This window comes from Lissotriton helveticus, chromosome 6, assembly GCF_964261635.1.
Source record: "Lissotriton helveticus chromosome 6, aLisHel1.1, whole genome shotgun sequence".
Taxonomy (NCBI): Eukaryota; Metazoa; Chordata; class Amphibia; order Caudata; family Salamandridae; genus Lissotriton; species Lissotriton helveticus.
The window spans coordinates 1,514,757,829-1,514,902,007 of NC_136067.1; positions in this window are offsets into that span (position 1 = coordinate 1,514,757,829).

The window sequence follows — 144,179 nt, forward strand, 5'->3', positions numbered from 1 at the left end:
ACTACTCCAGACTTACCCGCTATTTCAGTACTACCAGTCAAAGGCGAATTATGTGTCCGAAATAATGGTTCCGTACATGTAGGACATAGTGATTGTACTACTGTTGTCAAGTATAGTGACAGTGGGAAATCTATTTTTAAAGCTTCACGTCATTCATATTTTATTTGTGGTCAAACTGCATATGTTCGTCTGCCCCTCGATTGGGAGGGAACCTGTTACATTGCCTTCCTACTGCCACCCGTTTTCCTAGCCCCATCTGATTATCATAGAAACACACATCTAGTACACATTAGACATAGAAGGGAGATCGAGTCCCCGATTGTCGATTATACTGAGACTGCTCTAGAACAGTATACAGATTTCAATAGAGGTTTCTTCTTCTTTATAGGCCCTGTCCAGAATAGTAAGTTAATCCGTAGATTAAACAGAACCCTTGAAGCTGTAATAAATGAGACTGCCTCTGCTCTAGGTAACTTAACTGAAGAGCAATCTGCTATGAGATTTGTCGTTTTACAGAATCGTCTCGTCCTTGACGTCATATTGGCCGATAGGGGCGGGGCTTGTAGAGTCATCGGATCTAGTTGCTGCATTTTCATTCCAAATAACGCGCCGTCTGTCTATTCAGCTATAACCAGACTCCATAAAATTGCCCATCTGTTACACCAAGATCCAGGCACCTGGACATGGTCCGGTTGGTTCTGGAATATAATTTCTGCCTGGGGATGGAAAGTCTTGTCCTTTCTAGGTATCGCAGTAGCGATCATATTCAGCTGCTGCCTCTGTATACAATGTGGCCCTGCGATTTGCGGCATTTGTGCTACCTCTTGTATTCCTAGTCCCAAGCCCCGTTCTAAATCCCGTTCCAGGATAATTCGAGACGAGCAAATGATACTGTATGAAATGATAGACGGTATCATGAATATTGATGTTTCCTGATGGAAACGTAGTGACAAGGAGGGAATGTGGAAAAGTAAATTTTGCCATGTTCTGTGTCCCTACGTGTCATCCATCATATGTTATGTGTGCATGATTAAATATGCGTATGTACTCCCCATGTCCGATTAATGACGCAATTACAGTTGTGTCCCCCTCTAGTATGTCAGTTTCCAGTCCTCGTGAATAATACGAATATCAGGCCTATGTAAAGCTACGTTGCCACGTTTCTCAGTGTGCACGTTATTCCATTATAAAGTCCCTGTTTCTAGGCCTCAAAAGGGCCCGGACACCAGATTCAGCTCCTGTCTCCTGAAGCCTCGCTGAGGAGCGATACAGCCCCCACCTGTATCCTCGACCCTTCACTTACTTCCTGCCTCGCAGTGCCCGGCCCAGCCTGGCTCTGCCTCTGAGTCTGCCAAAAGTATGTTATAGTTCCAGTTATCAGTTCAGCCCTCCTTCTCTGCATTCCTAAGCTACTGAACTGCATCAATAGTTTCCGTCATTGTCTAGCCTTCACGTCTCCACGTTAGAGAAATACTGCATTTAATGGTCATTTAATATTCTTCATCACGTACTACATGTAGAATAATGCATGGTCCAGTCTCAGAATCACGTTAGCCTTTCCCCTCTTGACTTCTAGTTCCTATCAACATGTTCCCTAAACATCAGATACTAGATAGGGTTTAGGTACATGTCGCTCCGACCCTCCAGACTTCAGTCTCTGCTCCTAGCACAGAGTTCATAGCCCCCAGCTTCTCCTAGTGACACGTCATTGCTAGTTTGCGCGCACCACCAGGTTAGAGGTCCCGGCTCCTCAGGTAGCCCCCTCCATGGTTTCCGCCCCATTCATGACATATCCTGTTACGTCTGCACCACATGTCTATGTATACGCCCAGTTACACCTACTTTCGCCCTTATCTTTCGCGACTGCTACGCGTCACACCTACTGCTCCACCCACTGCTACGCCTACTGCAATGTAATGCTATGTGTTTGCGTTATGTATATATGCTCATGTATTGTTATTAAAAGTCAGCGCGCTCATCCCAGATCCAGCCCCAGCAGCTGCTGGGCCCTGTCATCCTATCCCCATGCAGGTTGTCCTGTTCCTGTCCTTATGCTGTATTAAACCTGCAAAACTCCTACTACCTCGAATCTTGACTCTTATTTATTGAGCTATCTGTTATGATATATGTCTAGTCAAAAATAGGGTATTATTTATTTATTTACCACACTGCGCATGCGCGGGAGGCTGCCCATTCGCATTCCTGGCGCATTTCCGTTCCGCTCTGGATTGTGCGGAAATTTGTACCGTTTTTCCGCCTTCTTTGCGGAAGGCGGAAAGTCCAAATTATCGCACATTCCGTTGGGCGGAACGGAAATGTCAGCCCACCCCTAGTTTCTGTATATATATATATATATATTTATATATATACATATACATGAACTAAGGTTTTCCCAGTTTAGTTCTTAGGTGGAAAAACAGGACTCGCACTCCACGTTACTGTTGCAAACAGGAAGGTTATTTTATTTCGGCTGACGCGTTTCGAGCTGGCGCTCTTTGTCACAAGCCCAGGCCCCTGCAGTAGACACATTAGTCCACTGAGCCACCAGACCCGGATATATATATATATACATATCACCTACTGGCGGTCGCCAGTAGGTAGTTTTAGTTAGGACCTAGTTTCCATAGGAAATCCGAAACATTCTATTGGGAATAACTTTGGCGCCGGTTGATGAATCTTCGCGAATTTCTCAAAGAAGATGTCCCGCTCCGCTCCGCTCCTTCCCTAGAAGTTTTGGGGGGATTCGTCAAGTGGGGGCTGAGAAGAAAGGGGGGTCCCAAAACGTGTTTTCCCCATGTTATTTTCCATAGGACGATTAGACACGGCTACAGCCGAACTGCTGAACGGAATTACAAGAAATTTGGCAAAATGGTAGAGTCTGACTCGCAGATCACGCTTTTGCTCAAATGGTGTAAATCCCTCCAGTAGTTCCTGAGAAAATCAAAAGAAAAAAATATATATATCTAGGCGCACGTACCATACGCGTACGGTACGCGTACCTTCCCGAGCACGAGCTACATGCTGATTGGCTGTCAACTGTCTGTCAAAACTCCTAACCAGAAATTGTTGGCAGCCATCTTGTGCCTCGGTAGACCGAGGCACAAGAAAGCAGAAAAACAAACGTTTAGAACTCAAAAAGGGGGCAGGGTAGAAGCACCCTGACCCCCTAGGCCTGCTCAGGGGGTCCCACAAGGACCCACAAGGCCCCCAAAAAAAATGTTTTCTTTTTTTTTAAATCGCGGGGTACGCGTACGGTACGTGTACGGTACGTGTAAGGTACGCGTACCTTTCCGAGCACGAGCTGCATGCTCATTGACTTTCAACACTCCAAACCAGGTAGTGTTGGCAGCCATCTTGTGCTCGGCAGACCAACAAACGTGTAGAACGCAAAAAGGGGGCAGGGTAGAAACACCCTGACCCCTTAGGCCTGCTCAGGTGGTCCCACACGGACCCCCAAGGCCCTAATTTTTTTTTCCAAAAACCCGGTCTCCTTTTTTTCAAATTACCCCCCCGGCGGGAACCAAATCCCGGGGGCATAGTGAAAAAGAAATGTGGGGGGGCCCCAACCCCCCCCACACTGCCCCGGGGACCACCACGCCCCGGGGCAAAGCAACGCAGCCCCCTAGCGCATACTGGAGGTTCCAAGGGGAATTGGTTCCCCCTCAGCAAACGCGCCAGGGGTCTGCTTTGCAGACAGGTGTAAAAAGGGGCGTGGCCTCATTACACCTCTCTACAATGCAGTCCCCTGGCGCCTACTGGAGGTCCCTGGTGGGCTAGTTGGCCCCCATGGACCCCCAGTATGCAAGGGGAATTAGTTTCCCCTCTGCAAATGCGCCCAGGGGCTGCGTTGCAGAGAGGTTTAAAAAGGGGCGTTGCCTCATTACACCTCTCTGCAACGAAGCCTCCTGGTGTATACTGGAGGTTCCCGGTGGGCTGGTTGGCCCCCAGGGACCCCCAGTATGTAAGGGGACATATTCCCCCAACTTAGAACACTCTACAGGGCGGGTTAGCACAGTGGTGAAGGTAGGGGGCGGGGCTTGAGGTGATGTGAGTGCAAACATGCCCTGAGGCGCATTTTAAGTTGGGGAATTATTTCCTGTTCAATCCAGAGGTCCCCTAGGGGGCAACTAGTCGAACAGGTATCTCCAGTAAGCGCCACGGAGCTGTGTTGCAGAGTGTTGTAAAAAGGGGGCATGCCCTTTGAACACCTCTCTGCAGCACAGCTGCCTGGTGCATACTGGAGGTACCTGGTGGGTTAGTTGGCTCACAGGGGACCTCAGGATTGAAGAGGAATTAATTCCCCAATCTAGCTCACTACTATTCCTGAAAAGTAAATTTAACTGTACTTAAAAGTAACTTGAATTTCCTTCCATAGAATATCATTGCCTACTATATAAAATATATATAAATTAAAAAAATATTACATTAAAAAAATATATATTACAATTTAAATATTTTTTAAAACATTGTTTGTTCAATTTATATTAAACATATGTAATGTAATTTAAAAAGTAAAATATCTAAAAATACATAGTTTAAAATAATGTAGTAAATCGGTATAAAAAAATATAACAATTAATACATTTAATAATTATCATTTACAAAACTTTTGAAATTCACTGAAAAAAACATAGGTTTGACACACGTTATAGTTAGGCATTAGCATTTAAAAAACCTTTCAAATTCACTGAAAAAACCATAGGTTTCAAACACGTTATAGTTGGGAATTAGCATTTAAAAAAACTTGCAAATTCATTGAAAAAACCATAGGTTTCACACATGTTATAGTTAGCTGGAAATTTCACTCATGCAAAACCTTTGAAATTCCCCCGTTATAGTTAGTTCAGCTAACTATAACTCGCGCACCCGCAATGCACTGGCTGATGACGTCACATATTACATCACTCATGACATGGTCAGTGACATCACTCATGACATCGCTGATGGCATCTCAAATGACATCACTGATGACATCACTGATTACATAGTTAGCTGAACTAACCATAACGGGGGACTTTCAAAGGTTTTGTATGAGTGAAATGTCCAGCTAACTATAACATGTGTGAAACATGGTTTTTTCAATGAATTTGCAAGGTTTTTTAAATGCTAATTCCTAACTATAATTTGTGTAAAACCTATGGTTTTTTCAGTGAATATACATATATATATATATATATATATATATATATATATATATGGTGACAGCTGAATAAAGAAAAGGCATCCTGATACTTTTGGTCCGTGTCTGTTTCCTGGTGCGTTGTCGTGAGAGGACTGGCGTACGAGGAAAACGGAGGTCGATTATATATATATATATATACGCCAAGGTGTATTGAACAATGAGTGGGTGTATGAGTGTCTTTATCGATGATTTAGTGGGTGCAAGACTGACTGTATAAGTGAATGCATGGGTCAGTAACCAATCTGTGTTAATGTCTGTATCAGTCCGTCAGTTAGTGTGTAAGTGGCTGCATGGGTTGGTGAGTAGCTACATGAGTGGCTATATGGGTTCATGATCAGTTGTCTGAGTACCTGTATAGGTGCCTGAGTGCTTGTGTGAGTGGGTGGGAGATTGTGACTCCCTGCATGGATGTGTGAGTGGATGATTCACTAGTTGTATGGGCTCATGAGTGCATGTGTGAGGGGCTGTATGGGTGAGTGAGTGTGCTTATAGTTGTGTTGGTGAGTGAATGGATGTCTCAGTGGTTTATGTGTGAGTAACTACATATCTGAATGGCAGTATATGTGAGTGTTGGAGTATATAAGTGACTGTATGTGAGAGTGAGTGATTGTGAGAGTGGCTGTATGGATGAGTTGTGGCGCCGCGGCCAGGGCACTGACGCTGGAATCTGGGTACCACGGTTCGATCCCCGGCTCCGGCGGCAGGGTAGCCCAGCACCATGTGACTCTGGGCAATAGCTCGCTTAATCTTCCCGACGGCCCCCAGCGCCTAGAGACCCTTACGGGTGATTGTGCGCTTTACAAATGTGGACTTTTATGAGTGTGTGCTTGTGTCAATGATTGTATAAGAGAGTAGGTGAGCACATGGCAGTGTGATTGACTCTTTGGGTAACTGACTAGGTGTGTGAGTAACTATGGGTGAGTGTTGGTGCGTGAGTAACTATGGGTGAGTGGTAGTGTGTGAATGTCTGTATGGGCATATGAGTACAGATATCACTGACTGTATTGATGAGTGACTGCGTGTATGAGTGACTGTATGGGTGAGTGGGAATATACTAACTGGTATTGGTGTGTCTATGGTTTCGAGAATGGCAGTCTGTATTTTAGAGTGGGTGTATGAAAGGTTATATTAGGGTATGAGTAGGTGCATCAGAGATTAGGTGGATGATGTCATCAGTGATGTCATTTGAGATGTCATCAGTGATATCACTGACCATTTCATGAGTGATGTAATATGTGAGGTCATCAGCAGTGCATTGTGGTGGCACAAGTTGTAGTTAGCTCAGCTCAGCTGAATTTCTCTGGTATTGTTTGAGTGAAATGTAAGACTAACTATAACATCCCTAAAACCTGTTGGTTTTTCAATTAATATCTAAGCTTTTTAAAATGCGAATTTCTAACTATATCGTCCCTAAACCTGTGTTTTTTTCAATGAATTTTTAAGGTTTTTTAAATGCTATTTTCTAAGTACACCTACATAGGTCAGACATGCAGAAAGAGGAAGAAAGTTGCAGAAAGAAGTAAGAGAAGTACAGAAAGAAGAAGAGAGGTGCAGAAAGAGGAAGAGAGATGCAGAAAGAGGCAAGAGACGTACAGGAAGAGGTAAGAGAGGTGCAGAACTATACAAGAGAAGTGCAGAAAGAGGCAAGAGACGTGCAGAAAGATGCAAGAGAGGTGACAAAAGAGGCAAGAGAAGTGCAGAAAGAGGCGAGAGAGGTGCAGCAAGAAGCAAGAGAGGTACAGAAAGAGGCACAAAAAGTGCATAAAGAAGCAAGAGAACTGCAGAAAGAGGAATAAAGGTGCAGAAGGAGAACGAAAAGTAGAGAAAGAGGCAAGAGAAGTGCAGAAAGAGGTAAGAGAGCTGCAGAAAGAAGCAAGAGATGTGCAGAAAGAGGTTAGAGAAGTGCAGAAAGGCAACAGAGGTACGGAAAGAGGCAAGAGAAGTACAGAAAGAGGCAGGAGAGGTGCAGAAAGAGGCAAGAGAGGTACAGAAATAGGCAAGACAGTTACAGAAAGAAGCAAGAGAGGTGCTGTCCGGTTTTGCTGCGTTGAGAATTTTCAGATAAAAAGCTGTCATGTGATACATTTGGTGACCCATTAAAACAAATCATCGCTGCATCTACCTATATCAGTGGATTTCAGCTGCAAGTTGTGGCCACTTGAAATGGCATTCAGAGGGTATTAAACATATAACGCCTGACCCCCACTGTGCTTGTCTACGCAACCCGGCATGTGCTCAGTGCTCCACATTCTTTATTAGGAAGAAAATGCATGTCTTGAAGTTGCTGGCACCTGTATCTATAATAGACTGGGTACAGTGGTGTGTGTGCACACGTGGGTGCGTGAGAGAGAGAGATGTTTCGTATGCCACAGTGTGTGTGCTTGTTTTCTGGTGTGTCTGTTTGTTTGTGTGTATTTGGGTTAGAATGTGTTTTATGTGTCTGTGAGAGTAACCATGTGAATGTATGTATGCATGTGTTTGTGGACATGCATGTGTGCCCATGTGCCTGTAAGCATATGGCTGTAATATATGTGGGTATGTTTGCTGATGTGTGTGTTGTGTATTTTGCTTCTGTGTCTCTTTATGCCAATGTAGGGGTTGTAGTTATGGCTGCATGTGTCTATGTGTGGAGAGGATATTTGTTCTGTGCTGTTTGTATGTCTGTGTAAGCCTCTGTGTCTTTGTGTCTCTGAGCAGGTTTGTGTATCGAGTGCGCCTGTCTAACGGTGGCCGTGTCTCCATATGCGTTTAGTGTGCTTTTGTCTGTTTTATGCTATGATGTACGTGTGTCTGACAGTGTTCGCTTTTATAGGAGTGCCAGTTTGTGTGTGGTGTTGTCTTGTGAGAATGTAAAAAGAGTTGCTTAATGGGACGGCGCTACTTTATTTATTGTATTTATTGTATTGCGATCAGCGCAGTTTTCCAGTTTTTGGTCAGGTCAGCTGTGTTTTCTATTGCCCCATAAAATGTCTTCCTGGCTCCTATCACGGCCTCCTTTGTGCGTGATGTATCCTCTCACAGGAAAGCGTAACCCACTGCCTTATTGCTGACCTTACCCTCGGCATTCACAGCCCGCAGCTTTGTGTGGGGGGGCTCCGTGACTGCAGCTTCAGCACCCATATCTACCCTGGAAGCATCTCCCAAGCGAGGGAGGCGAAAGCTTGTTTTTGTACTGTGAAGTTTGTACCACCAGTGTTGGTTCCAGATTGTACTGAGCACGTCATGCACCAGCGACTGAGAACACCACCCACCAGCCCCAAATCGAGGAGGAAATCACACTGAAGCAACAAGGCTGTCAAAGGGTTCATGAGCTTGGCTAACCATTCAGTACAAGGCTGTGTCAGTGAATCCTTGAGACCCTTGGAACACTTTGCCCTCCCCAGCCCCAAACCATATATCCCATGACACATCTGTAGGTACTGTCTCTGCAGTATTAGAAGAGCCGTCCCTGCTGTCAAATGTGACATGCAAACATTAGCTGAGCGCTCCCAACTACCACAACAGAGTCCTATCGGACACACATTTGCATTTATCGACAAAGACCGATTGTTGATCAATGGGTTGTGAAGGGGGCACAGGGTCAAACGCATTAATAGGCTGTCACGTGCCAGAGGAGCAGCAAAGGCTACATAAACTCCAAACAAGCGAGGAAAATTCTGTGTGATCTACAGTTTTGTTAGCAAAAAAATATGATTGGAGTGCAGCACATCTCTCATATTCCATGGGCCTCAGTATCACTAAACCTGCTGCACTAATTGTTGCTGCACTTCTTACCTGTGTAGGGCTGTATACCCCACTGCCTTTTCCTGGAATACAGCGAAAGTCAATGGTTCACTGTTCTCAGCCTCCATCCTGCATTACAATAAAGATTGGCACATCGGTCCCACCTACACCACCTCCAAATCCTTGATTGAGTGGAGTCAGTGTCCTTAACCCACCCAAAGGCACCACGGGATCTGTGAATTACACTTCGTTACACTGGCCCCTTTAGGGACACCTGTCACGCATTAAGGTGATGACAGGAGGCCTTTATCCGCCCACCAGGAACATGACCCAATCACTGCCAAAATGTGCACCTTGCTCCCCACCTAGGGACTCTATGCCAGATTACAGCATGAATATGTTGATTGCCCTCCGCCTAGGGCCCCTATCCTGGATTATAGCAGACATGCGCTCAGAGTTTTCCTTCTCTGGCCCCTATCATTGATTATAGGAGATATGTGTTCATCGTACCCTTTCTAGGGACTCCTAATCCTGGATTGTAGCTGTTTATGTCCTATTCCACCAGATTGGGGCCCGATTCATAATCACGACACAGATGTGCTCCTTGCTTCCAAACTTTGGGTACCTATCCAGGACTCTAGGCAGGATCTCTGCCCTGCTACCTACCCCGTACCCATTACTGGTTTACAGACAGGATATGTGACCCCTCACACACCTTGTATACTCTGTCCCGGATTACAGGGGAATATGACATCTGTTCTCCCCTCAGAAACCCCCTTCGCAGAATATAGCAAAGGATAATTTCACTGCTGCCCTCTGCTGGCCCTTATTCAGTATTCAAAGGGGTATGCATTCACTGCTCGGCTCCTCCGCCCCCTATACCGGCTCTAGCGTGGATATGTGCCATGCTCCCCACCTAGAGTCCCAATCGATGATTGCAGCGTGTTTATGGGCCTTGTTTCCCAACTCAAACCCTTATACAGGACTCTAAACCAGGACCAAGATGACTATGTGGTCCTGGAGCTCTACCAGATCCCTTTGCTAGAAATGGATGTAAACCTCGAAAACCTCACTACATCCCATAGAACCAACAGCAGGGGCGGCGGCAACGACTGTGTATGCACACCTGAAGTTTCAGCGCTCTGGAGGCTTCCAGAGTCGCCGATCGAAGTACCTGCGTGGGCGCTGCAGCAGGTGCTGCAGATGCGCTCGGTAGGACGTCTCCTCTCCCACGCTACCACAACGTCGCACAGCCCCGGGAAACAAAGGCCTACCACTGACCAGAAAATGGACGAGTCCAGTGGGCTCCATATCAGGCCACCTTAAGGGACCAAGATACTACTGCCGTAACTGCCTAGGATCGGTGTCCCCTGGCTCACCAAAGACTTTTTTGCGAGGCAGGCCTTCATCAATTTTATTATCGGCCTACGCTTGCTCCTTGACTCAAACAATGGCAGACGCGCCCTCACCATATCCAGCGCCCACAGCCCACTGAAATTTTGCACATCCACATTGACTGGCACCCACCTGACAACTGATTCGGCAACACGGGCTGGGCTCTTGACTGCAAGTTGGTGTACTCACTCTGTGGCCGCAGTGGGGGCTGTACAGACTTCCACAGGCCTCCGTCACTCGATTGACAACCGGCGACAGAGACTCATCTCGGAGACACGCTGGTGCATTCGCACTCCTATCGGCTGGCTGAAGCTGATACATACTTACAGATGCCAGTGCCTAATCAGCCCTGGTAGGCGCTTATTGTTAATCTACAACACATATCAGCCATATAGCCTAGGGTGGCCACAGACGTGTTGGTGCTGGTGCGGAGGGCCTGAGGCACTGGAGATGCTGAAAGATTTGGGAGTGGCCGTACTTTACCCCAATCTCCCTAACCAATGTCCTCCACATCTTAAGGACTTCCCCCCTGGGACCCTTTTCAAACAATTCCAGACAAGAATCGTATTGAGGGCCCCATAGATAGTGGGGCAGCAGACCTGGCAATTTTGGCCGATGCCTGGTGGAGCTAAATAGATAGCTATAGAGGAGATGGGCTATTGATCACCCCCTTGGCTGTCACCTATCCAGCCAGACATTGGACAGTCTTTCCTTCGTCTCTATGCCGTGTCTCCTTCCTGCCTCGCCTTCCGACGAATCAGCCGAATTGTTTGACTTTCACTTTGTCTTTTTGGTTCTCCTGAGTTACTTTCCCCCTTGCCGGTTTTTCCTGACCTGACTTTCATTCCAACCCCATTTTACTCTTCCCCTATACATCCCATATGATGTTTGTATATGTTAAGCTATGCTCTAGTAACTCATATCACTGTGTAACATTGTTTTTTTTCTCTATGTTATACTAGGCTCCTGTAACTGACGTAATTTTGTAACTCGCTAATCCTCATGTAAAGCGCTCTGATACCTCCGGGTCGAGCCAGCGCTTTATAAAACTGCAAATTAATGAAATATATAAATCTCTGCACCTGCTACCTCCCCTATGTCACACTACTGGTTTACAGCCAGAATATGTGACCTGCTGTCCACCTTGAAATTAAATGAAATCAAATATGGTATTTGTTTAAGCACACAGCTACTGAAGCTAGAGTGTCCTGGCTCATAGACAGCTGGGGGAGAAAGAGTGAAAAAGACCAAGTTAGACAGCTGGAGGAGAAAGAGTGAAAAAGACCAAGTTAGTGATTAAAACACCAAGTTTTTAGATTCTTCCTGAAGGAAAGTAAGTCTGTGTTTAACCTCAAGTCCTCCGAAAGGCTATTCTACCATTTTGCGCCTAGGAAGCCAAAGGATTTGCCTCCTGTACGTACCAGGCATATCCTGGGCACGCTGGCCAGGTTGGCATTGGAAGAACGCAGAGGTCTAAAAGTAGTGTAGTGATTAACCTGTTTGATTAGGTAGCTGGCTCCTGCTTTGTGAAACGCTTTGAAAAAGATGGTCAGGGCTTTGAAGTATATCCGTTCTTTTATGCAGAGCCAATGTAAGGATGTTAGAATCTGAGACATATTAGGTTTAATGATGGCTCTGGCCGCTGCGTTTTGAACCACTTGTAAGCACAGGATCAGAGATTTCAGAAGGCCGCGGTACAGGCAGTTGACATAATAAAGCTTTGAGGTTACTGTCGCCTGCACCAGGATCTCTCTATCCTCCAGTGGAAGTAATGGCAGGAATTTTTTTAGCATACAGAGTCTGCCAAAACAAGTGCCAGTGAGATTTTGAATCTGAGAGTGCATGGAGAGTGATTTATCAATCACAATTCCGACATTTTTAGCTTTCTCATTTTCTACGGGTGGAGGTGGAAGATCTTCGGTTCACTAGGAATTCCACTCAGAAATTTCCAGGTTGCCAATAAAAACCACTTCCATTTTATCTGGATTACACTTAAGGTGAATAATCTTAAGCCTTCGTGAGACAGGCCCTGATCCATGCCCCATCAAAGTCTGAGCCTTTATCACAGGTGGATATCTGCTGAGTGTCGTCAACATAGGAAACAATCTTGGCACCCTCTTCCTCTACCATGGTTGCAAGGGGGGATAGATAGATAATAAAGAGGGTAGGGCTGAGAATGGAGCGCTGAGGGACACCAACATCAGAGGCAGGCACTGGAGAGGAAAATGGTGGGAGCCTGATATCCTGAGATAAATTACCCAAGAAGGAGGACATCCATGTCAAGGCTTTTGATGTCCTGGATAGAATGCATAGAATTTAATGTCTTATTCTTATTACAGTACACTCCCCTACTTTCCTCTGCCTCACCACATGCTTGCTATAGCAAAGTTTGGGATTTGGATTTGCTCAGCAATATAGAATTTGTCGCAGGTGGGGGCCATCATATGCCTCACACCATGGGCGGGTGGGCCGCTATTAGAGAGAGCCCAGTGCCGCCTGCACTACTGAGCCCCCAGGGCATCAGCTTTTCTCTCAAACTTCCCGCTGTGCTCTAGCAGGAGGACGTGATACACCCCGCTTCGAATTGTGGCATTGCCCCTGGGACCTGACCCACCCGGGGGCTTAAAGAAACAAACGCAGGAGACGGCAATTCATTTTTTTTTAAAAAAACTTCGGCGGGATATGGGGACCCTATGCGGCTCCAGCCTATTTGTTTACAAAAATGTTTTTGGGTGCCTTCGTGGTCCCTGTGGGACCCCCTGAGCAGGCCTAGGGGGTCAGGGGGGCTGTACCCTGCCCTTTTTTTCTTATTTTTGATCTTTTTCCTTACCTTTTTCCTTGTGACTCAGTTCAAACGAGTCACAAGATGGTTGCCAACACTTCCTGGTTGGAAATGTTATCAGCCAATCAGAGCTCACTATTGAAATCGGGAGGGTTTGCCGATCCTTTGCGTCGATATATGGGTATCTGTAAATAATTAAATTTCTCAGAATCTAATGAACCGATTTACACCATTTAACAAAAAGTGTGCCCTCTGGACCAAGAGCTACCTTTTTGCCCAATTTAGTGTAATTCCATTCAGCAGTTCGGGCTGTAGTTGCATCAACAGATTCCCATGGAAATTAACATGGAGAAAATACATTTTGGGCCTCCCCTTTTTTCTTAGCCCCCGCTTGACGAATCACCCGAAACTTTCAACACAGCAGCTAAATTGAGCGAACCATTGGTTTTGAAAATTTCACAAAGATTGGTCAAACGGCGCCAAAGATATAAGAAAAAACACTTTTTGAAAAGAAACAAGTTCCTAACTATAAGTACCTACTGGCGACTGATGTTATTTGAGATGTCATCACTAATGTCACTGACCATGTCATGAGTGATGTAATATGTGATGTCATCAGCAGTGCATTGTGGGGGCGCAAGTTATGCTCAGCTCAACTAAATATAACAGTCGAATTTCTCTGGTTTTGTACGAGTAAAATGTCCAACTAGCTACAACGTCCCTGAAACCTGTGTTTTTTTCAGTGACTTTCTATGGTTTTTAAATGCTTATTTCTAACTAAAATGTCCCTGAAGCCTATGATCTTTTCAGTGAATTTCAAAGGTTTTCTAAATTATAATTTCTAACTATAACATCCCTGAAACCTATGGCTTTTAAAGTGAATTTCAAAGGTTTTTTAAATTATAATTTTGAACTATAACGTTCATGAAACCTATGGTTTTTTCAGTGAATTTCAAAGGCTTTTTAAATGCTAATTTCTAACTATGCCTACAGAGGTAGGACATGGGAAGAAAGAGCAAGAAAGACGCAAGAGAAATGCAGAAAGAGACAACAGAGTCCCGAAAGATGAAGAAAAGTATAGAACGAAGCAAGGGATATTGCAGAAAGATGAAATAACTACACAGTATTGTAGGGCTGGAGGGACGTTTAAGAGACCAAGCCTAAGTAGTATCCCCCACAGGAACAGACTACGAAACAGCAAACTTAGGGGTCTATTTAGAACTCCGGAAGTAGTTCTATGCTTTTGTAATCATGTCAACAGTACATGAGAAACAAACACAGCAAATCCAACAAACCATACCACCAAAAAGTGAAGCACCAGGTAACGTGAGTCACCCCTGGTGGAGGATTCCCATCAAAAGTCTTGTATAGATCAATATTCTTATTTGGTAGTCCTTATTGGGTATCGTGTCTCTTGATCATTGAGACTGGCATACCCCGACAACCAGTTAGGGGTAGCGACCCACAATCACTCGGTACTACCACATGATGTTGATACAATGGGAAGTGCAGTGCAAAAGCAAAAAAACGTGGTGATTTAAAACAGGATAGGGAACCTAACACAAACCAGTTTTAATAAACGTTAGCCCCTTCCCCTTTAAAAACAAGAACAGTATAATAGCATCAGCGCAGTCCACACAAATAGCTGCGAGGAGACCAACATGTTTCAGCCCCAGTGGGAAAATTGCCCAGGCTTTCGTCAGGGTCTCTGTTCTAAATATATGCTACTGCATTATGAGTGATGAACGTGTGAAAAACTAAACAAAAAACACACAAGTGAAAACCAGAAAAGGATATGATTCTCCTTCTACTGTATCAACTCCTCTCTTCGGCACCTGGTCGATTTAGTACCAGGGTGTCCGGGGAGTGGACCTCACCTCTTCCTGGACCTGGCTCAGGATATATGAGACCCCGCTCTGAGACTGAGTCAGGGGGAGGCCTCCCCCTGACTCAGTCTCAGAGCCAGAGACAACGACGGACAGAGCGGGGTCTCATATATCCTGAGCCAGGTCCAGGAAGAGGTGAGGTCCACTCCCCGGACACCCTGGTACTAAATCGACCAGGTGCCGAAGAGAGGAGTTGATACAGTAGAAGGAGAATCATATCCTTTTCTGGTTTTCACTTGTGTGTTTTTTGTTTAGTTTTTCACACGTTCATCACTCATAATGCAGTAGCATATATTTAGAACAGAGACCCTGACGAAAGCCTGGGCAATTTTCCCACTGGGGCTGAAACATGTTGGTCTCCTCGCAGCTATTTGTGTGGACTGCGCTGATGCTATTATACTGTTCTTGTTTTTAAAGGGGAAGGGGCTAACGTTTATTAAAACTGGTTTGTGTTAGGTTCCCTATCCTGTTTTAAATCACCACGTTTTTTTGCTTTTGCACTGCACTTCCCATTGTATCAACATCATGTGGTAGTACCGAGTGATTGTGGGTCGCTACCCCTAACTGGTTGTCGGGGTATGCCAGTCTCAATGATCAAGAGACACGATACCCGATAAGGACTACCAAATGAGAATATTGATCTATACAAGACTTTTGATGGGAATCCTCCACCAGGGGTGACTCACGTTACCTGGTGCTTCACTTTTTGGTGGTATGGTTTGTTGGATTTGCTGTGTTTGTTTCTCATGTACTGTTGACATGATTACAAAAGCATAGAACTACTTCCGGAGTTCTAAATAGACCCCTAAGTTTGCTGTTTCGTATATTGCAGAAAGAACCAACAGAGGTGCAGAAAGAGGCCTTGTTGCAAAGTCATCCTGTGTCACCAACTTTTTATTGACTGGTGCTGGTGGTAACTGACTCTGACTAACCAGGCCTAGAGCCAGTGATATGCTGAAAGATACTTAGAATACAGTTGAAACACCTACATATACTAGGGTACACTTTGGGTTGGGGTACCCCTGTGATTAGCATGACCTCCCCTGTAAGGTCCTAGTGCATAAGAGGGCGGGGGGTTTAAAGCTACCTCTAACTCAGAGGTGCAGAATGAGGCATGTGAGGTGCAGAAAGAAGCAAGAACAGTTCAGAAAGAACCAATAGAGGTGCAAAAAGAGGCAAGAGGGGTGCAGAAAAAGGTATGAGGTTTGCACAAAGAGGAAAGAGAAGTAAGTGCAGAAAGAGGCAAGAGATCTGCAGAAAAAAAGCAAATAAGGTGCTGAAAAAGGCAAGTGAGGTGCAGAAATAGGCAAGAGATCTGCAGAAAAAAGCAAAATATGTGCTGAAAGGGGCAAGTGAGGTGCATAAAGAAGAAAGAGAGATGCAGATGCAGAAAGAAGCAAAGAAGTGCAGAAAGAAGCAACAAAGGTGCAGAAAGAGGCACGAGGGGTACAGAAAGAGGGGAGAGAAGTACAGAAAGAAGCAAAAGAGGTGCTTAAAGAGGCAAGAGGGATGCAGAAAGAGGAAAGAGCAGTGCAGAAAGAACCAAGAGAAGTGCAAAACCAAGCAACAGAGGTGCGGAAGGAGGCACGAGGGGTGCATAGAGAAGAAAGAGAAGTGCAGAAAGAAGCAACAGAGGTGCTGAAAGAGGCAAGTGAGGTGCAGAAAGGGGCAAGAGATCTGAAGAAAAAACAACAGTGGTGCTGAAAGAGGCAAGGGAGGTGCAGAAAGAAGCAAGAGAGGTACAGAAAGAAGCAATAGAAGTGCAGAAGGAAGCAACAGAGGTACTGAAAGAGCCAAAAGAGGTGCAGAAAGAGGTAAGAAAAGTGCAGAAAGGCAAGAGAGATACAGAAAGAGGCAAGAGAGGTACAGAACCAAAGAGGAAAGGTGCAGAAAGAGGGAACAGGTGTGCAGAAAGAGGCAAAAGAGGTTCAGAAAGAGGCAAAAGAGGTGCAGAAAGAGAAAAGATGGGTGCAGAAAGAGGCAAGAGATCTGCAGAAAAAAGCAACAGAGGTGCTGAAAGAGGCAAGTGATGTGCAGAAAGAGGCAGGAGATCTTCAGAAAAAAGCAACGGAGGTGCTGAAAGAGGCAAGTGAGGTGCAGAAAGAAACAAGAGTGGCACAGAAAGAAGGAAGAGAAGTGCAGAAAGAAGTAACAGAGATGCAGAAAGTGGCCAAAAGGGTAAAGAAAGACATAATAGGGGTACTGAAAAAGGCAAGAGAGGTTCAGAAAGAGGGAAGAAGGGTACGGAAAGAGGCAAGAGGGGTACCGAAAGAAGTAAATGAGATACAGAAAGAGGCAACAAACGTGCAGAAAGAGGGAAGAGAGGTGCCGAAAGTAGAAGAGATTTGCAGAGAGGCAAAAGAAGTCCAGAAAAAGAAAGAAATATGCAGAAAGAAGCAACAGAAATGCCAAAAGAGGCAAGAGAAGTGCAGAAGGAAGCAAGAGTGGCTTGCACACCATTAGTGCCAATTTAATACCCACATTTAGCAATAAGTAACAGGTGACCATTCTAGGTTTGCAAACGGCCTGTAACACTTTTCGGTACATTTTTGGTAACGTTTGAGCGGTTTGAGCTAGAAACATGGCTTTTTTTGTTCAAATCTGCAGATTAGGTAGCAGATGATGAATTATGTGGCTAATGCAGAAAATGTATAATTGTGCGAAAGTCGGCGCAGCCAGTCGCATAATTCCAGTGGCCTTGCTCATACCTTTGACTATGTCCACAAGCGCTCCTCAGTGATTCCCTCATTTTTTGTCTCACAGAGTACATAGTTAAGCTTCTACGGAAATGAGGAAGACTAAACCTGAGGTTACCACTCCACAACACAGAATACCATACCACATATTTACTCTTCATAGCATATAATCCCACTTTACATAATTCCTATACACTAAATACCACATACTTCAATCTACATACCGCATAATTCCACTTCACACAACATATATCCACGCACTCCAAAAAACATTAGTAAAAAACTTTTACATTTACAACGCCAATAGCTCTAACTCTTGCAATTGCAAAATCTATTACATTGCAAACACTTCTTTAACTAGTAGTCACTTTTGCAGAGTGGTGGAGTGAGGGTGCTGGGCGCTCAGGAATTCCACTGTGTAGGTATTACGTGCGGTACCAAAAGGGCTTCTTGGCCCCCAAAGTCCCTCCGGAGTAAATTGGACTTAATCCCACATCCCATAGTCTGCCAGGAGGTGCATTTGCCGAGTGGTGGAGAAATGGAGTCAAGGCCTCCAAAGACATTTTAGCAATCCCACTGTGTGGGACTTACTGGAGGTAACAAGAGGGTAGTTGGCCCCAAGTCAATCCTTGGGTGCCAACTACCCCTCCTATTACCTCCAGTAGTTCCCACACAGCAGGATTGCTAAATTCTCATAGCAGGACACGCCCCCTTTTCCCACCACTCTGCAAACAAGCTCCCTGGTGCGCTCTTGGATGGGGATTGAAGTCCCCTTTGCTGCTGGGGGATATTTAGGGGCCAACTAGACTACCTCTTACCTGCAGTAAGCCCCACACAGTGGGATTGCTGAGAGGTGAACACAGGTCACGCTCCCTTTCTCCACCACTCTGCAAATGTGCCTCCTGGAACTCACTTGGTTGGGGGATGAAGTCCCCTTTCCTCCTGAGGTTGCCTAGGTGCCAAATCGCCCTCCTGTTACCTCCAGTAAGCTGCATACAGCTGGATAGCTGAGAGTGCTCAAAGACCACCTCCCCTTTTATACCACTCTGCAAACGCAACTCCTGGAGCACTGCTGCTCGGGGGATGAAGTCCTCTTGTGTCCTGAGGTCCTCAGAGCTCAAGAGGATCTTATCGCTCCACCAGCAGTGCACCAAGAGGCGAGTTTGCAGAGTGGTGTAAAAAGGGGCATGGCCTCAGACCACCTCTCTGCAATCCAGCTGAGTGGCTCTTACTAGAGGTATCCGGTGGGCTAGTTGGCCCTCAGGGACCTTCAGTATTCAAGGGGACCTAATTCCTCAACTTAGAACGTGCCAGGGGGCGTATTTGCAGAGTTCTGCAGGGAGGGGGGCAGCTTTTTTTTAACATATTTTTTAAAGGGGGGCTGTGTGGCCCCAATTCTTTTAGTATTTTTTAGGGGCCTTGAGGATCCTATCCCCCAGGGCCTGTCACAGTTGACTTCACCCTGGAGTGTGCAGATCATCACAAGCTGATTTAAAAGGTACATGACATTGAGCAAAAACTGGACAAAGTCCCTCTGAGAATCCTGATTGCAGAGTATGAGGTGTAGCAGCTAATGGCAAATGTGAAGTCACAGGAAAGAACAGTGGAGAATGCGGGGGGCCACTCCAAGCATAACAACCTGAGGGTGTTGGGTCTACCTGAGGGAGCAGAAGGGGCTGATGCTGTGGCAAGTACGGAGACATGGTTGTGTGACCTACTGTCAGCAGGTGCAGTCTCCCCATTCCTTGTTGTGGAGCAGACTCATTGAGTGCCAGTGAGCCACACGCTGCAGGGGAAAGGCCCTAGACCCTTTCTCTTCCACCTCCTACAGGGATCGTGACACCGTCATGAGGGAGGTACGCAAGCTGGGGGAGGAGAAAGTGGATAACGCCACAGCTATTTTCTTCTCTGACTACATCATGGGGGTGCTGAGGCAGAGGGGCTCATCTCTAGTGGTTAAGTAATGCCTCCGAGAGTTGGGCATCAAATATTGCTTCCTCTACCCATAAAGGCTGCAAGTGATCTCAGATGTTGGCACACAAATCATTCATGCCGCTGAACAGTGCTGGACCTGGGTGCAATCCACTGGTCGCCAGGTGAGTGGACAGGGTGTGAAGGGCCCGTTTAACAAGCTGTCATTCATGGAGCCAGTTGTACTGGGAGGCGTAGGAGCAGCCGTCCCTGCTACAACAACAAGCCACCCCCAATCTGCAGCAGGTTGTGCAAGAGAAGCTGCACAACCGATTCGTAATCCGACTCAGAGACAGGATCCCCGCACTCCCCTGAACGCTCCCCCAGCGACGTGGGCTCCACTGTGACATGGTCATCCGGTGCTCCGGTGCAGAGTCCATGCAGCCCCCAGATGTGACTCCGTAGACAGCAAATAACCTAATTTAATGTTGACTGGGTGTGCATCTCTTCTTCTTCCATGGGTACAGACAGCTCTGTAGAGTCCCTGGCTTTTGGCAGTCCCTGGTCTCCAGCTTCCAGTTGCTGTAGTTCAGGTCTACTGAGGTCAGCACTTAGAGGGAATCAGGTCCAGTTGTTACCCACAGGGAACGGAACAGTTGTCCAGGTGAGTGATGCATGTCAAGGGTGGTGGTAGTAATCTCCTTGGTGCTCCTAGCTGCAATGGTATGAGGTCCATTGTGTCGTGGACCCTGCAAAAGATTAATTGTGGGAGTTCTTCGATTATTGAAGGCCCTAATTTATGAGGCCCTAGCGGCACTCTTGGGATGCTGTGACATCACATACTTCATGTTCTGGTTGTGCAAAGTGCCACAGCATGTTTACAAGGCCACGCAAAGCCACTTTACGTGGCTTTTCATGGACTTGAAAATATGTCCCTCTTCCATGCTTTAAACAGTGTGAAAGGGGCATTTCATGCAGTAGTGGCCAGCATAGCTCGTGCGTGGCGGGGCGAGGGCCGGTGCGGTTGGTCACAGGGGGTCGCGATTGCAGGAGGGTGTGCAATTTAAAGAGCTAATTAAAAAAATATATAACTTAGCTTGCCTCTGGGTCCCGCGTCTCTACTCCTGCTCTCTCCAAGGAACAGGAAGCACAGCCAGACCCCACTGACCAATCACAACAGTGTAATACAGCTTTATGATTGGTTTGAGGAATCCTGGTTCAACACTCAACCAGGGAACGGGGGCCTGGGCATGTTCTCCACACAGGCTGTAATGCAGCCTGCATGTAGAATGGGGAAAGTGCGCATGAATGGTTTTGGTGGACCGAGAAGGCAGATCAAACAGTCATTGCACACTTAGGAATGGGCAAACCCCTCCTCCCTTGCCCGACACCAAGAGCAGAGCAGCCCGCACACCCGCAAAGTAGCACAAACATAAAATGATAATAACTGAACGTTATTATCATTTTATGTTTCTACTTCTTGCACTGCTTGAGAGCTGTGGGCAATGCTCTTCCGCCATACCAGAGGAGCTGCCACTGGTTCAATGGGTGTTGCTGTGGGTGTTCCCACACCAAACTAATGGAATCTGAAGCATTCCGAGGTCTACGAGAAAACATAAATCTTCAGAATGCATCAGAATCTAATACCACCCCAAGGGTGATGTTTGGGAGACACAACAAGGATAAATGTTTTCATTTTTCCTCCTATTTGTGCAGAAAGAGGAAATAACCTGGAAAGATAGGTTTTGTGCAGGAAGTTGTCGCTTCCTGCACAACATCAATCAAATCTGCAACACAGTAACCCTTGCACAATGGCACAAGGCTGCCTGTGTAGGCACATGGCAGCCAGGCAGCCATTGTGCATTAAGGTTGGGGGAAATAACAGGTGGGCTTATTCATGAGCCCCTACCGACAGTTTAGCACAGCTCGTGCATCATTTTCTTGACATACTTGCAGCATGAATTTTGCTCTACATTGCACCGTATTTACAAAGTGACAGATCTAGGCATATGCATGACCTTGTAAAGCCCAGTGCCACATTATACCTGTGTCAGGTATAATGTATGCAAGGCGTGCGTTGCCACGCAACAATGCATCGTAGGAGTGGCGCAATGAAATCTGTCAGATTTCACTGCGACAATTCTAGGACACAACAGTGTCAAAAGCTTACACCTGCTTCATGGCAGGTTTAAGGGTCATGCAGTGCCATAGGGATAGCCTGGCCCCATTCATTGCTGGAGTTGCGTCATGCTTGCCATACAACTGCAGCAATGAGTGATTTCGCACTGACAGATAGGTAAGGATCCCAGACATATCTGCCATTGATTGCGACATGAACGCTGTACAGAAAATACAGCGCAGCCATAGTGTCGCAAGTAGGGCGCAGTGAAAAGTGCCCAATCGTTGGTATATTGCAGTAATGCAACACTTTTCATGAATGGGGCTTAGGAATGCGAATGTATCTTATTGATAGGGTGCACACCTGACCTTTTGTTTTGGTGCAGGCAGAGTAGCAATATTCCTTGCAGCGCTGACCAGCACCCAGACATCTTATATGAGGGCCCAAGTGTTTGCACTAATTTTAAGACCAGCTATTTTCTGGTCTTAAAAAACTGCCTCAAATTTGTGTTAGCAGCACTTTTGGGGGGTTATCGACGTACTGATATTTCCTTGTAAATGTCGCGAAGTGTGTTTAGAGGCAATTATTTCACAGGAAAAAATGCGTACATTGCATCTAATTTTCGTTAAGTCTCACAAACAGAAGTGGTGGTCTTGAAAATTCACGTTGACGCTGGAAAAGTACTGCTTACTACAGTTAGCAGCAACTTGTAAATAAAACAATAAAAAAAGCCGCTGTAACATCAAAAAATGGACACTCCGGCAGCGTTAAGTTCTTGTAAAAATTATCCTCAGCTTATATGCCACACGTAATAATTTATTGGCATGTAGTTCAAAGACATGTGGCAAATAAGTAGAGAACATAAACCAGAATAACTACTTGTTATGATTAAGGATTGCATATCCACAACCAAGAGTTGCCTAAAGCCACCAAATCCTATCTCTGCAATAAGGCATTTTATTTCTAATGATTAAATCCATCAAACCATGTGCCCTCAATCCTTTTTCCAAAGTCCAGTGTTCTACTTCACAAAGGTAGGTATGCACATGTATAAAGTATCCATTGAGCAAAGTGACCTGCTGATGTGGGTGCTTCACTATGGTTTAGGTAATAAAGTATATTCTTATCCAACACTCTTTTATCCCTTCTCTCCGTTCCTCACTTTTGTCCCTTGCTTTGTTGCGCCGTGAAATAAGTGTATCTTCTGATAACTACAGTACATTATAAATAAATACATATACAAGCGCAGTCGAGACTTAAACCTATTTTCCCTATTTCTTTGTACATACTGCATACATTACTTACATTGTCTATGCATAATGTTGGAAAAATGTTAGGCCATTTTTTCCTGTACTACATTTTCTATCTCTTCCTACACACATTGTATAAAATTGGCAATGATTGGAGCACTTTCCCATACTTGCTGCATAATTCACAATTGGTCAGTGTGGTTGTAAGTTAGCTGCATGGATAAAAATGTGCAATGTATTTCTACATGTTTCAGAATACTCAGAAAGTTACTGGTTAGAAGGCTGTTACTAAACTTGCATTGCAATTCTATGGCCAAGCTTCAGATAGACCCCTATGCAAACTTCCAAGTCCACTTCTGCATATGTATAACGTACACAGCTTGGACAAGTAAATCTCGTTCGTGTGCTTACATTCTGCCCCTTTTCTATTTCTATAGTTATGCCTTTCTACAAGCGTAAATGTGTTTTACTTTTCCCAAAAACCTTTTGTATCTCTTCCTATATATATATACCCTTCACACATAACTTCCTGATTTACTATTTTACTCTGTCGTTCAATAGGCCTTTTACTGACCCGCTGCACATTCATTACTCAGAAATGTACTACAGAATTCCCGTATATCTTTAATTTTAAGAGCTTACGTGAAATATACCAGGCTCGCTTCAAAACGCAACTTTAATTCACAAACGTACCTTTTTATTTTTATTATTCATACATTTGCTATAGATGTGAATTATTTACAGATCGGAGGCATTTAGAACCTCGGTTATCCAAATACAAAGTATTTATTCTGACATTCGCGGTCCGTGGTTTATTGCTTTGATTTTTGCAGCAGTTAAACACTATGCCTCTTCAAGCTTCATCAATAAAATATGACTGTTTGATAACTTTGAAACATGCAAACATATATCCACCACCTTATTTATCACACATGTACCCGCCTCCTTCTATTTAGGGGGATTAAACAGTAAGTCCGCCATTACTTGTTTATATGTTTCCACTTCTTTTTAAATGTCATTTCTCTTTACAGCACATTTTGCCATCACAAATGAAACCGAGAATCTTATTTCTTTTAACAGTGGAAATTGCTGCAAGTGATTTAACTGTCATTTAATTTGATTCCTCTCCTCTGTCTGCGAAGAAATATGCTTAATGTACTGGAAATTATGTTAATAAGAAAAAACATTATCTCATTTAATGAAATAAATATACAAATATTTCAAGATAACATAAAGAGGCAATCTTCACCGGGAAAATGTCTCATATAGTTTGCATAAAATAAACAAATGAGAAAATTCATGAATTCGTAGTAATAGACTAACAAAAATGATGCCTGCACCGAAAGGCACAAACAACATTTGTCTGATGATTACATTGCATATCACCTAATCAAATGCTCTGCGTTAGAAAGTCTGGCTTACAATATATGAAATGCATCTTTGATTCGACTTTTAAGCTAAAACTTTCCCTTTATATTAAGTGATAGAAATTCCCTGTTGTGCGCTTTTGTTTAATTTTTCCATAGTTTCTTCAATTTGAACAAATGCTGTGAAAATTCTTTTTTTTTTTGGTTTGGAACACTGTGCTACATGCTCATATTGGGTTTAAGCATCACACGGGTGTTTGATCCTTCACACATATCCTGACCATGAAGAAACTCATTACCACCCACTGTCCTTTTAATTTAAAAATATCCTATGTCCGGGGAGGTTGCACAGAGACTACTGGTGACGTAAAACAACATTACTTGCAACAATTGCGCCATAAAAGCATGACCGTAACACCGAGGAACAAGCAATTAGCATTGTAATTGCAGCCATTTAGAGGAAATAACGATATCAATAAAGAAATATCGTGTGCTAAAACTGGCACGGCTTTCCTTAGTTGCGGTTCCGAGGCTTAATGCTGCTTTACTGGCAATTCAGCAAAAACGGTCCGACCTCTCTGGCTGCAATCACCCAGAGTGCCGTGCTTCTCGACTCGCATAGTCCATTATGGCCTTCTAAAGAATATAATTTTCAAGTAATTAACTTTTGTTGGTCCAAAAATGCATGTAAACAGAGGAGGCAAAAGTATTTGCTTCAACCCTGGGCTACCGAGGTATCTATCTGCGTCTTCCTGTACCAGGCACTGTCAAATATTGGCACAGACCATACAAAACTTTGCAGAGGCGCGACCCTTGACATTTGCAGCTGTGGCCTGCAACATGCAAAAAAGAACAAATGATGGACAGAATGCAGAGCAATGTCATTCATTCATCCCAGTACCCAGATCTGGGCCTAAATCTATCGTTTTTTTGCTCACCATGCCATTCCAGTTTCGACCCAGCCATATGCAAATCAGTTTTGACCCTGCGCCCAATGGGAACAGTCCAGCCCGAACTGCCAGGCCAGGTCCTCCCTGGACCAGAAAGAAGCATCCTAGGAGCGGTTTCGGGCTTTCAGCCCTCATCAGCCAGGATAGCTTGACTCCAGTGGCATGGAGAGCACGGGACCCACATCTGGGCATACCCGTTCCACTCGGGTGAGAAATGCAAAAAGAACAATTGATGGACAGAATGCAGAACAGTGTCATACATTCACCCAAGTACAGAGATCTGGGCCTAAATCCATCATTTTTTTGCGCACCATGCCATTCCAGTTTGGACCCAGCCATATGCAAATCAGTCTTGACAGTGCGCCCAATGGGAAGAGTCCAGCCCGAATTGCCAGGCCAGGTCTTCCCTGGACTGGAAACAATCATCCTACGACCAGTTTCGGGCTTTTAGCCCTCATCAGCCAGGATAGCTTGACTCCAGTGGCATGGAGAGCACGGGACCCACATCTGGGCATACCCGTTCTACTCAGGGTGACAAATGCAAAAAGAACAATTGATGGACAGAATGAGGAACAAAGCCATACATTTGCCCCAGTACAGAGATCTGGGCCTTAGTCCATCATTTTGTTGCTCACCATGCTATTCCAGTTTGAACCCAGCCATAGGCAAATCAGTTGTGACCCTGTGCCCAATGGGAACAGTCCAGCCCAAACTGCCAGGCCAGGTCCTTCCTGGACTGGAAACAAGCATCCGAGGACCAGTTTGGGGTTGCACCCCTCATCAGACAGGATAACTTGACTCATGTGGCATGGAGAGCACAGGATCCACGTTTGGGCATACCCGTCCAACTCAGGGTGACAAATGCAAAAAGAACAATTGATGGACAGAATGCGGAACAAAGCCATACATTTGCCCCAGTACAGAGATCTGGGTCTAAGTCCATCGTTTTGTTGCTCACCATGCAATTCCAGTTTGGACCCACCCATATCAAAATAAGTCTTGACCCTCTGCCCAGTGGGAACAGTCCAGCTCGAACTGCCAGGTCAGGTCCTTCCCGGACTCGAAACAGGCATTCTAGGACCGGTTTCAGGGTTTCGCCCCTTATCAGCCAGGATAGGTTGACTCCAGTGGCAAGAGGAGCACAGGATACACGTCTGGGCATACACTGCGCACATAGGGTGAGAAAGCAAAAGGTACATCATTGTTGGACCGAATGCAGAAACCGGTCCTAGGATGCTTGTTTCCGGTCCAGGGCGGACCTGGCTTGGCAGTTCAGGCTGGCCTGTTCCTGTGAGGCAAAGGGTTAAGACTGATTTGCATATGGCCAGGTCTAAAATGGGGTGGCATGGTGAGCAAAAGAATGATGGATTTAACCCAGATCTCTTGACTGGGGGTGAATGTTTTGATTTGTTCTGCATTCCGTCCTTCAATTATGTGCTTTTTGCTGTGTCATGCAACATGGAATCTTGCTGACAACAAAAGGTCTTCGCTCCTTTTTAGGTCTGACCTTTGAGAGACCTTTAGCTGTTTCGCTCATAGGTAATATCAGTACTTAGGCGTTTTGACAGATGGCTTCATCCACTGGTTTATTAAATCACAATTCACATTTGGGCTCTGTCTGTGCAGAATGCAGGAAAGAGTAAAGAGTCAAACAACTTTGACCATTGGCTCCCTTCACTTTGATTGACAGAGCAAAGCCTGTGCACATTGTTCCCATACACCTAAAAAAAGTTCGTTTAGCTTCAGTGACAAAGTTGGTTTAAAGTTTTTTTTTTATTTATTTGAATGTTTACTGCCAATACCGACTGTTAATTTTGCTTGGATGTTGGGTGCCCAGTTAGATGGGGTTTATTTTCCAACTCGTTTTTAAATTTATAAAGTGAGTAAGTAACATTGTGCTGACTACAAATTGAGTGCTTGTTTATTTGGTGAATTATTTTTGCCTCCTTCACAAATAAAAAAAAAAATAATAATAATAGTAATAATAACATGCATAGCTCAGCCGAAAGGCCTGTATTTATAAAAAATCCCTAATAAAATGACAACCTCAAGAATGTTTATAAATATATATTTGTTTTGCAATATGGCAGCCATTTTCAGTTTTTTATTTTTCTCTTTTTGTGGCATGTGTTTGGCAGCGCCAGACCTATTGGCTTTCCTAATGCACAAAGTGTTGATCAATCAGGATTCTTGGACACAAACTGATTGCATCGTTATCCGTGCTACTTGTTACTTTCTCTTTATATACTAAGGACTAGAATTCAGTGTAATGAATATTACCAGTAAGTAATTAGACTGTTCTCTGTGGCCTGTGATCACACCTTCTGGTATTATATTTGCAAGAATATCTGATGCATTTCTGAATCTATATATGTACGTACATATATGGTTGGATGGTTGGGTCGGAGAGTGGAGGATCCACCATGGTGATCAGATGGAGACGTTCCTACAAATAAAGGGAGATGCAAATTAAATGATATTTATCTACCTAGGCTTCAAAACTGTTGTACTATAGACCAGCAAACATCCTCATGCCAATAAATACGCCAGACTTGAATTACTTGGTTTAGCACAAGAATGCTCAAACCCAAAGATTTAGCAACTGCCTAGGCCCTTCTCTGCCTGGACTTACTTAGACAAGTCCTCCAACCAGGCAAGGGCCTTGCAGACCTGGCACCTGGCTCCTGTACCTGAGGCTCCTGCCTCCGCTCCAGCTCTCACTCTTGGTTTCATGCTGCAATATTTACTTTCTTCTCGTACTCTCTTTCTTACGTTACTGAGTTTTATATTATTAGGTAGTTTTTGCACTCCTTGCTCTTTTCTCTCAATCTGTGCTCTGTCTTTTTCACTTAGCTGCATTTTCTACTCTGGTCGTTTCTGCACTCTTGTACCTTTGCCCGTTTTCTCACCCACTCTGGGCTCTTTTTCTCAGTCTGTACATTTTGTACTCTTTGCCCATTTCTGCACTTTTGTGCCTTTGCCAATTTCTGTACTCATGGCTTTGCTCATTTTTTCACTAACACTGATCTCTCTTTCTCAATGTGCTCGCTTTGCATCCTTTGCTCATTTGTACCCTTTTACTATTTTTTTGAAGACTCTACTTTGTCCTCTGTGGCTATCTTTTGCCTCTTTTACCTTGTGCCATATTGCTCTTGCTGCCTGTTTTCCTGCCTCTAATGCCCCTTCCCCACTTCCCCGCTCCATATCTGCTTCTTCCTGTGCTGCTGCTCCTCTCCTGTGCTCCTGCTAAGCCTCATCCACTGCGCACTTCCCCATCCCCTTCCAGGATCTACTTAATGGCAGCTGAAGCGTGGACCAGGCATTAGGCAGGTACGTAGACCCTCATCTCCCTGGATATACCTCACCAGTCTTCCAGCCTGCCAAGACCCTTGTGGACCTGGCTCCTGTGCCTGAGGCTCCTGCCTGTCGCCAGCACTCCGTCTTGGTTCCAGTCTGAAATCTTTCCTCTCTTCTCTCACTCAGTCTTTCTCATGTTGCTGCATTTTATAATCTCTGCTTGTTTCTGCACTACTTGCTCTTTCCTCTCACTTTAGGCATTGTCCTTTTTCATGTCAAGTGGCCTATAAGGACATTATCGTTTTTCACTAACTTAGCATGAGCATGTTGCAGCTTGCCTGACGCTTTGCACACGTTACTACACTTCTTTATTTTTTGCAATAGTTTCAAAGACTGCTTTTACATGAGAACCCATTGCTGTGTTTGCTCTCTGCCAGTTCCTGGGATTTTGACTGAACATTATGTGCAAGGTCGAACAACAATGCCCCTTGGAATTTTGTTTTGGCCAGTCCCTCAGCCCAAAGACAAAACATACCGGTGAAGCTGTTGTTTGGACAGAGTATTTGGGTTTTTAGTAGGGTGCACAGATAGGTAACAGACACTTGGAGAGGGACCTTTTCAGGGAGAAGAGCACCCATGATATAGGTCTACCATGTATAGGCTAAGGTATGGGGTCTGATGACAAAGCCTAGAGATCTTTTTTTATATAATAATACTTCTTTTTAGCAAGGGGAGGGAGGTTAGGCACTATAGTCCTTTCTCCATTGTCTTTTTATGATGACATCTGCCTTCATTTAAAAAAAAATTTTTGCAGAGTTTTATATAGCGCAAACTAGACCCGAACCGAATCAGGTATCAGAGCGCTTTACATAGCACCAGTTACGTTACATGAGGACGGACCACATTCATTTTTAGGCACGGGGAGATTAAGTGATTTGACCAGAATCACAGGAGATTTTGGTGCCGTTACCGAGACTCGAACCCAGATCCCCAGGTCCGAGGTCGAGCGCCCTAGCCGTTAGGCCAACTCCTCTGCCCTTCATAATTTATGGACTGACTGTTATACTGAAAATATATGGTCTATGCCTTTTCCTGCTTGTTGTGGCACGTAAACTGCATGTTAGGGCACAATAGTTAAAATAAATATTTTAAACGGTGTCGTGTCTCCCTCAGATCTTAGTCTGGACCAGTACAAGAGAGTGAGTGAAAGGGTGTGTTTTGTTACAGCGATTCCTGAGAGATCTGGGAGTGTTGTGTTCTGTGGTGTCTAACCATTTGCTTCTCTGTGAGTGAGTAGGGGAGCAAGAGCGACACTAGAGCTAGTTGGTCCTGGGTTCATGGGTACTAAGGTGGTAGGAAGACTCAGTCCCTAGTCACGAAGCTCCCATTTCTTGAGCATAGTTCTGTATTTGTGCAAAATCACTGCTACATGGCGCCACCAACGAGACCCCTGAGTAGTGCTTGTGCTTGTCCACAATCACCTCACACCAGTTTCCAGAGGCGTCCATGGTGGGGGGGCTTAGCCTCCTATATTGGTGTTTTATAGCTTTTTCAAGCTTGAGATTTAAAAGGTTTTGTTTCTCTTTCTGACCAGGTTTTGCGCTACCATTCTACTGATTTATCCTTTTTAGGAGTTATTATGGCGGTCGCTATTGCGGCTCATAACCGTATGGCGGTCACTGCACATTTGACTCAACGTGGTGTCCCTAATTCGGATGGTGATGTTATTTGTGTTGTCGAGGTGGATGCAACACACTGCTTCAAGGTTTTCTATTCTTGGGTTACATTTCCAGCAGTGGGTGGGAATGATAACTTATTTCATGAATATACTGAGCCATGGTTCCGCAGAATTATCGACCTTATCAATTACTTGAAGTTCCGTTGACAGCCAGGGAGCATGCCATTTGGTTTAATGGTGTCCTTCCTCACCCTGTTTCTGTGGTCCGTTTATGACCTCTATCGGTCGATGCGGCCATGTGGCCCGTTTTGGCTGGTTTTACACCACATCCAAATGATCTTTATGTTCCTCTCTCAGAGCTACTTCAATTACATGCGATGTTGATTCATATTCATAATGCAGCCATACAGTTTAAGTCACGTAATATTCAAGTTGCTCTGGCTGGAGCCGCTCCTCAGTCACCAGGACATGGTGCTGGTCTTGTCATTAGTCCCATCATGAATAATTCAGTGATGGGTAAGCGACCTCAGAATAAGGGATGATTTTCCTTACTGGCTTGCAGAAAAATTTTAGCAACTCAAGGCTGTTTTTCCCCATGCTACACCCATTGAGAAACACAGGATCCTTACAATGAGTTTACCGAGTGGTATCAGTCCCACTTTGGCTGATTGGACCACCTTGGGACGGTGTTTGCTGCAGTGTATATACTGTGCTTTGGCACCGCCTCCATGTGCATTCCACTAAGCGTTTTAAAGAAGGTTCAAGATGAACACAGGGCTGATCCAGCCCTGTAATTTGGGATGAGATTAGTGAGCATGTTTCCTATTGTCTCCGATATGATTTTGGCCAATGTCAAGGGTGAAGCAGTTAGCTTACAGGTGCTTCAATGCTTTTTGGCTGTGTCAACGTGGATCAGCAATGGCAGTTACCGATCATTATTGCGGATGTATATACTTCATTGGGTCACAATAGTTTGAGAGTAAGACCTTATACTCAGGTACAAAGTAAACCCCCTCCGGACAAGGAAGGTCGTCCAGTCTTTCCTAAAAGGACATGGAATAAAAATCAGTGGCAGCAACAGCAGAAGCCTAGTTCTCGTGCTGGTTCATCAACACCAGACGCTTCTTACCGTAGATATGATTTGAGTGACGACTCTAAAATGAAAACACCCAAGAGCTTTCAGGTTCCTGATACTCCTTCTCCACATTCCTTTCGGGAAACATCAGATCAACAGTTCTGCGGGGCTGGCGTCAGGATTGCAGAGAAGGCGAGTCTGTGCAACCAAGATGTGACCTGCAGCACCAGTTTGACATAAAGGCCAAACCGGAGGGACCACCTAAATATCGTGCCCCATTTCAGAAGAAAAAAATTGCCGCTTTGACTGTAAAGTTTGCCTCAGATGGTGAGAACCCTTCTCCTCGATTGGAGATGGGCAGTAACACTCCTCGACAGTGCGGCAGAAGGCACTCCACCAGTGTCTGGAGGCGAAAGCAACTGACACATTCATTTCAGTGAAAACAGCTGACACACAACTTGCATCCCCTGATAGGCTCTATGAGATAGGCCTCCAAATTGAAGGTGATATTAAACGCACAATCAATACAGTCTTTTGGGACAACCTTACTTTTTCCTATGATATTTTGTTGGTGGAGGTTGATTGGGCTCCCACATTTGTTGTAGCTTCTTCTAAAAGGGAGGATGTTATTCTCCTGAGTTTTTTGCAATATGTCTCAGAGGAGGCTAAACAAGCATAGGCGTCGGAGTGGGCACTGGCACTTGTCCTGGCTGTGTATCATAATCAGATGGGTTGGGATAAGGATTCGCTGGCACATGAAATTCCTTTGGGATTCATGCCACAACCCCTACCACAATATCCAATCAAGCGAGATGAGAAAGCGCCCGTAAGTGAAATCTTGGCCAATCATCTTTTTCCAATAATGAAACTGGATGGTTCATATTGTATTGTTTGGATTACTGTCTTTTGAACAGTCATATTCAAATGTTCTGGATATCTCTAATGGTTTTTACAATCACAATTTGGCTCCTGAGAGCCGTGACCTAACCGCATTCAGCACCCTCGGCATTCACAAAAGGTATACACGTTTGCCTATGGGATATAAGAAAAGTCCTGGTGCTTTTGAGGCACACATAGTGTCCATTTTACATGAAATTTACCCTGATGCTTTGTCTTACGTCAATGACATTTATTTGACAATGATGAGTTAATACAGTATCTTGTACGTTTGGATCACATTATAATGTCTTTTGCAGGCTTGGATACAAAATCAAATTTACCAAGTCGCATATTCCCTGTTTGGCAGTTCTTTTTCTGGGTTACAAACTCACCAGTGAAGGTAGGGGGTTGGCCTCCCACTTTCTGGAAAAATGTGCTCAATGGCAACCTCCCTCTACTCTTAAACAAATTACAATCCATGTTGGATTTTTTTAACTTCGGGTGGGCATACATTCCTGATTATGTCCAAAGTATCACACAACTATATTCTTTGATACAACCTTCTTTCTCTGCTTCCTGTTGGTTTCTGGAACATACCACGATTCTTCTGTCCTCGCAGTCTGATCTGCTCGTGACCAACATCTTGCTAACGTGACAATTCTACAAATTTAGTCATAAGGATTGTACCAGATGTGTTCGGTTTTACATACATGACGTTCAATGAAGAGGACACGGTCCCCATTGCATATAAATCGCATTTGTACACTTCGGCTGAGATGAGTTTCTCTTCTATAGAATTTTTTTTTGACTGCCGTCCAGATGGCGATTCTGAAAGATTGCTCTCTGGCTCAGGGTAAATGCATTTTCATGGTCTCGCCGGTACCTTGTTTGGAAGCAGTTACGAAGACTAGTGTCCCGAACTCTAAAGCCTTGCATCCACGCCGGACACAATGGGCTAGTTGTTTGACGTAGGCTGATGTCAATTTTATCTTTGACCAGTCTTTGCAAACACAGGAGTTTTTACAATATGAACATGTTCATCTGCCTCCTCTGTCATTGCTTCCTCTTGATCAGTACAAATGAATTATTTACACTGATGGATCTGTGCAGCTAGCTGTTGGTTCTAAACATGCTTATTCGGCGGCATGCGCAATAGTGGCAGGGAAAATTGTTGATGGGGATTTTAAATCCTCCTTGGTGCACAGTCTCTCGGTGACTGCATGGCTCAATTGGCAGAGCTACATGCTTTGGTTTTGACTGTTGAATTTGCTGATCCAGATGTTCCTACGCTTATAAAGTGCAATTCGTTTTACTGTGTACAATCCTTCAATGACAACTTATTATTTTGGAAACAAAATTATTTCCGTGATTCTAAAGTAAACGCAATTAAGCATGAAATGCTTTGGATTCGAGTGGCCGCTCTTAAGGAACATTTGCCAGTCACACATGTTATCCATACTTTGGGCCATCAACGTGTGGGAGCACACGCTGTTGGAAATTCCCTTAGGAAAAAATGGGATAACCTAATACAGTCAAAGGACCTGGGTATTTGTCGGTATAGAATACAAGTGGTCCTAGACTAACGTCATATTAATTTCAAGCAAAACATGGCTAGAAGGATAGATATATATATATATTCACTGAAAAAACCATAGGTTTCACATCAGTTATAGTTAGGAATTAGCATTAAAAAAACCTATTAAATTCACTGAAAAAAACATAGGTTTCACACCAGTTATAGTTAGCTGGAAATTTTACTCGCATAAAACCATTGAAATTCCCACGTTATAGTTAGTTGGACTCACTATAACTTGCGCGTGCAATGCACTGCTGATGACGTCACATATTACATCACTCATGACATGGTCAGTGACATCACTCATGACATCACTGATGACACCATCCAGTGAATGTCTGTCTTTATGAAAAATAAATATGTGTTATACATGTATATGTAAAAGTTGATGGACGAATAAATGTTTAAATAAGTGTTTACATGTATGTTTTTAAAAAATTGATTGGTTAACTGGTTTATTAAGTGTATCTTAGTGAATACATATATTTGTGAGTAATGTTTAAATATTTAAATATATGTATTAGTGTTTCACTTTGTGTATAAGTGGCTGCATGGGTTGGTAAGTAGCGACATGTGTATGTATGTGGGTTATTAGATGTTTTTTTAGTTTCAGTATGAGTATCTGTATGGTTTGGTGGGGGTATTACTTAGCACATACATGCATAAATGACTGACTCTCTGTTTGTATGTGTTTTGAAGACAGCATATGTGCAGGACTGTATGGGTGGATGAGTGTGTATATGTGTGTGTTAGTGAGTGAATGACTGTCTCACTAGTGTCTTTAATCAATCAATCAATCAATCAAGACATTTATAGAGCGCACTACTCACCCGTAGGGTATCAAGGCGCTAGGGGGGGGGGGGTGCCGCTACTGCTCGAACAGCCAGGTCTTGAGCTTCTTCCTGAAGGAAAGGTGGTCTTGGGTCAGGCGCAGGTCGGTCGGGAGGGAGTTCCAGGTCTTGGCGGCCAGGTAGGAGAAGGACCTTCCTCCTGTTGTCGCTCTTCGGATGCGGGGGACGGCGGCGAGGGTGTGGCTGGTTGATCTGAGGTGGCGCTTGGGAGCGTAGAAGTTGATTCGGTTGTTGAGGTAGCTCGGGCCTTGGTCGTGTAGGGCTTTGTGTGCGTGGGTGAGGAGACGGAAGGGGATTCTTTTGTTGACGGGGAGCCAGTGCAGGTCTTTCAGATGTCCGGAGATGTGGCTGTTTCGTGGGATGTCGAGGATGAGTCTGGCTGAGGCGTTCTGGATCCGCTGGAGTCTCTTCTGGAGCTTGGCGGTGGTTCCGGCGTAGAGGGCGTTGCCGTAGTCCAGTCGGCTGGTGACGAGGGCCTGGGTGACAGTCTTCCTGGTCTCGGTGGGGATCCACCAGAAGATCTTCCGTAGCATGCGTAGGATGTTGAAGCATGACGAGGAGACGGCGTTGACTTGTCTGGTCATGGAGAGGGAGGAGTCCAGGATGAAGCCCAGGTTGCGTGCGTGGTCCGTCGGTTTGGGTGCGTTGCCCAGGGCAGGGGGCCATCAGGAGTCGTCCCAGGCGGAGGGCGAGGAGCCCAGGATGAGGACCTCCGTCTTGTCCGAGTTCAGTTTCAGGCGGCTGGTCGTCATCCACTCGGCTACATCTCTCATCCCTTCGTGCAGGTTGGCTCTGGCGGCGGCGGGGTCGTTGGTCAGGGAGAGGATCAGCTGGGTGTCGTCGGCGTAGGAGATTATGTTGAGGTTGTGTTGGCGTGCGATGGCCGCGAGGGGGCTCATGTAGACGTTGAAGAGGGTGGGACTCAACGAGGATCCTTGAGGGACGCCGCAGATGACTTCGGTGGCCTCTGACTTGTACGGTGGTAGGCGGACTCTCTGTGTTCTTCCGTTGAGGAAGGAGGTGATCCATTCCAGTGCCTTCTCCTGGATTCCGATGTTGCCGAGGCGCTGCACTAGGGTGCGGTGGCAGACAGTGTCGAATGCCGCGGAGAGGTCCAGGAGGATGAGGGCCGCTGTTTCTCCGTTGTCCATCAGGGTTCGGATGTCATCGGTGGCCGCGATGAGGGCGGTCTCGGTGCTGTGGTTGGCTCGGAAGCCAGACTGTGAGGGGTCGAGGGATCCATTCGTCTCGAGGAAGGCGGCCAGCTGTTTGTTGACGGTCTTTTCGATGACTTTGGCCGATGACTTTATCAGTAACTACATATGTTTTAATGTAGTATATGTGAATATTGATGTATATAAGTGAGTATATGTTTGAGTAAGAGATTGTAAGAGTTCCTGTTTAAATAAGTATGTGTTTCTATAAGTGGTTGTTTAAGAGAGTAAGTATGTGTAAGTTTCCTTAGAAGTAAAGTGGTAGTGTGTTTATAGCTGTATATGCAAATAAATGGATGTTCAATAGTTTATTTGCATGTGTGAGTATGTGTGAGAGTATCTTTTGGATGACTGTCGGTGTGTAACAGAATGTATAGGTGTATCACTACATATGATGAGTTAGTATATGTATGAGTGACTATATATAACTGTTGGTGAATGAGTGGATGTGTACATAGATGGTGGAATTATTGAATTGGTTGTTGTAACTAGTATGGGTATCTCCATTTTTTTGAAAATTTTAGTTTCTATTATTGAATATGTGTTTCAAGGGTTACATTACAGTGAAAGGAGGTCCGTCAGTCTGTCACAAGGATGGTGTCATCAGTGATGTCATGAGTGATGTCACTGACCATGTCATGAGTGATGTAATATGTGACGTCATCAGCAGTGCATTGCACACGCAAGTTATAGTGAGTCCAACTAACTATAATGTGGGAATTTCAATGGTTTTATGCGAGTAAAATTTCCAGCTAACTATAACTGGTGTGAAACCTATGGTTTTTTCAGTGAATTTAATAGTTTTTTTTAATGCTAATTCCTAGCTATAACTGATGTGCAACCTATGGTTTTTTCAGTGAATTTCAATGGTTTTTTAATAGCAAATCTCTATTGGTATGAAAAGTAATATTTTTATAACGAATTTTATATTGTATAAATATGTCATTTAAAAAAAAAAAAATGTTTAATATTTTTTGCCTGGAGCGCTCCCGGGGCGCGTACCGGTGTACGCACGGGTAAACGCAATGTTACGGCGCGCCCCGGGGCGCGTACCGGTGAGCGTCCTGTTAGCGCTATTCCCGCGAATGAAAACAACATCGTGACGTTTCGCGCAGTCGCGTGATACGTCATATGACGCACTGCGTAAGCGCACCCGGAAGCACGCGATCGCATACGATCGCGCAATGTCTCGACGCGCTTACGCCACGCACCCCGGGGCGTGTAGCGTAAGCGCGTCGGGTCATGTGATCTGAAAATAACACTTTTCATTGGTGCAAATCAGTTTTGGTTTCCAAATTATTAAAGCCTGGATCATGTGACTTGAAAATAACACTTTTCATTGGTTCAGAACAGTTTTGTTTTCCAAATAATGAAAGCCCTACCTTTTTTCCTTATTCTGACTTTGTCCTTTGACTGAGGAAGACCTGTTTGGAGTTCTATCTGTACTCTTTACTTGTATAACATGGCTACAGTAGCAACAACAGCTGGAGCATCTGCCCCACCACCACCACCACCACCATCTAAAAGACCACCAGAAGATTACATTGGTGGTCAAGAGGAAGAGGAGGAGGATGATGAAGAGGAGGCACAGACAAGGGAGTTCCTGCCTGAAGATAAACAGCCCTACAAACCGAAAGAACACTTTATATGGGAGTTCTATAAAATCCCAAGGGGTTTTAAGAAAGTCAACGCTGCAAAGGTGACTTGTTTAATTTGTGGTGCTGAACTGTCTAGGGGGAACCCTAACAAAAAGTATTCCTTCGGGAATCATACCATGATTCGCCACATGATGCGTTTGCATCCAAACAATTTTTTTAATGCAGAGTTAAGGGACCTCTGCAGTAAGCTACCCCCATCAACGTCTAGACCCTCAACATCAAAACAACCCACTCCATCGGGTTCGGGGGCAAGAGACACATTGGCTACTATCCAACCTAAGTTTGCCAATTACAAAATTTTATGCAAATTTTGTAACAAGACACTTTGCTATGGTGAGCAAAGCATCAAACTTATCATGGTTGCTGGTGATAACCATAAGTGTCCAAAAAAAACCTAATTTATCCTGATTTTTTTATGCTCCAGTTGAGCCATTTACAATTCCCTGTTTTTTGTTTCTCCCCATAAAAAATACAAAAAAAATATAAAAGTGTTCAGAAAAGCCAAAAAAAGTACAAAATGTTCAAAAAAACATTAAAAAAATAAAACAACAAAAAGAAGAAAAAAAACAGTTCTTTTTAGAACTACCTTTACTTTATAAAAATAAACCTATATTTTTAATGAATCTGTGTCAATCTTTTTTCTGCAGGGTACGCGTACCGGTACGTGCACCAGGGCGCGCACCGGGGAGCGCACCAAAAAAAAAAAAAGAAAAAAAAATGAATGAAGAAGTTAGCATGAGGGAAGAACACAAAGAGAGTAATGTTAAGAGAAAGAGAGCTAGAGGGAGAAACACAGAGGGATTGTTTATCACATAGTAAAAAACAGAAAAGTTGTAATAGGGTGAAAGTAAGAAAAGGAAAATGAATAAGGAAGCAAAAGAAGGGAAGAGAGAGGAAGAAGACTAAAGTAGATATAGTGAGAGAATGTGAATGGGTATTGAAAGACAAAGAAAGAACAGTAAAAAATGGGGAATGAAGAGTAGTGACGGATCCAGGATAAATGAACAACGGTGAGAGAGGGTAAGGAAAGAGTAGTGAGTATAAGTAAAGAGGGGTGAAAGAGGGTAAAAAATTGAATTAGGATAACACATGGGGACTGATAAAAAGAAAGGACAGAGACAGTAAAGGAAAGACTGTCAGAATGGGTCTGAGTGACACAGCAAAGAAAGGTAAGTAATGCAGTATGTGTGACTTATAGGGAGTCAGTGGGTGTAGGTCGGGGTGTGGGTGTGTAAGGTGTGTCTATGGGTGTGGGTGTGTGGGGTATTTCGGTGTGAGTGGAGGTGAGGGTGTGTGAGATATGTGTGAGAGTTGTATGGGTGTGGGGGGGTACGTGTGTGGGATATATGTGTGTGTATGGAATGTGTGTGTGTGTGAGAGTAGTGTATGTGGGGGAGGTGTGTGTATGTATGAGGTGTGTGTGGGATGTGTATGTGGGGTGTATGTCAGAGGTGTGTATATGTGTTGGGAGGGGGATGAGGTGTGTATGTAGGAGTGAAGTAAATAATTAAGAAAAACAGAATGAGTGAAGAAACAAAAGAAGGGAACAGAGGGTAAGGGAAATAAAGAATAGGGACTGAAAGACGTTGAATATGAGAGGGGAAATAGGGAAAGGGGAGTAAATATGGAGAATAAGAATAAGTGAGGGAAGCAGAGTAAAGAAACAGGAGTGAGGTTGGTTGAGAAAATATTAGTGAGCTTAAAGCAAAGGGTGATGACAAACTACATTTTTGTAGTGACACTTACCATATAATAAATGTAACTGTAATTACATTTTTTACTACACTTTGTATCTGTGAAAGAGAGAAGAAAAAATAAGTAATATTTAGTAAAATATGTATTTTAAATTAAAAGATACAAATGAAGAGGTTAAAAATCATAACAGTGTATTTAGAAATAAAGTAAGAGTGAAGGACAAAGAAAGGGAAATAAAGTAAGGTAGAATGAAAAAAAGAGATAAAAAGAAATAGAAGCCGAGCAAATTACTAAGAGTAAGGCATATAGATTCACTGACAGAGAGGAAGAGAACAGAGAAATGAACTGAAGGTAAGAAAGATACTAATACAATGTGAGTTAGTAAAACTAAGTCAGGAAACAGTAGTAAGTAAAAAGATAATGACAGAGATGGAAAAGAGTCTAATTAAGAATGCATTTAGAAGAATGAGGAATAGAAGATAACTGAGAGAAAGTGAAGAACAGTCATAGAGTGAAGGGATGAAGAGAGAGAGAATAATATACAATGATTGAGGGAAATGGAGTGAGGAAGTTAGTAAAGAGACACACTAAGAGAAATACTGAGTGAGGTGGAGTACAATGAGTGAGCAAAGGAAATGAGTAAGGGAGCAAAAAAAGAAAACAGAGGAGAAAACGACTAATACAGTGGTAATGAGAGAAACTAATTTGGTGATGAAAGTAAAGAGAAGGACCTTGAAAGAAAGGAAATGAGGGGTAGTAATGGAACCGGACTAAAAGAAATAGGTTGAAGAACGATGAGAGAGGAGCAGTGAAGTTGTTGTAAGAGAAATGATAGAAGGTAGATAAACACAAGTGAACATAACACAAGGAGAGTGATGGACTGAGTACATAGAGGTAGTGAACGGAAAATAGAGAGAAGAGGTTAAAAGAAAGCAGGAAACAAAGATAAGCGAGGGAGAGTGGATGATTTATAGTGATAGAGTGCTACAATACTGGTGAGTGAGTAAAGAGGAATTACTACAAGAGCAAAGGAGGAAAACACGGAAAAGGAAAGTAAAGCAGACAGACTGAAAGCTGAATAGTTATGCAAGGGAGAGAGGGGATGCAGACAGTTGAAATGAGAATGAGGGGTTGTGAAAGAAGTGGAGAAAAACAACAGGGTTGAAAGAGAGTGAAAGAAAGACATTATAAGTGAGTAAAAAGAGCTGAAAGAGGGTGGAAAAAGAAAAGTGAGTGTGAAACAATGGGAATATAATTTAAATTACAGAATACAAACTATAGATTAACTTGTACAACATGTTACATAGTTTATTTTTGCTGTTCTCAGAATATATTGAATTTCACTTAAAAAAGTGAGTTCAAACTACTCATCATAATACAGCGGGGGAAAAAAACACAATCAAAAAGATTGTGTTTTAAAAAAAAACATCTAAAGTTATAAATAACAAACGCACACTAATCTTTGATTTACTTACTTTTCCTTTAGGCCAAATAGTATATCATGAAGTTCCTTTTCGTTGGAAAATACTCTGCTGTTCTATAAAAATTCCATTTCATCGACTATCTAGAAGACAACCTTGAAGAACATCTGAAATATTTCCATTATTTTCATATACTCCTTCTGTTCAGTCATAACTCTTTGCTCATTCCTTCACCATTCCTTAAGGCCAAATAGTGTCAGATGTATCATTATATTTTCAAATGAATTAAAACAAACTCTAAAATTACCGTTTTTCCGACGTTCTGAAAAAAAGGCTCAAACAACATTTTCATAATATTTAAATTTACCTAATTCCATCTGTGACTTACTCATGTTCATCACTTCCAATAATACTAATATCACTTCCTATAAGATCCACTTACAGTACCTATATGACAAATCAATTATTTATATTATCTTGATCACTTTTACTCTGAATATAATTTTAAATAGCAAACTAACCTTTATTAACTGCTCCCGTCTTCATACGCCAATTACCTTTACTTAAATTTCGGTTCTAAAAACACTAGATATGAATTTTTTAGGTCAAAAGGCAAACGTTGTTTAAAAGTCAAATGAGTATCGTTACAAAGGGTCCAACCTTTGCAACTTTTTAAATAGCATGTGTAATGCCCTGATGTTGTTGAAGGACCGTCATGATAAATAATAGCTACAGTTCCAAATGTTCTTCCTGAAATGGATAACTGAGAAACAACAACATTTTTAATAGAAGTTGTCAATTTCGTTCCATCAGGTCTACATCATTGGAACATTAAAATGACATAGTGACCGTAACTTTGTAGAAATAATGTGGACAGCATTGCAGACTTACATTGGGTACACACCATATTGTGATCAGCTGCTTTAACCGCATGCGTGCGGGCGGAATTCCGCTCGAACGCTGACTTTTTTTAAAGCGCACTTTACGTGACGAGCTGGGCTCGTCATGAGCGTGCGAGGAGGCTACCTCATGACGAGCCCAGCTCGTCATCAGCGTCGAAGGGGTTAACTAGATTATTGAAAGACACTGATTTGCAGTCTGGTAAAGTCAAATAAATAAATCTTTCAGTGTCTATTCTAGTAGTACTTGATGAAGTACAGTTATCACAGTCATGTTGCCAGATAAGAAAGGTAAAAAAGATTTTTTATATCTACTCCTTCATCTTGCAATACATCAAACATATACATTAAAAATTCCTGACAATCCTGCTGAATTATCTGTGAAAATTGATTTTGACCAGAACATATGCTAGAAGATTTCTAATTTCTGAAACACTTTCTATTTTTGTTCTATCACTGCTACATTTCTCTAACACAGAATTCAATAAACAGCACAATGTTTGATCCTGATTTTCAACAAACTTTTTCCAGTTCCCGCTTCTCCACTTACGTACAGTTGGACTGGTTTAAATGATGTACATGAGCACTCTTTTTTCTCATGAGTGAATCCATGTTCAATCTGATCTGTGACTTCGTCATATATCTGTTTCTGATCAAGGTTTAGTTGTTTCACCAAATCTTCTAAGTTAACTACATCATCTTGAGCTTGTTCCATAGCTCTTTCCACCTCATCCATGGCAGTGGCAGCTTCATTTTGAATAATTGGTCCTCCAAGTGGATCCTGACTCAATGAAGCAGAACTCTGACTGTCTTGAGAACTGTCTCTAGCAATCTCTGCAGCAATTGTGGCTTCTTGCTCTATTTCTTCGTTCAACATTTGCAGATAATTTGGAAAAACAGGACATTCTATGGTATCCTTGGTTGCATTAAAAGAATCTTCGTAACAGAGAAAATCTCCAAGTAATTCCTCTTCTGTACGCCATGGCTTAAAGAGTTGCAAAAGAGCTAAATAGTAAAATTCCTTTTTGTCTGGATTTTCATAACTCAATTTTCGATGATTAATCAAATGGCCTTTTTCTGTTTCACTAGACATCCTTCACATCCAATTACAGCATATATTCCATTATTGATATCTTCTCTGATGTTCCTCTTATAAATATAGCTTTGAAGAACTTCATAGAGACAAGCTTTCTCAAGGTGAGGACTTTTATTTGGATAGTATGTATCCAACATGTTTATCTTCAAAATATCTGTACTTTCTGGTTCTTTCTCCGCCAAATACTCTATCTCTTGTACAGATTTCAAAACTCGATTTCGTGTTGCAGCAAGACCTAGACTCACCCAAATGATGGTTCTAGATTTGGCATAGAGACTTGCTGATGACAATCTATCAGAACATTCATATGCTCCAATTTCTCGATGCGACAACATCTTCAGACTGTAACTGTATAATTTCTTGCCTAGACTCTTTTCATGTGAAATGTCCTCCCACATTTCCTTCAGTTCTGTCTTTTCTTTTTTTGTGATGTAAGACGTCACATATCGAGCCACAGCAATAGAGTTGTCAGCAACGAATTGAATATCCATGTTAGCATTCCACATGGACAAAATCACTGGGTTGTAGTCGTTGATGTACTTGGACTCTTCGTTTCTTTTTAAATTGTATGTATTTTTTGGTGACTTCCTCGTCACAGTATGTCGCAGAGAAGACATCAAATTATTTACTCTTCCTTTAGAAATCACTGGTCGTGGAAAGCTGAAACGACATTTTGTGTAGAACTTGTCCTTGTTTTTGAATTTTCGACGACAGTACTTTCCACAACGATGGGATTGAAAGCATAAAACTTGTTGCCTTAAACTGTTTTCTTCAGTAGTTTTCGGAACAGCACATGTTGAATACTCTTCAAAGAAGCTCATCACTGTCTCATCCGAATCTGTTCCAAATTTGGGTGCATCTTTAATCCACAACAACATATGTATGTGAGGAGCACCTCTCGCTTGATACTCCTTTCTCCAAAATAAATCCAAAACCTCTCCAAGGGGAGGATTTTTTTTGTTGGTAATAAAAGACATCATAGCTTCAAATCTATGATTGAAATATCTGCATACATTCACTGGATCCAAAGAACACAGTTCTCCAGGTGTTTTGAATTCTATATTTTGTATATTTGCATTTGCCTCGCGTAGAAATTCAAGTAAGTAGTCCCATGCATACTCGGCACAGCTAAGAGTGAGGAACCATGTAGGAGTTCCTAAGTTTCTTAGCATACATTTCAATTCTCCATGACGACGGAACCAATACTCGTTTGTACCACGCTGACATGCCATGAGATTGATTAAATGAGATTCCAAAATATTATCTTGCAGATTCACTTTCTCTATAAAGTCCCTCGCCAAAACATTTTGCAGATGTGGTCCACTTTTCAGTATATGGTTTACTGCATAAGAAAGCCCAGACAAGTCACTTTCATACAGTAAATGAAACAAATAGGGAATGCATTGACGAAACCTTGGATCTTCAGCATATAATCTTACAGCTCGATATTCAGATGCAGGAATTTGAAGTGGTCGATCGTCATATCGTCCACCTCGACCTGTTGGAAATAGCTGTGGAAAACAACGAGCTTCCAAACTTTCTTCTCATACACTAATGGGACTTCCTTTTGCTGCTTTCATTTGAAACAATTCAATTGCATTCCCCATTACTTCTTTGGAATGCAAAGGATGAACAGTATAATGTTCATATATTTCTTCACTTCTAGACACATCAACTTTTTCAATGTGGCCGCCTGAACAATCACTGTCTTCATCTGCAGCTGTTTCCTCTGCTGCAACACATACATCTTTGTAATACTCATTGTTTTTGACTAAATACAACGTTGCCTTTTTGACTTTCCTAACATCCACTAAATCTTGCCAGATTTTCTTACTCTTTGTCGGAACCCCATTAACTAGAATAACTAAAGGTTCCTCTTCTACTTTTTCTATACCAATTGTATCAATATTTTTTTTTAAATCTAGAGGCAAATAAACAACTCTCCCCTTTAATCCTCTCTGTAAATCTGTAGGAGGCAATTTCCCTATCTTAGGCTCCATGCGAACAATTGCCTGAAAAGGATGGACACATTGAATCAAAATAGACTCATATGTATTTAAATCCATCAATTCACGGGGAATGTCTACCAACTCCAGATTATTATGAACAGCTCTGGCAGGCATTCTGTTTTGATTTAATTGATCATAACAATATTTACAAATACGCTGATCACAACTCAAATCAAAACAATTTTCCACCCACAAATAAGTTGCAAAATCCTTCCACTCATAATTATTCATCTTTTCACTTTTTACGTATAAATCAACTAATCTAGTTTGATGTTTATAATGACTTCGTCGACAACACACACAAGTAAAATTTGGCCTTTCACTTGATTTCACCTTAAACCTGGTAATTTCCTGCTCAAACTTTTCTGTACTTGAAATCTGTACATTCTCTTCCACATTACCTTGAATTGCTGTGTCAATTTCTACACTGTCCTCTTTTTCACCAAAATATCAAATATCAATTTCTTCACAAATCTTCTTCACATCTAATTCAGTTCCATGCAAAAGAGCACTGTTTAATTGTTTAAGCTTAAGTGCTGGACTTTTTGCATAATACAACATTCTCACTAATTTCCTCATTTTGGTATGATGCACTGCTAACATCCTAAAATGATGAAAAACACTCTGACAGACTTTTCTAGAAAGACAAGCCAGTGAATGCCCTTGCAAACCTGTGTTTTCTCTCACTCTGCAAGGATCTAAGTCTTGCAACAACTTCACTTTCTGCTTTAGACTTTTCTTACTATATGTACGTAAGAAATTACAAAACAAATCAATTGATTCCTGTCGCACACTACAAATACGACTACACTTCCAAGTGTACACTGGACCCTTAGTACGTCTCCCTAAAACTTCATCAGTTAACACCTTTTCTGGTTCTCTAGGCACAAGTTTCTCTTTTTCAATTGGACAACCGTCTTTCACTTCATACGCTCGACCACTGGTGTCAACTGCATGCACTAAATCATTCTCCTGGAAGTAACTCTCCTCATTAAAAAATGGCTCACAACTTGAACTGTGCATTCATTCTCCTGAAAAAACTTTACAAAAATTACTCCGATTAATTACTCTTTTCCATCTACTGTTTGATTTGAAAACATCAATTGTCTTGTTAAGTATCCTAATTCTATTGATTATTAAAATAAATAATTTTTTCTTAACTTCAAAAGCCTGATCAAGAATCTTCTCTACACTTTTCTTTTTCTTATAAAAAGCAGCTCTCTGTTTACCTTTCCTAATGTTTTTTAACAAATGTAAAACCACCCTATTGCGAAACATTCGTTTACGAATGTCTCTAAACTGAATCTGCCTTCTATTCCTATACATATTATTCTCTCCTGCTCCAGTTGTAGGATTCTTTGAGGTTCTCTCCTTCCTTTTCAAATTTACTCTCTCATTCTCTTTTTCTACATGCTGTCCAACATTTTTACTTGATCTACATATGTTTCGTAAGAAAGACATAGTTGTCTTACCAGGAGCTTTGTTCCTGTTTTTTGAAGTATTTGAAGAGTGCTCTAATTCCGTTGCTGTTTTTGTTTGGAACCGTATTTCATTCTTCCTTCTTCTTTGCCTTGAGGGCATCTTTCCTTACTCTTGAAATCTTGATTTCAATCTGTGTTAAAAAAAAATAGCACATTATAGACCACTATTATCAAACAACAAAGCAATGACAAAAAGCAAACGGGCTATTCAGGGTTACAGATCAAGTGAGGATTCTCCAAGGGTGCAGAAGAGGTGAGACCTGTATTGAAGAGTGTAGTGGAAGAGAGGTATGTCCACAGGTACAAAGAAAGTGAGACCTGTGTCTAAGAGTGCAGTAGGAGGTAAGCTTCATGAAGTCTAGTCCACTGCACTCTTACACACAGGCTTCACCACCTATGTTCTCCAGGAAAGGCCTCTCTCCCACTACAGTCTTGAACTCAGGCCTCACGTCGTCTGTCCCTCTGGACATACCTCACCTCATCTACACAATCTACTTCGTAATCTGAGGTAACACAGGTGACATGATTGTGAAAAGGTCAACATTTTTTGTGTAATCATGCACACACTATTTATTCTTTCTCAAAAATGTAAAAGACATTAATTTGCCCCAAAAATGTTTCAGTAGTGCAATGAAAAGCTTATACATATGACCTTTTCTCTGTTTTTCAAATGTTATTCTAAAAAAAGATTATGAGGCCTAAGCAGGAGTGCAGATGTGATGAAGCCTGTCCAGGGGAGCACACAAGGTGAGCCTTGTGTCCAAGAGTGCAGTGGACAGGACTAAACTGGAGTAGTGTGCAAAAAAAAGATAAGCCTCATTTATAAAGCCCTGCGTCAGTTTTGCGCTACTGATGCGTCACTTTTTGTGACGCATAAAACATGCGCCTTGTTGCGCCATATTTAAAAAGTGACGCATGTAGGTAGATGCGTCACTTTTTAAACCTCTGCGCCACATTATACCTCTTTCAGGTGTAATGTAGACAGAGGGGTCATTTCTCCGCAAAAAGCCTCGTAATAGTGACACAGTGAAATCTATGAGATTTCACTGCATCACTTTTAGGACACTGTTACGTTAAAATATTGCACCTGCCTCACAGCAGGCATAAGACTGAGGCAAACGCTTTCACATGGGGCTTTCCCCATGTGAAAGGATTCTGACACCTAAGCAGGAGTGCAGATGAGATGAAGCCTGTCCAGGGGAGCACAAAAGGTGAGGCTTGTGTCCAAGAGTGCAGTGGACAAGACTAAACTGGAGTAATGTGCAATAAAAGATGAACCTCATTTATGAGGCCCTGCGTCAGTTTTGCACTGCTGATGCGTCACTTTTTGTGACACATCGGCGGCATAAACCTTGTACCTTTTTGCGCCATATTTAAAAAGTGACACATGTAGGTAGATGCGTTACTTTTTAAACCTTTGCGCCACATTATACCTCTGTCAGGTGTAATGTACACAGAGGGGGTATTCCCCCAGAAAAAGCCTCGTAATAGTGACACAGTGAAATCTATGAGATTTCACTGCATCACTTTTAGGACACTGTTACGTCAAAATCTTGCACCTGCCTCACAGCAGGCGTAAGACTGAGGCAAACGCTTTCACATGGGGCTTTCCCCATGTGAAAGGATGCATTGCTAGAGTTGCATCATTTTTGTGACACACTCCAGCAATTCGTCACTTTTGCGCTTACAGATTAATCAGAAATACTGACTTATCTGTAAATCCTAGAAACATGATGCGTCATACATTAAATATAATGCATCATTTGTATCACAAGGAGTGCACAGTTAAAAGTGACGCATCACTGTTTTCATAAATAAGGCTCTCAGTGTGCTTCCTAATCTGAGATAACACAGGTGACTTGATTGTGAAAGCTTCCAATTATTTTATTTAATCATGCACACACTTTTTATTCTTTCTCAAAAATGTAAAAGCTATTATTTTGCCGCAAAATCGATTTTTCAATAACATTTTAGAAACAGAGTGCAGGTCCTATGTACAATCATTCCATTTCAGCACTGAAAACTCACTATTTTACCAAATAAATGTCCTATCTCTTGCAAACATTCCTACCAAGAAACAAACCAACAGCAAAGAAACTCAGTCTGCTTCCCAATCTGATGTAAAACAGGTAACATGTTTGTAAAAGATTCAAATATTTTTATATAATTATGCACACACTATTTATTCCTTTTTAAAAATGTTAAAACCATGGATTTGCACTAAAATCGTTTTTTAATTACCATTTTAGGAGCAGAACACAGGTCCTATGTACAAGCATTCATTTTCACTACTGAAAGCCATTAATTTGCCCTAAAATCGTTTTTTATTTAATAGTTTATGAACAGAGGATAGATCCCATTTACAAGCACTCATTTTCACTACTAAAACCCATTGTTTTGCACTAAAATCCTTTTTCAATTAACATTTTAGAAACACTGCACAGATCCTATATACAAGCATTCATTTTCACTACTCAAACCCATTGATTTGCACTAAAATCGTTTTTCAATTACCATTTTAGGAACAGAACACAGGTCCTATGTACAAGCATTCATTTTCACTACTGAAAGCCATTAATTCGCCCTAAAATCGTTTTTTATTTAATATTTTATGAACAAAGGACAGATCCTATTTACAAGCATTCATTTTCACTACTAAAACCCATTGTTTTGCACTAAAATCATTTTTCAATTAACATTTTAGAAACACTGCACAGATCCTATATACAAGCATTCATTTTCACTACTCAAACCCATTGATTTGCACTAAAATCGTTTTTCAATTACCATTTTAGGAACAGAACACAGGTCCTATGTACAAGCATTCATTTTCACTACTGAAAGCCATTAATTTGCCCTAAAATCGTTTTTTATTTAATAGTTTATGAACAGAGGACAGATCCTATTTACAAGCATTCATTTTCACTACTAAAACCCATTGTTTTGCACTAAAATCGTTTTTCAATTAACATTTTAGAAACACTGCACAGATCCTATATACACGCATTCATTTTCACTACTCAAACCCATTGATTTGCACTAAAATCGTTTTTTAATTACCATTTTAGGAACACAACACAGCTCCTATGTACAAGCATTCATTTTCACTACTGAAACCCATTCCTTTACCCTAAAATAACATTTTAGATACAGAGTGCAAGTCCTATGTACAACCATTCAACTTCACTACTGAAACATCACTATTTCACAAAATACAAATCCTCTATTTTACAAAAATAAAAACCATGCATTTTCAAAAAGCATCACACAAACCAACAGCAAAGAAAATCAACGTGCTTCTTAATCTGAACTCTCTATCTAAATGAATCATAACTCACCTTTAGAAATGCTTTGGGAGATTCAGAACAGTGTCAGATACACACACCAATATTTCTTTAGCAGAGCAAAAGGTATGTTCTCCAGGCACTGCAACCATTAATGGCACAGAAAACCTCTAATTCTACACACATATTCCTCATGGTAACCAATCAAAACTCTTCCCTCTCTATTTTCAAATCAACACCCTTCCCCCCCTCAGCCCTTTCTACCTGTTACCATAGCAACTCCCTCCTCACTGAGCTCCCAGGGTTAAAAGTTTATTCTACAATGTTGCAAATCAAATAAGCAAGGATGTTTGACCTCTCAATACACCAGCTTATCCACTGCAATCTTTCTTTAAATTACTTTTTTTAACCATTCAAATTACTTCTTTCACACAACAGAACCATGCACCCTAACTTTCAGTTTTCAACTATCTGAATCCACCAATCATTGCTTGCAAGCACTGAACTCCACAGGTTTTTTTTTGCAAACTCCTACTGTTCCAACTGCCATTTCATTCCTACACTCATCTGACTGCACCAGAACCTCCTCTCACCATGTACTTTGTCTGGATTATTGGACATAGCTACATTCACTGGGCTCAAAGGTATGCAGCTACCAAAAATTTTCACAACCTTGATTTACCAAATTTGCACATAAAATGGATTGGCCAAAGAGGATTGAGATGTCATCAATTGATACCATTGGTGAAAACCTTTTACCATCTGCCGCACCCTGACCTCATAATTTTGCACTGTGGTGGAAATGACCTAGGCACTTTGACTGGGGTAGGTCTGGAGATGGTTTTAAAGGACATCTTTGGGCAATTGATGACACTTTTTCCACAAACTGCCTTGGTATATTCCAATATATGCCAAAGACAGAAATGGAGCTGGTCCAACCAATTTTGCCCACAATTTGAGAAAGCACGGAAACATGTGAATAAATCTGTTTCTGCTTACATGAGAGACTATGGAATGGGTTCAATATACAACAACAACTTGCGTTACAACATGCAAGATATCTACAGAGGAGATGGTGTGCACTTCTCAGATGAGGGGAATAGAATATTCCTCCTGAATTTAAGACTGTGCATTGGTACCTACTTGTAGGTACCTAAATCAGCCACAGAACCCAAAAGCCCTTTTCAGGGCTACACTATCTCTGATCACTCCAAATGATTATCTTTTTCTAACTTTTTTCACTATATTTCACCAAAGTACGCTCCTCGGTACGCTCCCCGGTGCGCGTACCGGGCGCTCCCCCGCGAAAAATATATATATTTTTTTTTCGCCTATATGGGCCTCCTCAGACCCCCTCAGAAAACCTAGAGGGTCAGGGAGTGCCTACGATGCCCCCTTATACCCATTCCCAACGTGGTTTCTCCTCCATCTTGTGTCTCAAATCTACCGAAACACAAAATGGAGGACTCCCGTAGCGCTACCGGTATGCGTACCTGGGCGCGCACCGGGAAGCGCTCCCAAAAATTTTAAAAAGTTAATTTACATAAAAAACACCGAAGACACTTTCACCAAATATAGAATAGGCCATACTACATACAAGTCCCTACCATTTTCCCAAATTTGGTGGAATTCCATTAAGCCATTTGGCCTGTAGCCCTCTCTAAATATCCTGAGGTGAATTACTTGACAAAAACACATCTGAAGTGTTAGAATTTACAACCAATTAAAATGTTACTTTCATTTTCTACTATTATTTCATGACATTTGATTGGTTATGTACATGAATATATATAAAGAAAGAGAGGGAAACACAGCCATTTTGACTAAGTACATTTCAAAAGCATTTCCACTGAGAACTTAAACTTCTTTTTGAAAGGTAAGATGTTATTTTGAAAACTGAAGTATGTTGTGCACTTTAAGTTAATTTGGAAAACATTTTCTGATAGTTATATACTATCCCTCTGTAATAGTTATAGATTGAGATACACTTCTCTGTTATAGTTATAGATGGAGTTAGGCTTGTCTTGTATAATTATAAATTTACTTAGGCTTCATGATATACACTTTTTTATATTTCTACTTCCAGCCTGATACCATACACTGCCCAAAGATAACTTCACTGTTAAAAAATGTCGATTCTCCAATTAGCATGCAGAGAGAATCTTGATTTCATTAAAGACAACGGAGGCTGACATTATGCAATAACTTTTATTGCTGCCCAAGATATGCAGCCCTTTAAAGTGTAACAATTACATCATAAAACAAAACATTCCATAGAGCAATACAAGTGCCATAGCAACCAAGTAACTTCCTCTTTTATTCGCTGCTCACAGAAAGATAAGTACTGCTTCTTCCTTTCTCCCCCTTTGGGGTATTTTATATGAGAATGAACATTGTTTTTTAATTAATTTGTTTTACAGATTTACCTTTTTAGGTAGGTAATAGTCTTTACTCATTCTGATATATGTAATTAACATTTTATGTATTTTTCCTTGCCTACCCTTCCAATTTATGGTCGGGTTGCTTGTTTATCCTTATTTACTTGCTTTTTAACCGTCTTTTATGTCAAAATGAATGTTTCTGCTCTTTTCACTTCGCTCGTTTTTATTATTTGACCTGATCATTAATACGCATCTTTCAATTAACCAGTCAAGCGTTCACCTCACGAGCCTGATCTGATATCTCGATCGGAGCTCAAGTTGAATGTTTCTTCGGAGCCTGAGAGTGCTCCTTTCCAACGCGCTAGCTACCTTTACTCTAACATTTCGCCCCTACTCTAGCCGTCCGTAGGAAGCGTCATCAGGGCATTTATTGAAATAAAACGCTTACCTAGGAATTCCGAGAAGCCATTCTTCGGAGCTTGATCAGACGCGAGCAACTCCGATGCTTCTTCCGGTTTCTGTCTGTGACCCGCTCACGGAAATGAGCGGCTCACTGACCGGCAATGCACAAATTACAGCCTATTGAAGGCTCAAAGTCAAGGGCTTCATCAGCTCGCGCTGTGCGTTTCCATGTCAACGCACAGCGCAGAGCTGCATGTCACATTTCAACGGTCGCTGTTTATGAAGCTAAAACTCGTTCTTCCTTCGTGAACCCTGGGGATTAGTTATTTGTCAGTGAGCCTTGGCTAAAAGCCTATCTATCGATTAAAATCACAGTTTTAAGGTACATATTGTTTCTACCTTCCATTTAAAACGTTGTAAATGGCTGAAAAGTCTAATGAAGCCTGTGAAGCCCCTCTTACAGAGAATTCCCTTATGAATCTCTTTCAAACACAACTTAAATCCTCCCTAAAGGAGGCAGTTGAGGCGACATTATCTAAAAGAAAGAGAGATACTCCTCGGGAGAACTCGGTTTCTTCAGATGAGGAAGACCCTCTCCCCACCAAGGGCGGAAAGGTTCTAAAAAAGTCTAAACATCTTGAAATTAACGGTAACCCACGCGGCACCAATGAGCAAGGTGTCCCAAGCGGCACAAATAGATCTGGCGTCCTCAATGGCGCGAAAGCTACAGGTGTCCTTCACGGCACAACTAGACATGGTGTCCCTTGCGGCACAAGAGACGTCATCCTTTGTGATGATGATGACGAATATTTGTCCCCTAACGATGATTTTGATGCTGATGAGTACATTTTTGATCCATCAGAAAAACTTGACGATTTATTGGGTGATGATTTGACCCAACCCTCCACCTCATGTTCTATTAAAGACCCCTCTGGGGCAGAGATGTTTAACCCTTCAAATATTACTCACCCTAGAGGTTTCGACTGGTGGCCCCTTGACCACGTAGCTAAATTTATTAAACTTTGGATCAGGAAACCCCTTGAGAGAGACTCACGGAACGTAATGAAATCGGAATGTCCTAGACCCTTCCTTGACAACAAAGCAGGCTTGACCCCTATACTAGACCCTGAGCTACTGACCTTTCTTTTTAAAACCGGAAGAGACCCTCGTAAGGGTATTGAACGCTGTCTTAAGCAGTCTCAAGATAAACTGCTGGACACCTTAGGTCCTCTGGCGAGAATTCTAGACCTTGCAGAGGAATCCTCTATTAATGGTACTCCGGTTGATACCGAACTCTTGAGAGGTTGGAGTCAACGTGCCTTATGCCTCCTTGGAAATGCCAATGCTAGCCTCACATCCTAAAGGCGTAGAGGAATCCTGATTAGGATGAACCCCAAGTTGGGGGACCTAGCCAATAAAGATGTTGAGGGAGACCCTAATGGACTCCTCTTCGGAGAATCCTTTATCAAAGTTCTTGGTAAATACGTATCCACCTTCTCTGCTTTTAGCAGAGCTCAAAGTAACATGAGAAGGATGTTTGGAGGCAGACACATTTTTGGAAGGGCTGACAGAGGAGGGCCATCTGTCAGCCGAGGCTACAACAGGTCCTTCTACTATCAGAACCAACGTGGAAGATACTTCAGAGGGAACAATTCCTTTTTCACTCAGAGAGGACGCAACTACAGCAATCGTGGAGGTGGAAACAACCGGGCAAAGTTCCAAGGTCAAGGAAATCAAGGTAAGAACCCCTCCTTTTGGTTCTTTCCTTCCAAAGGTAGGGGGAAGACTTGCTACTTTCAGCCAGAACTGGCTATCAATAACAAACGATGCATGGGTTCTAGAAACAGTGAAAGGTTTCAAAATAGATTTTGTTTCCATCCCTCTCCAGACCTCACCCCCCAGAGAATTAATTCTAGACCAGGATCAGTCAACCCTAGCAGACGAAGAGATTCGTCAGATGTTGGAAAAAGGGGCAATTTTCATTGTATCCAAGGCTGGCCCCGGCTTTGTAAGCACAATTTTCCTCGTAAAGAAAAAAGACAAAGGTTGGCGTCCCGTAATAAATCTGAGACTCTTGAACTCCTTCCTCGTATACAGACACTTCAAGATGGAAGGTATCCATCTTTTGAGAGATATTCTTCAAGAGAAGGATTGGCTCATAAAGCTAGACCTGAAAGACGCTTACTTTACTGTCCCTATGGATACCGATTCCCAAAAATATCTGAGGTTTGTATGGAAAGGTGTAACCTACCAATTTCGATGTATCCTTTCGGCCTTTCTTCAGCTCCTTGGTGTTTCACCAAGATTCTGAGACCGGTCGTTGCATCTCTAAGGAGAAGAGGAGTTCGTTTGATTATATATCTAGACGATATCTTATTGATGTCCCAGAATCAAGAAGAAATTCTTCTCCACATGAGGTGGACTGTAGATCTTCTGGAGTCTTTAGGCTTCATTATCAATGTAGAAAAATCAGTCATGATTCCTTCTCAAAATCTAGAATTTCTAGGTTTTCAAGTAAACACGTCCTTAGCCCAACTCCAACTTCCCTTGAAGAAATTGGCAAAAATAAAGAAGGAAGTCTCTTATGTTTTATCAAAATATTTAGTGAGTTTAAGGGAAGTAGCAAGAGTAGTGGGTCTCTTATCATCATCCATCCAGGCGATCTCTCCAGGACCACTTCACTACAGAGCCCTTCAGAGGTTGAAATCCACGGGCCTGAAGAAAGGTCTTTAGTATTCAGACCACATTCCCTTATCTCCGGAAGCGCGAGCCGATCTTCTTTGATGGCGGAACAACCTAGACAGTTGGAACGGGAAAGCCATATTTGGGAATACACCGGACCACATTTTGGAATCCGATGCGAGCAATTTCGGCTGGGGCGCCAGATTGGGAAATTTAGAAACAGGTGGGAAATAGTCCCAAGAGGAACTACCTCTACACATAAATTGTTTAGAGATGATGGCGAGCCTGAATGCTCTTATGAGTTTCAAATCAATTTTGAAGAACAGTGTAGTCTTGATCAAATGAGACAATTTTACAGCCGTCTCCTACATCAACCGGTTGGGAGGAGCAAAATCTATTCTATTGGCGGATCTAGCCCAAAAAATTTGGTATTTCTGCTGGGACCAGAAAATTACGTTGAGAGCGGAATTCCTTCCGGGCCACCTAAATACCAGGGCAGATTGGAACTCAAGGTTCCTGAGAGACGCAAGCGATTGGAAGTTGAATCCTTTGATTTTCAAGAAAATTCAGGACTTATGGGGCCCATTCGAAGTAGACCTCTTTGCCAGCAGACTCACCTTCCAAATAAATCGCTACTTTAGCTGGAGACCAGACCCATTTGCCTTGGCAGTGGATGCTCTTCTCCAACCGTGGAACACTCTCAGTTGTTATGCCTTCCCTCCTTTCGCTCTAATCCAGAGAGTCCTTCTGAAAGTTCATTCAGAACGATGCCGGATTGTCCTGGTTACTCCTTTTTGGAATTCCCAAGTTTGGTTTCCGGGTGTGATGGAATTGGCCATGGAAATTCCCCGTTTTATTCCAGGGAATTTGGATCTCCTTCTGGGTCTAGAAGGAGACTTTCATCCTCTTCTCTTAGAAGGAAACATGAACCTTCTTGTTTGGAAGATTTCAGGGGTTCTACAAGATACTCAGGCCTTTCAGGGCAGGCTAAGAGCCTTTTGGATGAATCATGGGCTCCCGGAACAAGGAGAAGATATACCAGTGCTTGGAAAAGATGGTGTGGTTGGTGCATGGAACGGAATTTGGATCCCGTGCAGGCACCTGTAGTGAATGTTGCTAACTTTTTAGCGGACCTTTTTAATTCAGGTCTTTGTTATAGGACAGGTAATTGCTATAGATCAGCAATTTCTGCAGGTCATTCCTTGCTAAATGACTTTTCTATTGGTACCGATCCCTTGATTCGTAGGGTAATGAAAGGTATAAGACTAAAACGTCCTCCTAAACCCAAATATAGTTCCATGTGGAACGTTAATGTTATTTTTGACCTTTTTTCATCCTGGCCGGACAACTGTTTTCCTTACAAGAAAACAATTGTCCATTAAACTAGCTACTTTACTTTGTTTAATCTCTTTCAGGCGAGTATCTGATGTTAAAGCTTTAGAAATATGTAATAGATTTTATTCTCCTGACGGAGTATTATTCGAGATATGGAAAAGCACAAGACCATGTCTGAGAACATATTTTACCCTTATTTTTCAGATTCTCCAAAACTGTGTGTCGTAAGTTGTATGAAAATGTATGATCAGAAAATGAGTATTTTTAGACCTTGTAGTGAGAATCAATTGTTAATTTCTTTTATCAAACCTTTTATAAGGCAGTCTCTTCACGACAATTGCCAGGTGGGTAAGAACTGTTATGTCTGAGGCTGGAATAGATTTATCTAAGTTTGGCGCTCACTCCTCTCGTGGCGCTATGGCAAGCAAAGTATTTTGGGGTGGGGGATCCCTTTCTGATATCCTGAAAGCAACAGATTGGTCTAATGCCTCAACGTTTGTTAAATTTTACCTTAAACCTGTCGAACATGTAAGCAATGTTGCATTAAGAAGCTTTGAACTTGCATAATGTAGCCTCCGGTTTTGTAATGAAATGTCGATTCTCCAATTAGCATGCAGAGAGAATCTTGATTTCATTAAAGACAACGGAGGCTGACATTATCCCTCCCACCACTCCCTGGTGGATATTTTATTTAATATATTGTTTGATTATTATGTCTTTATATTTTTTTCTTTTCTACCTTCAGAGTCAAGTTTTACTCCTTTTACCTTTTCCCTTTCAGATTCAGCTTCCTTATAAATCTCTTTTGATGGAAGATCTTGAAACTACAGCCCTTTCCTTCGCAGCTCTAAGAGGAAGTTACTTGGTTGCTATGGCACTTGTATTGCTCTATGGAATGTTTTGTTTTATGATGTAATTGTTACACTTTAAAGGGCTGCATATCTTGGGCAGCAATAAAAGTTATTGCGATCCCCCACCCCAAAATACTTTGCTTGCCATAGCGCCACGAGAGGAGTGAGCGCCAAACTTAGATAAATCTATTCCAGCCTCAGACATAACAGTTACCCACCTGGCAATTGCCTGAATAATACTCCGTCAGGAGAATAAAATCTATTACATATTTCTAAAGCTTTAACATCAGATACTCGCCTGAAAGAGATTAAACAAAGTAAAGTAGCTAGTTTAATGGACAATTGTTTTCTTGTAAGGAAAACAGTTGTCCGGACTTCCAGCCTGATACCATACACTGCCCAAAGATAACTTCACTGTTAAAAAATTAAAACTACCTGCCTGAACTTAAACCCAACAGTGCCCTATCTCTACTGATATATTTATTTTTTATACATATTACAGCAAGAAAATGGAAGGAGAGCAAAATATTTCCTTCGAAATTATTCTGGAGAGCAACAATGAACAAGTTATTGAACCCAATGATGACTTAGAATTGATGGATAAATCACGGGACTATGAATTAGTTCAATGTGTAGAAGCGGTAGATTCGCTAATTCAAAATGAGGACATTTCCGACAATCTGTTATTAGAAGTTCTGTTAAATTTGGAAAAAGAATCTGAAAAATAAATGTATATTTAATAATTCTAAAATTGTTTGAGACATTATTCCTTTTTATATGAAATTCATAAACTAGTACCAAATTGATTATAATGTAAAGTCAGATTTATAGTATACTGTGCAACTTTTTTATGTTACATAGTAATTTTGCTCATAGATACTTCCTTTCTCCCAATATATTATCTCCAATGTGTATTTGACATCTCTTTTTCATCTCCTGCCTCCATGTTGTTTCTGCTTTCCTGACAGACTATGATATGGATTCCTTATACCACAATAACTTCTGTAACAACATTCAAGATATCTACAGAGGAAACGGTGTACATTAAATTTAAGACTCAGCATTGGTACCTACATGTTGGTACTTAAAACACCCAAACAACAAAACAACTCTATGCAGAGCTACCCTACCTCTAATCACTTTAAAATATTTTTTTCCTGTTTCACTGGGTTGTCCCCGTGGTACGCTCCCCGGCACGCTCCCCGGTGCGCGTACCGGGCGCTCCCCCCACGAAAATTCGTAAAAAAAATAAAAAAATGTTTTTGCCCCGCGGAGTCTTTTATGGCCCCCATATCAAACCTAGAGGGTCAGGGGGGGTCTACCCTGCCCCCTTTTGGTCATTTGCCCCTTTGTTTTTTGCCACCTCTTGTGTCTCAATCCTACCGAGACACAAGATGGTGGCCGCTAAGGACTATTTGGAATGTTTACAGACACCCGAGAGCCAATCAGCTTTCCGCGCACGAACTCGCGTTACTCGCGTTACGCGCAGGGTGCGCTCTCCGGTGCGCGTACCGGGGCGCGCTTATAGATATATATATTTTTTTGAACTCAAATTACTCAAAATCCACTTGAGCACCTATCTTGAGACATAGCAAAGGCACATCGGGCTAGCAGTTCCTACAATTTTGCCAAGTTTGGTGGAAATCCATTCAGCCATTTGAGAAAAAAGTGAGTTTGACCGCCCTATAGAAATTAACATGGGGAAAACATGTTTTGGGACCCCCCTTTTATCTCGGCCCCCGATTGAGGAATCCCCCCCAAACTTTCAGGGAAGGAGCGGAGAGCCGCGAGGCAAAGTTGAGGAGAAATTCAGGCAGATTCCTCAACCGGCGCCAAAGTTATTCCCAATAGAATGTTGCGCTTGCCCTATGGAAATCAATCCTAACTATATCTACCTACTGGCGACCGCCAGTAGGTAATATATATATATATCAAAAATGATACAGCACCAACAGTGTTTATCAAAAACAGAAATTAATTTCAATTACAGAGCCACTTAAGATGTTGATTGAAAACACAGTTTAATCAATCAAATGAGGTATTACTTCAAAAAGCAAACCATACAATGTCACATCACATGGTTATCGCAGACCGCAGACTTTCTTTGATCATTGCAGCTCATGAAGGTGTGGCTTCTGCCCAAGCTGGAGTAATTGCCTCGGTTTCCCTTTTGCAGCAACGTTTTTGGTTTGGTGGTTTATACCAACAGGCACGTAAATATGTTCTTTCTTGTGACATTTGTCAAACAAATTAAGCCTTCTACTCTTGCGCACCCACCATATACTCAGCTTTACATATCTAATCAGCCATTTGGCTGTATTTATCTGGATCACTTCGGTCCATTTACATCTGACATTGCATTTAAACACATCTTGGTTGCAGTGGATTTGTGAACTAAATTCCTTTGGGTTTAGCCTCAACGTAGTGCTAACGCTCAAACTGTCATTAAAGATTTTCATGTCTTTGTCAAGACATTTGCTTGTGGCACCTTTCATTTGGACCAATGTCTCTAGGGCTTACCGGGATGCGATGAAGTCACTGGGGGTGCAGGTGCAATATTCCTCTCCATACCAGGCCTAGGGCAATTCACTTATGGAGCGGATGAACCGTGACTTAAAACAATCTTTGACGGCTAGAGTCTTAGGTACTGGCAGGGGTTGACTGACTCAGATGTACGGTGTCCAACATGCACTAAATATTCTGCCTAGAAGATCTCTGGGTGGGTGGACCCCATTCAAAGTGCTCTTTGGCATTAAAATGTTTGTGCCAGACCTTGATGGTCTTGACGTTGTGGCGGCTGCCGCAACCCTTGATGTAGATAACCAATGTGCTATATTACAGGATCTAAAGGATTCTCAAGCAAGAGCCAAGTTGCACTCTTCCGTGTATCCAGCGGTGCTGATTCCTTTTTCTGGCTGGCTTCCTAAAGTTGGACATCGGATCCATAAAAAGTAGGAGAACAATAAAGAATTTGGTCCACCCTACCGTGAACCAGTTAGAGACCTTGGTTTAAAAGACACCTACACTGTGATCCTGCCTCCTTTACCTGGTTGTAAGGAGAATTGTTACATTTCAATCGAACCTGTCCAGTTACACCATATGACGGATACTGAATAGTATGCCTCAAAGCCTTCCACATCGAGAACTTTCACTGAACCTTATGGCATCTGTTTCTTCGGCTACTCCCCAGCAATTACAAGGGGAGCTAGAAACTTCAATTGATTTATTACCTGTTTATCCTTCTACATCCACATCTGCGGATATTGAGTATGATTCTCCTCCAGACATTACTGAGAGTAACATACCTGAAAATATGATGCAGCACATCTCCCGTTACTTCAGCTGGGGTCCAGTGGTTATTATTTGGATCGTAATAGCTTTTTCTCTGGTACGGCTTCCTCGTCATCTACTGTGCAAGAGACACATACCCATACCAGTGTATTTGTCTCCTGGTTGAAAAAGACTTACTTGGTCCCACCTTGGACATATATCCGGATGGTGCTTACGATGATATTCCTCTTCATGTGAATCATATTTGCGACTGTGTTTTTCCTTCTCACTAATAGCCATTATTTACCTGAACGCTCTGCTGTGAACTTTGTTGATGGAGTTCCCATATAATGACAAGAGACCAAGCCCTTGTCAATATATCAGCGTTCCCTGTTGTTGATGGTATCATCTGGGAGAAAGTTGCATACGATATCCATGGCCAGACAGAAATTTTGAACATTCCATACGTCTTTTGCATCTCCTTGGGAGATGTGGTTTTGCCCGACATCCATTTTGATGACTGGGATGTTCATGCCGTTCATTTGTTATTCTCTGATTTAAAATAGTATGATGCATTTGACCCTGAAGATTTGTATTTAAATTCAGCTAATTAAGCAGATGTATTTTGCTATCAACATTATGGCCATCATTTCTTACACAAGACAAAAACACAGAGACCGCTTTTTTTATTATACCCAATGGGAGCATTGCCCAACACAATTACAGGGCAGGTCGAAGCCCCAACAAAGTAAATTTGTATATTTTTTCTGGTTACATCTGTCTGACCCACAGTCATATTTTTATAAATTGAAGATGCCGCCCCAAACCAACATTATGTTAACACAAGCTAAACTAGTTAACTTCATGTCCTTCAGGAATGATTTGTCTGTGATGGGTTATGAACATTGGATGGACACAATTGATTTAAAATCCATTTGGGGTACGAAAGATTGGCAAGTGCAAGGCAAGGAAGCTTTGTATTTTGCATGTCTGATACTGTCTCAAATCTTATTTTTAAATGACACAGTACAACAAACTACTTGTTTTGGATTAGCCACAGTCAAACATCTAAATATCCCTTCATTCCACTATTAACTCCATATGATACATGGCAAACACACACCAACGACACAACTTAAGACTTCGCTGTTTTATTTCAAAATGGCACACTTAACTCATCCAATATTGACCCTTTAGGATGGTTAGTGTAGCTGACATCTTCAAATGCATGTCAATTACGTTTTCTAAATACTACAAAATGTTTTACACAAAGTAGACCTGTTCCACGTTTCTCACATTCATATACAGTTACCAAATACTCTGAGGGTAAATTATGTCAGCAGTGGTTGGAACATTCCACACTGTCGTCTGTGAAACAACATCTCTCTCTCTTCTGTCTGGTGACATCAATTTGGCTGATTATCTTTTAGGTCCAAAATCCCCTTGAACAAAACGTTTTATTTATTCCGCATGTAATACATTTTGGAAACTGTTGCAGATGGAAGCTGTGGTGTGTCTCCGACAAATTGACAAAGCTCATTTAGAAAAGTCCTTGCAGTAGTAGATAATAGCATTATACACTGTCTTCCCGTATATATACTTTAGATTACATTGTATCTTATGTCATTGACATTGTTCAACAAGAAGTGTTTGTTTTGTATCATGGTCAAAGTCAGTTACGCTCTGTGATGAAGTTTGCTTGGACGTTGCAAAGCCTCAAAAATGGAAAAGTACCATGGGATTATTTGAATGCTTCTGCACTGTTTTTGCCATTTAATTTGACTGATAAACAAAAATGAATGTCCATGAAAGATGCCACAAACACATTGTAACATATTGAACAATTAGAACAGTTACCGTTTTCGGTAGCCGAGACTGATTCAGCTGTGTGGTTAATGCATGGGGTTATTTCACTGCCTATCTCACTTTTTCAGTTCACAGCATGCATTAAACATATTCCTGTTGGGAGATATGAGCCCCTGGTCAATTATTTTATTCACTAATTATGGTCATTACCTTTTGCTTACAGAGGTCAACTTGCAGAAAGGGACGTTTTCCCTACAGGGGAGGGCTGTAATTCCACAATAGGACATTCCCTAGTCTGAAAACAAGTTAAGCTTCACAGAGCCTTTACCGTTACGGCCCCTAATCTGGCTTGTTTTTTTTAGAGGGACCCCTGTCCTGGCTATTATTCCTGTATTAACTTTGCTTTCTAATGGTAGTTATCTTATTTTGCACAACCACAATTGCTGCGTCTTGAGCGCAGGCATCCTGTACTTAGTAAAGGTTTCCCAACATGTTACTTTTTGCAGCAATGTCCTGTTTCCACCCCCGCATGGGATTGTGGATAGTTTGCTTTGGCCTTCCATTCCATCTTTGAAAACAGATTTCAATAAACTAAGCAGACTCAAAGCGCTATTGTTGCAACAAGAAGTGGCTGTCACATCGGCTCAAGAGACCTACGAATTACAGGTGGCAAGAACGACAAGCGAGATACACTTGCTGCTAAACACAAATCTCCCACTCCATTTTGGAGAATGAATACACCAAATATTGAATGCGTCTGATGTGGAGGGCCTTGCTCACATTTTTAAATTTGTGGGATCTGGCATTGTTTCTTCATTCTTTTTTTTCCAGTGCCTTTGGAGGGCTTTCCCTGGTGCTCCTGTTGGTTTGTGGCGTGCTGGTTCTCCTATTATTTCTTTGCAATGGATGCTCAATCTGTGGAGCTGCCAAACCCGGTCCAGTTGCAGCTGTCCCGTAAGGGAATGTGGCAGCTCTTTTGTTCTATGCAAGTGGAGTCCTCTGCCATCGACTACTGGCTGACCTTCCGTTATGCCTACTTCACCTGCGTGTGTTTCACAGCCTCCGGTGCCCTATTCAATGAGCCATGGATTGTTGCTTGTCCAATACCACACACGTTGCCCTGGATTACGATCTGTTTATGGGTCTGTTAAAGGCCCGTGAACAGATGTGTGCCAGGGGTAAGCATTTGGTGTGCGATCCTCTACTCGAGCCAACTGCAGACTTCAGTACTTGTGCTCTTGAGTAGCGCTTCATAGATCGCAGTTTCATTGAGGTTAACGCAGGTTGCCCTGAGATGCTCCTAACGGCTTCTGGAAATGAGGAGCATCTGTGCTCGTTCGACCTACTAAACTGAATGCCATACCTTTTTATGATGGAAGTAACAGACAACATTCTGGAGTTCATGACATTCCACTTTTCCCGCAACATTTTTGACTTTGAAGACTAACTATGAGTGGTTAGGAAATTTTTGAGCGCCCAATTAGCAACATTTTGGAACATTATACCCTGGGAGCACAAAAAAAATGTTTGGCTGCAAAATTACACGATTTGGCCTTCAACAAGGACGCTTTGCCTCTGCTTACCTATGAGGTATGTTTTATGCAAAGGCTAACGCCCTGGCCAAGGGGAGGGTGTCACGTGGCCCAAAGGGACATTGTCATTTTTCTCTAACTTAGCATGAGCACATTGCAGCTTGCCTGCTGCTTTGCACACGTTACTAAACGTCTTTATTTTTTGCACTAATTTCAAAGACTGCTTTCACATGAGAACTCACCATGTTCACTCTCTGCATGTTCCTGGGATTTTGAATGAACATTATGTGCAAGGTCAAACAATAATCCCCCTTAATATTTTGTTCTGGTCAGTCCTTAGCCCTAAGACAAAACATACTGATGCAGCTGTTGTTTGGAAAGCGTACTTGGGTTTTTAGTGGGGTGCATGAATAGGTAACAGGAATGGGTAAATGTGCCTTCAAGGGATTTATTTAGTTATATAGTTAGATTATTTTATGGTAGTATTTGTACGCAAGATCAGCAATATGCTTGCTGGTTGATTTCTTTCAGGGAACCTAGGGCCCGATGTAGGTAATCCCAGATTACCGATTCTTAAATACCGAAACATACCGATTCGGTATTTAAGAACTGGCAATCGGGATGTAGCTAATTTTACCGAATTAATTACCGAATCGGTATGATTCGGTAATTAATGAATCGGTAGTTACCGATTCTGTAATTGCCATTGATTCCTATGGCCCATTTTCTCACCCACTCTGCTCTCCCTTTCTCAGTCTGCTCGTTTCATGCTCCCTGCCAGATTCTGTACTCTTGTACCGTTGACTGTTTCTACACTGTTGTGCCCTTGCATATTTTATCACTCACTCTGCTCTCTCTTTCTGGTAGTGTTGTGTTCTGGGGTGTCAAATCATTTGTTTCTCTGTGAGTCAGTAGGAGAACAAATGCAACACTATAGCTAGTAGGTCCAGGGTTTGTGGGTACTAAGGCAGTAGAAAGACTCAGCCCCTATGCACCAAGGTCCCATTTCCTGCGCATTGTTCTGTATTTGTGCAGAATCCCTGCAACATTCCCTTTGATGCATTTTGTACTCTTTGCCTGTTTCTGCATTTTTGTGCCTTTGCCCATTTTATCACCCACTCTGCTCTCCCTTTCTAAGTCTGCTCGCTTCACACTCTGTGCCAGATTCTGTACTCTTGTACCCTTGGCCGTTTCTACACTCTTGTGCCTTTGCGTGTTTTCGCTCTGCTCTCTCTTTCTCAGTCAACTTGCTTTGTACCTTCTGCTCGTTTCTGCATGCTTCCTCTTTTCTTCTACGGCTCTACATTCTCCTCTGTGGCCTTCTTTTGTCACTTTTACCTTGCGCTCTCTTGCTCTTGGTGTCTGTGTTCCCACCTACCAACTCCAGCACTCTCTCCCTTCTCTCTCTTATTCCTTTGCCCACTTTTTCCAGTGCTTCTGCTTCTCTCCCGTGCTCCTTCTACCACCTGCTCACTGCCCCCAGTAGTATTCCCCCCTCCCAGGACTAAATGGTGGCTGTAGCACAGATGCATTGCTGGTGTGCCAGAGGCATGCCAAAAGCAGACCAGTTTATGCCTAGCTGCATCTGGACCACGCCCAACTCCCTATACTACCCAGAGGTGTTTCTCTGGTCACTCAACCTGGGGTGCCCTTCCCCTCACTGCTGCCGCCTTGCACCACACAACACAGAGGGAGCATTTTCTTGCAACTACTGCTGCTTCCTGTGCAACACCAACCACTCACAGCACACTCCCTGTACCCACAAACACACCCCAGGACAAAGTTTTATGCATCCTATTCAACACCCAATCACTTAGCAAACACGCCACAGAAATCTGGGACATCTTGAAAAAGGATGCCCTGGACCTCCTCTTCCTTACCGAAACCTGGTTGACCACAGAGCTGGCATCTGATATCGGCAAGGCCATCCCATCAGGATACAACATCATACATCAGGACCATGAACACAGACTAGAAGGAGAAATCACAATAATAATCAAAGAACCCCTCAACTGCACTACAACCACTGAGAATGCTACCCCTGTTGCAGGGATTCTGTTAGGAATCAGAACTATGCCTGGGATCACACAATGTGAGAATATAGGGTCTGAGTCACCATACCACATCAGTACCTATGGGCCGAAATCTGACCAGCTCCTTACCAGCCTTCTCAACCTTCCTAGAGAACCAGGTAAATTGGCAACCTGGAACACAACTCTCTAGTACCCAGGGGACACATGGAAACACATGGAATCGCTGTTAGACCTGGCCCTTTTGACAGGGTTATTCCCAAACATTTTGCCCTTTGCCTCCTATTTGACCCTGTTTTTGTTGTCTAAAGGTTTCTGGTCACTTAACCACTGCTGATCAGTCCTAAAGTGCATATTCTCTCTGTATAAATTGTGATATGATGGTTATCCATGATTGGCATAATTGATTTACTGATAAGTCCATAGTAAAGCACACTGACTGTGCCAGGGCCTGTAAATAAAATGCTACTAGTGGGCCTGCAGCACTGGTTGTGCCACCCACATGAGTAGCCATGTAAATGTGTCTCAGGCCTGCATGGACCTGGACATTATTGATATTCGACAGGAACCATTTGAGGATAACCACACAATGTCTTGGCATCAGTGTAGGCCCAGTGAAAGTTATACTCATTGGGAATTCAGACAGTTGATTCTGGCTGCCTAATCGCCTAGCGTGGAAGTATTTAATTTTGATAGAGGAGCAGCTGACACCGATGCATGAGTTTGCATGTCGGTTCACGAATAAGCATGTGATTACAGTTAGCTGCCAGGGACACATGCACTGCATCAAGTTAGTCACGCAGACTGTGCTACTCGGGGATGAGCACGTTAGATGACGGTTTTGGTATATATTCTTCACCGTTTGGCTTCCTTTTTTTCCTTTTTGTTTTCCTCCATTACTTTTTCTACTTTCTCATGTGATTCTTGCATCAGCTGAAGCAGGGCTGTTATTTTGGTTTTCATTGAAGGAGATTCACACATTCTGTAGTTAAAATTCACCTCACAGGACACAGGGGTCATTTGTTATAATTTAATGTTTCGATTAGCTTTATACGAAGTACGCTCTTTGTTATCATAATTTGTTTGTAGATTCCACTGAAGAACAGTTTTTTTGATACCCGAAATGCATTGGGACTTATATAATCCACGCAGGAACTATTTGACTGACATCTAAAAGATGATGAAATGTTTGTCCCATGAAGAACCTGCGGTTGAATAATAAATAATGAAGAAGCAACAAAACAACTGTGTCAAGGGTAACTCATTGAAGTATTGCTATTATTTGGACTGTTGCTTGTGATTTTGTTATGTTTGCTTATTGACTTGAATGAGTTTATTATAAGTGGATTATGTGGTAGACATTCTTAAAGTATATAATATTAGAGCACCTTTTATCTAAGACTTAAGTCTTAGTTTTTTTCTTCACTTTCAGAAAGTGGACATTTCTTTTTTTACTATCCTGTGTGCCTTTGACTGTTTATGTATTCAGCGTCTGGTGTTGGAGTGACAGGAGCTGGAGACAGGTATTCTCTCTATACAGTCCCTGGTGGGGTTGAGGTGTGCCCTGCCTTACCTGGGTGACTCATCACTGGGCTGAATAGGACTGTTCTGCATTTAGAGTGGTGGAAGTAGTTTCGCTTGCACCTGAATAAGCTGTGTCTCCTTGGCAAAATGCTGTCTCTGCCCCCTGTGGTCATGCTGCACCAGGGAGCACAGGACTGGTTCGGACTGGGGTCACAGACCCTCGTCACAAAGAGAACAATGCCAATTTGGGCTAGCAGTATTAGACCTAAAACCCCAGGACTTTAGATTACTTCAACGAACAAGAGAACCCTGCTAAGAAGATGAGAGGAAGGACTGTGTGAGGAGCACTGTCTTTTCTGTGTGAGGGGTGGGTTGGCCTGCAGTTGCTGCTTCTGTCTGTGGTGGAGGAAAAGGACTGACTCCATTTGCCCTGCTGGGGTATCCTGCTCATGAAGAATCTCCAAGTGCTTGTGTTTGCTTGCTTCCTGTTGGAAGTCTCAGGGATACAAAAGATTTCAGAAAAGATCACACTGGATCTAAAGAGAAAACCTGCCTAAGAGGAGTGCTGAAGAGCTGTGTGAGGAGTGCTGCCACTGGTGTGTGAGGTGTGGATTGACCTGCAGTTGCTGCTCCTGCAGGTGAAGGACTAAACTGCTCTTCCTTTCTTTAATTTTGAAGGTAAAGCTCATGAGGAATGCTTATGGTTTGCGTACCAGTGTGTGGGGCCCGCAATTCAGACATCCCTTGGTTAGCACACAAACTATTGTGCTCTATTATGAAGCAACTGTGCTGCAATTAGAAAACATATACAACTGAGAAAAGTAATCAGCCTAATGAGCAAACTGCATACAATGAAAAGCTCTACCACGGAGAATGATATTTCTGCCTAAGCCTTTCCTCACTACGTAAGCACAGTGATATGTCAGTGATCTCTGGGATTAGAAACGGACCCCACACCTGGCCTTTGTAGTTAGGTGGTCTGCATTTCAGATTGCACCAGGCTGGTGGTCCTTTTCTAGGACATTTCCCTCTGCTGCAAATCCTCCTATCCATTTTCAAAAAGGCAAGTCTTTATTTATATGATAAGAAGTGGCATGTTGGAAAACATCAGGAGCACCTTTGTGTTTTGTCTAAATGCTAGAATATGTTGCTGACTGACCACAGAAAAACAGGGCACGATGTTGATTGACCTTGTATGAAATGTTAAGCCTGAATCAGTGGAAGAAATACTGAATAATAAGAACATGTGCAGCTTATTTCTAAAATTATGTTGTGGCACAAAAAGGAAAATGCAACTTACCAGTATGCATTTGTTCTTGGCATGTAGAGCTGCAGAGTTGTACACTATGCATTGATGGCCATATGGTGTTGGGTTCGGATGTTTGCATGTTGTTTTTGTCTTCGAAGAAGTCTTGTAGTCATGAGGTTGGTGACTCCTCCATCGGTCAACAGTGCGCATGGGCTTCAGCTCCATCGTTAGATTGTTTTTGCCACTATGGTTAGATGGAGTAGTGAGAAATAGAAAGATGTCCATGCGTGATGTATCTAAGTAAGATAAGACTGGAACAAATAGAGGTATCCATGGAGGAGGGTGGGGGTGTATAACTCTGCAGCTCTACATGCCAACAACAGATGCATACTGGTAAGTACTATTTTCCGTTCAAGGCATATGAGCTGCAGATTGTACACTATGCATTGACTATACAGCTGTATCCTCCTTAGCGGTAGCTACCTGGTTCTGTTACAGTGGTTTTAAATACTATTTTTAATACAGCCTGGCCCACACTAGCTTTTTGTTATGCTTGCACATCTACACTATAGTGTTTTGTGAAGGTGTGTGGTGTGGGCCAGGTTGCTGCCTTACATATGTCATCTAGGGGAATGTTCCCTAAGAATGCCATAGAGGCCCCTAGTTTACGTGTAGAATGAGCTCTATGGGGGATGGTTACCATGTGTTTGGCTTTAAGGGAGCATATTTGTATGCATTTTATAATCCACCTTGTAATTCCTGTTTTGAATATAGGATTGCCCTTATGAGGTGAGGAGAAAGCTACGAAAAGTTGTTTGGTTTTCCTAAAGGATTTCATTCTTTCAATGTAGTAAAGTAATGCTCTTTTAACTAGGCCTGGGCATAGTGTGCGTAGTCGCGCTACGCGAAGCTCCTCGAAGATGTTCTTGCACTACGTGAGCTTCGCAAGCGTGCATAGTTGCTTGTCGCGCCCGTTCGCGATGTGTTTTTCTTTTTCGGGAGCGTGGTGCTGTTTGCGTGCTCGGGGGATAGCTGCTTGCGAACTTACCCATGCGGTCGCCAATGGGCGCGACCATCTTATTTGCCTTATTTCCAGTCCCGGGTCGTGTATAGCGTGTTCGCAGTGCGCATGTCATGTTCAGGAACGCTATCTACTTGCTCACGACGACTAGTGCGTGCTTGCGAGAAATATCGCGCAAACTTACCCACGCGGTCGCAATGGGTGTGGCCATCTTGTTTTTTCACTCTATGCTATGGTTCTGGGCCTAGTTTTCTATCCATCTTTAATCTTTGCAATCCTCAGTTTTTTCACAGTTTTTCTCACTTTTTTATTTATCATCTATCTCTCTCTGTCCCTAAGTTTATATTTTGCATTTATTTCTACTTTTACTGTGTTTTTTTAAATTTTCTACTGTTTTATTTTACTTCTTTCTGTAAGCTCCTGCTTCTTCCCCCTAACTTTATTTTTTCCTTCTTTTCTTTTCCGCCTCCACCCCAGAACCTTGGCCAAGAGCAGCAGTACCGGCTCCAAGGGCAAGGCGCCTGCGCCCAAGAGCCGGCTGCCTTGAGGCAGAATGCGCCCTGCAGGGGTGCAGGCCCGTCAGCTTTTCGGGGAGGCGGAGGTGGGCGTCCTTGTTTTTTTCATCCAGCGCCACCTCCCCTTGACCTTGGCAGCAGGCGGCAGGCCAGGCTCTGGGTACCTTACCCAGGAGTGTCACCGCTGGTGAGCGAAGGTGTTCCGGGCAGTGTTTCTCTGCTCAGGATCCGGCTCACCCACAACCAGCTGGCCCACCGGTGGTTACCCCATTCCTCCATAGAACCTTTTGTAGTTTGTTTCGTGAGTGGTAGGCTTAGCATTGTCAGTCAGTAGCAGAACAACAGATGATGCAACCAACCAACAATTTGGTGTATGCACAAATTGATGCATGTGTCCTCCATCTCATCTATGCATTTTTTAAGGCAAAAATAAAATGGAAATGAAGACTTACTGAACAATTGGCCCGTCTGGAATAGGTTGTATAGGTCAGGTGATACTTAGGCTTTGTTAGTATTCTGGAATCAGAATGAGTACGGAACATTTGGTTAGTGTTCATAATAAGTAGATGGTCCATGAATCCTCTAAGCCAGTAGTCGTTTTGATTAGATAGGTCAATTTCATTGCAATTGTTGTTTCCTAAAATGTTTTTTTGAACGTTTTTTTAATGATTTATTTGTTTCACAGCACTCTCTAATGTTTTTCTCTTTCTTTATTATTTCTTACATGATCAGCACCCAGGGGCAAGAAGACGGGTCCGAGTCAGCGGGACAACCACCAGAGGACCGCTCCTCTACAGAGGGGCCTGCTGCTAGCCCCAGTAAGTCCTCCAGTGGTTATATTAACAATTATATTTCCCTAACTTTTAATGCACCTTCTTTTTCCGAACTACTAATTACAGTTCCACTTCCTAATTAAATTTTTTACAAAAGCTTCTTTGATCTTGATAATCTGTTTCCTAATTTTGGTTATCCTTGCCTTTAAGTTCCTTCTAACTGCCTCTGCTATGATTCTCTGTACTACTACTATTAGACTGTCTGTAGCTAAGCTTACCCTGTTGGCCACTCTTTATTCAAAGTTTTCTTTTGAATAAAGCTCTGATAGAGCAATAGCTGTAGCCACTGGGTTCACTACTGTCCTTTGGGTGTTCCTCTTTAACCTCGAGGCTTTGACAATTCCCACCAACAAAATGCGCAACCAGATGTTTGACTAGTCTTTTTGTTAGGATAGTAGCACATACTACTACTGTTGCGGGGATTCTGCACAGCCACATACAGAACTATGCACAAGAAAATAGGATGTTGGTGATGGGAGGTTGGACCTTACTCACTCCTCAGTCAGAACTCAGAACCCACAATTCCCTGGCCGACTAGCTATAGTGTCTCATTAGGTCCCGAACCCCCACACGAAGATACCCAATGATTATTACACAACCCAGAACATAACACCCTTTCGCTCACTCACTCATGTAAGTCCACAACACCACACCAAATTCCACAGAGTCTATGTTTAAGTTCAAAAGGTTTATTTATTTCAAAATAACAAACTTTGTAAGTTGTTCCATGAAATTACTACAGCCAGCTCCAACATGCAAAATAAATAAGATTAAAACAGTAAACATTTGTTACAACTAGTGCATGATAGTAAAAATCTGTGTGAATTCTAGGAGACCCCTCACCGTTGTACGTAGAAATACTGGTTACATGCATCTTTGGTAAGCTCTGCAAATCTCTGCTTCATAGAAGGAAATGTTCAGCCTATTATGAGAACAATGGTGCATGTTAGACAGTATAATGCAATTATGCAATAATTTTGCAGTCATGCCAAAAAGTGTAACATTATGGCTAAGCAATAGGGACTAACCGAACTCCATAAAAAAGTGGCTTGTTTTTCGACCTCTTCACTTGTAGGCAACATTCATGTGGCCTCAAAGGGGTCTTACACAACAAGCTGCGAGATAACATGCGCAAAAGAGTAGACATGAATCTAAAATGGTTACATGGCTCAGGCTAACTTTCCAAAGAGTAGAGTAGGAGTAGAGATGACCCTAGGGACCATATAATACTACTAATGTCTGTCTACTGACTCTATTTTAGTACGCAATTTGGACTAGTGATGATGTATGTTGTACTTTAACTGTTTTTTCAATCTTCCTTCCTAGTGAAAATTAATAAAATAGGGGGAGGTGTACAGGCATCTAAAAAGGTGTAAGCGGTGATGGCAATGCTGCCATTTCGGAGGGTGCAGGAGATGTGGCACCTGCAGGAGCTCCAGGGGGGAGCCAGCAGCAGTGGTGGGCGGTGGTAAGTTATATTCATTACTTATTGGCATTACTAGCTGGAAGGGGAACACTTCACTCACTGTACCGTGAGACTTATTAATTAAGTATGAACTTGAAGTTGTACTGAACAATATACAACGGTTGAAGAAGACACCCTTTACTTAGCAATATCATTACCAGCGTGAGTTGAGTAACCAATGGCCTCTTCTATCTGACTCCAACTCAGCTGTGAAAGTTATGGAGAAGACTAAAAGTCAGATCAGATGACCTTGATGGATGTGTTGAACAAAAAGGGAAAGAAGGGTGGAAGGAGGAAGGACGGGCTAGATGTAATACGACTAGCAGAGAAGGATACTTTGGAAGCAGCATGCGGGTGGCTGATAGGAATCAGATGCATGGGTTGTTGAAGGATCGGTGGAAGGTGAAAGAAGATGCCTGCCTGGGTGGGCGACACAGTATGGGTGGATAGTGGATAGCAAGAATCATCAGCGGTGTTTGTGTCAAACTCAAAGCAAAGGCAAGGAAGGAAGGAGTGGACACATGGATGGTTGTTGGTGAAACCAGCTAAGGTTTCTTAAGTGATATATAACAAAAGAATGATAGACATTTACTTTTAATGGATGGATGCCTGGATGTATTCATCATAGACAGCATAGGTGGAGACTGTCACTGGATGCAGACTAGAGTCTTACTTTGAAGAGAATGTAAAAGAAACTGCGCCAGAGTAGTAAAGCAAAGGGTAATATTTATATAAACGCTGAATTTTATTTCAGAATACAGTTGATGACTCAGTAGTTTGCAAGCACACATATATATTACCTACTGGCGGTCGCCAGTAGGTATATATAGTTAGGATTTTTTCTCTATGGGATTTTTGAAAATTCTATGTCTAATAATTTTGGCCTTTGTGGACGGAATTGGCTAAAATTTTCAGGAAAATGGAACATTTTGTTTCTGAGCAGCCCCTGAAAATTTGGGGGGGTTTCGTCAAGGGGGGGCTGAGAAAAAAGGGGGGTCCCAAAACGTGTTTTTAACATTGAGTTTTCGATAGGGCGGTTGGCCTCACTTTTAGCCCGAACGGCTGAATGGATTTGCACGAAACTTGGCAAAATTGTAGGGACTGGTAGCCCGATGTGCCTTTGCTAGGTCTCAATATATGTGCTCCAGTGGATTTTGAGAAATTAACGTTCAAAAAAAGATATATATCTGTAACAGCGGACCGGGCAGCGCTCCAGTTCGCGTACTTTTCGCGTTACGGAGCTTTGTGAAGCGAAGCTGATTGGTTCTCCGGCGTCTGTAAACATTCCAAACAGTCCGTAGCGGCCGCCATCTTGTCTCTCGGTAGGATCGAGAGACAAGAGGAGGCCAAAGCGAAGGGGCAAATGACCATAAGGGGGCATAGTAGATCCTCCCTGACCCCCTAGGTTTGATGTGGAGGTTTTAAAAGGGCCCCGCGGGGCAAAAAAAAAAAAATAATAATAATCGAACGGCTGAATGGATTTGCACGAAACTTGGCAAAATTGTAGGGACTGGTAGCCCGATGTGCCTTTGCTACGTCTCAATATATGTGCTACAGTGGATTTTGAGAAATTAACGTTCAAAAAAAGATATATATCTGTAACAGCGCTCCGCTTCGCGTACTTTTCGCGTTACGGAGCTTTGCGAAGCTGATTGGTTCTCCGGCGTCTGTAAACATTTCAAACAGTCCGTAGCGGCCCCCTTCTTGTCTCTCGGTAGGATCGAGAGACAAGAGGAGGCCAAAGCGAAGGGGCAAATTACCATAAGGGGGCATAGTAGATCCTCCCTGACCCCCTAGGTTTGATGTGGAGGCTTTAAAAGGGCCCCGCAGGGCAAAAAAAAAAAAAAAAATTAGTTTTTTTGCGTGTGGAGCGTCCGGTTCGCGAACCGGGAAGCGTTCTGGGGAGCGTACTTTGTTGAAAATTAGTGAAAAAAGTTAGAGTAAAATAATAATTGTGAGTGATCAGATGTAGGGTAGCTCTGAGAAGAGCTTTTGGGTTTATGGTACATTTAGGTACTTATAAGTAGGTACCAATGCACATTCTTAAATTCAGAATGAAAATTCTGTTGCCCTCATCTGAGAAGTGAACTCCATCTCCTCTGTAGATATCTTGCATGTAGTAACGCAAGTTATTGTTGTACAAGGAGCCCATTCCATGGTCTCTCATGTAAGCTGAAACAGATTTGTTTACATGCTTCCTCGACTTCTCAATTTGTGGACAAAATTGGTTCGACCACCTCCATTTCTGTCTTTGGCATATATTTGAATATACCAAGGCAGTCTGAGGAAAAAGTGCCATCAATTGCTCAAAGGTGTCCTTTAAAAGCATTTCCAGACCTACCCCAGTCAAAGTGCCCAAATCATTACCTCCACAGTGCACAATTAACAGGTCAGGTTTTGGCAAATGCATAAAGGTTTTCACCAATGGTATCAATTGGTGACATTTTAATCCTCTGTGGCCAAACCACTTAATTTCCACATCTTGTAAATTGAGGTTAGGTAAATTCCTGTTCTCAGCATACCTCTGAACCCAATAGATGTAACTATGTCCAACAATCCAGACAGAAAACATGGTGAGAGAAGGTTCTCCTGCAGTCAGATGAAGTGTGGCAATGAAATGGCAGTTGAAAAAATAAGAGTGTAAAATGAAAAAAACTGTGGAGTTTCTGTGTTAATGAAGCAGTAAGAGTGATTGGTGGATTTTGATTACTGAAAACAGAAAGTTAGGGTGCATGGATGAGTACTTTGAAAGATGTATTTTGAGTGGTGAAGAAAAAATCATTAAATGAAAGAATGCACTGGATATGCAGGTGCACTGAGAGTTCAGAGTTCAATTGCAACATTGTTGTGTGAACTTGCAAACACCAGAGGTCTTCCAAGAGGTGGTTGCTATGCAAAAAAAGCAGAGAGGGCAGAGGGGGGGAAGGGTTTTAATTTGAAAAAAAGTGAGGGAAGAGTTTTGATTGGGTGACATGAGAGATATGTGTGAAGAATTACAGCATTTCTGTGCTTTTGATAGCTGCAGACTCTGGAGTGCATACCTTTTGCTCTGCTGAAGACAAATTGGTGTGTTTCTGAGACTGTTTTGAAACTCAAAGTATTTGCTTAGGTGAGAAAAGATTTCTTTAATTTAGATACAGAATAGTGTGCTTTAAGGAGAAACTTATGAAGAAAGTTGTGTTTTTCAAATGTTGCTTTGTGTCAAGTGTTTTACAAATAGATTTTGATTCTTTGAGAAATTGTAATTGGAGAAAATGTGAAGTATTAGTACTGACAGGGTTTTTATGTGCATAGGAGCTGTGGAGTGTTTTCAAATTATGACTTGTAAAACGTTTTTGAGGAAAAGGAATGGTTTTAATATTTATGACAAGGACATAATGGTGTATGCTTCTTTATAAGGCAATTGAGTGTCTCTGATGTTATTTTTTCCATTTTAATGTAAGACCTTTCCCTGTGGAGCAAATTGCTTGTAAATATGCTCCCACCTGTGCATGGCAAATTTAGATTTTGAATGTTTGCGTTACATAGCCGTGTTAAAAGTGACCCAAGCATGCTGCAAAGGCAATCAAAAAACGCTTTCATGTGTCTTAAGGACATTTTAAGTCATTTCCCCATGTGGAGTGTTTTTAAATTATGACTTGAAAATCGTTTTTGGGGAAAAGGAATGCTTTTAAAATTTATGACAAGGACATAATGGTGTATGCTTCTTTATAAGGCATTTCAGTGTCTCTGAAGTTATTTTTCCAATATTAAATTAAAAGACCTTTCCCCGTGGAGCAAATTCCTTGTAAATATGCTCCCACCTGTGCATGGTAAATTTAAATTTTGACTGTTTGAGTTACATAGCCATGTTAAAAGTGACCCAAAAAAGTTGCAAAGGCTTTAAAAAAACACTTTCATATGTCTAGAGGACATTTTAAGTCATTTCCCCGTGGGCAGTGTTTTCAAATTATGAGTTGAAAATCGTTTTTGAGGTAAAGGAATGTTTTTAAAATTTATGTGCGCCATATGCCTCCAAATTTCTTTTTCAGGGGTGCAGCAGGGTGTTCTTGAGAGACCCCTGCACCCTCGAAAAAATTCCAAATTTGCGATGAGCTAATTGCTAATCGCAAATTGCACCTTCATTCCTATGGGTCTCCTGCTCCATGGAAATGAATGGGTAATTTGCAATTAGCAATTTGCTCATCGCAAATTAGGAATGATAAAGAATCGCTATTTATTCCTTAAAGTTCGCTATTTAGGAAATGCAAAAAACTTTGATGATACATATGGCGGTTCATCTCTAACAAGATAAGAAGCTTAGGGATAGATTTATGATGACTGGCGCATCACCAGGGATGTGCCAGTCATCCTGCGTCGCTGTTCCGACACCCATGGTGTGCTGCATTTACAATGCGGCGCACCATGGGGCAAAAACACCACAGATGCGTGACGCATCTTTGCCGTAAAGGTGGCGCATTGCTGGAGTTGTATCGCAAGTGTGATGAAGCTCCAGCAAGGCTCAGGGGTGCCCCTGTCGTAGGGTTTCTGTTCTCACACAGAACTAAGCACAGAGGATTGGAACCTCGGCGAATTAGGGTGCCCCAAAACTGACCTTAGTACCCAAAAACCCCCTAACAAGCTAGGTACAGTGTCACATTGGATATAACAAACTCCCAATCTTTAGACAATTCAGAACATGAACTTACAGTACCTCAGGATACGTGGAACTCATGAACACTCTGTCGTTATATATTCATTACAAACGAGAACATGGAGTTAAGAAGAACACATGTGCATTTGAAATGTTTATTTACTAATGCCGTCTTCTCAGGCGTAGTATCTTAGATAATACAAGTACACATATTATCAGTAGCAAAATTACCAGCATAGTTACTAGTACATCAAAAGCGAATGGTGACAGTATGTTAACATGCTGTAAATGAATAAGAGTTAGCAACACTTATATTTCACCCTCCCTAATACACATATTATATTATTTGTTAAGAAGGTCTCTTTGGGTTGGTTTAGGGCGGGCCCATACCTTAGTGTCCTAGATTTGAAGGAATCACATCAGCATACACCAGCTCTCTCTTCATGTGAACCGCATCAAGTGTTGTGTATGTGTGTTCGGCAAAGCAATATAAAACGCGCCTCATGCCCAGAATTGGCAGAAGCTGCACTTATGTTATGACTATGAAGTCGTGGAGATCAGACCTCATAACAATTCTGTATCGTGTTGTTCTTGAAACTTCAGCACTCGCTGTACAGATATAGTTTAACAAGCAAAGCAGATAGTAGAGCAATAACATATTATTGTCATGTAAACCACGATGAACTACTAGGTTGAAAGCTAAAGCAACAACTAAGTGTTGTGTGCAGAAGTTGCAAAAAAGGAAAAATGGCGTTTAAACCGGTAATGAGCCCATGCTAACTTAACACGGTGTAAAGATATCCAGGATCTACATGACACCCCCCCATGATCCGGAAACGAACTGAATAAGATAATAGAAGTGCCATTTCATGAGAGCAGATTGCAACTTTATATGTGCACGGTCCACAAAGTAAAACATTAAAAACTAGCAAAATTTAATGCTAAAAAAAATAAAACAGCCAACTACTTTATTGAGGCTTAAGCCAATAGGCAAGCTAAATAATAAAAACTTGACAAATAAGTAAATGAATTGTCAATGAAATGCTAGTACTCAGCATATCAAACATGAAAAAGGTCTATGACATAACTGTGTATGCAAAATAAGCTGCAACAGCCTCCAATAGGAAGTCACCGTCTTCATCCGAAAACAGTTCAGCCATCCAACTTAAAAGCGGAAAAGAACATACGTGCTCTCCCAGCACCGGATCCTCTATCACCATCAGAGGACAGCTCGGTGGGTTTTCAAGAAAGCTCTGTTCCAAGAAAGACTGTGTTGCCGCCAGTAAATTCCAGGGACCAATTAGTCCATGCATCAATGCCACAGCCATAATCCTTTCGCCAGGACAAACCAACTCGTGAGTAATGATAGGACTCATCAGCTGATTAAAGTCGACGTCAGGAGAAACCGGTCCGCAGAGACACAAATCAATGGCCCAATCGAAATCACAGGTTAGGCAGTGAAATACAGGCTGGACACAGGTGAAGTAGGAGAATCGAAAAGATAATCCATATGCCGTGCTTAATATCGCCAACGGCATTGTGCCATAATATTCAAGCATGCGATTGCGGAACAGCGTCAGCAGCTGCAGGGCGGGACCTTGCACAGGAAGGACATCCATATTTAAAAATGTAAAAAACCACAAGAACGCCCGCTGCTAATGCAAGTAAAACTGGGAATCCACCAAACAAAGTGGAAAAAATAGAATGAAAGAAAGCAGGGATGACTCCAAAGATTTTCTCAAATGAAGTCACGAGACCACTGCTAACAACTTTAAAAAAATGTGCCAGGTCCTTTGTGGAGGACGCGTTAAAGATAGTCCGAACCATCTCGGTGAAATGCAACGGCGAATCAGTATTTAAAAGGGCCTGCACCTCTGTACGGGTGTTCGCTATGTGAAGCACGAAAGTTTCACGGGCCGAACTCAAGGCCACCTCTCTCTGAGACAAAAGAGCCCTTATTCTTGCCATGCCATTGAAATCTGCACCCAAGGTTGGTATTTGTGGCCAGATTGAAAACTCCCTATGTTCATGTGTGGGAGGAAATAGAACATTTCTGCAGCAAATAACCCGTTCACTTACTGTTACGATAAAAGGAATACTTGTAATTAACCCACAACAATCTTCATTATTGAGCATCAAATAACTACCATTTTCCAACAACTTGAACGTGGGGATGATAGCAGGAACTGGCGTGCCTTGCAACACACAAGCCATATTTGGTCGGTCTTTGTTGTATGAACCGTGTAACTGTATGTGCCTACACATTAGTGAATGATCTGGCGTCTCAGTGCATTCCTCTCCATTCAGATAAACTTCTTGGTCATCTTTGAAACATCTGTATGTGTATGGAAGTGACCAGACCTCATGAAGAAAACCACTACCTAAAGGTTCATAACGACCTATTGGTACATATTTCATACAATTTGAAAACTTATATAAAGCAAAACGCAGCGTTATTAAACCGTGGATAAGGCACGTTGCAGCATTGGCCTCTGCCACTGAAAAAGGCAAAGATTCTAACCTTTCAATATGTAACATTGAAAAGGAAGCATCACGCATTGACAGCAAGCGTTGTTTGTTAGTCAAATTGAATGGGGCAAATAAAGAAGAAACGTTCATGTATCCCCAGGGAACTTTACCATTTTTCAGAGTTTGAAGGGTCCAAGCAAATTGCAAGAATCTGAACTACGTTGCCAAAGCAGCCAACCTTTTGGATTTATACTGGAAATGTTAAAGGAAGAATTACGGAGTAGGGCCTGTAAATCACTAATGGACAACCGAGTAAAATTACTCCAACCATCATATTCCTCTAACTCTGGGATAGTAGGGGTGTTTAATTTTTTAGAAGTAGCCAATCCAAAGCATGTGGTCTGGGAAATTGTTTCATTCAGAAACAACATATGATTCAGGATGAGACATGCACGGTGCAAAGCCTCAGTGTCTTGTACCTGCCAGGTTTGTGAACCCCAAACTGATGTAGATCCTGGATATCTTTACACCGTGTTAAGTTAGCATGGGCTCATTACCGGTTTAAACGCCATTTTTCCTTTTTTGCAACTTCTGCACACGACACTTAGTTGTTGCTTTAGCTTTCAGCCTATGTGCGTCAAGACGTATGCCTGCTTCAACCAGGCGCAGGGTTTTGACGCAGCTTTGTCCTATCTGATTGTAAATGCGGCACACCATGGGTGGCAGAGCAGCGGTGCATGTTAACTGGTGCATTCCTGGGGATGTGCTAGTTAACATCAATCTGCCCCTTTACATTTAAGTATGTGCAGGGGACACAGAGTCGGTGAGGCTTATCCAAGGTTAAGAAGAGATGAGTCCTGTTCACTGAAAAATTGGACATAGGCTTCACCTCCTCAGCATCGCTGGACATGGCTAAATAATAGCTGCAAAATGTTACTCTTGTTAAACAATTTTACTATTATAATCTCTGAGATTTGTCTCTTACTCTGCAACATCTCATTGTTGTTATCTTTCTTTAAAGATAAAGACAACATCAACATGAGCGACAATCAGCAATCAGTTGATTTCGACCTCATCATTGAACTCGTAATTGAAACATCAGTGGATGTTGATCCCTTGGATGATTTAAATCCTGAGGATGAAGAAGAACGTGATGAGGATGCAGATTTGTCAGAATTGTATGACATAGGATGGGAAGCTGACGTGCTTGAGCCTATGGAACTATAAACATTTATTTAAAAAATTTATAACAAATAAAAAGTAAAAATGTAAACCGTTTAATTTAAAAATAAAGACACCTTCAAAAACAGGTTATGTGTAGTGTCTTCAATAAAATATTAAAATATGCTCATAAAATTAGATCAGATTCACATATAAAACAGCACAGGTAAAATGAATATAAATTCCATTTCTTTTCTGCTATTTCTGTAATCTAAATTTGCCAAGCACTAAAAAATCTTCTATGTAAAAATGTTAAGTAGTGTGTTAAGTTTTTGATGACTGTTATTGATTTACTGTTGGGTAATAGTGGTTAATAACATTTTTTATTATATTTTACCACAGATTCAACTGCAGATCATTTGAAGATTTCAGCATGCCAACCAAAGAAAGACTGAGAAAGGCTGCAAAACGTCAAAGACAGCAGGTTAATGAAAAAAAGCAGCAGTCCTCTAACAAAAATATTTGTCAAGTCACCAAGAAAGCACCGGGTAAGAGTACAAAAACATTCATAAGAAATATCTGTAGTAAAAAAAATATTACTACAGAAAATGTTTCAGTCCAGAAAAGGAGAAGCAATTCAAACGGAAAGGAAAGGCCAATGAAAAATGTTACTGCTAGAGCAAGAGATAACTCTGTGCATGATAGTAGAAGGAAACAACAGTTTAGGGACATTCGTAAATGAATGTTCCGCAACAGGATAATTGGCAATTTGTTAAAAAATATTAAGAAAGGTGAACAGAAAGTGGTTTTTTATAAGAGAAAAAAAATAGTTGAGAAAGTCATTGATCAGGCATTTGAAATTAAACGTAAGTTATTTATTTTGATAATCAATAGAATTAGGAAGGTAAACAAGGCAATTTATGATTTCAAAAGAAATAGTAGATGGAAGAGAATAGTTAATCGTAGTAATTTTTGTGAAGTTTTTTCTGGAGAATGGATGCATAGTTCAAGCTCTGAGGCATTTTTTAATGAGGAGAGTTATTTCCAGGATAATGATTTGGTGCATGCAGTTGACACCAGTGGTCGAGCTTATGAAGTGAAAGATGGTTGTCCAGTTGAAAAAGAAAAACTTGTGACAACAGAGATAGAAGAGGTGTTAGGTAATGAGGTTTTAGGAAGACGTCCTAAGGGTCCTGTGTACACCTGGAAGTGTAGTAGTATTTGCAGTGTACGACAGGATTCCATCAATTTGCTTTGTGATTTTATACGGTCATTTAATAAGAAAAGTTTGAAGCAGAAAATGAAGTTGTTGCAAGAATTAGATCCTTGCAGAGTGAGAGAAGTGACAGGTTTGCATGGGCATTCACTGGCTTGTCTTTCCAGGAGGGTATGCCAGAGTGTTTTACATCATTTCAGGATGCTAGCAGTGCATCATAATAAAGTGAGGAAATTACTTAGAATGTTGTATTATGCTAAGAGTCCAGCAATTATGCTTAAACAATTATGCGATGCTCTTTTGCATGGTTCTGAAATAGATGTGAAGAATATATGTGAAGAAATTGAGTTTTGTTACTTTGGAAGTAAAGAGGAGAATGTTGAAATTGACCAAGAAGAAGAGAGTAATGTGGAAGATAGTGTACAGGTTTCCAGTACAGATAATTTCCAGAGGGAAATTGCAACCTTTGAGGTGAAATCAAGTGAGAGGCCAAATTTCGCTTGTGTGTGTTGTCGACACACTTATTATAAGAATCAGACTAAGTTAGTGGATTTATATGCAAAAAGTGAAAGGGAAAATAATAGTGAATGGAAGGATTTTACAACATACTTGATGGTAGAAAATTGTTTTGATTTGGGATTGGATCAACGTGTGTGTACTTATTGTTGTAACAAATTAAATCAAAACCAGATGCCTGCTAGAGCAGTTCATAATAATCTGGAATTGGTTGAGATTCCTTCTGAATTGAAGGATTTAAATACTTATGAATCTATTTTGATTCAAAGTATCCATCCCTTTCAGGCTATTGTAAGAATGGAGCCAAAGACAGGGAAATTGCCTCCATCAGATTTACAGAGAGGATTAAAGGGAAGAGTTGTTTATTTGCCTCTAGATTTGAAGAAAAACATTAACACAATTGGAGTAGAAAAAGTGGAAGAGGAACCTCTGGTTATCTTAGTTAATGGGGTTCCGACAAAGAATAAGAAAATATGGCAAGATTTAGTGGATGTTAGGAAAGTCAAAAAGGCAACATTGTATTTGAAAAAAAATAATAAATACTATAAAAATGTATATGTTGCAGAAGAGGAAGTAAGTGAGGAAGAGGATAGCGATTTGTGTGCTGGTCAAATTGAGAAAGTAGAACCCTGTACTAGTGAAGAAATATATGAACATTATAGTGTTCATCCTTTGCATTCCAAGGAAGTCATGGGGAATGCTATTGAGTTGTTTCAAATGAAACAAGCCAAAGGGAGTCCCATTAGTGTTTGGGAGGAAAGTTTGGAAGCTCGGTGTTTCCCACAGCTTTTTCCAACAGGTCAGGGAGGAAGATATGATGAGCGACCTCATCAAATTCCTGCTTCTGAATACCGGACTTTGCGATTGTATGCAGGAGATGCTAGGTTTCGACAATGCATTCCCTATTTGTTTCATCTCCTGTTTGAAAGCGATCTGTCTGGACTGTCATATGCAGTGAACCACATCTTGAAAAGTGGTATACACATGCAAAACATGTCGGCAAGTGACTTTATGGATAAAGTCAATGTCCAAGACAGTATTTTGGATTCTCACCTGATTAATCTCATGGCGTGTCAGCGTGGTACTAATGAGTACTGGTACCGTCGTCATGGTGATTTAAAATATATGCTGAGGAACTTAGGAACTCCCACATGGTTCCTCACTCTGAGCTGTGCCGAGTATGGCTGGGAAGACTTACTTGAATTTCTACGAGAGGCAAATGCAAACATCGAAAACATCGAATTCAAGACACCCGGAGAACTGTGCTCTTTGGATCCAGTCAATGTATGCAGGTACTTCAATCATAGATTTGAAGCTATGATGTCTTTCATCATGAATAAGAAGAATCCACCTCTTGGAGAGGTGTTGGATTTCTTCTGGAGAAAGGAGTACCAAGCAAGAGGTGCTCCTCATATACATATGCTGCTGTGGATCAAGGATGCACCTAAATTTGGAACGGATCCAGAAGAGTCAGTGATGAGTTTCATACAACAGTATTCTACGTGTGCTGTTCCAAACGCAAAGGAGAAGAAAAGCCTAAGAGAAAAAGTTCTACGTTTCCAAAGCCATCGATGTGGAAAGTACTGTCGTCGTAAATTCCGAAACAAGGACAAGTTCTACACCAAATGTCGTTTCGGCTTTCCACGACCGGTGATTTCTAAAGGAAGAGTAAACAGTTTGATGTCTTCGCTGCGACATAATGTGATAAAGAAATCACCTAAAAACACATACAATTTGAAGAGGAACGAAGAGTCCAAGTACATCAACGACTACAACCCGGTGATTTTGTCCATGTGGAATGCTAACATGGATATACAGTTTGTGGCTGATAACTGTATGGCTGTGGCTCGGTATGTGACATCTTACATCACCAAAAAAGAGAAGACAGAATTGAAGGATATGTGGGAGGACATTTCACATGAAAAGAGCCTCAGCAAGAAGTTGTACAGTTTCAGTCTGAAGATGTTGTCGCATCGAGAAATCGGAGCTTACGAATGCTCTGATCGGTTGTCTTCAGCAAGTCTCTATGCCAAGTCCAGGAGTATCGTTTGGGCGAGTCTTGGTCTTGCTGCAACGCGTAATCGAGTTCTGAAACCTGTGCGGGAAATTGAGTATTTGGCGGAAAAGGAGCCAAACAGTACCGACATTTTGAAGACCAACATGTTGGATACATATTATCCAAATCGAAGCAAACACCTCGACAATGTTTGTCTGTATGAGGTTCTTCAAAATTACATATTCAAGAGGAACATCAAAGAAGATACTGAGAAAGGAGTGTATGCTGTAATAGGAAGTGAGGGATGTCTGGTCAAGCAAAGAAAATGCCACTTGGTAAACCATCGAAAATTGAGTGGCGAATCTCCTGAAAAAAAGGAGTTTTTCTATTTAGCACTTTTGCAACTTTTCAAGCCTTGGCGTGCAGAAGAGGAACTGCTTGGAGATTTCCTCTGTTACGAAGACTCTTTCAATGCTGCCAAGGAGACCATACAATGTCCTGCTTTTCCCAAATATGTAGAAATGTTGAATGCGGAAATTGAGCAGGAAGCAACGATTGCAGCCGAGATTGCCAGAGACAGTTCTCAGGACAGTCAGAGTTCTGCTTCATTGAGTCAGGATCCACTAGGAGGACCTGTTATCGAAAATGAAGCTGCCACTGCTATGAATGAAGTGGAAAGAGCCATGGCACATGCTCAGGAGGATGCGGTTAACTTAGAAGAGTTGGAAAGACAACTCAACGTTGAGCAGAGGAAAATATATGACGAAGTTACCATGCAAATTGATCATGGATTAAGTCATGAGAAGAAAGAGTGTTCATGTACGTCGTTGAAGCCTGTCCGACTGTACGTGAGTGGAGAAGCGGGAACTGGAAAAAGTTTCCTTATTAAAGCAATTTCATGCTATTTGCAGGAAAGGACAGAGTCATCGCTGTCTTGTGTTGTCACCGCTCCAACTGGACTGGCAGCACATAACATTAAAGGGATTACTTTACATCGTTTACTGATGCTGCCAGTGGAGCATGACAACAGATTACAATATCACAAGCTATCTGGAGATGCTTGTTTTGAAGTTTCAAGAATCTTGAGGAAAATGAAACTTCTTATCATTGACGAAGTAAGCATGGTTTCCAATGTCATGCTTGCGTTTGTGCATTTGAGAATGCAAGAAGTTCTCAAAACAGAGTATGATGTGTTATTTGGTGACAAACACATCATTGTTTTCGGAGATCTTCTGCAGCTGACACCAGTGAAAGGGCAACCTGTGTTCAAAATGCTCACGCATGAAGATACCAGGAAGTGCCTAGGGAGCATTGGCAACGTCAATATATGGTTAAACTTCAATTATGCTGAACTGCATGAAAATATGCGTCAGGCGAAGGATGAAGTTTACAAGAGTATTCTACAAGATGTTAGAATTGGAAAAGTGACCGAGCATGGGAAAGAAGCTTTACATGCACGATTACTGTCAAATTTATATCCAGAACAAGATGTTGTGCCTGAGAATATTTTTCAGAAAATTACTGAGAAGAAATCTGGAATATGTTTGATGCCAACTCTTGCAGAATGTGCCAAATTCAACAACAAAATGTTGCATTTGGAAAAGCAGGAGATTGTGAAACTAGAAGCTATTGACAGAGTAGAGCATATGGGATCAACAATTATTTTGTCTGAGAATTTGAAATCAAAATTGGATTCATTAGAGAAGACTATATCTAAAACTGCAGGTTTTGAAAAGACTCTGAATGTGTGCTTGAACTGCCGTATAATTTTAAGAAGGAATTTACATGTTGAAAGAGGTCTGGTAAATGGATCAATGGGTAATGTTGTTGATTTTTTGAAATACAGAAATAGAGATGGAATTGAATTTTTAAAAATTAAATTTGATGGCATTGAGGAAGTACAGCTAATTGGTCGTTGCTCTGCTAGATTTTTGCTTGTAAAAGACTTATATGTTCGCCGTAAGCAGTTTCCTGTTTGCTTGGCATATGCGGTGACAATCCATAAATCGCAAGGTTTAAGTGTAGACAGTGCATTGGTGAATATTGGCAGTTCTGTGTTCAAGGAGGGTATGGCATATGTGGCATTGTCACGAGTTAGAACTTTATCGGGATTGTACTTGATTGAGTGTGATGTCACAAACATTTGTGCGGATCTAGATTGTGTTAAGGAATACAATAGGTTAAGAAGAGAGTATGCGCCACATTTGCCTCAATATCCTTTGTTTGAGAAACGTGTGGTAGGCCGGAAATGAAGAAATGTGACAAATACTAGGGAGGTTGCAGCAAAAAGACGAAAAGTCGATGAACCTGAAATTATAAGCAGAAACAAAAAGGATTCTGTTGAAGATGTTGTTGGTTTTCAATTTGAAAACAGTTCTGGTGTCAACTGCTATGCTAATGTAGTGGTTAATGTTTTGTTTTCTCTAGAAAATGTAAAAGAAGAGATTGTGGTCAATTCTGATCAAAGATTTTGCAGTTTGTTAAATTCTGTGTTAGAGAAATGTAGCACAGATAGAACAAAAATAGAAAGTGTGTCTGAAATTCGAAATCTGTTAGACAGATGTTCAGGCCAAACACAATTCTCTCAAAATGTTCAGCAAGATTGTCAGGAGTTTTTAATGTATATACTTGATGTATTGCATGCTGAAGGTGTAGATGTAGATCACCTGTTTGGGCTTTCTTATCAATGGCAGCATGACTGCGAGAACTGTAGGGTATCAAGTAGTACTAGTGTAGACTCAGAAAGATTTATATATTTAACTTTGCCAGACAGTAAATCAGTCTCTTTTAATAAACTAGTAAAAGCAGCTGATCACAACATGGAGTGTAGCCAATGTAAATCTGAAATGATGTCCACATTATTTATACGAACATATGGCCAGTATGTTATTTTAATGTTCCAACGATGTAGGCCTGATGGAACAAAATTGACAACTTTAATTAAAAATGTTGTGGCTTCACAGTTGTCAATATCAGGAAGGACTTTTGTAACTGCAGCAATTATATATCATGACGGTCCTTCAATAACATCAGGACATTACACAGCTTATTTAAAGTCTAGAAACGGCTGGTCATTCTGCAATGATTCTGTTTTAATTTTCACAAAAAAATTGCCGTATGACCTTAAAAACTCTTACCTGGTGTTTTTAAAACCAAAATTTTAGGGAAAGAATCTCGGGATGTGCTCTGAGGAATTTCAAGAAGTTCTAATGGCTCCTACACGATTTGGCCTTGAGGATAAGTGTAGTACAGAGACATAACTTCTTACCATAACACTGGACGTCATGTTGAAATAACTGCACTTTGAATGAATTCAGAAAAACGGTTTCTTTTTATAAGCAAATTCAAGCAGCCAATCAAAACATGGAGTAGAGGGAATGTAAGTCTGCAATGCTGTCTACTGTTTTATATTGCTTTGTGATTAAAAGTGATGTAGAGAATTTAATAATTGTAGTAGTCATAGAGATAGTGTAAGTCTGCTTTATACTAAGCAGTATCAGTGTCATAGGAAATGTAGAACATGAGTGAGCAAGAAAGGTAAGATATTAGTAATCCAGGATTGTGAAAATGATCTTCAACATTTTAATTCTGAAAGTTGCGGAAATACAACATGACGGGATTGGCTTACAAGAATTCCAAGAGTTATAAATGGCTCTGACACGATTTGGCCTTATGGAAACGTGTGGTAGAGAGCGAGAAGTCATTTATTGTATGTAACATGTTTTAGAAAACGATGGAGGTTTTCTTTCAGAAAGTGGCGGGTTGAAAGTAATAACAGCACAACAGAGTGTAAGCTGTTCATAGGACATCCTTCGCTGTCATGGAAAGTAAGTTAACTTTAAGGAGTTCTGAATTCTGATTTGTAATGTTGTATGGGTTTTTTAAACACAATCATTTTGATTGTGTTTTTTTCCCCGCTGTTATATGATGAATACCTTCAAGTCACAGTTTTTAGTGAAATTTGATACATTCTGAGAACAGCAAAAATAAACCATTTAACATGTATAATTAATTCTGTTCTGTTTGCATTTATGATGTACATGTAGAACTGTGTAGGAGGCATGGAGAAGGTGAGGCTTCTGTAAGTGTCAAAGTTGTTGCATACAGTGCTCATATTCTACGTAGTCTTTCATATGACAGACTACATTTCCACTATGAGATACCTAAGCAAAGGCAACACAGGTAATGTGATTGTGAAATGAGGAAAATAAACTCCACATTTTTCAATTACATCACCTGTGTTTCCTAAGTTTACGAATGACATTGTGCAGATGAAGTTTAGGTCTGTCCATGGACACAGAAGAGGTCTAGCCTTTGTTCAAGAGTAAAGTGGACATGACTTACTTCATTAGTAGGCGTTCACATGTATTATCTCCTCTGTATTCTTCAATAAGTGTAAATTTGATCTGCAACCCTGAGTAGGCCTCACCTTAAACAAACCTCTGGATAGGCCACACCTTATTGTCATCCTGAATCAATTATTTAACATGTTAGGGACAGATTTATGATAGGTGTATGCCTCTTTTGCGCCACTGTGCGTCACTTTTGTGACGCAGTCGCGGTTGAAAAGATTTGCTATGAGGGGACAAAATTATAAAATGATGAATCTAGGCAGATGTGTCATGCTGTAAAAAAACAATGCCACACGAAACCGATGCAGCAGTCATGCAAACGATGCACAATGTTGCAAGATAGGACTCACTTCATCTGCATCAAGATACTATTAGTTTAAAATGTATATTTTTAGGACTGTGTAGGGGCATGGAGAAGCAGAGGCTTCTGTAAGTGTCAAAGTTCTTGAAAAACTATTTGTCCTTCAATCTTTTCCCTTGTTTTTTCTAATTTATTAAAAACATGTTTTAATATTTTTCAAATGTTTGTTCTCTCTTTCACAGATTTTTTAGTATAAAAAGAACAAATGACTAAGTTAACGACAATTATAAGGTAAATGTTTTGTACTCTTTTTGTTATATTTCTATCACATTTAACTTCTATTACTTCCACTGCTTCATTTGTTTAAGAATCACTTTCCTGCCTTTGCTACTTCCCTCATTCCTTTCTCTATTACTTAATTACTCTACTCCTTCACTATTTTTCTTAGTCCCTCTCTTCTCATACTTCTTCACTCTTGGTCACTCACTCTGTCTCTATTACTTTCACTGTTTCTGACTGATCTAAAAATTTTTTTAAAAAAAGAACAGTAAGTATAAGGGAAGGAAACAGACAGTTATGTTAAAAGAAAGACAGCTATAGGGAGTAAACTAGGGATACTGTTACCCGTAATCCTCTGCTGATGATGTCACTGACCATGTCATGAATGATGTAATATGTGACATCATCAGCAGTGGATTACGGGTAATAGTATCTCTAGTTTACTCCCCTATAGCTGTCTTTCTTTTAACATAACTGTCTGTTTCCTTCCCTTATACTTACTGTTCTTTTTTAAAAAAAAAAAAAATGTGGGTTCGCTCCCGGTTCACGTACCGGCGAGCGAACTGGAAAGCGAACCAAGAGAAATAGAGGTTGGCAGAGTTCCAAATATTCTACCAATTTTTTAATAACGGGGAGGTAGTTCTGAAAATAACTTTTTTTTTTATTGTTTTTGTTGTTTTATATTTTTTTTATTATTTTTCTGAACATTTTTTTCCTTTTTTTGAATTTTTCTAAACGGTTTTATATTTTTTTTTGTTTTTTTTGGGGGGGAGGAAACGAAAACGATTCATTGTAAAGGGCTCAACAGGAGCAAAAAAAAAAAAAGAATTTATTATTTGGGGCGTTTCGGACAAACTGGAAGATGATTGTCAATAGCTCTGTTGATCAGAGTGATGCTACTTTCTCTGTAGCAAATGAATCCATTGCAATGTACGCAGATTTGTTTTACTTCCCCAAATCTCATTTGTATATTTGGCACCATCTCCCTGCCCTCTGGTCCCGTCACTTCCGGTACAACAGATCTTCTGGCCATAATAGGGGGATTATCTAGATCGTTACGAAACTGTGCAGCACTGTAGTTGTTAGGATGCCACCTAGTCATATGGCGATGCATTGTGTAGTTTCCGTAACTGTATTTCTTCTCGGTCCCTCTGGACAGTCTATCTTGACATATAAGGCAAGTTACGTATCTTGCATTTACTTTTTTCTGGCCTTTGGGAATTTTAAAAAATTGCCAAATGAAGTTTTCTTTCCGGTGAGACCTCCTGGGCTCTTCAGGCAAAAACTGCCTCTCTTCCTGCTCTTCCTCCTCTTCCTCTTCTTCCTCTTCTTGCTGAATTATAACTTCAGCAGGTGGTCCTCTCTTCCTTGGATGTGGTGGAGGTGGTGGGGAAGCACCAGCTGAAGCTACTAAAGAAGCCATTGCTCACTGCTAACAAAGGGTCTTTCTCTCACAAAGATGAAAGTCAGAGTGAGGAAAGAAGGAGGGGTTTTCATCATTTGGGAAAAACAATAGTTCTCAACCAATGAAAAGTGTTAATTTTAGATTACATGACCTAGTCTTACATCATTAGGAAACCAAAAGTGAAATGAACCAATGAAAAGTGTTATTACCAAGTCACATGACCTGCTGTGTTTACGTTACGCGCTTTGCGCCGCCTCCCGGTTTGCTTCCGTGAACCTGCGCTTCGCACCTCGGTTCGCTTTCGGGTACGCTAACGTAGCACGTCATATGACGTATCACGCGACAACGCGAAACGTCATGCGGACGCGAGGCGTCACGATGTTGTTTTCTAACGCGGCAGTTGCGCTAAAGGAACGTTTACCGGTTCGCAGACTATTTCGCGGCATCAAGGTCACCTAACGGGAAACTTCCCGATTCGCAAAGCGGGAGCGAAGAAAAAAAAATATTAAAAATTTTTTTTATTAATAAACATATAAAATATATTTTTGTATTTAAAGAAGAATACATTTTACAGCTACAGATATTAGCTTTTAAAAAACCAATGAAATTCACTGAAAAAACCATAGGTTATAGACCATATATAGTTAGGAATTAGCATTTACAAAACCTTGAAAATTCACTGAAAAAACCATAGGTTATAGACCATATATAGTTAGGAATTAGCATTTAAAAAACCTTATTTTACTCACACAAAACCATTGAAATTCCATATATAGTTAGTTGCACTAACTATATATCGCGCACCCGCAATCCACTGCTGATGATGTCACATATTACATCATTCATGACATGGTCAGTGACATCACTGATGACATCACTGATGACATCTCAAATGACATCACTGATGACATCACTGATGACATCTCAAATGACATCACTGATAACATCTCAAATGACATCACTGATGACATCACTGATGACATCTCAAATGACATCACTGATGACATCACTGATGACATCTCATTTGACATCAATGGTCACATCACTGATGATATCATTCATGTGACAATACAATGCATCTCCTCACACTTTAATATAATCTCTGTTACACCCAGTGTTAAATACAGAATATAATTTTTTAAACCATTGACACACCAATACTAGTTACTACATACGCCCTCACTGATTCCTACGTCTACACACACATTCACTCATTCACCCATACAATCATTTATACATACAATCACTCATCTTTACAACACTATCATATGCACTCATACACCTATACAGACACTCACACTCTGCCACTCATCCATGGAGTTACTCACACACCTAGTCAGTCCTGTAAAGAATCAATCATACTTCCATTTTCTAATCTATACAGTTAAACATAGAGTACCTTACATTTTCAAACATATACTAACACATACTTACTCTCTTATACAATCATTGATACAAGAACACATTGATCTGCACAGAGTCACACATCTCCCAGCCAGCCACACATACACTCAGTCTCCCATACAAATACTTGGACAATCAATCAATAACCCATATAGTTACTCATATAGCTACTGATCAACACATGCAGCAGTTTACAGAACAAAAGACATAATGATGCACAAATTAAGACAGTTTAGTCACTAACCCATGCACTCAGTGAGACACATTTAATCACTCACTCATACATTCAGTCATGCACCTACTAAATCCTTCGTCCAGACACTTATACATCTACTCATTCTTCAATATGTAAGACATATTTTAACTTTATAGAAACATACAGTCACTGGATGTTGTCATCAGTGATGTCATCAGTGATGTCATTTGAGATGTCATCAGTGATGTCATCAGTGATGTCACTGACCATGTCATGAATGATGTAATATGTGACATCATCAGCAGTGGATTGCGGGTGCGCGATATATAGTTAGTGCAACTAACTATATATGGAATTTCAATGGTTTTGTGTGAGTAAAATAAGGTTTTTTAAATGCTAATTCCTAACTATATATGGTCTATAACCTATGGTTTTTTCAGTGAATTTTCAAGGTTTTGTAAATGCTAATTCCTAACTATATATGGTCTATAACCTATGGTTTTTTCAGTGAATATATATATATATATATATATTATCCAAGGACCACTTCCTACCTATGTTACTTTTTTTCGATTGTTTCAGCCAGCCTGCAAAGGGTGGCCTATCTGTTGGTTACACAATCAATGAACAAAGTACCTTATGCAGTAGCAGTCCAGGGTGGGAGTTCTGGCAGACGGGGATGTGGGGAGGGGGAGGGGCAGGGTAGGGGGGTGGTAAACTATGGATTATGAATGCAGTGCGTGCAACAAAATTTGTTTTGTTTATTTATATGTTTACTTAACAGTAATTATCCGCAATCCATAGTTTGCTCCCTCCCACCCTGCCCCTCCCTTTCCCCACGTCACCGCCCGCCAGCACTCCCACCACTGACCGCTACTAGACTGATATCTCGTCGTTCCATATAAGCAATAATCATTGGATCAGAAATATATTATATTAATCTGCCTTTTTGTAGTAGCCAGGGCATAGTGAAAGTACAATTGAGCAATTGCCCTTCATGTACCAGAGAGAGTATGGCCAGTGCCACCCGTAATCAAAAAATACGAGCGTCCCCACCTGCAGAGTAGTAAATAAAAGTAACGGGAGTCTGCGTATTGACTCGTATGTTGGTCTTGGACGCAAGCTTAGCTCACTGAGCTGGCATGCTGGCTACAACAAGGTTATGTTATTTAGCTAAACTAGAGATAAGAAAAAGACTGGTGTTCTGTGTACTGGAGTCCACCCATAGTACTAGGGCAAGTATAATGCCGGAAAAAAACTCCAACAAATGTTAGAGGCCGAGGAAGCGGGAGGATAGATACTTACCACAAATGTTATGTACTATGCTTGCTAGTGCTACTGTGCCACTATGTGCTGAATACATTTTGTGTTACTGTTTTGCTAAGAGTATTGGTTACAATTCTGTTTCTTTCTTTATAGATCCTCCTTCCCAAAAACCAACCTGGAAGGAGTTGGCAGCCAGGGCCCGGCGTCGGAAACTTGAGGCCATCTGTGAAGAATACCGACCGCAGGTGGCTCAGGCAGAGGAGGAGGAGGAGGAGGAGGCGGCAGCAGCTGCAGCCTCTTCCAATAACCCAGGCCCCAGCCAGGCCCCGCCTCCATTAGTACGGCACCGCGGTCAGCAGCTGCCCACCACTGCACTTTTTCAACAACTGCTGCCCCCCCACATGGATGCAAATGCAAGTGCCGGGCATTTCGCCAGAAAATTCTCCTTCGGGTGGCACAGCTTGCGGACCAATTAGAAGAACGAGTCAAAATCTTGGTGGACAAACACCTAAACGCCAGCCGATTGTCGATGGACCCTGTTAATTTGCCCTTTTATTTTTACTTTTGTTGGTGGGTGGGAATTGGGTGTTGGGGGTTTCTTATTTTTTGGACATTGGTTGGACTTGGATATTGTGAATCAGAAAAGTTAAGTCTGCCCTATATATTTAATTTAAAGGCTCAAAAGGAGTCCAGAAACATTCATTAGGTCAACAACTGAGGCTCACTGTCAGTTCATGCAGCTTACTGTGACTCAGACAACAGAGTGAAAAAATATATCATTTTATTTTTGGTAGATATTTTTCATAAGATATACAAAAATTGTGATATCGGACAAGTACATAAATAACAATAATTCAATCACATAGACTTTGAATAACTAAAGCGCCCAGGTTTCCCGTTCATCTTCCATTCATCATCACAGGCATTCTACTGTTCTCTCATCACACATTCCTGCATTAATATTCATTTCATACATTCCCATACACTTCAGTACCCATCGTACACAAATCCACTGAAGCTGTTCTGCAGTGGCCTCTCAGCAACTTGCTGGGGAACAGAGATGGTACTGCCAGGACAAAAACGTAACCACGCCAACGCGCGTTTCAGTGCAGGGCCCGATCTATGGCCGCACCTTCATCAGGCCAAGTATACGTTGGGAAACAAAACTGGGCAACGGATCATCAAAAACATAGTCACTCTGTGGTAGATAGAAAAGAATATATATATAGTTTTAAGTGTCACACATCGCTCATGATTTCTAATAGCAATTCTGTTATCAAAAAGACACATTTTTTCTTTCAATTACATTCTATAACCAAATATGAATTTCATTTCCTTAGTTTCAATATTCGATGGTTCTTAATTTCCAACCTTTTAAAATTCTAGCACAGTGAGCTCAAAACGTTGTAGACAACCTAATTTCAAGATAGGATAATCTAATGTAACAGCCCAAAAGGGGTTCAACGGCACAGGAATCCCACGAGGCACAAGGCCCCATCCATTCATTCAGCAGATTCATGAAGTCAAACAAGCAATTTAGAAAACCAGAATCAGAAAGAGAATAAAAAAAGAATAGTACTTTCATCATGTTACTTTTAAAGGTATTACACAATAGGGCATAATCCAGGAACCTATTATATTCTATCTGTCAGACCACTGTTAGGTTTCAGGGGAAGGTATTAGGCTGACTGGTAGTCCCTGCTCGCCAAAGAGCTTCCTCTGGGCATTTACCTTATATATTTGTAAATCGCACAGGATATTCAGGCACGCTCCGATGGGCGGGGAGGTAGGCAGAGGCACTTCTTCATAGTAAGGAGAATTTCTCCAGACAGATAAAATCGTCAGTACAACCTACAGCAAAGAGGCTCAGCTGAAACAACAGCAAGCGTGCCTGTGTTAATGTTCCCCAAGCAAAGAACATTACAAAGAAAGGTGGAGCATGTTCAAGGGTGAGTCTTACTTTTAAGTACCGGACGATGTAAGCAAAGCACTCTTGGGAGGGTGAAGTCTCCAGGCTAAGGTACAGTGTAGCGGAGCAGCCTGAAAACAAAATATATGCAAAATAAGCAAGTCTCCCGTGGAATTACAGGTTTTTTATTTTCAATCGGGCAGGTACAGAGGCTAAAATCGCACTGTGCAGCCGGTTTAGCAGCAAGTCCCATTCACTTATATGGAAATTAGTGTGTTTAGCGCGGACCTTCAAAAAGAAAGTACACATGTTCAAAGGTCTGTTCTTGCCCGGGCGTTCATAAATTCACATCACACTAGGAACGGTACAGTTCAAAAATAGTCCGTAGGTCCTCGACATCGAACTTACTTCAAAAGCAAGGCTAATAGGAAAAAACAGCTTCGTGGAAGTTTTTCACTGGTATGGCGTATCGAACTTTCAACACGGTCTCCTAAAGAGACAAGAAGATGTTTATTATATATGCACATATCCTGGGCTAAGGTCGTGCTAGAATTTCACTGTAACCTGCATGAAACAAAAGAGGGGCTCGAAAGACTGCTCGTGTTACAACCTGAACTCTCCCTCTAATGAGGGTATGCAGGTCGCGGACTCTGATCTAGAGATGGGTATTCACGATTATTCAAATTATCGAAGAAACAGTGGCTGGTAGGACAAACGTCCAATGTTGCAATATAAACAGGCTCTGGGGGTGAAGGGAATAGAAAGACTTGTTCAGGGAGACTTTTTTACATTTAAACAATCCAGCGTGACAGCAACATTCGCGGTTCGCTCTAAGCTTTCCCAACTCGATCTAAGTTTGGGCGGTTAGCGGCTGTAACTCAGGCTTTTTTCTTCAAAACTAGTACTTAGTTAGCAGAAAAACTTCCCCGATAAGGCACATAGAAAACAAACGGCTCTGGGACTCGGATGAAATCGATAGACCCCAAACCTTACATAATTAAGTTCTCTGTTCTCTGTTGGATATTGGTTGGGGTTAGGGAGAGGGGTGGTTGAGGTGTGGGATAGTTTATTGTTGTTATTTATTTATACTTACACATACAATGTTAATGTTTTGTGGGGGGGTTACTGTTTCATAAATTTATGTACGTCACAAGGTTTCCTTGCTGAGGCAGGGCAGCAGCCAGTGTTGGATTTAAATAATCTGCCAATTTTGTAACACACAAACAGATAGATGCGGTACCCCTGACTGAGTTATATTTGTCCTACTAGTACTGTCAGTCGCTCCTCCTAGTCCATTATACCTCCCAGCAAACTTATCTTACCTGTGATTGATCAGGATTAAGTTCGGCACAGCAATGGCTGCATGGTTTCCCAAGAGAATGGACAAGATGCCATGGTTGTGGTGGTAGTAGTAGACACTGGCACTAGCATTTGCAAACAAAAAAAAGAGACAGTCACTTGCCTGACAACAGGACAGGAGCCAGCACAGAACAGGCCCACGTCAACGGGCTGTGAACCAAACTCCATTTACCTTAAATTTTGACAGAGCCAGACAAAAGGCTTATACAGCAACCTAGCATTTTCCAAATCAAGTGACTAAATCAATGCGCCACTGTCAGTCACCATACCACTATTCGACTCCACCACTGCACGGACATGTAGCCTAGGTCTGCTGTGGTTCTTGTTGAATTGTTGTGTTTACCTTTTATGCCAGTTCATGAAACGCAGTTATCCCAGCAATCATTTCAGATCCAACTGACTGACTGTGTGCAAAGATAGTATGGTAATCATCATGGTGTAGTACGTGTACGTGTTGTCCAACACCAACTCAGTCTGTAGTGAGTGACTCCAATTAGGTAAGTCCAGACTGCACCTGCAGTAGTAGTAGTACAATGTGGTTATTAAACAACAAGGAAACATTGACTGTGACTTGAGTCACTTTTAATTTGTATATTAACTACTAGTATAGTTCGACTTCATGCCCATTCGCTCAGAGTCAGGAGGCATTCAATGCAATGCATGGCATCATTCATTAATCATATACCTGTCTTGCTCTTCTCTTTGGCTGTCAGATCAGAGATGCCGAGCCTTCTGAAAGTGATGACGAGTTTACTTTTGGATGCCTGCTCAAGATCTGACAGTGAAGAGTTGTGGATGCCTGCAGACAGAGGCGGTAGCCTTAGGACAGTGATGAGTTTCGGCTTGGAAACAAAACAGAAGTTGGCTATAGTCACATATGTTTAACTTGTTATGGAGGGACTGTTAGAGGCTACAATAATGTACTATTCTCCATCCCCATCCAATGTTCGGCTTTATGGAATTGTATTTAGGGCGAGTCAGGAAGATGGAGCAGGACTCTGAGGAGTGTAGTGGCCAGTTAAATGCACAGACGTGCAACTCCAATAGGTAAATACAAATAGGAGATGGTGGTGATGGATTTGTTGTGGCTTGATTTGAACCAGAAAGACAGATACACACACAAATAAAGGAAGGAAGAAAGTAAAAATTTGAAAGCCTAGTTGTCAGGGAAGAGGAGCTCCTCCTCAAACTCTGGTGGTTTGGACAGAAGTAGGTCATGTAACCCATTACTTATTTCTTCAGAGTCGCTCTCCTCTTCCTGCTGTGATTCATGTATTTTGTAGTCCGGTGGTATGAAGTGCTGATTTATTTTGATTATGGTTAACCTCTCCACGCTTTTGGGCGAGAGACTGGTCCTTTTCACAGTTACAATTGCACCAGCAGCACTGAAAATATGCCAGAAGAGAATCTTGCGACAGGGAAAGCCAGATACTTTATCGCCAGCCTGCTGAGCACTGGCCATTGGCTTATTTTCCCATACCAATACACCAATGGGCTTTGCTCCATGAAGACCTCTGTTGTGTCATCCAGATAGGCCTGGACCATCCGCTCAATGTTCAGGGGTGCTCTGATTTGCTTGGCCTCTTTTGACTTTGCATCAGCAACGAACGTACCCATCTCTTTCCGTAGCAACAAATCAGTTATCATTTGGTTTGCTGTGTCTGATGAATCTGATCCTGTTGGTGCCATTGTTGATGTTATTATTGGTAGTGTTGGTTACTGCTGGGAAGCAAACGCACTGCTCCCATGCTCTGAAGTAGAACTTGACACTAGATGCCCTGTAGTACTTGCTCTGTCCTGGGGTGGCACTGGCAGCCTCTAATTAAGAGCCGTTCGTTTTCTACATCAGTGGCTTCCTCAGCTATTAAAGTTTTGTACTTGGCAATATCCACTTCTGAAAAAGGAATTATTGCATTACTGTTCAGAAATCATTTGTACCGTGGATCCAAAATTGTGGAAGTAATGTAATGTTGATGTGACACAATCTTATTTTGAATCCTTGTATTTTTGGATAAGCAAATGGCTAAGGCGTTTGCCAAATACCATGCGTCTACTTTGTCTTCCACACCTTAGTACGTTTCAGACACCTCCTTCAGCTGTTGCTCTAGCATGTACAACAATGGGATAGCTTGGCCAATAGTACAGTCCGCCCTGCTGACTGCACGTTTGAAGATCTCAAAAGGAAGTAGCATCTCCGTCAGGCATTTAACGAGGTCCTATTGCCCCATCTCAATGGTCATGGCTTTCACAGTAGGATCCCCTAATTTTCTTGTCATGACATAAGCATTAAGTGGTATGTACTGCTCAAATAGACGATCAAGCATATAATAAGTTAAGTTCCAACGTGTTTGGCACCTCCTGGATGAATGCTTTGACTGGCATTTTACCTCACATTGAATGACCCTCAGCTGCTTCTGGGCTTTAAAAGAATAGTTGAAATGCGTGAATATTCTTCTGCAGGTGGTCAGTAAGTTGCTGACTTTGCTTTCATTTTTCAGAAAGTCTTGAACAACAGTGTTAATGCAGTGTGCCAAACACGGGACCCTGAAATAGCCACCATGTTTCATGGCCTTAACTACATTACTGCCATTGTCTGTGGCAACAAAACCAATGTTAAGCCCTCTCATTCGCAGCCACTCAAAGACCTTGCTGTTCAACTCATCCAAAATGTTTCCAGCAGTATGAGATTTCTCCATAGCAAACATGGCTACAGTTGAATGTTTGCGAGTGTCAGGAAAAATCTCAGCAGTGTCAATGCCCGCAGATAGCTTTTATCTAACACCCAAAAAAGAGATCCAGTGCCAGTGATGCACATGTAATCAGCGGCTTGGCAACTGGTCCACATGTCTGTTGTCAGGTGGATACTCTGAACAGCACTCTATTTTAATGCTTTTCCAAGCAATTCCAGCACGTCGTTATGTAGTGCTGTAACAGCAACTCTGGTGAAATACTAGTGGCTGGGAACCTTCCACTTTGGGCAGATGGTTGTCACAAATTCCAGAACACCCACCCTTTCAACAAAAGAAAAAGGGAGAAGGTCCAGTGCTAACATTTTACCCAGCTTCACATTATACAAACGTGCTATTGGGTGGTTGCGTTTGTACTGTTCCTCCTGCCTAGTAAACATGCTAAGAATGGTACGCTGCATGGTTTTCCTTTCTGTTCGAGTCAACCCGCAGTTTTTTGCATCGCAGTACACCTTGGTGTCTCAAGCTGACTCTTACTCTTGTGCCACTGAGATGTTGCTGATGCTGAGGATGTGGGCAGTACCACTGCAGTGCTGGGGACAGGGCTACTTTGTGTACCACAACCAGAGAGAATGTATCCCTCTTCTTCTTTTTTCCTGTTCCACCGTGAGCGGACCTTCTACTCCTTTATCCCCACCAACAGCAATGGTTCCAGTTTTTATGCGACGAAGGTGGTCCTCCCAGGTGATTGCAAGGTGTATTTTCAGATGGGTCATTTGGCCTCCTGTACCATAGTTTGTACCAACCTTACCACGACTAACAGAGGTATAACTAATGGAGCATATAGCACTGTTCTCCTCCTTTACGCTAACCGTAAAGAAGTCCCACATTGGGGAGCTTAACTTTTGTCTCCTACTAGAGGTGCCCCTCCCAATGCCGGATGAGTCAAGTCAAGTCAAAATCCACTTTATTCGATTATTTTAAAATCATAAAAGTATGCTATTCCATCACAGGATAAAATCAAAATTCCAAAAATACATGAAAATTATTTTACAAAAATGTACATTTCATATATACAAAGCACAGAGGTGTCGAATTGATATTTATACATTATAGCTTGCACATTATACGAGATTGACACTGATTCAATACATGTTTTAAAAGCTGCTAATTTGGCGTCATGTATAATCTCAATTAATTGGTGGAAATAATCTCAATTTGGGATATTAGAGATTCCGAGGATGTTTGCCCCAATGAGTTTCTTGTTACGGATAGATGCTACTAAGAAGTTTGCTACACCACACATGACAGCGGAGGATTCCATTAATTGGAGATAGAGTAATGCAGGTTTAACCTGCAGGAACCCCCTATGTTTTAATAATGGGGTGATAAACCTTTTCCTGCCTCCCATAAAAAATGGGCAGAAGAACACAAAGTGCATCGTATCCTGATATGAATGATCGTCACATTTGAAAGGAGCAGCATCCACTGGTTTACACCACTCGCTAAAAGAACCCAATAGTAAATGCGACTGATTAAATCGGAATTTAGTAAGCAACCATCGGTGGAAGGGTTTAGTGACAATTGACAGGTATGGTTGAAAAGGCATAGACAGTAACAACATACAATGGGCCCTCACATTTGGTTTAATTATTTCTGTAGCTTCCCGATCCATTTCTCTTGATCTTATAAAGTTTATTTTTACCCAGTTGATATCAGCTTTTGTTAAACCTTCTGTGTTAGTATAAATCTCTGGACGCCCTAAGATATTAGATGTAGATTTAATGAAGGACAGCCATTGAATTTCCGTTACTCTATCGAGTAGCATACAGTCCCTGATGATCTTGTAGTTCAGTGTGAGATTGGGGTTCGGCCAGGTTCTGATCCATAATAGGATGGGGGCCATGTTTAATAGGTCTGTAATATATCCCATCCCAAGCTCCAAGTGTACTGCATATGTGGCGGTTGATTGAGGGAGCCCTAATAGGACTCGCAGGAATTTATTTTCTTCTCTCTGGATGAGAGTTGTATCTTTATATCCCCATATTGCTGCCCCATATCTTGCAATTGCCAGAGTTTTACCTTTATAGATTGACAATATTGCCTCAGCTGGTTTACCACCCAGTCTCTTCGCAAAACCTAAAATAGCAGCCGAAGATCTTTTTACGGCAGCTACTTTATTCAGGATTTGGGGGGCCCATGAGCCTACATTGTCAAACACGACCCCAAGGTACGTGAAGACTTTTACTTTAGATATTACTGAGTCGTTGCATGAAACAGTTTTAAAACACTTCCTCTTGTTCCCCAATGACATAACATGCGACTTCTCAGTATTGATGACTAGGTCCAGTTTTTTCATAAACTCCCCAAAGGAGTTAAGAAGATGTTGTAACCCATTTGGCGTCCTAGCCAATAGCACTGTATCGTCCGCGTATAGGAGTACAGGGATGGGTGTTCCTCCCATATGCGGAATATCAGTTGTTGTTGTTCTCAAAACATCTTCCAGGGAGTTTATGTATAATGTGAATAGCATTGGAGCCAGGATACAGCCCTGGCGCACCCCCCTACCCGATTTAACCCCAGCTGTGCACCTTCCCTCTTGTGACATCCTGATGGATGCAGACAGGTCTCTATGCAGTTCTGCCAAAAATTTACCAAGGCCTGGTCAAGACCTAGCTCCAGTAACATCATCCACAGCTTTGACGTATTAACTAGGTCAAAAGCTGTGGATAGGTCCATAAATGCCAGAAAGATTGAGCCCTTGGCCGCAACCGTATATTTGTTAATTATGAGATGTACATTTAGGCACTGATCTTCTGTGCCTCTCCCGGCTCTAAAGCCATATTGGGCATTGCTTAAGATAGAATATTCTGTGGCCCAGGCTGTTATCCTAGCTAAAATTACTTTCCCCAGAATTTTCTACTGAGGAATCAATCAAAGATATTGGCCGGTAACATCTTGGATCCCCCCTTTGGCCCTTTTTAAAACCTGGAATTATGATAGAACGGGACCAAGAGGTGGGGAAGGTGACAGGGGTGGAGCAGGCTGCTATATTAAAGACATTTGTAAGAATTATAGACCAAAAAAACGAATTTGCCTTATACATGTCAGATGGTACCCCATCCGGGCCCGGGGCTTTTTGTCCAGCCGTATCTACTATTGCTGTATGGACTTCTTTTATAGTAAAGCTCGGGGAAAACCTCATTGACTCTCTAGCATGTGGCACATAAATATCGAGCTCTAAGTTGCTTCCATAGATATTCTCAAAATGGTTTAGCCATTCCCTTTCCTTGATATTGACTTCATGCGGGGCATTATCTTCACCGCTGAACAAAGGGGAATTAATAATTGACCAAAATTTGGAGCTATTCCTTAAAGTGGCTTTCTCATGTAATGAGTCCCACGCCTCTTTCTTAATTTCATTTTTACGTGTTTGGAGGGTGGTTTTTTATTTCTTCCTTAAACGAGCTACTTCAATCTTGTCTCTAGGTTTCTTATTAAGTGCTCTTAGAAGTTCACTGTGAGTTTTTGTGCAGGTATGGTCAAACCAACCGTGCACCGTTTTTTTGTTATGTTGTACCTTCACTGTGAGATCCCTTGACACCCGTTGACAGATTACTTCGTATGAGGATAAAACATCCCCTCCATATCTAAGCGGATCGCTGAAGGTGTTGAGTTCTTTCTGGACCTTAGATTTGATTGAATTAAAGAAGTCCTCAGGGATGATTTTATTCCATTTCAATCTCCTGCCCTGGTCCTGTGTTACAACCTCTACAACAGCCTCTGGGAACTCGATTTTGTTAAAGCAAACTAAGTTATTTTCGAGTTCCAGCACCACTGGATTATGATCCCTAAAAGTGGATTGGATAGCATTATAAAATATAACAGAACTTAACAAGCCAGGAGATCAGAACATATAATCTATGATAGTTTTGCTATCCCTGGCACTATAGGTGGGAACCCGGTCATTCTTATCAGCAAACCCTGGCTCAAACAAATCTATGTCTGAGAGCAGATCTTCCAGGGCAGCTCCCTTATCGCTATGTTCAAAATGCTGATAGGATGAATGAACCGGGTGATTATAGTCTCTGTATTGGCAGTTTAAGTCACATAAATGAATATTAAAATCACCCATAAGAATAACATAGAAAAAAGTGGTTTGAGCTTCCTTATAAGTAATTAAAAAGTTAGCTAATGATTTGAGGTGCTCATTTGGATGCACTCCCTGCATTGCATTATAAAAATTAATATATAGAATGTTATTGTTATTTGGCAGGGTGAGCTGGGGGGGTGTGTGTTGAATTTGACTTTGTGGCTGTGCAGTACCACTACCTACTTCTGCTGAGGTGGTGTTTGTGCTGGATATTGGACGCTGCCGGCCCTTTGCTAAAGTAAATATGGAAGTTGGAGGTCGTGTTGGTGTTGCCTGTGTTGGAGGTATGCATGCTACATCCCTAGTCGCAGCCATTCCGGGATAGGTTAATGATGTTGGTCTCCATGTCCTCAGGGCCAGGAGTGATCTTACTGATAACTGGCTCTTCATCATCATAATCCTGCTGTTCTACATCGTCCTCCATAAGTCTAAGGCTTTCTTGAACCTTTCTTTTCCCTAGCCTGGTCTTGGGATGTGTCTCCTTCTCATGCTCAGATTGTTGTGGCTCCCAAGTGAGATCTAGATCATCAGAAGGGATGCTTGGCGAAGAACTCGATGGACTAATCCTCCCTTTCCTTGTTGGGTATTTGGGAGACAATGGATCTCCTGAATGAGTGGCTTCCTCTTCTTCTTCCTCTGCATGAGGCTCAATTTCCTGAACTGCCCGTACTTTGGGAGGAACGACAACTACTATTGCGGGCGGTGGTTGCGGTTGTTATTGTGTGTTCCCTCATGCGTTGATTGTGTACTACTTTGAGATAGGTCAGGCTCAGCATCCCTGCTTTCCACCATTAGGTTGGCTACCTCTTCCACACTCATCTGCTTGGGCCTGGGTTGGTGAGTTGGGCCCACTGATGCGGAGGGGCTGCCCCCAGCTTGCCCCCTGGACACCCCTGCTGCAGGCGTACTTTTTGGTTTCCCAAAAAAGGTTTTGGGGTCAACACCAGACTTAAGTGTCACTTCCTTCTTCTGTTATTCCTTCTTCTTCTCAGCAAAGTTCTTGGTCTTGGAGGACCTGGTACCTGCTTTCTTTGGGCCCATCTTCTTCAGATGGCAGCAGCACACAGTTGCACAAGTTGCAGAGATGTCTGGTCAGGTCACACCACACGTCAGGTACAACAGCAGGACATCTGTCTGGCAGTACAATGGGCGATAATGACAGACACCTCCTCCTCAGTCTTTTGTGCACCAACAAGCAAAGAAGGCAGAAGAACATCAGTCAAACGTGGAATTTGTTGTGCTTTAATTTTAATTACTACTAGTGTACACTCAGTAAGAGTAAGAATAGCAAAGAACTAAAATACAAATGTAGTGGAAGTGGAACCTGTTTTTCCTTAATTTGTGCATCATGTGGGATGGATGCAGCATCAGGACCTGCAGCTGGCAATAGGGATGGAAGTAGTAAGCCAAGAGGAACAATGGAAAGGCACACAGGCCTATGTGGCAAAAACAAAACAGCACACTACTTCTACCACCACAAAATGGCCCCCAGCCACATGGTCACTCATCACAGGCACAAGGGTAAGACCCGGAAAACAATGAACTCAAGCAGGCCTATATCCCTATATGGCCAGTCAAAGGAGGATGCCTGTTACACATCACACCTTTAATGCAAAAAAGAAAATCTGCATGGCTAAAAAAGTTGGAAAGTTACACAACAACACATACACATGCAACAAAGGCATTTATTAATACACATCCAAAAAGTTAACTACACCCCAAAAACCACTCGGAATTCAATCCAATGCCATCCATGCCCTAAATGATGTTTAGATTCAACAGACAACATAGAAACAGTTACATCAAACATCCCCGATGAGTACCTCTGTGAGTCTGGGCTTTCTAGCAGAATAGGCCACAAGTTTGGAGGCCTATGGCAAAAGCACAGTGGAAGGTCCCACAAAATGGACGCCAGCACATGGCCCTGGCCACCCACAACAACATGAAAAAAAAGAGAAGACAGACAATGCAGGCCTATGGCAAAAGCACAATGCTTGGCTTCACAAAATGGCCACCACCCACATGGCCAGCCCACCCAAAACAAGAAAGTACATACAAAGGACAGGAACAGGAAGTTGGAGTCTCTGGGGAACTTCCTTCCTCTTTTTAAAAAAAATTTGAAAACAGAAAAATGACTCAGTGCTCACAAAACTACAACCAAATGACAACCTGAGGAGTTTTTTTAGCAAAATGAACACAATCATAATTTTCAAGAAGGTTTTGTGCAGCTTGAGACATACTGCTCACCAGATTGCAAATTTGGCGTGTTCGGCATCGCAAACTGTACAAAAAGTCATTATTGCGTGCGCGAACACGCAGATTGAGCGCGCGAAGAAGACAAAAAGTGTAAGTTTGCGTTGTCGTGCTGTGCAAAGTTACCAAAACTACGCGAGGTGAACTCCTAGGGTTACCTACTGGCAGAAAAGCCCTATTTATTTAACACTCATCCAAAAACTGAAATTCCACCCCAAAAACCACATTTTGCAAATCAATCCAAAGCCATCCATGCTATACATGATATTAAAAATTAAACAAACACCACAAAAATAGTTATTTAACTTTCATGCTCCCATGATGACTGATGATGACTTGAGTAGTACCTCTGGGCCTACTGGCAGAATAGGCCACAAGCTTGGAGGCCTTTGGCAAAAGCACAGTGGCTGGTCCCACAAAATGGCTGCCACCACATGGCCAGGCAATCACAAAAAAAAGGAATAAAAGACAAACAATGCAGGCCTATGGGAAAAGCACAATGCCTGGCTTCACCAAATGGCCGCCACCCACATGGTCAGCCCACCAACAATAACAAGAAAGTACATACCATGAACTCAAGCAGGCCTATATACCTATATGGCCATACAAAGGAGGATGCTTGTTACACATCACAGCTTTAATGCAAAAATGAAAATCTGCATGGCTAAAAAGGTTGGAAAGTTAAACAACAACAATGCAACAAAGGCATTTATTAACACACATCCAAAAAGTTAACTACACCCCAAAAACCACATTTTGGAATTCAATCCAATGCCATCCATGCCCTAAATGATGTTAACAGACAACATAGAAATAGTTACATCAAGCACCCCCGATGAGTACCTCTGGGAGTCTGGGCCTACTGGCAGAATAGGCCACAAGTTTGGAGGCCTATGGCAAAAGCACAATGGAAGGTCCCACAAAATGGCCGCCACCGCATGGCCTGGCCACCCAGAACAACATGAAAAGAAAGAGAAGACAGACAATGCAGGCCTATGGCAAAAGCACAATGCCTGGCTTCACAAAATGGCCGCCACCCACATAGTCAGCCCATCCAAAACAAGAAGGTTCATACAAAGGACAGGAACAGGAAGTTGGAGTATCTGGGGAACTTCCTTCCTCTTTTAAAAAAAATTTGAAAACAGAAAAATTACTCTGTGCTCCAAAAACTACAACCAAATGACAACCTGAGGAGTTTTTTTAGCAAAATAAACAAAATCATCATTTTAGAGCAGGTTTTATGCATCTCGAAACATATTGCTTGCAGATTGCAAATTGGGCGGGTTCGGCATCGCGAACATTACAAAAAGTCGTTATCGCGTGCGCGAACACGTAGATTGAGTGCGTGAAGAAGACAAAAACTGTAAGTTTGCAATCTCCCGCTGTCAAAGTTAACAAAACTACGCGAGCTGAACTCCTAGCGTTACCCACTGGGAGAAAAGCCCTATTTATTTAACACACATCCAAAAACTGAGATTCCACCCCAAAAACCACATTTTGCAAATCAATCCAAGGCCATCCATGCTATACATGATATTAAAAATTAAACAAACACCACAAAAACAGTTATTTAACTTTCATGCACCCATGATGACTGATGATGACTTGAATAGTACCTCTGGGCCTACTGGCAGAGTAGGCCACAAGCTTGGAGGCCTATGGCAAAATACAGTGGTTGGTCCCACAAAATGGCCACCACCACATGGCCAAGCCACCCACAGAAAGTACATACAATAAACTCAAGCAGGCCTACACTAACTATATGAACTCCTAGGGTTACCTATTGGTTGAAAATCCCCTATTTAATTAACACAAACCCAAAAACTGAAATTCCACTCCAAAAAACACAGTTTGCAATTCAATCCAATGCCATCCATGATGTTTAAAAACTTGAAATTCAATAGATACCACAGAAACATGGTTGGACCCATGGGTACCTCTGGGTCTACTGGCTGAAATTTCAAAGAAATACAACTTGGCCCCTCATGAAAGTACAAGCCTCTCACAACAATAATTTTTAAAAAGGATGAAAAGTCCAGAAAACTGTCAATAATAAAAAACAAACATGTACACCAATTCTCTAACTTACTTGTAAAATAAAATTTTAAATCCAAAAGTCCTCAATAAATCCAAACCAATGATATGATGCAGCAGACATACACAAAAAGTGATCCTTCCAGCTGCAAATCCAATTAACAGTTAACAGCACATGGACAAAGCACTGGGAGGAGCCTGCTGGACAGGAACAGGAAGTTGGAGACTCAGGGGCACTTCCTTCCTCTTGAAAAAAAAGAGTAGAAAAAAAGGACTCCTTGCGCAAAAGAATACAGCCAAATCACAATCTGAGGGATTTTTCTGAGCAAAATGATAATTTTCTAGAAGGTTTTATCATGCTCAAGAGATATTTTGTGCCAGATTGTAGTTTCTGGGTGTTCGGGGATGCGATCCTACCAACACTGTGCCGGAAGGAAGATAGCTCATCCGAATGACGTGTTTGCTCGTCCGAATGACGTGTTCGTGTTCGCACAGTCTCGCAGGATTGTGCGGCCGAATTCCAAACCTCGTGGCGCACGCGACCAGGAGAGAAAATCGAGTAGGCGAACATAGAATCACGGAAAGTCGTTACCGCGCATGCGAGAACGCATATTGAGCCTGCGAGGAAGAAAAACAACTACGCTACGCTGTAGATTGCAAAGTATTTGACAACTTTACCAAAGTTACCAAAACTTCGCAAACTCCGCGAGCGGAGAATAGTTCACCGCCCAGAGTTACTTTTAACATCTAAGCTCTTCCTGCCACTGAGTCTGGTTTAGATGAAAGGCAGACACTACTTTGGGTAAAAATGTTGGGTTTGTTCTAAGAACAACTTTGTTATGATGGATTTGTAAAAATGGTTCTTGTATGATTAGTGCCTGTAGTTCGCTCACTCTTCTGAGAGATGTGATGGCAACTAAAAATGCTACTAAGTAAGGAACTGTAGTTCACATTTGGGTAGCGGTTCAAATGGAGGACCCATTACTCTGGTAAGGACTATATTGAGATTCCAAACTGGAGAGGGTGGAGCTCTTGGTGGAATTATTCTTTTAAGTCCTTCCATAAAAGCTATGATCGTGGGAACCCTAAACAAAGACAAATGTTGTCTGTTTTATAGATAGGCCGCTCTGGCAGCTAGCTGTAACCTTATAGATGTATACGCTTGGTTACATTGTTGTCGATGCAAAATGTAACAGATGACGTTTTGAATGGAAGCATCCAGTGGGTTGATTTTGTTGTGAGCAATAAATGACAAACCTCTTGCATTTTGCTGCATAGCAAGCCTTTGTGAGAGGGTGTGTAGCTTCTTTGATAATGTTCATACAGTCTGGCGGAAGATTAAGGTAGCCGAACTCTAGGATTTCAGGAGCCACATTGCAAGGTGGAGCTGATTGGGATATGGGTGTCTTATCTCTCCATGGTTGTGAGAGGGAAGCTTGGGTGAGAGGTGCAGCTTTTGATGTGTCACTACTGATAGTTCCAACAGCGATGTGAACCATGGTTGCCTTGCCCATGTTGGAGCAAATAGGATCATTGTGAGGGAATGTTGTTGGATTTTCCTCACTAGTAATGTAATGAGAGGGAGAGGCGGAAAAGCGTAAGCAAATTTGCCTGACCAATTAATCCATAGGTCATTGCCTTTGGACAATGGGTGTGGATGCGAAGCTTGGGCATTTTGCGTTTTGGTGTGTGGCAAACAGATCTATGTCTGGGTGTTTCCACATGTGAAAGAATAGAATAAGAACTTGAGGATGAAGTTCCCATTCGTGGATCTGTTGTGTTTGACAGCTGAGCAGATCCGCTATTTGATTGTGTACTCCTGATAGGTGTTCTGCCAGGAGGTATATCTTTTGTGGAATGGCCCATCTCCAGATGCTCTGTGCTAGATGGGATAACTGGAGAGAGTGTGTCCCCCCTGTTGTTGTATGCAATGCATTGCTGTCATGTTGTCTGTACGGATTAGGACAGCTTTGCCTAGCAGTTGTGGTTGGAAAGACTCCGCTAGAGAGATTGCTTACAATTCCAGGTAATTGATGTAAAATTGTTTTGTTGAGAGGTCCATAAACTTTGAACTGTATGGTTTTGGAGATGTGCTCCCCAGCCGGTGAGCGATGCATCTGTTGTTAGCTCTATCTGTGGGACTGGCTTGAGGAACGACCGTCCTTTGGAAAGGTTTTATGTGGTCCACCACTGCAGAGAACGATGGGTGCGGTCGTCCACCAACACCAGATCTGATAGCTGACCTTGAGCCTGGTTCCACTGACGTGCTAGATACTCTTCTAATAAGCGTGTTTGCAATCTTGCATGAGGGACAAGAAAAATGCAAGAGGCCATCATTCCTATTAGCTGCATGAGTGTTGTGGTTGAAATCCTTGTACTAGCACTTGTATAGCATTCATCCTGACAGGATTGGGATATGCTAGGGCTGTGGAAGTATTCACTGTAGCCTCTAGACATTGTTGCATTGTGGATGGTTGGAGATGGGCTTTGCTTAGATTTATTGTGAATCCCAGATTGTGAAGCAACTGTATTGTACAGAGTGTGTGTTGAACACACTTGTTGTGGTAGTTTGCTTTTATGAGCCAATCATCCAGGTAAGGGAAGACATTAATTTATTGTCTTCTTAGATGGGCTGCAACCACCGCGAGGCATTTGGTGAAAACCCTGGGTGCTGTAGTGACTTCGAATGGGAACACTTTGAACTGGTAGTGAATCTATGACATAATATCGAAACACACATTATCGTAGTACAAAATTATCGACACAAAAATATCGACATCAAATATATCGTCATACTATACTTATTTAATCACATACACAAATATCGAAATTAAAATATCGCAATACATAAACATCGATATCAATTATATCGACCCCATATATATCACAATATTTAAATATCGATAAATAAAATTTATAACCAGTACGTTAAAAATATCGAGAGTAAAAATATCGACTACAATAATATCGTTATTTAAGCAATATCGAACAATTTTATTATTATTCTATAACACTTGTAAACATTAAAAAAATACTATTAGCACTACAATTCACATTTTACAACAATTTAAAAATACATACATTTTCACATTTAAAAATAAATGATTTACACATGTATAAATTATTTATTTTACATATTATATAAAGGTATGTATGCTCAACATTAATTAGCGTTTACCATATATGGTAATTAATTACACCAACAGTTTTTCAAAAATACAAACCAACGAATCAAAACAGTACAAACATAAACTCATCAATAGCTAACTAATTACTAAGTCCAAAACACTATATAAACAATTACATCCAACAAACAAATTACCTGAGAAAAGTAGAAGACAGAAAAGAATACTGTGGATACATTTGACGACGCCTACAAGAAAACTAAGATTCAACCTACCATTAAGAGGATTGAAAGTAAGTAACAAAATGTAACTTAATTAAAGTAACTGCTAAAATTACACATGTAGTAAAAAGGACAAATTACTCATACATATGTATTGTATATTATCTCCTACCACTACAGAAAACTTCACTACTAAAGAACAGAAAAAACTAAGAAGAAAACTACGAAGCTACTAACAAAGTAATTATTATTATTTTTTTCTCGAACAACATTAAATAATTTAAGCTTTAACCTTAATAAAGCAAACAGACCTGCTTCCAAAAAAATGTTTAAAAAAATGGATTTTAATGATTATTATTTTTTTTTACAGATAAAGACATCAAAGAAAATACAGGCCACAACTGAAAATTGAACAGATTGCCTTACACCTACAACAGCATTAAAACTCTGCATAACAAGCAACTAATACAAAGTAAGTCAATTAAATGATGTGACAAACAGTAACTCCTAAAGAATAAAAAATTGCTAACATATAGTAATAATTTATGCATATATCCTTCTTTTTTTCTAGCACCATTACAACATCCACTAACAACAAATATCAAAGAACAGAATTCAACAAACAAAGATACAACTACCAAAGTAAGTATATCCAAACACTTTTCAAAAAGATAAAATAAGAAAAAGCTTTAACTTATAGCAAAACATGTAAAAGCTACCCAAAATAATATAACTAAACAATTAACACAAATACATTTTTTTTCAAGGAAAGAAACACCAGAAAAGACAGACCACAAGGAAAAGAGTAAAGAACATCAAAATCACAGACTAAACTTCAACCAAAGGTAAGCATGCACAATATAAATATTTTTAATTCCCACATTAAATACTATAACTATAATAACTATACCATATATTTCAAATAGATTTACAAAGGAGAAAATGACAGAAGGAGCTGAATTTGTTACCAGTCAAAAAGGGAAACTATTACTCTGCTACATGGGTTATACTTATACCCAAGAGAAACAATTTGGGATGAAAGTAAATTGGAAATGTTGCAAATATTACTCTAACAAATGTTATGGAAGAGCAACAACTAGAGAAGCAACTGTCCTTTACACCAGGGAACACAACCACCCTCCAAATATAATAGAAATAGAAGTCAGAACAGCATTAGAAAACATTAAAGAAGCTAGTACATGTTCCCAAAAACCTACAAGCCTAATTTTAAAAGAACAAATTCCACAAATCCCAAAAACTGCCACTACCCAAATGCCTAATATAATTTCTCTCAAAAGAACAATATCACGTACCAAAAAAGCAACTACTACTACCACTCCACCTCCTAAAACATATAGTGATATAAATTTAACTCATGACCAAACTATAACTTTAAACAAAATACCTTTTATAATTTACGACAATAAAAACAATGAGAAAAGAATAATAATCTTTGGTACTGCTATAAATTTAATAAAACTCCAACAATGCCAATTTTGGATGATGGACGGTACTTTTAACATCTGTCCCAGACCTTTCTACCAACTTTACACAATACATGGCTTATATCAAAACTGTAACATACCTCTACTATATGCACTGCTTCCAAATAAAACTAATTCAACATATATGGATTTATTAAACATTATCAAACAAAAAACAAATGACTATTCCCCAGAAAAAATTATACTGGATTTTGAACAAGCAATGCTCTCAGCTATTTTAAAAATACACCCCCATACCTGTATCCAAGGCTGCTATTATCATTTTAATCAGTGTCTTTGGAGGCATTTACAAAAAACTACTCTAAGCATAGAATATGCTACAAGCTCATCTTTTGCATATCAAATAAAAAAACTGATAGCACTCGCTTACGTCCCTGAAACCCAACCTTTTAATAGACAGCCAATTTTACAAACAAAATGAAGCAAAGTTAACTCCTCTCTTAGACTACTTTGAGGACACTTGGATAGGTAGACTCCATAGATCTGGCCACAGGAGAAATCCTAAATTCTTAATACCCTGGTGGAATGTTTACAGAAGCACCTTAAATGGAGAATCTAAAACAAACAACGCAGTTTAAGGTTGGCACAATGCCTTCCTCCAATCAACAGGCCGAACTAAACCAACATTACAAAAATTCATTACATGCCTCCAAAAAGAGCAAAGTTATCAGGAATTCAGAATGGAGCAATCCATTACTGAACTAACTCCAAAAACATCCAAACAAACAAAACAAATGCACAAATACCTAGAGCAACAAGTAAAGCTGTACCCTAGCACAACAGGCATGGAATACCTCAATATAATAGCCAAAACACTACTGTAAACTACTCTAAGCCACAAACAATCTCAATAGAAAAATGTTCTAATACAATAATATTACATTCATATAATTTATCTCAAAAATAATTAATGTATGTAATATATATTATATAATTAAATATATATACACACATTAATTATGTTTGAAATAAATAAAACTAAACAATATTCATTAAAACATTACCCACCCACAATTAATATAATGTAAAAAAACTTACCAAAGATATTCCAAATGATGTAGAATCCATTTCCACCAAAATAATCCAGTTTCGAATACCAGTTACCCAGAAAAAAATGAAAAAATACAACTGTCCCAAAATAGATAAATCCATTCCACGAAGCTCTTTCGAAATACCATAAAAAACCCGAAAAATGTAAAAATGTAGAAAAAACGCTCCAGGAAAGCCGAAAAATTTGAAGAAGTGTCTACAAACTATTAGTTAATAAAACTAACCAACACTTCTCCCAAAAAAAAAACGCTTCCTTCCGACATCAGGAACTCCTGCAAGTGAAAGACATAAAATAAATATTCCCACCCACATAAAATAACACATACACTCCTACAAAAAGTAATAGCAACATAATATTTCGAATAATAAACTTAAACATCGAAACACTAACTCTACACACAAGGCAATACAACACTAAAAAGTACGTTAAATGTACCTCCGCAAACACAACACATCATAATCGCCAATACAACACATTTACTTCTAACAACACTAAATACGACCAAACTACTCTCAAAATAATTCAAAACACAGTTAAAACATATTAAATAAACCTTACCTTCAGAGACGTGAAGTGTTTCCCAACCACTAGCTGAACTTCCTCAAAATGACACAAAACGACCTAAAGCGGTTACAAAATAAAGGACCCAAAACTAAAGAAAAAGATAGACATTACACACTTATTATTTAATGCAAGCAAAGTATTTGTTAATTTAATAAACCAAGGAATACTATGAAAAAATAGTAATTTTTTATTTGTATTAAATTACTTAGAAAAATGTACACAATTTGTAAAATTATAAAAATAAATATTATAAAATACATAATATTTATTATTATAATTGTAAAAATGTTGAAATGGTGTAAAAAAAAATAACAAAATGTTTACCAAAATGTATAAAAATAAATATATTCTACAATATTTTTTTCAATAAAAATGTTTGTTACAAAATGTAATATTAATATATTTATATTAATATAAATACTAAACTATTGTTTACTAACAACATGTTTTTGAATATATACATTGTATATGTATTTTTCAAACAGTATATTTTATTTGTATGTATGACGTTACAACTCATACGTTTAGAACGCATACCATTACAAAGAAAATTTTACAACGCAATAACTATTACAACGCATGTATTTACAACGCATGTTTTTACAACACAGATACCTTTACAACGCATACCATAACAACGTACGTATTGGTAAGTATATAATAATTTAGTTAATTAAAATTAATAGAAAATAATATAATTTAATTAAATGTAATATAATTTAATGTAATTTAATATCATTTAATAAATTATAATTACATATTTAATAATTAAAAATTATAATATTTAATTTAATTTAATGTAATTTAATGTAATTTAATTTAAATAATTTAAAAAAAAATTATTTTAACCCTGTACCCCTGTACCCCAAAAACCCAAAACTGGCCCTGAATCCAAAAAATACCCTTTTACCCAAAAACCCAAAACTGACCCTGAACCCTAAAAATACCCCTTTACCCAAAAACCCAAAACTGACCCAGAACCCTAAAAATACCCCTTTACCCAAAAACCCAAAACTGACCCTGAACCAAAAAAATACCCCTTTACCCAAAAACTGAAAACTGACCCTGCACCCAAAAAATACCCCTTTACCCAAAAACTGAAAACTGACCCTGAACCCTAAAAATACCCCTTTACCCAAAAACCCAAAACTGACCCTAAACCCTAAAAATACCCCTTTACCCAAAAACTGAAAACTGACCCTGAACCCTAAAAATACCCCTTTACCCAAAAACTGAAAACTGACCCTGAACCCTAAAAATACCCCTTTACCCAAAAACCCAAAACTGACCCAGACCCGAAAAATACCCTTTTACCCAGAAACTGAAAACTGACCCTGAACCCTAAAAATACCCCTTTACCCAAAAACTGAAAACTGACCCAGAACCCTAAAAATACCCCTTTACCCAAAAACTGAAAACTGACCCTGAACCCTAAATATACCCTTTTACCCAAAAACTGAAAACTGACCCTGAACCCTAAAAATACCCCTTTACCCAAAAACTGAAAACTGACCCAGAACCCTAAAAATACCCCTTTACCCAAAAACTGAAAACTGACCCTGAACCCTAAATATACCCTTTTACCCAAAAACTGAAAACTGACCCTGAACCCTAAATACACCCCTTTACCCAAAAACTGAAAACTGAGCATGAACCCTAAAAATACCCCTTTACCCAAAAACTGAAAACTGACCCTGAACACTAAAAATACCCCTTTACCCAAAAACTGAAAACTGAGCATGAACCCTAAAAATACCCCTTTAACCCAAAACTGAAAACTGAGCATGAACCCTAAAAATACCCCTTTACCCAAAAACTTAAAACTGACCCTGAACCCTAAAAATACCCCTTTACCCAAAAACTTAAAACTGACCCTGAACCCTAAAAATACCCCTTTACCCAAAAACTGAAAACTGACCCTGAACCCTAAATATACCCTTTTACCCAAAAACTGAAAACTGACCCTAAAAATACCCCTTTACCCAACAAATGACTACTGACCCTGAACCCTAAAAATACCCCTTTACCCCCAAACTGAAAACTGACCCTGGACCCTTAAAAATATCCCTTAAAAACAAACCAAACATATAAAATTGAAAATATAATTATATACTTACCAATACTTACATTATAATGGTATGCGTTGTAAAGGTACCTGCGTTGTAAAAAAATGTGTTGTAAATACATGCGTTGTAATAGTTTTAGCGTAGTAAAAATTTCTTTGTAATGGTAGTGAGTTGTAAAATTTGCGTTGTAATTGTTGTTTCCCATTTGATTTACTTATAACAATACTTATGTTTATTAAATATGTACTCTTTGAATTAAGTAATATTACCAATATTGTTTGAAATGTTTAATAAAATTTACACAAATTCCACAAAAATATTAATAAATATAAATGTTAACAATAGATGTTGTTTATTGTTGTTATTTCTCATGTTAATAAAAAATTTAATTTGTTCTAAAAAACACTACTGTATTGTATATTTTACTTCACTAAAATATTTATGTAATGACATTTCAATCTACATAACTTTACTATTCCCACTCCAGTCTACATTAATTTGGTGTAGCTGCTGGACACTAATTAAATATAATTTACTATTCCCACTCCAGTCACCATTAATTTGGGGTAGGTGCTGGACACGAATTAAATATAATTTAATTTTCTCACTCCAGTCTACATTAATTAGAGATAGATAGTGGAGACAAATTATATATAATTTACTATTCCTACTCCATTCTACATTAATTAGGAATACTTTAGCACACTATTTACATATACTTTTAAATTCCCACTCCAAGGTACATAAAATGCATGTATATATATGTTTATTTTAATAAAAATACATACCTTAAACACTATATACAATAATGATGTTTAAAAAAAAACTTTTTGAATTAATAATTTTTATTTTCACAATTCAAATGTAGTATAAAATACAAAACTGTACAGCAATATAAATTGTTAACAATTGTACTCACTCCATACACTCAACAAACAAATATACTTATTCCGAATGTGTAAATATCAAAAAAACTGTAAAAAAATATTCTGATTATTAATATAAAATAATTAGTTAAACATATTTTAAAATAGAACAATATAGTAAAATGTGATTTAAAAAATTTCGCAATTTATTATAACATTTTAGCGAAATTCGAAATTTTGATTTTGTATTTAATGTACATATTGGTTTTATAAAAGTTATGACATATTTTAACAAAAAAATTTAAAAAAAATATATTAAAATTATTTTAAAAAAAATGTTTATTTTAAAATTTTCCAAATAAATTTTAAAAATAAATGACTTTTTTAATGTAGAATTATGGAACCATTTTAATATTTTTCTCTTATTTAAATATATTTATTTAAAAAAATATTTTATATTATATTATTTTTAAATAATTATTATACAATAAAATCAATTTCAAATTTCAAATTTAAAAAAATATATATTTGAAAACAAAATTTTAAAATTTCGAATTTTAAAATTTCGAATTATTTTAAAAAAATTAAAATGTTTAATTTTTTAATGTTTTTTTAAATTTAATATATTTTTTCAATTAAATCAAAAAAATATGTTTATTTTTTTTAAAACACTCCCCACCCTTATCCCCTATAAACCCAACATCCCGCTCCTAAATTTATATATCAATTGCTGAATTTTTATATAAAATTTAGAATTAAATTTTTTTTATTTATATATTTTCTAATTAAAATAAAATATCTGCTATTTAATATTTATAATATATAAATTTTTAATACACTCCCCACCCTTATCCCCTATTAACCCAACATCCCGCTCCTAAATTTATATATGTTTTATTTTTTTATTTATTATATTTTATAGGTGCACATTACTATTAAAAAATTGTAAATATTACTAATTATTACACAACAATAACACATATTACTACATAATTATTACTATATATTTTATTTCGATATTTTTACTACTTATCGATATTTCTTTACAACGATATTTTTACTTAGATATTTTTGTTATCGATATTTCAGCACACATACTTATTACGATATTTTTGACATCGATATTTGTGATTCCGATATTTTTCATCATCGATATTTAAACTTCGATATTATGTCACTTCGATATAAAAGTTCGATATTATGTCTCAGTACCCTGGTAGTGATGACCAACTACCACAAACCTGAGATATTTCCTGTGCGCTGGATGTATGGGAGAGAAAGTCGCCTTGCTGTAGTAGTGGAAGCACTTGTTGTAAAGTGACCATGTGGAAGTGGTCTGATTGAATGTAAAAGGTGAGCGGTCTGAGGTCGAGCATTGGCCAGAGAGAGCTGTCCTTTTTTGGGATTAGAAAATAAAGGGAATAGACTCCTGTGCCCTGAAGAGGCAGAGAAGCTGGTTCTATTGCATCTTTTTGTATCATTAATAAGACCTCCTGCTTGAGGAGCGTCAGGTGCTCTAATGACATTGGACGCTGTCTTGGAGGAATGTTGGGAGGTGTAAAAGTGAGTTCCAGGCAATAACCACACTGGATAATTTGTCTTACCCACTTGTCTGTTGTGATGGAATTCCAGACAGGTAGGAACTGTGAGAAGCGTCCCCCCGACAGGAGTGGAATGATCGGGGGAAGCGTAGGGAAGTCCCTGTTTGTTTTTGGGGAGTTGCAGGTGTTATTACCCCTGCCTCTACCCTTATTGTTGTTACCTCTGTAGCCTCCTCTATTGTATCCCCTGGAAAAGGAGCCCTGGTTGGGACTTTTTTAGGATGAGGACTGGTGTTCTGATGTATTTGTTTTGGAACCTGCTCTATAGAGCGACAAAAGGAGCCTCTGGTAGATGGTGACTGAAAGGATCGCATAGACTTTGCGGTCTCCGTGTCTTTTTTATCTTTTCTAAAGATGCGTCGACTGCAGGGCCAAAGAGGTGCTCTTGATCAAATGGTTGATTTAGAATGGTGTTTTGTACCTCTTGTTTAAACCCAGATACCCTGAGCTAGGCGTGTCTGCATAGCAAAACACTGGTATTGCACGTGACTTGGTGTCTGCTGCGTCAAGCGACATTTGATGGATGTATTGGTTATGAGTTTCCCTTCTTGTATAAGGTCATTGGCTTTGTCCTTATATTCTTGAGGTACATGTTGAATGAGCTTTTCCAGCTCATCACCTATCGTATCCTGCTAGAAGGGCTTGTGTGTTTGGTATTCTCCATGAACTTGCAGTTTGAGACGCCATACGCTTACCTGACGCATCTAATAATTTTTATTCTTTGCCAGTAGGTGGTGTGTCAGTTTAATCTTCGCGTGCATTGGCAACAACTAGTGAATCTAAGGGTAGTTGGCCCTTGATGTATATAGGGTCAGTGGGAGCTGCTTTGTATTTTTTGTCTACTCTGGAGTTAAGAACCCTAGCTCTAACTTGGTCTTTGAACACCTCAGCAGCATGTCTAAGAAGGCCTTGTAACATGGGTAAGACATGAGTAGATTTTTGGGTTGGGAAAAAGTCTCCAGTAGAAAATCCTCTTCTACAGGATCTGAATGAAGTTTGACCTTATGGTATGTAGCGGCCCTATTGATTAGCTGGGCAAAACCCACATTGTCATTTGGTGGGGATGGTTTTGCGGTGTAGAAATCCGAATCATTGGTTAGATCAGGATCAGTAGTATAATCATGCCGTGGTTCTGGTGAATCATCAGGATCTAATGGCATTACATCTTCATCTAGTTGCCCATCCCCATGTGAATTGTCACTGTCCTCCGATTGTGGAGTGTGTGGTGGGGAAATGATTAAATTAGGTTTAACTGGTGGTGGAGGTGAAGGTGGTGGTGAAGTGTTAGTATCTATGTGTATCTTTTTTGAAGGAACTGGAGCATGCGGCAAATGTTCTGGTTTCCTCTTTGAGGTAGTTTGGTGACTAGGTGCCCCGTCTTTGGGTGAATAAAGATGGTAGTCTGTTTTGGATTGTGAAAGAAAAGCTCTTTGGGATTGATAGGTTTGCTTGGGTTTGAGGATTTCTCTTTGGAAACTGTTTTTGGATGTTTTGGGGCATTGTCCGGTACAGCATCCTTCCCTGTTTCCGAAGCCTTCGGTGCCTTGTCCCTTAATGGTCTAGGCTCTGAAGTTTTCGGTGCCGAAGTCTTTTCTGTGTGTTTCGGTGCCAAAGTTTTGTCTGTGTGCTTCGGGCTGAGGTTTTATCCAGCAGTTTCAGTGCCGGTGGCTTATCAGGCTGTTTCAGTGCCAATGCTTTATCCGGCCGCTTAGGTGCCGATGCCTTATCGGGCTGCTTCGGTGCAGAAGGATCTTTTGTCAAATGCTTTCCCGCTGCCGGTGGAAGAGGGTGTGGCAATTCGTACGACTGAGCTTTCGGTGCCGAAGGTGGTTTCTCGGTACCGGGTGGTTTGGCTCGAGCCGGATGGCTTTTTTTTGTCCTTCGGTGCCGGGCCCGAAGGCAGGGCATTCAAAGTTTTTGTACGGTGTGGACCTGAGCCTGATGGTGAAGGTGTTACCAGAGCCATTGGTATGGGCTTGGTTGGGGCTGGGGTCTCAGTACTCACACCCCTTTGAGCCGCGGTGATGTCATCTTCAGCATTGGAGACGTCAACTTCTGAATCTCTTCTTGTTCTGGCTCCGGAAGGTTATTGGGACCTGGATGGCAGATGTCCGGAATGGAACCTGTGCCTCGTTGCATGTCGCGGCATTGTGCTCGACGATCCCGGATGGTCTTCTTGGACTTGAAGGAGAGGCAAGCTTCACAATCGACCTCTCTATGTTTTGGAGAGAGGCACAGTTTGCAAACAGTATGGAGATCCGAGTGTGGAAACTTAGCACCACACTATGGACATTTCTTAAATGGAGTTCATTCCATCTACATCAGTCTCTGCCGGCATGGGTAGGCCCAGCGGCCTGCGTCGAGGTTTGCAGGTGTCGAAGTTTAATGGAAAGTTGTCGAGAGTGCGCGTCAAAGGCAAGTGATCAAGACAAAACCGTCGGTTGAGTGTGATTGCTGGTCGAAGGGGGTTCGATAACGACACTGATCCGGAGCGCAGCAAGTCACATCCGAACCCGATGGTGGAAAAAAACAATCTAACGATGGAGCCGAATCCCATGCGCACTGTTGGCCGAAGGAGGAGTCGCCAACCTCGTGACTACAAGACTTCTTCTAAGACAAAAACAGCATGCAAACATTCGAGCCCAACACCAGATGGCGATCTATGCATAGTGTACAATCTGCAGCTCATATACAAGTGTGTTATGTCTAACTGTGCAAAGCAAAGTGGCCTACAATGTGCAGTTAGGCTAAAATAAGGGAGTACCAAGTGGACCCAAAAGGGAACTTCCGACACTCCCTCCATGGGGCACTACATGTCAAACTATTGTGGCGCATTGATGGATTGCCACTGCAAGCGATGTCTGCAGACTGAACAGAGAAGACCGGATTGGAAACACCTAGTGGACCCGTGCTTTAAACCGGGAGGCTCAACGCGAGCGAGGCGGACCGCGTAAACAAATATTCAGTGGACCCCACCCCACGCCACTAAACCAGAGGCACAGGCACCAGTGGAAACACGGGGGCCCTCACGGACAAAGGGTGAACAGTAAACACTTTTTTTGAAGAGAGACAGGATCAATCGAATAAGATACTACAACGGGGACCTTCGTAGTAAATATTGAACCCCATCCACCGGTGACGATTTGTATAAGGATAGAGTCATTACGCCCTGACGAGAACACGCAAAGTAAAATAGCGAGTTCGAAGCGCGTCGGCCAAATGGAGACAAGTATCTAACAACTGCTAAAATAACTTGCTTCTTGTGGGACTGATGTTTTGATTTATTCCCTCAGTCATACTTGCATTATTTTGTACATCTATTGTTTTCTCCATCTGATTTTTTCCCTATTTGAGTATAAAGATTCTTCTTTCTAAGGAAAGATAGTGCAATAATGAATAATGATGTTGATGCACAAATATTTGTGTTAATGTATATATGAAATTCAGATAGATGTTCTGCTTTTTATATGTAATGTTTTTTTGTACATGTGTTTTTGAATAAGTGTATGTTAAATGTATTTTGGTATGTCTTTTTCGTACAGATGAATTGTTGAATCTAAAAAACAAAAAGTAAAAGGGTATAAAATAAATAATACCAGACACATTTTGAAATAAATCTTTATTTGTCACTCCAAAGAAGGAGAGTACTTTCTGTATGGCCAGCACCTGTTTTTTCATTAAAACTATGTATTTCAGCATTCTACACCCTGAGCAGAACCCCTGTCTACCGACCACACGGACCACAACCTACTTTCACAGACAACATTGCTTACTTTTTCACCCCTCACCATCAACTCGAATAACATTCTACCTGGCGACTTTAACTTGCACCTGGAAGACACCTTTGACACCAACACCACTGTACTCCGTGAGAACCTAGAGATCCTGGGACTGACACAACACGCCATCAAACCCCCACACTCCTCCAGACACACGCTTGACCCTGTCTTCACCACATTCAACTACACTGAAATCTCTGCCACTTACCTGGACTGGCCACACTATCATAAATCAGCATCCCACACCAAACAAAACCTGCCACCACAAGTCAGACCAGACAAATCTGAAGCAGTATCTCGTAATCCATCTGGCTCGACAACCTGCACCAGAAAGAACAAAAACCTACTGACAACCCCAACAGTGACATCAAACATCTCGACTAAAGGAATGCATTTTTAGAAAAATCCCTGGCACCTCATAAACACAACACACAGAGGAGGACACAAAAGTAGGCCAGTTGTTATACCGAGGAGTGCCAAGCAACAAAACAACACTGCAAACAATTGGAAGAAAATTGGTGAACAAACCACTTAGAAAATGATAAAGAGACATATAGAGCAGCCCTCAGAAGATACCACCAGCAAATCAAATAAACCAAGAAGAAGGACCTATCAGAACACATTTACAACAGCTCTAGTAGCAGCGAAGAAATCTTTAGAATCAGCAAAGACTTCACCTCATCTCCACGACAAACAGCATCACCCCACATGTTGTGACAACCTAATAAACGTCTTCAGCAATTAAATTAATGCCATCTATAACAGCTTTGACACCCACTCAAACCCTTGAGCCCTCAACACAAGCCTACGCTTAAACATCCACACAAAACCCTGACTGACTGGGAAACTTTCACAGTGGACAAAAAAGCCAATATAATGAGGACCATTCACCCCGGATATTCAATAGACCCATGCCTCCTCACATCTATAATATGGACACCTGCCCAATTAGCGAAGTCCTCACCCATATCCTGAATAACTCAATCAAGTCCGAGACATTCCTGGATGCCTAGAAACAAGTAGTGGTCAGTGCAATGCTAAAGAAACCTTGCCCACTCATTCCATCTTCCTTTTACCCTACCCGCCAACATCATGGAGAATGCTATCAACAAGCAACATGCTCTCCACCTTGATGCACACCAGCTCCTAGACACCACGCGATCCGGTTTCCTTACCAACTACAGTACCAAGACAGCCCTTATCATAGATGACATCTGGCTGGTCCTTGACTGTGGAGATACAGAAGCCCTTATACTGCTCGACCTCTCAGCTGCCTTTGATATGGTCTCTCACTCCACCCTGAGCCGAAGACTATATGAAACATTCATCTAAGAACTCTCCCTCAACTGGATCTGCTCCTTCCTCACAGGAAGAACCCCAAAAGTCTATCTGCAACCCTACACGTCAGAAGCAGGAAACTTCATAAGTGGAGTCCCACGAGGCTATTCCCTCTGCCTGATGCTTTTTAACATCTACATGACCCCGCTGGCAGACTTCATCAGATCACGTAACATCAACATGCTCGCCTACCTAGGTGACAACCAACTGATACTTTTCATTGGACCAGACCACCACAACAAAAAACAACTTTGCTAGCTGCATGACCACAGTAGCCACTTAGATGAAATCCATCTGCCTCAAACTCAACACAGACAAAACAGAAATTCAGCATTTCAGATTAAAAGCCTCAGCCTGGGGCTCTACCAGTGGCAAACCGACCGTCACGTACCCCCACCACCCATGCCATAAATCCTGGAATCATCCAGAACAAGCTTGGCATGACGGCCCATCAAAATGCATTGACCTTCACATCCTGACGAATCTGTGAAAGGTTTTGAAATGGCTAATGATTAACACCAGGAAGATATTTACCCATGCCCAGCTTACCAGCATCTTTGCCTATGGCAATGGGTTCTACATATGAATTTCTAAGAATCTCATGTACAAGCACCAAAACATCTAAAATGCTTATGCAAGGCTCATCCTTAGCCTACTTCACTACATGCATATTTCCTTACATCTCAGAACTTCACTGGCTCCCCCAACACATACACACCCAGCTCGTCCGACCACCATAGTAATGAGGGCCCATGTTTTCAAAAAATTAATAAATAGCCAAGTTTTCATATTAGCCACAATAACTACATAGTATTACTTAGTCATGCACTTTCACAGTGTAGAGAAAATATTTGTGTCAATGAGACTAAATCCCATGAGGGTGAATTCCTAATTTGCTCTCATAGCCTTTCTAGAGTCCTGATTAGGAATTCAGTGATTCCCTTACACACCTACTTTGAAAGAAGCATGAAATATTAGGATCTTATCTGCCACTTTATACGTAGTAAAAATCACTATTTGACAAAAACATTTCATAGAAACAGGCTGTGGAAATACAATTCAGAATGGTTTCGTTTACTTTCACCTACAATCCCCCACATGGTACGTTTGTGCGAAAGACTCGAGTTGTGAGAAAATATTATGATGAGCACTCACATTTGCAATTCGCAGTGTGCTAGATACAAATTGTATGTGCATTTCCAGTGTATGCAAGTATGGATTCAGAGTGGGAGCTGAAAGGGGAGATGAGGGCCAAACCAGCAGCAGGAGTACTGCTCATCCTTTTCATGGTCAGCCCTTTGAGCAAAGTTTGCACCTACTGCTTTTCTACTCTTTGGCCCAATGATCCACAGTGGTGGAAGCTGAACTGCTGTGTTCAGGCTTTAAGGTCCATACAGTCAAATGCAAATTATTGCAATCCTCTCTCATGGTAAACGTCGTTTACAACGCGGTGTTTACACCGCACGACCTTTACCACGCTGCCATTACAACGCAAGTCGTTACTACGATTTGCGCTGGATGGCGCTGTTGGTTAAGGAATATTGTAATTTTATATTCCAACACCTTCCCTACTGTTACGTGGACTGGTGCTGGAATATAAAATTATAAAAATCCACAATCCGCGCACTCCAACGCAAGTCGTTGTAACGACTTGCGTTGTAAAATCCGCGATGTAAAGTACTGCGATCAAAATGATCACGTTGTACTATCATACATCCCTCTCTCACTCATATGAGAGGGGGAATATAATGTCATATAGCAGAGCTCGTGGCTTGCACGAGTATTTGTGTTTGGAGTCTCTAAAGCGAATAGCAAAAAGGACCCCGCTCTTTTCATTGGGCCTTGGCCAGCAGTAGTGTTTAACTAAGTCAGACCTCCCTTAGGAACATGTAGGAGCAGCAGACACACACCTGTGTTCATTGTTCTGTGAATGAGACATTAAAGAATGCACCAAACAGATCCACCTGCCACAGCACCTGCGCTAATGGAAAAACACACATTTTGCACAGGAAGTAGCAGCTGGGATGTACAATTTTCATCAGTGTATTACATTTTTTACATATGCAGATTTGTTTCGGCAATAATGCTAAGTGAATTGGATCTTAAACCTTATTGTTAGCTTTCTTAATGTATTGCCTATGAACAGCCACAACTCCCCTTATTTCCCCATCATTTAGTCTATCAAGTGATAATCTGATAAAATCAACAGACAACTGTCAATACGCATTCCATTCAATCATGTGTGAATATATGAAGCATCTGTACAGGACCAGAAGCACCACCAAGACAATACATGGAGCCTGAAAGGAATGTACTCATTAAAAGACACGTTTTATGGCCTTTTCTACTCATTACATTATCTTAGTAGCAGGCCTGTGTGTTGCTTTGGAGAGGAGCCTTCAGAAGTGATAATGCATCGTTTCAGTGGCTGATGGACTGTTGAAAAAGGTTCTAAAATAATTTCTTAAATATAGCTGCATGGATCTCTAAACAAGCTTTCTGAGATTTGGTATTACATACTGGAATGTTTACATTTTCATCTAAGGGCCCATCTTTTCTAATGTGTAGTGAGGATACTGTATTGTGGACCCTACTCACAGAAAATGTGCATGTATAATTTAAACTTATGCATGCAAATGGCATGAGTTACGAGTTAAAAATTCAAAATATTGTATTCACAAATGTATATTTGCACTCGGACACCTGTCTACTCACAGGCGATATTACTTAGGGGTCCATTATGATGTCGGGCGGATTGCCTCCGCCAGGCTGGCGGTAGCCACCGCCGGCCTGGCGGAGGCAATCCGCCCGACATCCATTGCCCAATTCCCCCCCGCCACATTAGGATGGCGGGGGGGACCGTTGCGGTGAAAAACACCGCCCGCCTGTTTTCCGCCCCGGTCGCCTTGCGGCCGGGGCGGAATGTGTTTCATATGGTGGCGGTGTCTGTTAGACACCGCCAGCCATATTACAATGCGCATATTGTCAGGCCTTTCCGTGGCGGCAAGGCCGCCACGGAAAGGCAGGCGGTGATTGCTGCGGGGGCCCCCTGTGGGCCCCCAGAGTGATGGCCAGAGGGGGGTGGCACACGGGGGGTACCACACCCCCTGCATTTGCATAATCGCAGCGCCAGGCACCGCACGGTGCCTGTCGCTTCGATTATGCAAATGCGTGCATTTTGTTTTTCACAAAGTGGCGGGCGGTGCAGTGAGCACCGCCCGCCACAATGTAAACTTGAGGAATGCACCCGCCACTGTGGCGGGCGCATCCTAATGCCAATGTCGGGACCCCCGCCCTTTAGGCGGGCGGTCCCGATCTCCGTTGGGGTGGCGGGCGGACTAAGTCCGCCCGTCATCCTAATGGACCCCATAGTATGGTGTAACAGGCTTTGGGCGTAAATCCCATCCCTGGGGTGTGAAGTTAGTTTTCCAAGGCGTTAATGACCTTGACAGGTTGTGCACACTCCCAAACTCACTGGTTTGCCGGTATTAGCAAACATTTTCTCGACTCATTCGCACCCTGGAAACGCTGAGAGATTTACTATAATAAGCGTGGCTCTCACAAAGTGCCCTTAACGTGACTTCCACATTCTGAATCCGTTTAGTCACTATCTTGGCACTGTAACATTAGAAAACTAAAATTGTTTCCCACTGTTGCTGAATCATGAAGAGAAGCACTCACTTGTCTTTTGTACCACCACCTCATCTGTATCTCCAAAGACTGTGAGCCTCATTTATGAGGCTGTGCGTCACTTTTACGCCGCCGTGCATCACTTTTTGCGACGCACCAGCAGCGTGAAAAATGTGCCTTGTTGCACCATATTTACAAAGTAATGCATCTAAGTAGATGTGTCACTTTGTTAACCCCTGTGCTACATTATACCTACGCCAGGTATAATGTATGCAGGGGGCATTCTGACGCAAGAAAGGGACATAGAAGTGACGCAGTGAAATTTATAAGATTTCACTGCGCCACTTCTAGGACGCAAATGCGTCAATTTCTTACGCCTGCCTCACAACAGGCGTAAGACTGACACAGGCCCTTTCACATGGGGCTTGCCCCATGTGAAAGGACAAATTGCTGGAGTTCCGTCACTGTCGTGACACACTCCAGCAATGCTCACTTTTGTGCCATACAGATTCGTCAGAAATACTGACATATCTGTAACTCCTTGGGCAATGATGTTTGGTGTCGCAAGGAGGGTGCAATGAAGAGTGACACATCACTGTTTTCGCGCAGCGATGCATCACTTTTCATAAATGAGGCCCCATGTGTTTCTGTAGGAAGTGGAACAATGTGACAGAAGTGGCAAAATGGCGACTAGTGGTCTCATGCACCTTCGTCTGCCTCTCTTTGGTTCCACAGTACAGAGGGAGGTGGGAGAACCCCCGCAGCACTCCCATCAACAACCACAACTTTCTCAGTGAGTGGCAGATCTTTTCTGACCCATGCTGAAAGGGAATAGAAAACTGCACTGACTCGGCTCTAAGATACCTGTCAGGGCAGCACTGGTTCTCTACTCTGTGGAGCAAAGATAGCACTGCTTCTGCTGAAACACAGATGGAATGCACAATGGGTGGTGGTTGCGATAAGAACGAGGCCAAGTATTAATTTATTATACTTGTACTAGGCGGCCTCTCAAAAGAAAGGATTTTTTTAATGCAATCTTTTTCTTATTTGATATCTTTATGGTTGTGGTACCATGCTTTCACATGCTTTCTAGTAGGCTATTAAGGCTATTAAGGCTGTGAATGTGGGTGCAATGGCAGGACATAATTTTTTTTATTTGGTTATGGAATGGGTTGGTACCATGCCTGTACATGTTTCTCAGTAGGCAGCTAAGGCTGGGACTTTGGGTGCATTGACAGGACCTTATTTTTTCTTATTTGGGAGTGGAATGGGTGTGGTACCATAGCTGCACATGTTCCACATTAGGCTGCTAAGGATGTGACATCCCACACCGTTTAAGACACTCGTTAATTAGTTGTCTATTACACTGCTGACGTGCCACTCCAGGACACATAAAACGCTACGTAGAATCTGAAATGACTATACCACCCTAATCTTTTCCATCCGTCCTGAAATAAATTGACCTCTGGATGATGCATTAGTTGGTATGCATAAGGAACATACTCAGTGTTGGAAAATGGCTTTCTCCGAAGGGTCACCTCAAACTTTTTGCCTTCCTTCTCCTCTTTTCCTGACCTCTTTTTGTTGGCTTTAGGATTCTGAGCACTTTACCACTGCCAACCAGTGCTAAAGTGCATGTGTTCTCTCCGCTAAACATGGTAAAATTGACTTATCTACGATTGGCATATTTAATTTATCCATAGGTTCCTAGGAGAGTGCACTACATGTACTCAAGGCCTATAAATTAAATGCTATTAGCGAACCTGCAGCACCAATTGTGCCACCCACACAAGTAGCACCTTAAACATGTTTCACGCCTCCCACTGTTGAGCAAGTGTATGCAGTTTACACTGTCATGTCGACTTGGTACTTAAAACATCTTGCCAAGCCTTAAACTCCCCTTGTATTACATATAAGTGACCCCTAATGAAGGCCATAGATAGCCCATTGGGCAGTGTTCTGTGCAATGAAAAGGTAGGACATGTACATTTCCGTTTTGTATGTCCTGGTAGTCAAATACACCCAAATTTGTTTACATTACAGTGAGGCCTACCCCCTTGTAGGTTAACATTGGGAATTCCTTATTACACTTATAAGCTGTAATTCATGATTGAGAAGGAGTAGATCTAACATGTTTCATATTACTGGAATGATGATGATAATTCCTCTTAACTGGTAAAGATGATTTTATCTCCACCCTTTTAAAAAATGACACTTCTAGAAAGATGTGGTACAAAAGGGGGTGGTGATGGACGGAGCATCTGAACCAATCAAACACTCACACCCAGTCAACAGATCTGGGTTTAATCCATCACCGTTCTTTAGCCCACTCTGCCACCCCAGTTCAGACATGGCCATATGCAAATCAGTCTGACCCTGTGCCTCATGGGAACAGTTCATCCCGAACTGCCAAGCCATGCCTTCCCTGGACCGGTAACAAGCTTCGGAGGACCGGTTTCTGGCATTTCAGCCGTCTTCAGCCCGGCTTGCTTGAATCCAGTGGCAAAGTGAGCAAGGGACTCACGTCTGAGCATACCCTGCCACCTTATGGCGAACAAAGTGGTACAAAAGGGGGTGGTGATGGACGGAGCATCTGAACCAATCAAACACTCACACCCAGTCAACAGATCTGAGTTTAATCCATCACCGTTCTTTAGCCCACTCTGCCACCCCAGTTCAGACATGGCCATATGCAAATCAGTCTGACCCTGTGCCTCATGGGAACAGTCCAGCCCGAACTGCCAAGCCATGCCTTCCCTGGACCGGAAACAAGCTTCCGAGGACCGGTTTCTGGTATTTCAGCCGTCTTCAGCCCGGCTTGCTTGAATCCAGTGGCAAGGTGAGCAAGGGACTCACGTCTGAGCATACCCTGCCAACTTATGGCGAACAAAGTGGTACAAAAGTGGGTGGTGATAAACGGAGCATCTGAACCAATCAAACACTCACACCCAGTCAACAGATCTGGGTTTAATCCATCACCGTTCTTTAGCCCACTCTGCCACCCCAGTTCAGACATGGCCATATGCAAATCAGTCTGACCCTGTGCCTCATGGGAACAGTCCAGCCCGAACTGCCAAGCCATGCCTTACCTGGACCGGAAACAAGCTACCGAGGACCGGTTTCTGGTATTTCAGCCGTCTTCAGCCCGGCTTGCTTGAATCCAGTGGCAAAGTGAGCAAGGGACTCACGTCTGAGCATACCCTGCCAACTTATGGCGAACAAAGTGGTACAAAAAGGGGTGGTAATGGACGGAGCATCTGAACCAATAAAACACTCACACCCAGTCAACAGATCTGGGTTTAATCCATCACCATTCTTTAGCCCACTCTGCCACCCCAGTTCAGACATGGCCATATGCAAAGCAGTCTGACCCTGTGCCTCATGGGAACAGTCCAGCCCGAAATGCCAAGCCATGCCTTCCCTGGACCGGAAACAGGCTTCCGAGGACCAGTTTCTGGCATTTCAGCCGTCTTCAGCCCAGCTTGCTTGAATCCAGTGGCAAAGTGAGCAAGGGACTAACGTCTGAGAATACCCTGCCAACTTATGGCGAACAAAGTGGTACAAAAGGGGGTAGTGCTGGACGGTTGCTCCGTCCATCACCACCCCCTTTTGTACCACTTCTAGAAAGATGGCATTTTTCTGCTCTTAGCCCTCAGCCCTGTGTCCCTGAAGCCTGTCTCCAATACACGTATAGGGTGAGTAACAGCTGGACGTTATCCATTTCCTATAGACAGCCACACACAAAAGGAGCTTAGGTGTGACTGAGAAGCCTTCCACATCCTGACGGGTCATCCTGGGCAGGATGGGAGGCAGGAGCTGACACTTACACTTACACCTGAATAGACCATATCCCGTCCCCACACAAAGGGCTGCACACCCCCGGGAGTGAGCCTTGAGCCAGGGCTGGTAAAGGAGGATCTCTGTGAAATTCAAAGCCGCTCTTTGAAGTCTCCCCCACTTCAAATGCACCACTGGTTATAATAACTTGGCTTCTAACCCTTCCCATTCAAGATACTACTGGACCTCTGAAGAAACTCTGCCAGTAGGAAGTATTTCTGTGCCGCTATAAGGAATGGCACTCTGCTGGATGGCTGCTCTGGAAGAACTGCTTTTCTGCTGTGCTGTCCTAGTGCCTGCTACCCTCTACCCTGTTGAGGAAAGACTTCACAACCCAGAGTTCAATGGCATGCTGGCTTGCCCCCTGTTCTAAGTCTCAGGGACATCAAACAATTTTCATCACCCTACAACAGCCCCTAGACTTCGCTTGAAGCACAAGTCTCGTCCTGCCAAGTGTAGTGAATTTAGATCTGGGCCTTTGCAAGTAGGTATAAAGTACTGTAACTGCTGAACTCCACAAATCAATGACACTGCGCTGATCGGAACTGTTGTATATCACTCAATACCCGACACATCACTGCTATTGCACAGACCACAGACCTCACATGGTCAACTGCGCAGTTCATCGACACATCCCTGGCTTTGGGTGACTTAGTGCTGACGCACTGCTTTGTGCTGCTCACATCGCCTACAACCCAGTGGTTCAATGACGATGCATCGCTTCACTACTCCTCGCATTTTGACTCTTAATGCATTCTCAACATTGTGCAGCTCAGAAGCGACCCATCATCTTCATCGAAAGGATCAAAGAAAAAAAATTGCCTCCCCTGCTCCACACATGGTCTTAGACGTTGACGTCTCCAAGGTACTGTTTCAGCGGGCCATTGCCGGTCCCTGTATTCAAGCCACGCTCCATTGTGGTCGGCTGGATCTTCTGGCTTCTCCCCGGTCAATCGTGACCAGATGTCCCCGGTTGGCGCTATAAGCTTTTAAGCATTATATTTTCTTTTATTCTTTAAAAAATCATAACTCCAGTTATCTTTATAGATTTTTTTGTTGTTTTGTTCTTGTTTCGCTCATAAAAAGACAAGCGATTTGTCTAAATTGACGTGGAGTCTTCATGTGGTGTTTCCACTGTGTTACTGTTCGGAGTGTTCCACAAATATTTTACAAATTAACTCTTAAGTTAAGCCTGACTGCTCTGTACCTAGCTACCAGAGGGTGAGCACAGGTTAATTTATGGTGTGTATCCAAATTACCCTGACTAGGACTGCAGTTCTTGCTTGAACAGGGAGCATACCTCTGCCAACCAGAAACCCAATTTCTAAAACCCAGCTATACATTTCAATGCATGGTGGGAGTGTGCTGGGAATTAACCATTAATTGATGGGAAGGGAAGTGGTTTCTCTGCATGAAAAACATGTTCCTCATGGAGAAGGACAAAGACAAAAACTAAAGCAGGAACTGTACTAAAGGGAAAACAATTTTGTATGTATGCACTGTGTACAAGTAGGCATGCGGAACGGACTTCTCATGGACAATATTGCAAATGTACATAGTTTTCGAGGACTACTGGAATCCAGTGATTTCACAGTTTCAAAGAGCTCTCTTAGAAACCTTTATGAATTTTAAAAGTTCACAAATCTGCATCCCATGTGGTAGTATGCCTATCGGTTTTGAATTATACTTTTATTTTAAAGAAAGGGCCCAAAGTCTTTGAACATATGCTTTACACAATAGAAGTGGCTCAAAGACAACGAGTGAAAACTTCAAGTGCCCTACCATGCTGATGATCAAGCCAGGGACTCACAAATGACAAAATATAATGATAAACCTCTATGGAATTACAAGACAGTGTAAGTTATTCAGCACATCAGCCATCAATACAGTCATTATAAAAATGTTCTACTTATAATTATTAGGACAACAATTAACAAAGTTTAAAATTGTGCCCCACCCATTCTTTCTGTTTGTCATGAATTTCGCTCACAGGCAATACTCAGTTGCTGATAGAGCGCAAAGATAAATACCCCTTCACACATATGAGAGGGCTGTAAATGTAAACATTTTTATTACGTCTATATGGCAATTATCAGCGTTAACCCTCATATATTTTTTTATGATGTAAGCTCACTTTCAACTAATGCATTTTTGTCTTTGTTCTTGTCAAATATGGAGAACATGTTTTATGGACTTCACTTTCCCTCCTTAAACGCCATCAGTTTAAACAATGTATTTATTTGTTCCCCGAATCTCACATTACATCAAGACTGGGATAATTACTTTTTATGAATGGTATGATTTTTTTATTTGGGTATTTAAGCTCTATATAATCAAGTCACAGACTTTATGATGCTGCGAAACAAGAAGAATCCAGTGGTGTAGCAAGGGGGGATGGTCTGCCATGGTTCAATTTTTGGAGGCAGCAGCCTCCCCCCGCTCTTACCTGTGGCATCGCCAGCACCCCCGCTCTTACACATGACTGCAGGGTGGCCACCGCAGGTATTGCCAGTACTTCCCCGCTCTTACATTTGGCCACGGGGCAGCCGCTGCAGAGACCATCATGGGTGGCAACTAGTCTATCTACACCACAGGACCACTGCCAATAGTTTGCCAAGCCCAGAATTATAACATGCACTGCCCAGGAGCTTAAAAGTAAATTCCGGTCAGCAAATGTTAGTCTTTTACAAGTTCCTTGTTGAGTCAATAATTGAGTACATTTCTTCAGCTAGTAGTATCCTTTTAACTTCCCTCATTCCCCCACCCACTCTTTCTGGTAGCTCCTTAAAAAGATCCTATTACTCACATATCTTCATGGTAAATTCAATGCAGCCCTACAGATGAAGCCACAGACACCAAAGGTAGAGAGGCTGAAACCATTCCTTGGACAAGGAACCAGGATCAAAGTAATGGATTTGCAAGTAAGCAATCTACTCATTGCCTCTTCATGCCCCTTCCTGCTCCAATAAGATAAGCAAGAAAAACACAATTCCTCAGCCCCAAATGATAACTGGCTCTGAGAACCCATATGAAGCGAGTAATGAGACACATATTTGTAGTGATAAGCTCACATAGATGACCTGCAACTGTCCACAAGATAGACACCTCTAGATTCAGCCCACAAAGTCACCATGTTCCACGTACAGTAACCATGCTCATGAACAAGAAGAGCCCAGCCAGAAACCACGTAGGCCAATGAGATTACAGACTACAGACTTCCACAACTGCTCAGAGCACTCAAAGTAGGACACCTACATATGACTGTTTCTGGACTTCAAAATTATGCGGACTACATAGAATATACAGCTCCTACTTATTATCACCCTTAATCTTGCAACCTGCACTTACCAAAATCTAATGAAACGTAATTAACGTGTTTATGTATTGTAACTGATATGTAAAGAAGTGGTTCTGTCGGGAGAGTGACAATTCCTTTGTTCAATGTGTGTAATACATCTTAAATTTTGCAATTTTTCAATAGCAAACAATACAAACTTAATGTAAAAAATAAAGAAAATGGTGCAACAACACTTTTTAGAACTAAATTGGGATAAATGGAACACACCATAAAGATAAAATATTTTTTGGGTCAAAAAAGACGATTGTATTGTATGCATATTATATATGCATATTGATGCATATGGCTGTCAATAAAGCAATACAATACACAGCGATGATGTGATTGAAGTGCAGCAAAGGTGGCTTGTGATGATAGGTGAAAAAGTGCTATACATACACAATACAAATGGGTAACATATAAGACAATACAAAAACCAGTTATGTTGAACTGTCCATTCCTACAGGCATGAATACAGTACCCAAGTGTGACTTTATAAAGGGGTCAGAGAAGCTGCATGGACTAGTGTGACTGCAACTTCAGCGTTCTGACCCTGGGCGGACCCAGGGTCGAAGTGTCGATGTTGCAGTCACACTAGTCCATGCAGCTTCTCAAAATGAGTACGGAGCAGAACATGCTCTGAATTTAGGGATGAAGTTACTAAGTAATTACACCCAGGTATCAGCAATGATATTGGCAAATATTAAAGGAGAGGCAGCATCCGTGGCAATCCGCCAACACCTAGGAGAGTTCAGTCCTTTACAACATGAGCGTGAACTACCCAAAAATATTGAAACCACATATGTAGAATTAGGCAGAGACAGTTTGGGTGGGATAGCATTAAAACCACAACTGATGTGCAGTCCTGAAAAGGACACTTCCAAGCAGACACCTGCTTCACCGAAAAAGAAGTGGGATAATAATAAGAAACAAAAAGTTAAAGACAACAGATCTCAATCCAGAGGTAAATCTCCTCCACTGGAGCCCTCCGAAAGGAGGTACAACCTTAGGAATAGGGATAATATTCGGAAACCTGACAGGTATCAGGATACTGATACACGTTCCTCTCGTTCCTTTCGGGGTTCATTGAAAAACTCGGAGAGGGAAGGACGGGCAGACAGACAAGAAGAGCGTAAAAAGTCCAGAGACAAGCAACACGCTCAAGACTATACTTCCAAAAAAGAAGATAAGTCAATGCAAAACCCACAGTTCAAAAAGAAGAAGGTTGCAAGTCTAAAGATCAGACATGCCCAGAATTCTGAGGACACAACTTCTGAATTGGGAATGGGCTCTGACGATGCTACACAGTGCGGCAGAAGTAACAACAGCTCGCCAGAACCTGATGGAATTTCTGGTGACAGTGGACTAGAATGATTAAATCATGGTGGAAATGCCTGATACTAGGGTGAGTGTCTCACACAAGTTATATGAAATAACACTCCAGATGGAGGAGGACAAGCCCAGGAAAGTTAAAGGACTCTTTTGGGAGAACCTGAATGTAGGTTATGACATCCTATTAGCTGAACAAGATTGGCTGCCATCATTCATTATGGAGTGCCAAAGGGGAGAAACTGTAATTTTACCAGCCTTTTTTGACCTTGTTCCAATTCATTTAAAACACACATATGCACAGGAATGGGCAGTAGCCCTCGCTCCGGCATTATATAAAAACCATGCTGGATGGGACGAGGATTCAACCCAGAACATGATTCAGTTACAAATGTCTCCAAATGCACAGAGGCAATATCCAATAAAGCAGGAAGCTAAAAAACATATCAGGGAGATCTTAGATCAACTTGAATACCAAGGGGTGATTGAAACATGCAACTCTCCAATGAAAATAGTTTGTTTTCCTTAATGAAACCAGACAACTCATATCGTCTAGTTTTAGATTACAGACATCTGAACACTTGCACAAAGACATTTACAGTCCAAAATGCACATATTGCTGCATTATTAAATAACATTGTGTGAAGAAAAAATATAAAACAACACTAGATATCTCAAATGGATTTTTCTGCCAAAATATAGCACCTGAAAGAAGGTATTTAACTGCATTCTCTGCGTTGGGGTCATAGCAGCAATTCTATCGACTCCCCCAGGGGTATAACAACAGCTCCGGTTGTTTTCAGCAAGAGTAACTGTTACTCTCAAATTTTGATGAAGAGGCATTGTCCTATGTGGATGATATTTATTTAACGGACTATGTTATAGAGAGGCACTTGACAAGGGTGTGCACCATCATTTTACGATTCGCCTTTGAGGGCTACGAGTTTAACTTTAAGAAATCAAAAATTGCCCATCTCAATGTCCTGTTTCTGGGATATAACCTTTCAAGTGAAGGGAAAAGCTTAGCAGGCAATGTTTTAGAAAAATGTGCACTACTCCAACCTCCAAAACCATTAAAAAACCTACAATCGATCCTGGGATTGTTAAATTTTGGCAGAACATACATTTTAGATTACGCAGAAAGAGTAAAACTTTTCTACGATTTAATAAAACCTGACTTTTCAGTTAGACAATGGACACAGGAACACACAAATATCCTTTGTTCTCTACAAGAATGCATGATAGCTTCAAAACACTAACAGACACGCGTAAAGGTACGTAATCTAATGATCCGTGTAATCGCGGCTCAATGCGGGTCAATGCGGGTACACTTACTTAACCTTCAATGAAGGTGAAACTCTACCCATAGCTTACAAATCACACCTGTACACAAACGCAGCAGTGCGTTTTACATCAACAGAAAAAATTCTAACAGCAGAACAAACCGCTGTCACTAGCTCAGGGAAACGCTTAATTGTCATGACTCCGGTACCAGCATTAGAGGCTGGTACGAAGGCTAGCATTCCTAATGCAAAAGCCTTACATCCTAGATGGATACAATGGGCTGGACTCTGGACTCTGCCGATGCCACATTGCCTTTGTATCACTATTCCCGTCAGGAACTGTTGCGTCTGAAACCCTGTAGAGCAGGGTGTACGCATTCACTCGAACCACATAGTCTATCCCTTCCTTTACGCTGTGGCTGCTCTCCCATCTCCAGGCCTCCCAGCCCTCTATGCCATTCCTCTACTGGGGACGCGGGTGGCACTGGGCCTACAGCTACGATAGTAGAAGGCATTCTGGTTAATGCCCGCTCCCTTGTTAAAAACAAGATAATGTTTAGGGAAATGGTTTTAGATAGGAAACCGACCCTAGTGTTCATCACCGAAACTTGGGCCAAAGACTCATCCGGCCCTGATCTGATTGAAGCGGTCCCTGAAGGGTACTGCCTGGCTAGACTTGACAGACAGGGTCGAGTGGGAGGTGGCATAGCGATTCTTTATAAAGACCACCTTCAATGTCACACTGCACCTATTCCTGATTTTCTGGACTGTTTTCAAGCTTTCTATTTTACTATAAAAGAAGCACAGTGCCCTTTTTTCCATGGAATTTTATTATATCGACCACCAGGACCCCGCACAGATTTTACTCCTAAATTTCTCCAAGTCTTGGAACCATATTTTGGTCGAGAAAACTTTTCCATTTTGGGCGATTTTAATTATCATTTAGAAAGACAGGATCTTTCCGACACCTCAGGACTTATTGAGGCTTTGGCTTCCTGTGGGCTTACGCAGCGTGTTAGTGGGGCCACCCATCGGGCAGGTCATACGCTGGATGGCATTTTTTCGAATGACCATCGTTTAACCACTAAGGACCCGGTTCATCTTTCTTGGTCCGACCACCTCTTAGTCCCATTCCATCTGGAATATCTTTCGAGTGATGGAAGTAAAAAAGGGAACCATGTAATGGTTTCGGTTAGAAATCTGAGGGACATTAATAGCCATTCTTTTGCGCCCTGGACTGCCTGCCTTTCTATTAAAGGCATAGACAATGTTCAGACTGCAGTTGGTCATTTTGAACAGGTTGTCACCGAAGCTATGAATGAGCTAGCTCCCCCACAGACCAAACGTCGAGCAAGGAAGAGACCTTCTGCTCCGTGGTTTTCCGACTCCCTTAGACTCCTCAGGCAAGAAGTGAGGAGGAAGGAGAGGCTCTGGCACTCCAGCTGGGACTTTAAGAATAAAGAAACTCACAAACTTCTTGTCAGGAAGTATAAGGCCGAGATTGTGCAGGCTAAACAAAAGTACTTTGTAACCCTGACTACTTCGCTCTCCTCCCCAAAGGAGCTTTTTAAAATTGTAGACTCTTTAGTCGACTTACAAACCCCTGATCCTGTTATTCCTTCGCAGGATTTATGTGATAGGATTGCCTCATTCTTCCATACTAAAATACTGGATATCCACCTAGCTCTTGAGGAACAAAGAGCGCGTATTAGTGTGTCTACTGTTCCGCCCCAGCCCAATGAGTCCGCTTCTGATGCTCCACCTTTGGCCACCCTGGACTTCTTCCCACCTTTAGAATTGCAGGATCTTGAAGCCCTGCTTAATAAGATCACATCCGGCTCCCCTCTGGATACTTGCCCTTTGAAGATCATCAAGCAGTGCAGGGAGTCCTTCTTACCACCTCTGCTAGAAATTATGAATCTAGCAATAAGAGAAGGTACCTTCCCCTCGGAATGGAAGAAAGCAGTAATAAAACCTCTGCTAAAGAAGGCCTCCCTTGATCCGGAGGTCTTGAAAAACTTCCGTCCAATTTCGCTGCTACCCGCCCCGGCGAAGATGCTTGAGGCACACCTGAACAAGCATCTCGCTGCTTTTGTGGAAAGCTCGGGGTGTCTTGACTCTTCCCAGCATGGATTCAGGAGGGAACATAGCACCGAGTCGGCCCTCACTGTCGTGCTCGATAACATCCGCACGACAGTGGATAAAGGCCAGACCACCCTCCTGGTCCTGCTAGATCTAACTGCGGCCTTTGATACCCTCTCTCCCTCAGTTCTTTCATCTCGTCTGAGGGAGGTGGGGGTGAAAGACGCAGCTCTAGATCTTCTGACGTCCTTCCTTGTTGGGAGGGTACAAAGAGTCAAGATGGGTGAGTTTCTATCTCCATCCCGTCCTGTGCTATGTGGGGTCCCACAAGGGTCGGCTCTTAGCCCGACCCTATTTAACATCTATGTGACCCCTCTGGCCAGACTAATAAGAGCTTTCGGGATGGAGGTAGTTTCCTATGCTGATGACACCCAAATACTCGTCTCTCTCTCCCATTCAGATGTGCAGACCGCCTCCAGATTTAGATCATGCATGGAGGCGGTTGGTCACTGGATGATACAGAACTCTCTCAAACTGAATGGGGAGAAGACTGAGGTGATGGTGTTTGGTGGGAACGAAAACATCTGGTCCTCCAGCTGGTGGCCTGACTCGCTTGGAGCGTGTCCTTCCCCCACTACATCCGCAAAAAATCTAGGGGTGATGATAGACCCTGCCCTGGATATGGGCAGACAGGTGAGCAGGACCATTTCCACCTGCTGGGGTCTTATCCACACCCTGCGAAGGATCAGGAAATACTTGTCTGTGCAGTCCAGAAAGCAAGTAGCGGTCGCGCTCATTGGCTCTCGCCTGGACTACTGCAATGCGCTGTATGCGGGGCTAAATAAGACCCTCCTGCAGCGCTTGCAGGTAGTCCAGAATGCCACGGCTAGATTTGTCTTGGATGTGCCCAGACGCTCATCAGCCACATTGGCTAGAAAAACTTTGCATTGGCTCCCTGTAGAGTACCGAGTACGCTTTAAGGTCTTGTGTATGATATACAGAGCCATTGCAAGAAACTGTGACTATGGAATGGGTTCTATCATCTCCCACTACATCCCGGGAAGGAATTTGCGTTCCTCCGGGAAATTGCTTCTGTCAGTCCCTCGCGTGCGAAGAGCCAGATGGGGGGGCAGGGCTTTCTCCACCTTAGCTCCCAAATGGTGGAATGATCTCCCTCTGGACCTTAGATCCCTACCCTCCCTACAGACTTTCCGCGGTGCTTTAAAAACGCGCCTCTTTCAGAAGGCCTATGTGTAAGGATGATTGATCTGGACGATTTGATATTAATGTTAGGCGCCTTGATGCCTGCGGGTTATTGTTCTGCGCAATATAAATTTTAATCAAATCAAATCAAATCAAATCAATGGGCTAATTCTCTTACTGCAACGGATGTTGAATACAGATTTGATTCAAGTCTAAAAACACAAGCATTCCGGAAATCATGTCTCTGGATCAGTATGAATATTTAATTTACACTGACGGATCTGCTCAGCCGGCCATAGAGAGTAAGCAGCCATACAGCACAGCATGTGCTATTGTTAAAGGTCGCATGCGGGATGGAAAGTTCCATCCGAGTTGTACGAAAACGCAGTCTATAGAAGATTGCATGGCTCAGCTGGCAGAATTAAAAGCATTGATACTGGCACTGGTAAATACGGATCATGAACTCTCCACACTAATTGTGTGTGATTCCTTTTACTGTGAGCTCATATAATGAATATTTACATCACTGGGAACAAAAAGGGTTTATAGATGTGAAAGGTGGCACAATTAAGCACAATCTTTGGGAACAGGTAGTTGAGTTGCAAAACGAACTACCAAGGGATCACGTGATACATGCACTGAGTCATCAGCGTGATGGCATTCAGATTGAAGTAAATTCATTGTCTGATGAAACTGCGAAGGGGGCTGTATGTACAGCTTCCGTAGCTGCAATCTCTCATTCAAAAACGAGAATAGACGGAGACATTAGACGCAAAAACAGCTCATCAGTACCAAAGAAATGTTCACTCAAGTACTCCTACAAGTTAGATGCAAACAACATTCAATATGCTAAGATTCCTGGCGTGGGGGATAGAGTAATACCAATTATGGATCGTAGGAAAGGTTTAATATTAGCGGCACACGAGGGTTTGGGTTCAGCGCACACAGGGGTTACATCAACAATTTCATTGTTAAATCAACGCTATTGGTGGCCAGGTTTAACAAAGCAAACTAAAGACTACGTCTTGAAATGCGACATCTGCCAGCAGATGTACACCATTATACGTCCAGCGCAGACACTATGATTAATATCAGACAGACCGCTCGCTTGTGTTTATTTGGACCACTGTGGCCCCGTACAATCTGACGGCCTATAAGTATATTATGGTAGCAGTGGACTCCTGCTCAAGATTTCTACGGGTATGGCCTCAACGCTCGGCTGACACTCAAACTGTTAATAAAGATTTGCGAGTCTTTATAGGGACATACGCAACTGGCACGTTACATTCTGACTGTGGCCCGGCGTTTAGCACTCAGGCTTACAAAGAAGCCATAGGAAGTTTTGGCGTAGAATTGCAATATTACTCTCCATACCATCCTGAGGGTAATTCAGTTGTGGAGAGGAAAAATTGTGACTTAAAGCAATCTTTAACAACTAGAGTATTAGGCAAGGGTCGTCGTTGGGTCAATCATTTAAATGGGGGTTCAGAGAGCATTAGCCAAGAGGTTCTCTAGGGGGTGTCACCCCATATGAGGTCCTATTTGGGACAAGAATGTTGGTACCTGGTCTTGATTGTGAGAGCACAGTGGCGAATGACAAACCTTTTGACATCCATAATCGTTTGGCTATTTTACAGGATCTAAATGTGGCCCAGGCATTACAAAGTAATGTCCAGGTGAAGAGGACTGCCACTGGGGAAGTCAAGACAGTCACTGCAAGACCTGTCTGGTTCCCTTAAGTCGAGGATCTAGTCAGAGAGAAAATAGAGGACAAGAAAGAATTTGGGCCATCATACAGAAAACCTGTACCAGTCCTAGCAATTCAAGGAACAAAGAATGTACTCCTGCCGCCTCTTGCAGCAAAACGGAAAAAAGATTTGTCTTAATTGACTTAACCAACCACATACTGAATAGTAGGCCACATGGACTCCAAAGTAGCAGACACCCTGCTCTTGCTACAATTTAAGAAGTTCAAACAGAAAGACTCATCATGTTTGAAGAGTCGCCTGCAAGGAATGAAGAACTAAATAACAATGCTATGGAACTTGTTCCTATAGAACCAGAAATAATAATTCAAAATCAAAATGAAAGACACATTTAAATTCAACCAAATACAGATATCTACATCAACATGCCTCAACAAAAGCAAGCTAGGGTTTCTACAAATCCTGCGGAAATACCAAAAATTTATCAAACTGCATCTGGCTACTTCATAGACTTTGATACGTTTTCTTTGGATCCAAGTGAACCTGAAATGATGCCAGCCCAACAATCACGCAAGCAGCAAGTTAAAGACTTTCTAAACTTTCTTAAAAAGACTTACCTGGTATTACCTTGGGTAGATCTCTGGGTAGCTACCAGGATTCTTTTCTTTCTTTCCTGGCTAAGCTTAGTGATAGTTTTTAGCATGCTTGTTAATGGAAGATACCTTCGACAAACCTCTGCTGCCCAAAAGGTGAATTTAAATTTAAAACCTCACCAATCATCTCATCGAGAGCAAAGAGACTTGTCATCAGTGAACATTACAGCAGTTACTATACTTGATGGTATAGTTTGGGACAAGGTTGATTTCAATATATTCGTCCGACCCAACTTTTAAAAATTCCTTATTTATTTTAAATATCATTGAGTGATATCATTACCTCAAGTACATTTTTTGATGATTGTGATTATGAAACTGTGAATAACATGTTGACACATTTGGAAACATCTGCTGCATTTTCTAATAGTGAAACATTGGAAAGCACATCAGATTTTGAAACAATGTATTGTTATCAACATTATGGTCATCACTTTCTGCATACATTTGCTAATCCTAGAAATGTGTTCACTTACCACCAGTGGGAACATTGCCTTACGCCACTGAAAAGCAGTTAAAAACATTTGCACAAAAGTTTCCATACTTTGCAGGGTTTAACATATCTGACCCAGCTTCATATTATTATAAGGTAGCACCAACCCCAGCACAGAACAATATGTTAAGAAACGCCAAACAGACTTACTCTGCTTCCTTTATTGCCCTGTTGTCTGAACAAGGTTTCGATTTCTGGAAAAATACCATAGACTTAAAATCATCTGGGGTACTAGAGAATGGCAGACACAGGGAACTGAAGCGTTATATAGAGCATGCCCAATCCCTCAGCAAATCAAGTTTTTGAACGAGACAGTGCAACAAACGTCTGGCCTTGGACTAGCCAAGAACAAAGTCCTGAACACAACTTGGATGCCCTCACCATCACACACCGAGGGTAATATATCCTCACAAGAGATTACAGTAGATGATATTATACAATACAACAGATTAGACCCCGATTGGCAGAAATAGTTGATTTAGCCCACGGACACGAACAGATGTCAGGAAAGATTCATGGGTTGAACCGAAGAGTTTTGTATCCACACGCCAGACCCATGTTATGTACAAAGAGAACATCCAGGGGTCGTGACATTCTATAGTGTTGGGAAGTTGTGCCTTGATTGGCTAAAAACCTCAAAACTTAAACAGG